This window comes from Pristiophorus japonicus, chromosome 6 (assembly GCF_044704955.1).
Source record: "Pristiophorus japonicus isolate sPriJap1 chromosome 6, sPriJap1.hap1, whole genome shotgun sequence".
Lineage (NCBI taxonomy): Eukaryota > Metazoa > Chordata > Chondrichthyes > Pristiophoridae > Pristiophorus > Pristiophorus japonicus.
In genome coordinates, this window is record NC_091982.1 from 157354290 (window position 1) to 157498468 (window position 144179).

The 144179-nt window shown below is 48.7% G+C and overlaps 2 protein-coding genes across 2 annotated transcripts; both read right to left on the bottom strand.

The window, feature by feature from the left end:
- Nucleotides 1-32020: 32020 nt before the first annotated feature.
- On the bottom strand, nt 32021-99599 carry klhl6 (kelch-like family member 6). The gene is made up of 7 exons (XM_070883309.1): nt 99229-99599; nt 81270-81435; nt 62922-63371; nt 54078-54315; nt 50035-50237; nt 48369-48582; nt 32021-35040 (listed from the first exon to the last, which is right to left on the bottom strand). Exons 1-7 carry the CDS (start codon nt 99486-99488, stop codon nt 34739-34741), a joined length of 1833 nt encoding a protein of 610 aa, XP_070739410.1. The 5' UTR covers nt 99489-99599; the 3' UTR covers nt 32021-34738.
- On the bottom strand, nt 93678-98420 carry LOC139265498 (300 kDa antigen AG231-like). The gene is made up of 2 exons (XM_070882516.1): nt 98388-98420; nt 93678-94745 (listed from the first exon to the last, which is right to left on the bottom strand). Exons 1-2 carry the CDS (start codon nt 98418-98420, stop codon nt 93678-93680), a joined length of 1101 nt encoding a protein of 366 aa, XP_070738617.1.
- Nucleotides 99600-144179: the final 44580 nt, after the last annotated feature.

Here is a 144179-nt window from a genome sequence, read left to right on the forward strand (position 1 = left end):
AAAGCAATGGCCCTAGTACTGAGCCCTGCAGAACCCCACTAGAAACAGCCTTCCAGTCACAAAAACACCCATCAACCATTACCCTTTGCTTCTTGCCTCTGAGCCAATTTTGGATCCAACTTGCCACCTTGCCCTGGATCCCATGGGCTTTTACTTTCGTGACCAGTCTGCTATGTGGGACTTTATCAAAAGCATTGCTAAAATCCATATAGACTACATCAAACACACTACCCTCATCGACCCTCCTTGTTACCTCCTGAAAAAATTCAATCAAGTTAGTCAGACCTTCCCTTAACAAATCCATGCTGACTGTCCTTGATTAATCCGTGTCTTCTGAATGAAGATTTATTCTGTCCCTCAGAATTGCCTCCAATAATTTTCCCACCACCGAGGTTAGGCTGACTGGTCTGTAATTACTCGGTCTGTCCCTTTCTCCCCTTTTAAACAAAGGTACCATGTTCATAGTCCTGCAGTCCGCCGGCACCACACCTGTAGCCAGAGAGGATTGGAAAATGATGGTCAGAGCCTCTGCTGTTTCCTCTTTTGCTTCTCTTAACAGCCTGGGATACATTTCATCCGGACCTGGGGATTTATCCACTTTCAAAGCTGCTAAACCCTTTAATACTTCCTATCTCACTATGGTTATTTCATCTAATATTTCACACTCTTCCGATGGCAGTGTCTGCCTCGCCCCTCTCTTTTGTGAAAACAGACGTAAAGTATTCATTAAGAACCATACTCATGTCTTCTACCTCCACACACAGATTACCTTTATTACCTACTCTTTCTTTAGTTATCCTCTGAATGTATTTATTTTATTTTTCTCTCAGGATGACAGCATTCCTGATCCTACCACTGCCACTCTGCCATTGCCCTTGTCGCTGCCTGTCACCCAGCCAGCCCAGACTGCCGCCGCCCAGCCTGAGGTGGTGCAGCCTACAGCCGGGCCTTCCAGGCCCAGAGCTGGTCGAGGGCATCTTTAGCCTCTGGCCCTGACACACAGCAGCCCTCCACCAGCCATGCTGCAGCCACAGGGGACACACTGCGAAGGAATATTAGAATAGTTAAAGCAAAGAAGGGATATAAGGAAATGCACAAAGGTGATTATTGAATACATTATGAAAGCGTTTATTGGTGTGATATAAGTTCGGATTGGAATGTTTAATCTTTGCTGTTGTGTTTCAGTTCAGTTTTGGGGCTTGGTATGGAAGGGAAAATGGATGTGGTGATGGGGACTTCCAGAGAAACCGGGAAGTGGGATGGAATTCATTGAAACCAAATTCTGATGAGACTGTCGGGGACTGCCCTTGCAGAATTGCAATTAACTGGCTGCCTGCTCTGTCGCTGATGTTCCTCCTCCTGCTCCTCCTCATCATCATCCTCCTCCTCCTCAGGTGATGCGGCTATGCCTGGTGGCAATGTCAGCGCCCTCATGATGGCAAGGTTGTGCAGCATACAGCAGATGACGACGACGAATAGGGACACCCGCTCAGGCGAGTACTGGAGGACACCTCCCGAGCAACCAAGGCAGCAGAACTGTTGCTTCAGCACTCCGATTGTCTGCACAATGATGTTCCTGGTGGCGGCATGGCTCTCATTGTATGAGTGTTGGGCAGGAGTGTTTGGTTAGCAGAGGGGGTTCATGAGCCAGGTGGAGAGCAGATAGCCCTTGTCTCCGAGCAACCAGCCGAGAGTTGATGTGGTGGCTGGAAGAGAGCTGGCACATTGATCTGGCGCAGGATGAAGGCATTGTGGCTGCTGCCAGGATAGTGGGCATTCACAGCGAGGATTCTGTGTGTGTGGTCGCACACCAGCTGCACATTCAGTGAATGGTAGCCTTTGCAGTTATGGAAAACCTCAGGATTATGCTGCAGTGCCTGCAAAGTGATGTGGCTGCAGTCAATGATGCCCTGCACCATGGGGAAGCCCACTATCCTGAAAAAAACACATGCATGTTCGGGCTGCTTCTCTCTGGTCATGGGGAAGGAAATGTAGTCCCTTCTCCTTCTGTACAGAGCATCTGTGACCTCGCGGATGGAGCAATAGATGGCAAACTGGGAAATGTTGGAGATGCCTCCTGTATCTCCCCGGAAGGATCCATTGGCTTGGAAAGTGAGCGCAATGGTGACCTTGACTTCCACTGAGAGAGCCGTCCAGACCCTGGTCAGAGGTTCGAGGTCTGGTTGCAGCAGATGGTAGAGCTCTGTGACCACGTCCTTGCTGTAGCACAGCCTTTGAACACACTGTTCCTCAATCAAATAGGAGAACTGCTGCTGGAATACCCTGGGAGGGTAAGGTCTCCTGTTGCCAGCCCTGTTGAGCTTTCTCCCTCTGGCCACATCTTGCTGCCTTTCCCCCTGTGTCTCTCCCTGTTTTGCTCCATGTGCTTCTCCCTGCCTTTCTCTCTGTATTTGTCTCCGCCTTTGTCATTGCCTAAGTAGCCTCCGACAGTGACACTGGAGCAGGAGATCCAGTGCCAACACAGCCCTCATGAAACAAGATAAATATTGTGATTTCAAATCTACCATCAATGATACAAGGGGAATAGTTAGGAGGCAGAACAGTCCTTGAAGTCAAAATTGCTGCAATCTGTTGACCAGCCACTCTGCCTATGTGTTCACAAGCTGCAAAGCGTAATGGCCGACAGAAATTGTTTTTCAAGATGGTGCCTTTAAATAGTGCTCCTCCATCTGAGTCCTGACTCCAACTCGACAGCTGAAGCTGTCGTTGTCACCAGCAGGCGGTAAGTGATTGTCCACGGCCGAAGTACACATCCGGGGTAGGTACGGGGCACCACGCATGGCAATGATGTCATCATCACCGGGCACAGCCAACCGGGACGTTTCCGCGAAACCCCCACCCAATTCCACGGGGGCACTGTTCTTTCTACGTCCAGGCGAATAACCTTTTGCGCCCCGTTACCACCTCCTGGTGGTGCTAACAGCAGGCACACAACAGGCCCCTGAATGTCAAGCTCTTGCTGAGCATCTTCCACCAGGTCCAACCAAGGTGGCAGTTTTAGTAAATAGCATGGATTTTCTCCAACGTTAGCAGATCGAGAGGGGAACAAGGTCAGACCTAATGAATAACTCAGCCTGCACTCCTACTTCTAAGACATCAGTCAATAGGAGCTCACTGTTTGATGAAGGGGTGACATGCAGATCTCGCACTGGCTGTCGTGACTTAAATACCCACACCAGCAATTTGGAGGTGAGGGAGTTTTTTGGCGGAAAAATCACTGGCACCGAGGCTTAGACAGGCCCCTCGATTTGCTGACGCTGAATACAATATTTCCAAGTGGTCCTCAGGGGTGTATCAATATCTTCAGGGGGTGTCGGGAGTGTGTCAATATTTTCAGGGGGTGTCGGGAGTGTGTCAATATTTTCAGGGGGTGTCAGGAGTGTGTCAATATTTTCAGGAGGTGCTCGGAATGTGTCAATATTTGCAATGGGAGGTTCTGCGGAATTTACCAATATTTGCAAGAAAAAAGAAAAGAAAGATTTGCATTTATATTGCACAATTAATGGTCTCAGGATGCTCCAAACAGTAGTAATGAGGATGAGGATAGCATCAAACAAGAAATTAGTGATGTGTGCAATAAAGGTACAGCAGTTATCATGGGCGACTTTAATCTACATATTGACTGGGCTAACTGGTAGCAATGCGGTGGAGGAGGATTTCCTGGAGTGTATTAGGGATGGTTTTCTAGACCAATATGTTGATGAACCAACTAGAGGGCTGGCCATCCTAGACTGGGTGATGTGCAATGAGAAAGGACTAATTAACAATCTGGTTGTGCGAGGCCCCTTGGGGAAGAGTGACCATAATATGGTAGAATTCTTTATTAAGATGGAGAGTGACACAGTTAATTCAGAGACTAGGGTCCTGAACTTGGGGAACGGTAACTTTGATGGTATGAGACGTGAATTGGCTAGAATAGACTGGCGAGTGATACTTAAAGGGTTGACGGTGGATAGGCAATGGCAAACATTTAAAGATCACATGGATGAACTTCAAAAATTGTACCTCCCTGTCTGGAGTAAAAATAAAACGGGGAAGGTGGCTCAACCGTGGCTAACAAGGGAAATTAAGGATCGTGTTAAATCCAAGGAAGAGGCATATAAATAGGCCAGAAAAAGCAGCAAACCTGAGGACTGTGAGACTTTTGTAATACAGCAGAGGTGTACAAAGGGTTTAATTAAGAGGGGGAAAATAGAATATGAGAGGAAGCTTGCTGGGAACATAAAAACTGACTGCAAAAGCTTCTATAGATATGTAAAGAGAAAAAGATTAGTGGAAACAAACGTAGGTCCCTTGCAGTCAGATTCAGGTGAATTTATAATGGGGAACAAAGAAATGGCGGACTAGTTAAACAAATACTTTGGTTCTGTTTTCACGAAGGAAGACAGAAATAACCTTCCGGAAATACTAGGGGACCGAGGGTCTAGTGAGAAGGAGGAACTGAAGGATATTCTTATAAAGCAGGAAATTGTGTTAGGGAAATTGATGGGATTGAAGGCCGATAAATCCCCGGGGCCTCATAGTCTGCATCACAGAGTACTTAAGGAAGTGGCCACAGAAATAGTGGATGTATTGGTGATCATTTTCCAACAGTCTATCTACTCTGGATCAGTTCTTATGGATTGGAGGGTAGCTAATGTAACACCACTATTTAAAAAAGGAGGGAGAGTGAAAACGGGAAATTATAGACCGGTTAGCCTGACATCAGTAGTGGGGAAAATGTTGGAATCAATTATTAAAGATGAAATAGCAGCGCATTTGGAAAGCAGTCCAAGTCAGCATGGATTTATGAACGGGAAATCATGCTTGACAAACCTTCTGGAATTTTTTGAGGATGTAACTAGTAGAGTGGACAAGGGAGAACCAGTGGATGTGTTGTATTTGGACTTTCAAAAGGCTTTTGTCAAGGTCCCACACAAGAGATTGGTGTGCAAAATCAAAGCACATGGTAATGGAGGTAATGTACTGACGTGAATAGAGAACTGGTTGGCAGACAGGAAGCAGAGAGTCGGGATAAACGGGTCCTTTTCAGAATGGCAGGCAGTGACTAGTGGAGTGCCGCAGGGCTCAGTGCTGGGACCCCAGCTCTTTACAATATACATTAATGTTTTGGATGAAAGAATTGAGTGTAATATCTCCAGGTTTGCAGATGACACTAAACTGGGTGGCGGACTGAGCTGTGAGGAGGACGCTAAGAGGCTGCAGGGTGACTTGGACAGGTTAGATGAGTGGGCAAATGCATGGCAGATGCAGTATAATGTGGATAAATGTGAGGTTATCCACTTTGGATGCAAAAACACGAAAGCAGAATATTATCTGAATGGTAGCAGATTAGGAAAGGGGGAGGTGCAACAAGACCTGTGTGTCGTGGTTCATCAGTCATTGAAAGTTGGCATGCAGGTACAGCAGGCGGTGAAGAAGGCAAATGGTATGTTGGCCTTCATAGCTAGGGGATTTGAGTATAGGAGCAGGGAGGTCTTACTGCAGTTGTACAGGGCCTTGGTGAGGCCTCACCTGGAATATTGTGATTAGTTTTGGTCTCCTAATCTGAGGAAGGATGTTCTTGCTATTGAGGGAGTGCAGCAAAGGTTCACCAGACTGATTCCCGGGATGGCGGGACTGACATATGAGGAGAGACTGGATCAACTAGGCCTTTATACACTGGAGTTTAGAAGGATGAGAGGGGATCTCATAGAAACTTACAAGATTCTGAAGGGACTGGACAGGTTAGATGCGGGAAGAATGTTCCTGATGATGGGGAAGTCCAGAACCAGGGGACACAGTCTTCGGATAAAGGGTAGGCCATTTAGGACTGAGATGAGGAGAAACCTCTTCACTCAGAGAGTTGTGAACCTGTGGAATTCTCTACCGCAGAAAGTTGTTGAGGCCAGTTCGTTAGATATATTCAAGAGGGAGTTAGATATGGCCCTTACGGCTAAAGGGATCAAGGGGTATGGAGAGAAAGCAGGAAAGGGGTACTGAGGGAATGATCAGCCATGATCTTATTGAATGGTGATGCAGGCTCAATGGGCCGAATGGCCTACTCCTGCACCTATTTTCTATGTTTCTATGTTTCAAACCAGTTTACAGCAAATTAAGTCCTTTTGAAGTGTAGTCACAGTTGTAATGTGGGAAACATTAGTACTTGGGAGTATGGCAATATTTGTTGGGGGTTCCACATGGAAATGTTTGTTTCAGGCTGGATATGGTGCCAGGAATTGCATCTGTCAGAAATCGGTGTGCATGTAAATGCAGCGATGGGTGTGACAAACAGATATTTTTCATTTATAATTAAACAGAAAGATTTAAAATGTGATTCCTTTAAAATGTATCCGATTTAAACTGTGACAGATATAAAGTGTGATTCATGTTATTCACAACACTTAATTATATAAATAATTATATAAAGGTTACATATAAACCTATGAACAATGACGGAAGTGCTCTTTGCCTTTCCGTCATTGTTCATAAGTTTATATGTAACCTTTAGAGCTGCTGACCGAGGGCTGAGCGGCTGTTTGTTGGCTGGCGCGGACACGATGGGCCGAAATGGCCTCCTTCTGCGCCTTAAGTTTCTATGTTTCTATGGTTCTAAATGGTTATGTTTTAAAATCAGAAACTCGCCACAATTTAGGGGTGATGGTGTTTCTGTGTTCTGGTTCTTTAAATTTATATTTTACATGTTTTCATTTTGCAGATATTTGATAAGTATTTATCTATCATTTACTGTTATCAGCTCAATAATTCATTGTAATTTTAAAAATATTTTCTGGAAATTTATCATTTTCTAATTTCTCTGGATTTTGCTTTTCTTGATTATCTAGAATTTTTTAAGCAGAAGTTTTGAAAAGATCTGTCCTGTTTCAAATGATATGATATTTCTAAATTGGGCCCTAAGCTCTGGGACTCCCTCCTTAAACCTCTCCGCCTCCCTATCCTGCTGTCCTGTAAGACGCTCCTTAAAACCTACCTCTTTGGCCAAGCTTTTGATCACCTGTCCTAATATCTTCTTATATGTCTCAGGGTCAAATTGTTTGATAACTCTCCTGTGAAGCACCTTGGGACGTTTCACGAGTTTGTGTTGCTGTATCTTGTTTATTTGAATAGTACAATATTTAAAATGGATTCCTTTGTCGTAACTTGAGCTCCTGGAAAGGAGCTGCAGGGGTTTGGGGGAGGGGGGGATTGGTTGTCGGTGGAATGAGTGACTGAGTGAGTGAATACACAAGTGAAGGGCCATTCTCCAATATAGGTGCAGTTTTCACCCGAATGGTTAGAAACAGGTTTTGCTCCAACACCATTTCTCCAATGTCAGCTCATCATTACAATTACACACACAGACAGATGTGCAGGGAGCGCACAAGTGGAAAATTACCTGCAAGTCAAAGTTAAGGGGAAGAGTACAGTTCAAGGTCTGAGTCCCACGAGGGGGCCGACATTCCGGAAGCTTTGAAAGGCTCAACAACATCTCAACTGTTGAGCAGCCTTTGGCAGGACTGAAGGCAGGAAGGGACTAGGCAGCCAGAGTACGGGAGGGGTTTAGGCGGTAAGAGTGTGGGAGGGGACGAGATGGTATTAATACGTCCTTACTATACAGTACAAATGCACACGAGGCCCATACTAGAGAGAAGGTCACTCTGTGATCAGTAACCTTTATTTGCCAGCACTGAAGTGGAGAAGATGGGTGGAGCTTCCCCTTTTATACCTGAAAGTCCAGGTTAGGAGTGTCTCCCACAAGTTCACCACCTAGTGGTCAGTGTTCTCACGGTGTACAACTTAGGTCAGTTTTTCGTGGATTACAATGACAGTAGAATACATGACAGGTAAGAGGGCAGGAGGGGACTAGATGGTAAGAGTGCGGGAGGGGACTAGATGGTGAGAGTGTGGGAGGGGACTAGATGATAAGAGTGCGGGAGGGGTCTAGACAGTAAGAGTGCGGGAGGGGTCTAGATGGTAAGAGTGAAGAGCCGAGCCCTCCAGAACGCACAGCCCCTCCTCTCCCCAGGTCCCACATCACCTCCTGCTTTCTCATTCTCAGCTAGCGTACCATATACAAAGGTTGGGCCATCATTTCCAGATTCGCAACTCTTTCCCTTTTGATTAGTAAGATCAAAAAAAAAGCAAAGTCCATTAAACGTGTAATGTTTCCAGCCAGTGCAACCATGCATTAACTGTACATAAAATAAATTCAGATTTTCACTTACCTGACTGAGCCGGGCTGATGGTAAGTGCGTTTGGAAGTGGAGTCGCTGATAAGTAAACCTCTCTGCAGTCAATCATCTCCTGGATGGAAATGGAGCTGTTTCAGTAAATATTGCTGCTATTGACTGATTGGGAAATTAAGTGATAACGCCATTGTCTTTAGCACTGAATAAGCAGGCAAGGCTATCTCTGTCATAGTAACTGAGCAAATAAAGTGCACAACAGGTACCAAGATGTTCATGCTACTTAATGCCCCTGATAAGCACAGTCACAGGTGGGGAGGGCAGTGGGGGGCACGCTTTAAAGGTGTAGATTATGCTGACCAGCGGTAAATCGCCAGCGCTTTGTCGCACACCTGCTTGAAATAGAGCCGGTGGCATCCATCTTAAAAAAGATCTTCTCCACAAAGCCTTGCTGTGACGATGTAACAAGTATCGACTTTCAGGCAGGGGAATTACACAGTACCATTTCGGTCCCGACGTTTTCAGTGGTATTAGCCTGGCAACGAATCCCAACAAAGATTTAATGCGGAGATAAGAGGCTCTAAACACTTCTGTTTCGAAACCCTTGACTTCATGAAAGATATATTCCGCGATCCAACCAGCCTGCCACTGTGACAATAGAGTATGTTTCCTGCTTTTAACTCGGATAGAAGCAGCAATATAAAATGATCCCTTTAGTTCTAATGTCATGCCTGGATAAGTTATGAATCATGTGAGCTCTTCTTGCATTTTGTTTTGCAGTGCGGTCGAAATTGCCCTCCACCCGAAATGGGGCACACCTACCGATCTCGAAGGGTTCCATCCGCCCCAAAGCATGGGGCGGACAATCCGGAGAAATTCAGCACTTCATAGTTTTTTTTTGAAGTGGGGTGGAAGTGGCCTCATTATCGAGGCGGAATGGGGGCGGGTCGGAGTGGCCGATACTCCAAGGCATCAGCGTGCACTGATGACGTCATCACGCTGGTGCATCACAATATCCCTCCCCTTCAGCTAAAGGGGAGGGCCGCTGCGAACTCTGCAGCCACGTTAGTGGCAAACACTGGGCTACCAGGGAGGGTTTCGGCCAGGACAGTGGCCTGACACCAGGCTGCCTATTGGCCGACCACGCGAGCATAATTGTCGGCCCGACCCGGCAGTCGGCCGACAATAAAAAATAAAATGGAGCCACCGGCAGCGCCACCTCTTTAAGGGCGACGCACTGCCCGGCCACAGAAAGCGTACCTACAGAAAAAGCTGTCCGGGGCACCGACCAGCGACAGTGCCACTCACGCGGGGCAATTTTTGAAAGGGACAATTTCCCGCGGGGCAATTTCGGGCAGGAGTCGCCGTCGGTCGGTAAGTGGTCGGCGCGTGCACACTGCAGTAAGAAAACGGGCGGAGCGGTCCGCTACACCGCTCCAAAACTGAAATAGGGCAATATCAAAAATAGCGGCCTCTCCACGAGGACTCGGCGGCCAGTCTGCACCGACCCGTGGCCGCCCCTTTCAGGCAGCCATGGGCTTTAGAGAAAGGGACAATTTCGGTCACATGATTTAAATTGAAATCTTAAGAAATTGAATTTTTCAAAATAGTGAAATTAAAGAATGCTCAAATCTACTGCCACAAATTGGGGCAAATGGGCCCTCTGGAGCATTATTGTAGCAGGCAGCCATGGGAAATGGAGACAGAGGTCTACCACTGCATCCACACCAACAGATATGGGGGTGGGGTGTGTCATGTATTCAACCAGCATTGTAACCCATGTATAAACTGACCTAAGTTGTACACCGTGAGAACACTGACCACTAGGTGGGAGACACTCCTAACCTGGACCTTCAGGTATAAAAGGGGAAGCTCCACCCATCTTCATCACTTGAGTGCTAAGGAATAAAGGACAGGTCACAGACTGACCTTCTCTCAAGCATGGGCCTCGTGTGCATTTATACTGTGTAGTAAGGACGTATCAATGGCGACAAGAAACTGGGATTTAAACCATGCGAGCATGGCCACTAGCAGAACAGACGAGAGGTACTGTGTTAAGGAATGGTTGGGACAGAGATTCAACATTGTTAAAGCAGCACACAGTTCTCCAGGCAGACACGGGCAGTCAGGCATGCCCCAACATGTAGTCGAACCCAGAAGGGGAGTTCGACAGAGACAATGGCAAGCTGAACAGCGATTCACGCCATTGCAAGGGACAATGCGGCCAGTAATGGGGCCATCAACACCTGTTAATGGTGCACTCAAGGACAATAACAGGGGCAGTCAGGGACGATCGACTGGCAAGGGACCTTTTGTTTCAAACCGCAACTCATGCTGGAGGCATGGAGGCATACATTCAGCCGGAGTTTGTAGAGATGAGCAAAGTACCTGCAGAAATTGCAGAAATGGACTCTGGGGGAAATCGCTGGAAGCTGAAGTTCAGCGAGTTCATGTGGAGCACGTATACAGTTCATACACCAGGACGCCACCGATAATGATGAAAGTGCTCCTCAACGGCATCCCAGTATCAATGGAGTTAGACACGGGTGCCAGCCAGTCCCTGATGGGTATCAAACAGTTCGAAAAGTTGTGGGCATCCAAGGCCAGGAGGCCAAAATTATCGCCGATTGACGCACAGCTACGGACTTACACAAAGCAGATCATTCCGGTGCTAGGCAGCGCCACGGTAGTCGTGACCCACAAAGATTCGGAGAACAGATTGCCACTCTGGATTGTCCCGGGGGATGGTCCCGCACTACTGGGGAGGAGTTGGCTTGCTGTCATGAACTGGAAATGGGGCGATGTCAATGCAATTTCCTCTGTGGAGCGAGTATCATGCTCACAGGTCCTGGACAAATTTGACTTATTATTTCAACCTGGCATTGGCACTTTCATGAGGGGCCAAGGTAGTGATTCACATAAACCCGGACGCCAGACCAGTACACCACAAGGCCAGAGCGGTGCCATACGTGATGCGGGAAAAGATAGAAGACGAATTGGACCGCCTGTTGAGGGAAGGCATCATCTCGCCAGTCGAATTCAGTAACTGGGCGAGCCCGATTGTGCCGGTGCTCAAGGCGGATGGGTCAGTCAGGATATGTGGCGATTACAAGGCCACCATCAATCGGGTGTCACTCCAAGACCAGTACCCGCTACCGAGAGCGGAGGACCTCTTTGCGACGCTATCCGGTGGCAAACTTTTTTCAAAATTGGACCTGACCTCAGCTTACATGACCCAGGAGCTGGCGAGTGAGTCGAAGAAGCTGACCACCATCATGACACACAAGGGGTTGTTTGAGTACAACAGATGTCCGTTCGGGATTCGCTCGGCCGCCGCGATCTTCCAACGAAATATGGAAAGCCTCCTCAAGTCGATTCCAGGGACGGTAGTTTTTCAGGACGACATCCTCATTACAGGTTACAATACTGAAGAACACCTCCACAACCTGGAGGAGGTGCTACGCAGACTGGACCGGGTAGGTCTGCGACTGAAAAAGGCGAAGTGCATCTTCCTAGCTCCAGAGGTAGAATTGCTGGGGATGAGGGTAGCAGCAGATGGGATCAACTCTACTGCATCCAAGACGGAAGCGATCCAGAGAGCACCCAGACCCCGTAACACGACGGAGCTGCGTTCGTTCCTGGGGCTCCTGAACTATTTTGGTAACTTTCTTCCCAAATTGAGCATGCTGCTAGAGCCGCTACACGTGCTCCTACGCAAAGGTCGCGAATGGGTCTGGGGGGACAGCCAGGAAAGGGCTTTTAATAGAGCACGCAATTTGTTATGTTCCAACAATCTGTTAACGCTATATGACCCATGTAAGAAACTTGTGTTAACGTGCGATGCGTCGTCCTATGGTGTCGGGTGTGTGTTGCAGCATGTCACTGCCAAGGGTCAGTTACAGCCGGTAGCTTATGCCTCCAGGAGTCTGTCCCAGGCAGAAAGGGGCTACGGGATGGTAGAAAAGGAGGTGCTCGCATGTGTATATGCGGTAAAGAAAATGCACTAGTACCTGTTTAGCAGGAAATTTGAGCTAGAGACAGATCACAAACCCCTAACGTCCCTTTTGGCCGACAACAAGGCCATAAATGCAAATGCATCGGCCCGCATACAGAGGTGGGCACTCACGTTAGCTGCCTATGACTACACAATTCGGCACAGACCGGGCACCAAAAACTGCGCCGATGCACTCAGCAGTCTCCCACTAGCCAACACTGAGGGGGCTACCGAGCATGGTGCTGAGATGGTCATGGCTGTTGAAGCTTTCGGAAGCGAAGGCTCACCCGTGACAGCCCGTCAGATTAAAGTCTGGACAAATAGAGACCCGCTATTGTCTCTAGTCAAGAAATGTGTCTTGAATGGGGACTGGGCAGCCACGTACAGGGCATGCCCTGAGAAATTTAAACCATTTCACAGGCGCAAGGATGAACTCTTGATTCAGGCCGATTGCCTACTGTGGGGAAACCGCGTAGTCATGCCCCAGATGGGCAGAGAGGTGTTCATCAGAGAACTCCACAATGGGCACCCGGGCATTGTCACGATGAAGGCAATTGCCAGGACACACGTTTGGTGGCCAGGGATAGACGCAGATCTGGAACTTTGTGTTCGCAGGTGCAACACGTGTGCCCAGCTGGGCCATGCACCCAGGGAAGCCCCCCTTAGTCCCTGGCCATGGCCCGCCAAGCCTTGGTCACGCATCCATGTGGACTACGCAAGTCCTTTCATGGGGAAAATGTTTTTGGTTGTCGTAGACACCTACTCCAAATGGATTGAGTGTGACATTTTAAATTCAAGCACATCCTCTGCCACGATAGAAAGTCTACGGGCAATGTTCGCCGCCCACGGTCTACCGGACATCTTGGTCAGCGACAATGGCCCGTGCTTCACAAGCACTGAATTCCAGGACTTCATGGCAGGCAATGGAATTAACCATGTTAGAACGGCATCGTTCAAGCCGGCCTCAAACGGCCAGGCAGAACGAGCAGTGCAGATAATCAAACAGGGGATGCTCAGGTTGCAAGGGGGTTCCCTACAAACCCGCTTATCACGCCTCCTGTTGGCCTATAGATCCCGACCACACTCGCTCACAGGGGTTCCACCCACAGAGCTACTAATGAAAAGGACGCTCAAAACCCGATTATCCCTTATACACCCCACCATGAAAGAAATTGTCGAGAGCAGGCGCCAGTCACAATATCACTACCATGACAGGAATGCGAGGGCGCGATGTATTGATGTAAATGATCCTGTTTTTGTCCTCAACTACGCTGCAGGGCCCAAATGGCTCGCAGGCACTGTGGTTGCCAAAGAGGGAAATAGGATTCTGGTAGTTAAACTTACCAATGGACAAATCTGCCGCAAACATGTGGATCAAACAAAAAGGAGATTCAGCAACCCCATAGAAGAAGCAGAGGAAGAATACGATATAGAGTTCACTCCACCACAGGTGACCGAACACCGGAACCAAAGGGAGGAGAGCCCAGTCACTGTGGGCAGTCCGGACAGGCCTGAGGCACTGCAAACAGCAGACACTCAGGCCAGCGCCCAACAACCGGAGCCCCAACTCAGGCGCTCTACAAGGGAGCGTAAACCACCAGAGAGACTCAACCTGTGATCCCAATAAGACTTTGGGGGGGAAGTGATGTCATGTATTCAACCAGCATTGTAACCCATGTATAAACTGACCTAAGTTGTACACGGTGAGAACACTGACCACTAAGTGGGAGACACTCCTAACCTGGACCTTCAGGTATAAAAGGGAAAGCTCCACCCACCTTCATCACTTGACTGCTAAGGAATAAAGGACAGGTTACAGACTGACCTTCAAGCATGAGCCTTGTGTGCATTTATACTGTGTAGTAAGGACATATCAGGGTGGGTGGGACACAATTATATTTTCACTGGCAGATAATGAGAAGCATAGCATCACATTTCTGAAACAAATATTGGTGGGTGGGGAGAAACACCATCAGATTTTCACCATGCAGATATGGAGGGCTGAGGGATACCATCACATTCCTACAGCAAATATCGCAGATCAGGCAGCACCAGTGGCATTTGGAAAATGCTCTCCGGTATAATCCCATGAGGATATACCAACCCAGGCACTCCTACCTCAAGTTGTCCCAACAGCAGTGCCTTCAGAGAATATACTTCACTGGAGAAACCATTTACGAGTTGTGTGACATATTGGAACCCAACCTGAAGAGCACTTTATCCTCTGCGCCGTCAGTGTCTGAAAGTCACAATGAATTTTGAATATGTATACCTCGGGCATTTCAGGCTTTACCTAGTGACAACATCTGGAATGTAATCTTGGTCTCCAGTCGTCTTGGTTAACCCTTGCCACTGGATCAAGACCTAGCTCTGTCAAGCCCATGTGGTGGCTGGTGTACAACGGCCACCACACGTTAAAAAAAATCCACGCACAGGCATCTTCCACCCTTAAGTATGTAGTTCTGGACCTGGAATATCAGGTCCTTCTTTGAAACACCGGTGAACTCATCCCTTTTTGGTGTGGAAGCGGGTCATCCTCGATACGAGGGACCATCTAATACTATACTAATCCAATCAGTTGTGCGTAGATGCATTAAACAAGCGACCGATGCCTTGCTTGCTAGACTGCGCTTTCTCCTGAGCTTCCTCGTGGATTCGCATCACCAGCAACAGCGAGCACTCCAAGCTGACCATTGCGATTCCGAGGTCCTGGTTACACTGCCTGGATCGATCGGGGGGGGAATTCTGCAGCACAGCTCAATAAAATTGTCCAGGATTGTTGTAGTGTGCTTTGCTTTGGAAAGGAGGAGCAAGAGGAAGGAGACTCTGGACTGCCGGGCAATGCAGCTGGCAGTCACCAGCAAGAGAACCAAGAGGCTCGCGCCTCAGGACGGACTAGGGGAGGAAGCTGGCCGCCAGCAGCAACAAGAAGAAGGCGACCAAGGCTAGCTGGTGATTAGCTATTGGCCAGCAGCCAAAGGAGGAAGAGGCCTTCGAGGATGAGCTGAGTGAGGTCGCTGGCGGTCAGCAGGAACAGCACCAAAAGGTGGAAGAGGGCAATTCCCGCAGCTGGCTAAAGAAGTCCATGCCAGTCTCACTCGTGAAACCCATTCTTGAATTCAATTTTCCCCAGTGCATTAACTAGTAATATCATAAACATGCTGCACCTCCTAACAATCAAAGAGCACAATTTCCTCCTGCTTACATTCTATACACCTCCAAAACCCTTTATTACACCTGGCAAAATAATGTCTGCATAAAAGTGAAAACACAATTTGCATTTTGAGGCTACAGTTCCTTATTATTTTCTCTTAGCACTGTGCTTCCCCTTGCTGACTGTTGCCTCTTTAGTCCTGCTAACCCCGAATGTATTATTTCTCCTGGCTGGACTGCGAGGAGGAGCAGTGCACGGTGTGTTTGGCCGATTGACTTGCATAGAAGCTTCGTGGGTCTGTAGTGATCCTAATCTTAGTCCTGAGATGGACCTACCATTGGCTGAATCTTTTGTTGTGTCAAAAGTCCAGCCTTGCCACATGTGTAGGCATCTGAGTGGGAGTAAGGGGAGAAGCAAGTGTTGCTGTACTGAGAGACAGTAGCATCATACAAATGTCCTGTGTGTCATCCCGCTACAGCATCTGCTTCACCACTGGTCAGTGGGAGAGCTGACTGAACAGATTCAATGAAATCTGAGAAGCTGTGAGAGATACTTGTCTGCAAGGCAACTAAGTCAATTGAGAAAGCTACTCCGAGCTGTAGCTCCATACCTCCTTGGCAGCACTGAGCCTCCATGCTTGAAGCTCAGACTGCCCTTAGGGCTTCTGTGTTGGGGCATCCCTACAGATGCAGCACAAACAGGTTCTGCAAAGGACCCACAACCCGAGGGCCACTGGCCCCAAAGCCAACAAATGATCCATGCTCTGTCATTTGGTGTTCAGCCACATCTAGAGGAGCAAAGGAAGAAGTGGAGTTGCAATGGGTTGCTGAGGAGCACAGGTTACTCAGGGAATTGACTGTGTATGCTCTTGATCAACACGGAGCCTGTTGCTGGTATGTGTGCCACCTTCTGCAAGGACATCGGCAGCCAGCCTGCATCATAGGGACAGCAGTGCCAGAACCAGTGAAACTCGCCTCGTCACTCAACAATTTTTCTCTCTGTTTCCTTCCAGGTTAACATAGGGATGCTGGTCAGTATCAGTCAATGCGCTGACTGCACGCATATCAAATGGGTGATTAATACATGGGTCAGCAGGGGTATCCCTTTGATCTTCCTTCACACTGAAGAGCAACAGCAATGTGTCACTGCACTGCACTGTTGTAGTTCACAAAGCAGTGCTCATTGGTGGTAGTCACGTGGCGATTCTGCAGCCCCTCCTTTTGTCAGTCAGTGACCCGGCCTTGCAATAATTTTATGAGTGAATACCTATGAAGAGCTGAGTGTGCCAAAACTATCATTTGTAAATTGCAGCTTGAATGTGGGCATGTATGATTAGCAATGAATGAGCTGTAAAGCCATGTTCAGGCTTGACCTGGGGAGCAGTAAACATGAAAGAGGTAAAAAAGGAACAATTTCATAGAATCATAGGGGCCGAAATTCAACCTCCCAATAAGGCCCATTATCGCCGGAATGCAGCGGCCAGGCGGCGGAATCCAATGGCTGACGATTTCTGGTTGAATGGCTACCGCCAGCCAAATTCAGCAGGAGGGGTTTTCTGGCGGTCCCCACTTCCACCCCGCCTCTGCCAAGTAGCTGTAAGTGCGTCTTTAGTGCACGCACCGCCGGGAACCCCCCACCTCCGTCGATATATAGGCCGATAAATCTAATGCCCGCCGAGCGGTGCCCCCAACAGCTTTCTCTGTCGGTGTACCTTTCATTCCCTCTGTCAGCCCTGGCTGCGCAGCGGCCATTTAAGGCAAGGGCCCAATGCCGCCGCTGCCATTTTTTTTTTGCCGGCCGACTTCCATGTTGGGCGGACTATTTTGCCCTTTGGTTCGGCCGGGCCGCCAACTGGCAGGCTGCTGGCCCGGCCGAAACCCTCCCTGGTGGCCCAGTGGCCGATCCTAAAGATTCGCCGATTCTCTCCCCTTTAAAGGTGGCTGCGCCGCCATGCTACAGGGAGTATTCACACAGCAAAAGCTGTCAGGGGCACCGATCAGCAGCGGGGCTGCTCCTGCGGGGCAATACCGAGAAAGGGGCAATTTACCGAGGGGCAATTTTGCGAGGGGTCCCCGCCAATCGGTAACGGGTTGGTGCGTGGGAAAAAGGATTAGGAACGGTTCCGGGCACTGCTCCAAAACTCACGGAGGGCAATTTCCAAAATGCTCCGCGAAGAGTCGACGGCCATTCCGCGCCATCCTGTTGCCGACACTTTCAGGCAGCCAGAGGCCTTATTAGGAGGGGCAATTTCGGGCCCTCCAGATTATGACAATTTACAGTGTGAAACAAAATGTTTCCTCATCTCCCCCCTGTTTGTTTTGCCAGTTTCTGTCCGTTGACCAATCCTCTATGCCAAAATATTGATAAAAAGGGGTAAATAGAATATGAGAGAAAACTAGCAAGAAGTATAAAAACAGATTGTAAGAGCTTATACAAGTATTTAAAAAGCAAGAGAGTAGCAAAAGTAAACGTTGGTCCCTTAGAGGCTGAGACAGCAGAAATTATAATGCGGAATAAGGAAATGGCAGAAACATTCAACAAATATTGTGTATCTGTCTTCATAGTAGAAGACACAAAAAGCATACCAAAAATGGTGGGGAACCAAGGGTCTAATGAGGGTGAGGAACTTAACATAATTAATATAAGTAGAGAAAAAGTATTAGAGAAACTAGTGGGACTAAAAGCCGAAAAGTCCCCTGGACATGACGGCATACATCCTAGGGTTCTAAAAGAGGTGGCTGCAGAGATAGTGGATGCATTGGTTTAGATCTTCCAAAATTCCCTAGATTGATCACAGTGGATTGGAATGTAGCGCCAAGCTTATGGTCTACAGGCCAAAGTAATACCCGCCCTCCTGTATGGCTCAGAGATGTGGACCATATACAGTAGACACCTCAAATCGCTGGAGATGCCTCCACAAGATCTTGCAAATCCCCTGGGAGGACAGACGCACCAACGTCAGTGTTCTCGATCAGGCCAACATCCCCAGCAACGGCGCACTGACCACATTCGACCAGCTCCGTTGGGCGGGCCACATTGTTCGCATGCCCGGTACAAGACTTCCAAAGCAAGCGCTCTACTCGGAACTCCTACACGGCAAACGAGTCTCAGGTGGGCAGAGGAAACGTTTCAAGGACACCTTCAAAGCATCCTTGATAAAGTGCAACATCCCCACTGACACCTGGGAGTCCCTAACCAAAGACTGCCCTAAGTGGAGGAAGAGCATCCAGGAGGGCGCTGAGCACCTCAAGTCTCGTCGCCAAGAACATGCAGAAAACAAGCACAGGCAGCGGAAGCAGCATGCGGCAAACCAGATTCCACACCCACCCTTTCCTCCAATGATTGTCTGTCCCACCTGCGATAGAGACTGTAATTCCCATATTGGACTGTACAGTCACCTGAGAACTCACTTTTGGAATGGAAGCAAGTCTTCCTCGATTTCGAGGGACTGCCTATGATATGGAACATAGCAAATGTAAACCCGCTATTCAAGAAAGGAGGGAGAGAGATAACAGGGAATGACAAGCCAGTTAGTATCACTCACCAGGAAAATGTTGGAATCCATTGTTAAGGAAGTGGTATCAGGGCACTTAGAAAATCACAACATGATTAGGCAGAATCATCATGGATTAAGGAAAGGGAAATCGTGTTTGACAAATTTATTAGAGTTTTTTGAAGATATAATAATAGGGTAGATAAAGGGGAACCAGTGGATGTAGTACATTTGGATTTCCAAAAGGCATTCAGTAAGGTGACACATAAAAGGTTATTACACAAGATAAGAGCTCAAGGAATTGGAGGTAATGGGGCCAAAATTCAGGCTCGCCCGAAACCTGGTGCATCTAATGTTTTTGAAGTGTTTTCGGATGAGGTCGCCTCTTTCGCGAAATTCAGCTTTTTGTCATTTTTTTTGAAGCGGACCGGAAGTTGGTCATAATGGATCGGAAGTGGGGCGGTGAGCAGCAAATCGCCAACAAGAGGGGCGGAAGTGGAGGCGGGATGGCGTCACTGTCGCTGTCAATCATCAGTGGATTGGTGATGACGTCATGACGCAAGTGCGTCACCATGTCTTTCCCCTTCATTTAAAGGGGAGAGCCACTGCGAGCTCTGCGATTATTTTAGTTAGGTCCACTGGGCCACCAGGGAGGGTTTCAATCGGGCCAGCGGCCTGGCACCCAAGAGGGGGTGCCAAGCTGTCTGTTGGCAGCCCGGCCAAACCTGGGGGCATATTTAGCCGGCAGATCAGGAAGTTGGCCGGCAAAAAAAAATGCCGGCCGCGGCAGTGGGCCCTCGCCTTTCATGGCCGCCGTGCAGCCAAGTCCCATACACAGAAAACAAGGTGCACTGACAGAAAAAGCTATCGGGGGCACCGCTTAGCAGATCGAGGATTTTTGAAGCTGAATTTGGCTGGAGGCATGGGCGATCGACGGTGCTCCCTTCGATGATGCACTTAGGATCGGTCGGCGGCAACAGGGCGGGAGTGACAACTGCCGGAAAATCCACCAAGGTGAGTTTCGCTGGCGGCGGCCATTCAACTGCAAATCGACGGCCACTGGACTCTGCCTCTTGGCCACCGCTTTCTGGCGCTAAGAGACCTTTTTGGGAGGCTGAATTTCGGCCCCAATGTATTAGCATGGATAGAGGATTAGTTAATGGACAGAAAACAGAGAGTTGGGATAAACGGGTTATTTTCAGGTTGGCAGGCTGCAACTAGTCAAGTGCTGCAAGGATCAGTGCTGGGCCTCAGCTATTTACAATCTGTATTAATGACCTTGATGAAGGGACCGAGTGTAATGTATCCAGGTTTGCTGACGATACAAAGTTAGGTGGGACAGTAAGCTGTGAGGAGAACACAAAGGGGCCGAAATTATCCTGCGCCCCGACTGGAGTCCATAACCTTCTGGGGCCGACACTTTTAGCACCCGGCACGGAGGTCCCGCTTCCGCCGTGGAATTGCCCTTACTGCCTCTCAAAGGAAGGGGGCGCAATCCTGCATGCTCCACTTCCTTTGGGGGCGGTAACCGAGGCGATGCTGGGGCGCTGAAGGAAGTGCTACGCGGATGCTCCACATAGCGCTGACGCACTTCAACGCCCCTCCCCTTCCATTAAAGGGGATGACCGCTGCATACTCTGCACGGCCTCTGATGACCTCTACTGGGCCACCAGGGCAGCATAGTACTGGGCCAACAGCCCGGCACCCAAGGTGGAGTGCCGGGCTGCACGATGGCGGCCCGGACCACACTCGGACTGCCATCGTTGAGTCGAGCCAAGCGTCGGCCGACAAAAAAGGATAGCAGCCAGGGGCGCTGGCGCCCTCCCCTTTAATGAGCGCCCCAAGAGCGGATGTCTGCCAGCCTCACAGCCCGCGGGGCAATTTTACCCAGCGGGGCGTTAAGGCATCGGCGTGGGGTGGTGAGGGCTCATCACGGTTGTGCGATGGCCCGGGGCGCTAACTGTGGGGCGTGGCACTGCCATGGCAGCATCTGCACAAACCCCCGGGCAATTTCCCAGGAGGCGATAGTGCCCCCCCTCCCCCAGGTGAAAAATGTCTTGCCCACCGGAGGCGCAAACAGGGCTCTAAAAAGGGGCAATTTCACCCCCAAAGACTCTGCAAAGGGATATAGACAGACTAAGTGAGTGGGCAGTGAGGTGGCAGATGGAGTATAATGTGGGGAAATGTGAAGTTATTCACTTTGGTAGGAAGAAGAGTATTGTGCTCCTTAAGTACTGGGCCAGCTTGCAGAGTGTATTCATAGTGTGCAGTCTCCTCTCACTTCATTGTAGTTGATTGGTCTGCCCATCTGGCTGCAAGATGGAGCAAATGTTTTCCATTTGCCTGATCGGAGCCCACATGGTTGATGAGTAATCATCCCAGCATGCCTATTGTCGGTGCACACAGGGAGGTTAAAGTAACTGTGACCTCAGTCTTTATTAAGACACTCCAGAGTGAGGAACAGGCCTTAGGGGCTGGCTTATATCCAGTGCTCCCAAGGGATGCTGGGATCCCTTAGGACTTAAGGGGATGAGCTCCCTGGTGGCGGAACATGGGAGTGCATGCTTTACAGTGACACAACATCACTCCCCCCCAAAAGTCAAAAGTGAAAACTATTTACAAGGTGAGGCGGTCGGGAGCCTTTCTTTCCCTGCTGGACCGCCTCGGTACAAATGTTTGTTCTGGTGTGTTGGCTGTGCCCTCGCTGGGCTAGCGTATTGTTGGCCCTACAGGGCTGCGAGGTGAGCCTGGCCTTGCTGGGCTGTTGGGCGTGTTGGGTTTGATTTCCTGGTCCGACGTGATGTCGTTGATCATTTGGGTGTGTTGTGGGCTCGAAAAAGGTGGTGTCTGCTGTGGTTGTTCAGGGCAGTCTGTGAACCGCAGCCTCGTTTGGTCCAGGTACTTTCTGCAAATTTGTCCATTGTCTAGTTTGACTACAAACACCCTATTCCCTTCTTCAGCTATCACCGTGCCCGCGATCCACTTGGGACCATGTCCATAGTTTAGCACATACACAGGGTCATTAAGATCAATTTCCCGTGACACAGTGGCGCGACCATCGTTTACATTTTGTTGCTGCCGCCTGCTCTCTACTTGATCATGCAGGTTGGGGTGAACCAGCGAGAGTCTGGTTTTAAGTCTCCTTTTCATGAGTAGCTCAGATGGGGGCACCCCTGTGAGCGAGTGGGGTCTCGTGCGGTAGCTGAGCAGTACTCGGGACAGGCGGGTTTGGAATGAGCCTTCTGTGACTCGTTTAAGGCTCTGTTTGATGGTTTGTGCTGCCCGCTCTACCTGCCCATTGGAGGCTGGTTTAAACGGGGCCAAGGTGACATATTTGATCCCATTGCAGGTCATGAATTCTTTAAATTCGGCACTGGTAAAACATGGTCCGTTGTCACTGACCAGTACGTCAGGCAGGCCATGGTGGCAAACATGGCCCTCAGGCTTTCAATGGTGGCGGTGGCGGTGCTTCCCGACATTATTTCACATTTAATCTATTTTGAAAAAGCATCCACCACCACCAGGAACATTTTATGGAGAAACAGGCCCGCATAGTCGACATGGATCCTCGACCATGGTCTGGAGGGCCAGGACCACTTAGTGGTGACTCTCTGGGCGTGTTGCTCAACTGAGCACATACGCTGCATTGCCGTACACAGGACTCTAAGTCAGAGTCGATACTGGGCCACCACACGTGGGATCTGGTTATCGCTTTCATCATTACTATACCCGGGTGTGTGCTGTGGAGATCCGAGATGAACGTCTCCCTGCCCTTTTTTGGTAGCACTACGTGGTTACCCCACAACAGGCAGTCTGTCTGAATGGACAGCTCGTCCTTTTGCCGCTGGAACGGCTTGATTGGCTCTTGCATTTCAACGGGGATGCTGGCCCAGCTCCCATGCAGCACACAGTTTTTTACCAGGGACAGCAGAGGATCTTGGCTGGTCCAAGTCCTAATCTGGCGGGCCGTGACAGGTGATTTATCATTTTCAAATGCTTCCATGACCATCAACAAGTCTGCGGGCTGTGCCACCATCAACAAGTTTGCAGGCTGCGCCATTTCCACCCCCATGGTGGCCAATGGTAGCTGACTGAGAGCATCTGCACAGTTCTCGGTGCCTGGCCTGTGGCGGATGGTATAGTTATACGTTGATAGCGCGAGTGCCCACTTTGTATGCGGGCTGAGGCATACATATTTAACCCCTTGTTTTCAGCGAACAGGGATGTGAGGGGCTTGTGATCGGTTTCCAGCTCAAATTTGAGGCCAAACAGGTACTGATACATTTTCTTTACCCCGAACACACACGCTAATGCCTCTTTCTCAATCATGCTGTAGGCCCTCTTGGCCTTAGACAAGCTCCTGGAAGCATAGGCGACAGGTTGCAACTTCCCCGCAACATTAGCTTGTTGTAATACACACCCAACTCCGTACGACGACGCGTCACATGCTAGCACAAGTCTTTTACACGGGTTATACAATACAAGCAGCTTGTTGGAGCATAAAATGTTTCTGGCTTTCTCAAAAGCAATTACTTGATTTTTTCCCCATACCCAGTTCTCACCTTTGCGAAATAACATATGCAGTGGCTCTAACAGGGTTCTTAACCCCGGTAGGAAGTTACCAAAATAGTTGAGGAGTCCCAGGAACGACCACAGCTCCGTGACGTTCTGTGGCCTGGGCGTGTTCCTGATAGCCTCTGTCTTGGCGTCTGTGGGCCGAATGCCATCCGCCGCAATCTTTCTCCCCAAAAACTCCACTTCTGTTGCCATGAAGACGCATTTCGACCTCTCCAGCCGCAGCCCTACGTGATCCAGTCGCTGGAGGATCTCCTCCAGGTTTTGTAGGTGCTCGGCAGTGTCCCGACCCATGACCAATATATCGTCCTGAAAGACCACCGTGTGTGGTACCGACTTGAGTAGCTCTCCATGTTTCTCTGGAAGATCGCTGCAGCCGACAGAATTCCAAACGGGCATCTGTTGTAGATGAACAGTCCCTTGTGCATATTGATGCAGGTGAGGCCCTTCGAAGACTCCTCCAGCTCCTGTGTCATGTAGGCCGAAGTCAGGTCGAGCTTGGTGACGTCTTGCCTCCTGCCAGCGTCGCAAATAGGTCATCTGCCTTAGGTAGCGGGTATTGGTCCTGTAGCGAGAAACGATTAATAGTTACTTTATAATCGCCGCAAATCCTGACCGTGCCATCACTTTTGAGTACTGGAATAATTGGGCTAGCCCACTCGCTGAATTCCGCTGGGGAGATGATGCCCTCGTGTTGCAGCCTGTTCAGCTCGATTTCCACTCTCTCTCTCATCATGTGAGGTACCGCTCGAGCCTTGTGGTGAATGGGTCGTGCCTCTGGATCCGCACCTTTGCCCCAGAAAAGTTTCCAATGCCTGGCTCAAATAGGGAAGGAAATTCTTTAAGAACCTGGGTACATGAGGCCTCATCGATATGTGATGGCGCTCGGATGTCATCCCAGTTCCAGCGGATTTTGCCCAGCCAGCTCCTTCCAAGCAGTGTGGGGTCATCGCCCAGGACAATCCAGAATGGCAGATCGTGCACCGTGCCCTCGTAGGTGACCTTGACCATGGCGCTGCCCAGGACAGTGACAAGCTCTTTGGTGTAGGTTCTCAGTTTCGTGTGGATGGGGCTCAGGGCTGGTCTGAATGCCTTGTTGCACCACAGTCTCTCAAACATCTTTTCACTCATGATGGATTGGCTAGCGCCAGTGTCCAGTTCCATGGCTACGGGTAAGCAATTCAATTTTACATTTAGCATTATAGGTGAACATTTCGTTGAAAATATGTGCACCCCGTGTACTTCAGCACCTGCCCCCTCTCTCTGAGGCTCGAAATTGCTTTGATCCACCATGGACCGATCTTCCTCTGCCACGTGGTTAGCAGGTTTTGCAGAGCTTGCAGCTCATTTGCAAGCTCTGCAAAAAGGAGAACGGTCCTCCTCACAGTCACACCAACAAGGTGTGAATTGCCTTGCATTCATCCTTTGTTGTGGACTCTGAGTCATCTGGGTCACCTGAGGCCTGCTGGCAGTTGCAGACTCGTGGTTTCTGCCCTGTACATTTCTGCTCACAAACACAGTTCCAGTTAATTTATGAACATTGCTAGCATTTGTGTGCTGAGAGATTTGTTTGGTGTTATCACTGGTGGATATAAACGCCTGTGCTATCGCAATGGCCTTACTGAGGGTCGCTGTCTCTACAGTCAAAAGTTTTCATAGGATGGTCTCGTGGCCAATGCCCAGTACAAAAAAGTCTCTGAGTATTTGCTCCAGGTAGCCATCAAACTCTCATTGTCCTGCAAGTCACCTTAGCTCGGCGACGTAGCTCGCCACTTCCTGACCTTCAGATCGCTGGTACGTATAGAACCAATACCTCGCCATTAGCACGCTCTCCCTCAGGTTAAGATGCTCCTGAACCAGTGTACACAGCTCCTCACGACTTATCTGTGGGTTTCACCGGAGCCAGAAGATTCTTCATGAGGCTGTAGGTCGGTGCCCCGCAGACCATGAGGAGGACCGCTCTCCTTTTTGCAGCGTTTCCTTCTCCGTCCAGCTGTTGGCTACAAAGTACTGGTCTAGCCGTTCGACATAGCCTTCCCAGTCCTCACCCTCCGAGAACTTCTCCAGGATGCCCACAGTTTGCTGCATCTTTGCGTTGGATTCATATTCTCGTCGCCAGTTATTGTGTTCCTAACACAGATGAGGCTGCACACAGGGAGGTTAAAGTAACAGTGGCCTCAGTCTTTATTAAGACACTCCAGAGTGAGGAACAGGCCTTAGGGGCCGGCTTATATACAGTGCTCCCAAGGGATGCTGGGATCCCTTGGGACTTCAGGGGATGAGCTCCCTGGTGGCGGAACATGGGAGTGCATGCTTTACAGATATACAACAAATAGAAAAATAAAATATTTTTTAAATGGTGAGAAACTTTTAAATATTGATGTTCAGTGAGATTTGGGTGTCCTTGTGCAAGGAAAACAGAAAGCTAGCATGCAGGTACAGCAAGCAATAAGGAAGGCAAATGGCATGTTGGCCTTTATTGCAAGGAGTTCAAGTATAAGAGTAAGGAAGTCTTGCTACAATTATACAGGGCCTTGGTGAGACCACACCTGGAGTACTGTGCACAGTTTTGGTCTCCTTATCCAAGGAAGGTTATACTTGCCTTGGAGGCAGTGCATCAAAGCTTCACTAGATTGATTCCTGGGATGAGAGGACTGTAATATGGAGAGGCTGTGTAGAATGGGCCTATAATCTCTGGAGTTTAGAAGAACGAGAGGTGATCTTATTGAAAGATTCTGAAGGGGATTGACAGGGTAGATGCTGAGAGCTTGTTTCCCCTGGCTGGAGTGTCTAGAACTAGGGGGCTTAGTCTCAAGATAAGGGGCCGGCTTTTAAGACCGAGATGAGGAGAAATGTCTTCACTCGGAGGGTTGTGAACCTTTGGAATTCTCTGCCCCGTTGAGTATATTCAAGACTGAGACAGATAGATTTTTGGACCCTAGGGGAATCAAGGGATATGGAGATCGGGCGGGAAAGTGGAGTTGAGATCACGGTGATGTCATGTATGTAACCAGCATACTACTGTAACCCTTACACAATTGTAACACTCATGTAACCACTACATACTGTACATACTTACTCGAAATGCACACCTTGACCACAGGGGGTGTACTTATGGGAGACACTCCTTACCTGGAGATTCAGGTATATAAGGGGAGGTCCCTTGCAGGGCCAGCACTCCTTGTCCAGGTACTAAAGGTGAAGGTCACAGAGTGACTGTGTCTGCAGTACGTGCCTCGTGTGATTATGTTTAAGAGTTAAGGACTCAGCACGGAGGATTGTGAATCTTTGGAATTCTCTGTCCCGTTGAGTATATTCAAGACTGAGATAGATAGATTTTTGGACTCTAGGGGAATCAAGAGATATGGAGATCGGGCGGGAAAGTGGAGTTGAGATCAATGATCAGCCATGATCTTATTGAATGGCTGAACAGGCTTGAGGGGCCGTAGGGCCTACTCCTGCTCCTAATTTTTATACTGCAAGCATACTCGGACCATCTACCTGGCAAGTGTGCTGTTGGATAGTTGTACCTTAAAGAATACTATCTGTTCCCAGGTCCTGCAGGTCCTGCACACAGCATTGACCACATCAGGCATGTTTCTCTGCTGCCCTTTGGGGACAGTACCCATGGGAGAAAAACTGGTCAATCCTCCTTCTAAAAATCCATCCGTTCAACCAAGCATCCAATTTCCCCTCCTCGCCCCTTCATCCTGATGCAGTATCGATGCTCCTTACGGCCATCTATGAAGTGCCTGGGACATTCTTCAAGTTAAAGGTGTTAGGCAGCTGCAAGTTGTTATTGCTTTGAATGGAGTTGAAATACGCAAGAATGAAACTGAAAAAGAACTAGAGGTCTTAGTAGCCAACCATGTCCAACCAAGGCAGTGCAACAATCAACCAAGCCAATAGGTTGTTAAACTACAGAGTCAGCTGTGGCTCAGTGGGCAGCACACTCACCTCTGAGTCAGAAGGTTATGGGTTCAAGTCCCACTCCAGGAACTTGAGCACATAAATCTAGGCTGACACACCTGTGCAGTGCTGATGGATTGCTGCACTGTTGGAGGTGCTGTCTCTCAGATGAGACATTAAAATGAGGCCCTGTCTGCTCTCTCTGAACATAAAAGATCCCATGGCACTGTTTTGAAGAAGAGCAGTGGAGTTATCTTTGGTGTCCTGGCCAATATTTATCCCTCAATCAACATAACTAAAAACAGATTATCTGGTTATTATCACATTGCTGTTTGTGCGAGCTTGCTGTGCGTAAATTGGCTGCCGCGTTTCCTACATTACAACAGTGACTACACTGCAAAAGTACTTCATTGGATGTAAAGTGCTTTGAGATGTCCAGTGGTTGTGAAAGGCGCTATATAAATGCAAGTCCTTCTTTACTCAGCCGAGACAGTGCAGATTGTGATCGCACAGTACAGTGTTCTGGTCAGATTGAAGCTTGAAGTTCTGGTCACCAAGACTATCCAGTGCCAGAGACAATGCAGAGAAGAGCCACAAGTCTGATTCCCGAGAGTTGATGTTATGGCGATATGTGAGCCAGTTAAGGGAATGGGAAAAGTAAATCGCGAATATATCACTTTAAATTAACAAAGGGACACAGGTTCATACTCGCAAAAGATAACTGATATTAGGAAATAGTTTTTCATAGAGAGAGTGATCAACATACAGAATAGACTTTCACTGAAGCAGCGGAGGGATGGAGAGGTGCCTGGGAGGTGAAGCTAATCAAGGTACAAGTCCAGCTAACTTTATTTGCTGCTGGCCAAGCATATGACATGATGACAGGAATCATATCGGAAAGTTTCCCTGATCTCTTATATGGGATGGGGTGGGGATATTTTTACGATTCCACGCTTCTGACAGGGAGCCTTGCCAGCCGGGAGAGCATGTGGAGAATTTGGACATGTACTGTCCACGACTTTCCAACCACGAGCTTGGATTTCTGATATACGCTCACGGTGGATATGGCTCCGCTCCAGAAAGGTGGAATCAGAATGTATGGAGGTATGGAAAATTACACCAGGCTGTGATGGGTCTTTGTTGGTTACAGATCGCCTTTAAATCATGCCTCCCACAACGCACCCCCGCTGTGAGGGCACTGTCTGCTACCGGTGCTGCTGTGTCTCCGCAAGATCCTGCAAATCCCCTGGGAGGACAGATGCACCAACATTAGCGTCCACGACCAGGCCAACATCCCCTGCATTGAAGCACTGACCACACTTGATCAGCTCCGCTGGGGAGGCCACATTGTTCGCATGCCAGACACGAGATCACCAAAGCAAGCACCCTACTCGGAATTCCTTCACGGCAAATGAGCCAAAGGTGGACAGAGGAAACATTACAAGGACACTCTCAAAGCCTCCCTGATAAAGTGCAACATCCCCACTGACACCTAGGAGACCCTGGCCAAAGACCACTCTAAATGGAGGAAGTGCATCCGGGAGGGCGTTGAGCACCTCGAGTCTCATCGCCGGGTGCATGCAGAAATCAAACGCAGGCAGCGGAAAGAGCATGGGGAAAACCTGTCCCACCCTCCCTTTCCCACAACGACTATTTGTCCCAGCTGTGACAGGGACTGTGGTTCTCGTATTGGACTGTACAGCCACCTAAGGACTCATTTTTAGAGTGGAAGCAAGTCTTCCTTGATTCCGAGGGACTGCCTATGATGATGATGTCAGGTAGAAGGGACTGTAAATAGAAAAAGACCCATCAATTAATGTTGTTCAGGTAGCAGCCTTGGCTCAGTGATGGCACTCTTGCCTGTAAATCAGAAAGTCGTGGGTTCATGCCCCACTCCAGAGACTTGAGCACAGAATCTTCGTTCTGAGGGAAGCGCTGTAGTGTCAGAGGTGTTGCTTTTCAGATGAGACGTTAAACCGAGACCCTATCTGTCCACTCAGGTAATGTAAAAGATCCTGGGGCCGAAATTGCTCCTTTCCTTAAGGCCTGTTACCACCGGAAATCGGTGGCCACGCTGCGGAGTGCAAAGGTCGCCAATTTTGGTGTAACGGTCCCCTTTATCAAAATTCTGCTCCTGCGATATCCAAGCGGTGACCCGCTCCCCCCACACCCCCACCGCTCCGCTGCTGCCGATCCGTGCTAAGTGCGTTATCAGAGTGCGCACCGCCGATGTTCCCTCCCCGACTGAGAAATTCTGCCGAGAAAATCTTCCTCCTGCCGGGCGGTGCCAAAACTTGCTTTTTGAGACCGGTGCAGTGAGGCTGTGGCCTTCTGAAATGGCGGTGTGGCTCCCATTAAAGGGGAGGATGCACTGCTACTGCTGCCGTGTTTTTTTCTGTCGGCCGACTGTCACTTATGCCCCGGGTTCGGCCGGGCCGCCAACAGGCAGCCTGGCACCCCGGCACCCCTCTTGGGTGCCAGGCTGCTGGCCCATCCGAAACCCTCCCCGGTGGCCCGGTGGACCAAACTTTAAAAATCGTGCAGGCTCTCCCCTTTCAGTGAAGGGGAGAGCCATGGTGACACGCTACGCTGATGACAGCGGTGGACACTATACCCGCCCCCAATTCCGCCCCTCTCTTGTACTCACCACCACACTGCCGCCCCCATTATGAGTGGCTTTTTTCCCCCAGCAGACCGGAAGTCAGAGTGGAATTTCACTCAAGAGGCCACCTCATCCACCGTGGCGGTAAAAACACTAGAAATGGGGTGCGTGACCCATTTCCAGCGCTAGCCAATTTCAGCTCCTCTATTTGAAGAGCCGGGGAATTCTGGTGTCCTGGCCAATATTTATTGATCAACCAACACCATTAAAACAGATCATCTGATCATTATCTCATTGCTCTGTGTGGGACCTTGCTTTGTGCACTCTGGCTGCTGCGTTTCCCTATATTACCTCAGTGACTGTGCTTTCTTGGCTATGAATTCCCGAGGTCATGAAAGGCTCTAAGTAAAAGCAACATCTTTCCGACTTTCATCGTGAAATGAATTGTTGAATTTGATCCTCACAAAATCTCAGACTCCTATGCCGCAAACATAGGAATTTGGCTGATCATTAACCAGTGCCCTGGCAATGGCCCCTTGCACCGGAGGCACTGAGCTCCATTCATCCACACTGCACTCAACAAGCTTCAAAGGAGAGGGCGCAGTCCAAGATTTTATTTTGCTGCAATTAGTTTGTGTTCTTTGTATTTTAATTTCAAACAACTGTAAATCGTGACTGAATGGAACATTCCAGATCCTGTGTACACAGGATGATGGTTAACTCACACATTCGATATATAGCCTGCATGCACACTGACGTAAGAGCTGTTTAAATCAACCCTGATTCAAATAAAGCTGCTATTGCCTCCTCTGCTGGCCACTGATAAAGTTAATGTGTAGTGCAACACACACCAAGTACTGACACACAAACACCGGGTACTGAGACACACAAACACCGGGTACTGAGACACACACACACTGGGTACTGAGACACACACACACCGGGTACTAAGACACACACACACCGGGTACTGAGACACACACACACACACCGGGTACTGAGACACACACACACCGGGTACTGAGACACACACACACCGGGTACTGAGACACACACACACCGGGTACTGAGACACACACACACCGGGTACTGAGACACACACATACCGGGTACTGAGACACACACACACCGGGTACTGAGACACACACACACCGGGTACTGAGACACACACAAACACCAGGTACTGAGACACACACACACACCGGGTACTGAGACACAAACAAACACCAGGTACTGAGACACACAAACACCGGGTACTGAGACACACACACACCGGGTACTGAGACACACACACACCGGGTACTGAGACACACACAAACACCAGGTACTGAGACACACACACACCGGGTACTGAGACACACACAAACACCAGGTACTGAGACACACACACACCGGGTACTGAGACACACACAAACACCAGGTACTGAGACACACACACACCGGGTACTGAGACACACACAAACACCAGGTACTGAGACACACACACACCGGGTACTGAGACACACACAAACACCAGGTACTGAGACACACAAACACCGGGTACTGAGACACACACACACCAGGTACTGAGACACACACACACACACACACATACCAGGTACTGAGACACCCACAGCAGATACGGACACACACACACCAGGTACTGAGACACCCACAGCAGATACGGACACACACACACCAGGTACTGAGACACACACAGGGTACTGAGACACACAAATGACCCTGAGGTTCCCCCACCTCCCCACCCCGGCACACTACTGTCACTGCTGCTCCAACGCACTCCTGGCAATCGGGCCCTGCCCTCTCCTTCACTGATTCACACCCTGAGCACAGTTTTAAGTAGGCAGTGAGGTAATACTGAATTTGCTGATTGAATACAGTCTCAGCAAATATATGACAGAGGGGGCCGAATGCAAAGCTGACATTTGAGGCTGATGTAGGGCAGCTCAGCCCAGCATCCACTGAGCCCTCTTTCTGCTTAATGCTGCCACATCTCACCTCTTCATTGCTGCCAAACCCAGGATCCCCCCTCCCCGCACAATGCTTCTGAACCTGGGATTCTCCTCCCAGATCCAAGGACCCTTCCCCCCTTCCCCTCGCCCCCTTCCCCTCGCCCTCTTCTGTACTGATGTTGAACTTAGCATCCTCCTCCAAGATCCAATGAACCACCCACTGCCAAGGTGCTGCTAAAATCTGGGACCAACTACCCCTTTTCCACAATGCTGCGGAATACCCTGTGCTCCCAGAATCGAAATGCTCTCAGTTCTGTTCAATCCCAGGACTGCCTTCTTCGTATTCAGCGTTCTCAGACCCCGGAAACCCCTGCCAATCTTCCAACGACCCCCTCCCAAGTGTTCTCAGACCTCAGGACCATCCACAACACTCCCATCACCGTCCATTGTGTATCAGAATCCCTGTCACTCTAACACTCATTGGCTCAAATTTCACATTCAGAAAACATCAACAAATCACACTTCAAGAGTTTTGGAGCTAACTAAATCCCCAATGAAAATTTCCATCAATGGAATATGGAGAGGTTAAACACTGGGGAACAGTGGGATATGGAGAGGTTAAACACTGGGGAACAGTGGGATATGGAGAGATTAAACACTGGGGAACAATGGGATATGGAGAGATTAAACACTGGGGAACAGTGGGATATGGAGAGGTTAAACACTGGGGAACAGTGGGATATGGAGAGGTTAAATGTGGTTGACTCTTAACTGCCTTCTGAAATGGCTGACCAAACCGCTAGGAAAAACTCAGCACTGTGGGAGTACCTTCACCACACGGACTGCAGCTGTTCAAGAAGGCGGCTCACCACCACCTTCTCAAAGGCAATTTGGGATGGGCAATAAATGCTGGCCTTACCAGTAAAGCCCACATCTCGTGAATGAATGAAAAAAAACACTGCGGAATAGTGGGATATAAACAGTATCAACACTGGGGAATAGTGGGACATATGGGAACATAGGAACAGGAGTAGACCAGTCAGCCCCTCGAGTCTGTTCTGCCACTCAATTAGATCATGGTTGATCTGTATCTTAACTCCATTTACCCGCCTTGGTTCCATAACCCTTAATACTCTTGCCTAACAAGCTTAGTCTATGCAGCCTGCCCCATAATTTAAACTTTTAGCCAGTTTGTACCCTCCCTGTGGCCGGAATTTTCTCAAGGGAGGCGGGCTGGGGGCAGTGGGCCTCCAGGCAGGGCGGGTAACTTAGGAGGCCGGGTTTCCCACAGGCCCTGACGACTTTACCGTCAGGGCCTGATTTGAATGTGAGGCCTCGGATTCCCGCCCGCCTGCAGCCAGCCAAATTGAGAGGTGGCTGTCTGCGGGCGGGTAGGCCTCTGAGGCGAGTGCTCAGTCCGGGGGAGGGAACTTGGGGTCCGCAAGGCCAGGGATCTTGGTGGGGGGAGGAATTGCAGGATCGGCATGGTTGGGGATCAGTGGGGGAGGGGGTGGGCATGGTCGAGGATCAGTTAGGGGGGGTTGCGGGGTCGGGGATCAGTGGCAGGGGTCAAGAGGTCAGGGATCAGTGGGGGACGGGGGGGACATGGTCGAGGATTAGTGGCGGGGGTCGCGGTGTCAGGGATCAGTGGGGGGGGTCGTGGGGTCGGGGATCAGTGAGGGGAGGGATCACAGGATCGGCATGTTCGGGGATCGGTGCGGGGGGTGTCGCGGGGTCAGGGTCAGTGTGGGGGGTGGGGGTGGCATGGTCGAAGATCACTGGTGAGGCTCGCAGGGTCTGGCATGGTCGGGGATCGGTGGGGTCGGGGGGTTTCGGTGTGGTCGGGAGTCAGAGAAATTGGGGCTCGGCTGGGGGGGGGGTTGGGGATCAAGGCAGGTGCGAGGGGCGGCGGGGGATCGGAAGGGGGTGGGGGGGTCGGCCAGGGATCGGGGTGGGGAGGCGTCGGGGATTACGGAGGGTCAATAGGGAATCGGGGGAGGGGGGGCAGAGAAAATCAGGGCCGGCCATCACGGTGGATTGTGGCCGGGCAAAGTTCTCCCCCTCATGTACCATGTGCATGTGGGGATGGGAGGAGGGCGGGAGACCTCATGGTGGGGATCAGAGGCCAGGGGGGGCGGGTCTCCAATTGCGAAGGGGGTGGGTTAGGCAGGGACCCTGGATTCATTAGGTAGGTATAAAGTCACTTGCCTCCTGGATCCAGCAGTGCCCACCACGCATTAACGAACTGTGTGAAACCCGTCCACTCGTAGTTGAATTCAAAATGGAGGTGAAAAAAGCGGCTGCCATCCCCCTGGGAGTGAGTTGCTTGCCTGCCCCTCCATCCCTCCCGTCCCGCCCTGACGTGCCTCTGTCAAATTGCGTGGATTGGAGGCAGGGTGAGATCGGGAATCCTATTTTTAACAATTTAACTGTCCCCTGCTCCAAACCCATCGCTTTTTTAGGGGAAAATTGCAGCCTATATCTCTCTGCTCCTGGCTTATTTCCTCCAAATCCCTCTGTTCCCAATGTGTGTCCTTTACATCCCAATGTTTACCCAGTCTGTGTCCTGTATTTATAGTGCGTTGCTTCTTTATACACAAACAAACACGCAAGGAATCTTTCTGGATTAGTTTCTGGTTTCCAAATATTTTCGAGGCTGCAGTGTTTGTCCCACAAGGCTCAGGCGCAATGATTGTACAACCAGTTCCCTGCTGATGTCCCGATGAGGCGCTGACAGGAAAATGTTTTAAATGCGTCCAACTGTCGAGATCGAAACTCCGGAGAATGCAGTCTCTCCGGCAGCCCCCGGGACAGCCCCCGTCGGGGGGGTGGGGGGGGGGGGGCGAGCGAGGTGCCTGCAATCCCTCTGCCTGTCATACGGACACCGCCCCTGGGACGATGCGACGGATGTGTGTGTAGGACTTCCTGACGGTGACGCTCCCATGGTGCGAGACCCCGCGGGGCAGGACGCACTCCTCCGTCAGCTTCTGCTTCTCTGTGTCCCAGCACAGCACCGTGGCGATGACCTCGTTCTTCTCGTCGCGGCCGCCCGTAATGAAGAGCTTGTTGTTGCACGCCGCGATCCCACAGCTGGCACGCTCGTGGCCAAACTGCGTGATGAGGCTCCACGAGTCCTCCGCCGGGCTGTAGCAGTAAAGGGCCTTCATCGCACCGCCTTGGGAAAGAGAGAGGGGTTAAAGCAGTGGGAACAGGTGGTTGGGTCAGAGATTACGGAGTGAGAGAATGCAACATGCTAGACGGTAAGCCAAGGGTGCAGGTTGGCCCAACGACACTCCAGCTCAATATTCCATTATTATCGTCTAATGAAAACCAAAAGGAAATCAAAGTTTTCCCCCTCACATACCACTTAACTTACCCATACTTACTTCTACAACCCAGCCCACTCTCCACTATATCCCTCATTCACACCGATCCCTCAACCCCACCTACCCACCTCACCATATCCCTCAATCCCACCAACCCACCTTCTGTCAATATCCCTCAACCCCACCAACCCACCTTTCTTACCTTATCCCTCAATCTTCTCTCTCCAGAATCACATGTAACTGTCGCTTGACCCTAGTTAGCCTGTCTGCTTCAATGTCCTTCCCCGGGGTAACTTCTTCCTCAACTCGATGACCCCTTTTTGCAAAAGGTTCTGCCTAACTGCTCTCCTTTTGAAATTATAACTTGTGTCCCCTGCTGTTCGAACTCAAAAACAATCCTTCTATCAGTGATTCTTTTGGTAGCCGTCTTGGTTTTTGTTTATCTTCTCCACCTGCTAGTTACAATGAATAGAAATTAATCTCAAGAGACTGCTGTAAAGAGGCTTCTTCAGTAAGAAAAGATTGTCCAGAAGATGGCGCCATTGTTTGCATGTTGCACATGTCCCACAACAGAAACGGCACCCAGTGTTAGTTACAGCAGCGATAGCTAACACGAGAGCTGCATTTTTCACAAATACCAACTTACAAAACTCGGAAAAGCTGACATGCAGCTTCAGAACATCTGCCACAGCCCTAAAAATCTGACAATTCAATAAAACCAAGTACAAATCAAACACAACCCAGAATACAGGCCTGTGGCCAAGGCCACCACCTCAAGATGACTGAATAAGTTAAATTGTTTTTTTATTGCACTCAGCTTTCAGTATTTTTGTTGCTGTTTTGAGATCACATTCCGCAATTCAGTTTGTTGTTTTGTGACACTGAAACCCAAGGGCTTCATGTGTGGAACAGGAGGAGGCCCGTCAGCCCCTTGAGTCTGTTCTGCCATTTAATTAGATCATAGCTGATCTGTACCTCACCTCACCCCCTTTGCTCCATATCCCTTGATACCCTTACCTAATAAAACTCGATTGATCTCAGTCTTGAAAGCTCCAATTGACCCAGCTTTCACAACGTTCAGGGGAAGAGTGTTGTGTACGTAAATAAACAGACTAACTGCAACAGGAGTAATGTAACTAACTGTTTCCTTTGTAGCCAAAACCAGCATGAACCAGCATGTTTACAGCAACTGTGAATAGCTCCTGCAGGGTCCTAATGCCTGTCTAGTGAGCTGCAACAAACAAATAGAGTATGAACACAACATATTTCCCCCCTTCTGAAAATACAGACTATGAACAGACAAAATCCCTGAGATAGCCAGGCCGTGTTCTGTGCTATGTATGTAAACATTGTAACTGTGTATGACTTGCCACCAGAGGGCGCAACTGTTGGAGGCCCAAGGGTCATCTGCACACCTCGTGCAAGGGATTATAAAAGCTTGTCTGACATGCTGCTCAGGCACTCTGGAGTTGTATTAAAGAGACTAAGGTCACATCAGTTTTAGCTCACAATACTCAGTCTTGTGGAGTTCTTCCATACTTAACAATTGGCAATGAGTAACAGATTACAAACTTTCACGCAGTCATGGCTGCCGTTGGTATTTTAGAGAGATTTGTAGAGGGTGATGATTGGGAAGCCTTCGTTGAGCGTCTCGACCAGTACTTTGTGGCCCACGAGTTGGATGGGGACGATAAAGCGATCAAGCGCAGGGCGATTCTTCTCACCGTGTGTGGGTCCACAATATACGACCTCATCAAGAATCTGCTAGCTCCGGAGAAACCAGCAGAGAAGACATGTACAGAGTTGTGTACACTGGTTTGGAGCCACCTCAAGCCAAAGGAGAGCGTCTTAATGGCCAGGTATCGCTTCTACACACACCACCACTCCGAGGGCCAGGCGTGGCAAATTATGTCGCCGACCTGAGACGCCTTGCGGGAACTTGCGAATTTGCTGGATTTTTGGGAGAAATGCTGTGGGACTTTTTTGTGCTTGGAATCGGCCATGAGGTCATTCTTCGCAAGCTGCTGTCTGCCGAATCCCTAGACCTGAGAAAGGCCATCACGATAGCCCAGGCATTCATATCCACGAGCGACAATAACAGACAGATATCTTCCCAGCATCGAAACTCACCAGCAAGTACTGTGCATAAAATAACATCGCTGGCAGGCAGAACTGCATATGGCAGGGCCTACACATCTGCAGCTGCAAGACCTAGGATGTCACAGAGTCCGCCATTGGGCGTGAATGCAAATCCATTAGCACCATGTTGGTGCTGTGGGGGTAATCATCGAGCCCATCAATGTCGATTCAAGCACTACGTGTGCAAAGGCTGCGAAACAATGGGGCACCTCCAGCGAATGTGCAAGAGTGCTGCGACTCACCATGTGGCAGAGTCGGCAGAGGATGATCGATCCGACGTGGATCACACAGAACAAACAAGAGAGGCAACTCAACCCGAGGAAGAAGTATATGGGGTGCACACCTTAACCACCAAGAGCCCTCCTATCATGCTGAAAGTCAAATTGAATAGTATTCCGATATCAATGGAGTTGGACACGGGGGCAAGTCAGTCAATTATGAGCCAGAAGGCTTTTGAGAAACTGTAGGGCAACAAGGCACAAAGGCCCAAACTGAGCCCGATTCAGACAAAGCTGCGCACCTACACCAAAAAGCTCATACCAGTCATTGGCAGCGCGACAGTTAAGATATCGTACAATAGAGCTGTGCATGATTTATCACTGTGGATTGTATCAGGCGATGGCCCAAAGCTATTCGGCAGAAGCTGGCTGGGAAAGATTCGATGGAACTGGGACGACATCAAAGTACTATCTTCAGTGGATGATGCCTCGTGCGCCCAAGTGCTGAGCAAACCTCCGTCGCTATTTGAACCAGGCATCGGCAACTTCACAGGCGCCAAGGTGCAGATCCATCTAGTCCCCGATGCAAGGCCCATTCATCACAAGGCTCGAGCGGTTACATAGATGATGAGGGAGAAAGTTGAGATCGAACTGGACAGACTTCAACGAGAGGGAATCATATCACCAGTCGAGTTCAACGAGTGGGCCAGTCCGATTGTTCCAGTGTTGAAAAGCGATGGCACAGTCAGAATCTGTGGAGACTACAAGGTAACAAAGTCTCGTTACAAGACCAGTACCCGCTACCCAAGGCAGATGACCTGTTCGCAACATTAGCGGAGTGAAGTCGTTCACTAAGTTGGACCTAACCTCCGCCTACATGACACAGGAGCTGGCTGAATTTTCGAAAAGATTGACGTGCATCAACGCGCACAAAGGACTGTTTATATACCACAGGTGCCCCTTTGGGATTCGTTCGGCTGCTGCCATCTTCCAGAGGAACATGGAGAGTCTGTTGAAATCGGTTCCTCGCACTGTTGTGTTTCAAGATGACATCCTGATCACCAGTCATGACACCACTGAACACCTGCACAACCTGGAAGAGATTCTAAGTCGACTAGACAGAGTGGGACTCAGGCTGAAACGCTCCAAGTGTGATTTCCTGGAGCCAGAGGTCGAATTTTTGGGAAGAAAGATTGCGGCAGACGGCATCAGACCCACGGACTCAAAGAGGCCATCAAGAATGCACTCAGACCACAGAATGTGACGGAGCTGCGTTCGTTCCTGGGACTCCTAAACTATTTTGGTAACTTTCTACCCGGATTAAGCACTTTGCTGGAAGCGTTGCACATGTTGCTATGTAAGGGCGACGACTGGGTTTGGGGTAAATCTCAAGAGACAGCCTTTGAGAAGGCCAGAAACCTACTTTGTTCTAATAAGTTACTTGTACTGTATGACCCATGTAAACGATTAGTGCATCTTCGTACGGGGTCGGCTGTGTGTTGCAACAAACCAATGTATCGGGCAAATTTCAACCAGTTACATACGCGTCTAGAAGTCTGTCTAAGGCTGAAAGAGCCTACAGTATGGTCGAGAAAGAGGCATTAGCATGTGTATATGGGGTTAAGAAAATGCACCAATACCTATTTGGACTTCGGTTTGAGCTTGAAACCAACCACAAACCACTCATTTCGCTGTTTTCAGAAAGCAAAGGTATAAACACCAACGCTTCGTCCTGCATCCAAAGATGGGCACTAACATTGTCCACCTATAATCATGTTATCTGCCACAGACCAGCACGGAGAACTGTGCTGATGCACTCAGTCGGCAACCATTGCCCACTACCAGGGTGGAAATGGCGCAACCAGCAGACTTGCTTCTGGTCATGGATGCTTTTGAGAGCGAGGTGTCACCCGTCACTGCTCACCAGATGAGGATCTGGACTAGTCAGGATCCTGTGCTATCACTTGTAAAAAGTTGTGTCCTCAATGGGAGCTGGTCGGCCGTTCCCGGGGAATTGCAAGATGAAATTAAGCCGTTTCACCAACGCAAAGATGAAATGTCCATCCAGTCGGATTGTCTCTTATGGGGTAATCACGTGGTTTTGCCAAAAAAAGGCAGGGAAACGTTTATACGCGACCTACACAATACCCACCCAGGCATAGTCATGATGAAGGCTATAGCCAGGTCTCATGTTTGGTGGCCCGGCATTGACTCGGACTTAGAGTAATGCGTACACCAGTGCAACACATGCTCACAATTGAGCAATGTACCAAGGGAGGCTCCATTGAGTCTGTGGTCATGGCCCTCCAAACTGTGGTCCAGGATCCACGTAGATTTTGCTAGCCCCTTTCTCGTAAAGATGCTTTCAGTTGTAGTAGACGCTTACTCTAAATGGACTGAATGCGTAATCATGTCATCCAGCACATCCACTGCCACCATTGAAAGCCTCCGGGCCATGTTCGTTACCCATGGCTTGCCCGACGTCCTTGTCAGTGACAATGGACCGTGGTTCACCAGCTCGGAATTCAACGAGTTTATGACCTGCAATGGCATCAAGCATGTCAGGTCTGCCCCGTTTAAGCCCGCATCCAATGTTCAAGCAGAACAGGCAGTCCAAACTATCAAGCAGAACTTGAAATGCGTGACAGAAGACTCCTTGCAGACCCACTTATCTCGGGTTCTGCTCAGCTACTGAACGCGACCCCACTCGCTCACTGGGTTCCCCCTGCAGAATTGTTAATGAAGACAGCACTCAAAACCAGGCTGTCCCCAGTCCACTCGGATCTCAATGATCATGTGAAAACCCGGTGTCACCGGCAAAACATGTACCACGATCGCACGGCTGTATCGCGTGACATTGATGGTAACGACCCTGTGTTTGTCCTTAATTACAGTCATGGTCCTAAATAGGTCGCTGGCACTGTCTTGGCCAAGGAGGGGAATAGAGTGTTTATAGTCAAACTATTGAATGGACAAACGTGCAGAAAGCATTTGGATCAGACCAAACTGCGCTTCACTGACAACCAGGAACAACCTGAAGAGGACATCACCATCATCGATCCACCAACACACACCCAACCAGCAATTGACCTTGCTGTCAATCAAGAGGATGAACCCACCGTTCCCAACAGTCCTGTCAGACCAGCCGCGCCGCAGTGCAGCAATGGTCCGACCAACTCACCCATACCAGAGTTTGAACTCAGGCGATCAACCAGGGAGCATAGGGCCCTGGATCGTCTCAACTTGTAAATAATTTGTATCAAAGACTTTGGGGCAGGAAGTGATGTTATGTATGTAAATATTGTAACTGTGTAAGACTTGCCACCAGAGGGCGCAACTATTGAAGGCCCAAGGGTCACCTGCACACCTCGTGCAAGGGAGTATAAAAGCTTGTCTGACATGCTGCTCACGCACTCTGGAGTTGTATTAAAGAGACTACGGTCACATCAGTTTTAGCTCACAGTACTCAGTCTTGTGGAGTTCTTCCATACTTAACATTCTGATACGCTGAAACCGGCGTGGAGCTTGCGGTGTTTGATCGAGGTTTTCGGTTGGGAAACAGAACGGTGCCTCCGTTCCATCCTGCTGCTCTGTTAGCCTGTGAGTTGGCATCAGTCTACGAGCATTCCATCGAGTTCCATCATTGAGCTCGTAGGTGTGAGGACTGAACTTTCGTCCGATCTGTTTTGGAAGTGAAAGTGAAGCTGTAAGCTTATGACTACAGTTTGGGCACTTAATTCTGACCCAATCTCCATTCTTCAGTTGGGGCTTTTGAGTGCGTCGTTTTGTGTCGGTGTTTGACTTCGCTTTTCGTTGGTGTTCTGAAACCTGAGATACGAGTGTGGTTATCTTTGCGCCAGGTTAGGCTGGGGGTTTGAGAATGTCCAGTAGCCAGCGAAGATTCTGCCCAATCATGAGCTCGGCGGGTGTTTTCCCCGTTAGAGAGTGTTTTGTCGAATGGTATGTGTGGGGAATGGTTTGTACCGCTTCGTCGAATGTTTGGCCTGCTGCAGGATTGGCTTTCAAACCCTCTTTGATGACGCGGTTAAATCGCTCAATACCTTTGTTGCTTTGAGGATTGTACCGAGCAGTAAGGCGATGCTCAATAGCATGATGAGTTAGGAAATCCGCGAACTGGTTGGACACAAACTGTGGTCCATTGTCAGTGATTATGACCTCTGGGAGGCCCCACTTCGTGAACATACACTGCAGAATAGTGATGATTGTTGATGAGGTCACTGAACTTGTAACGATTTCTGGCCATTTGGAATGCAGGTCATGTACTACAACAAGGTAATGCTGGTGTTGTGGAGCTGCTTCAACTGGACCGAAGATATCTAACTGAAGTTGTTGCCATGGTCTTTGTGGCCATGGAATGTGCTTCATTGGCACTGGCCGGATGTTTGTGGCCTTTTCGCTCAGACTGCATGCTTCACAGTGTGAGATAAACTCCTCGATCCCAGGCCACCATACTGAATTGCAACATCGCTGCTTCATGCGGACAATGCCAGGGTGTCCATCGTGTGCCAATGAGAGAATGCACTGTTAAAGCAACTTGGGAATTACTGCTCTATCACATGAGCTAGACAGCCATCGTTCCAAATGGAAAATTCATCGCGAAGTCTGTGGAGGGTTTTCAGCTCTTCCAGTATTTGCTTAGGCCACTCAATCTGCAGGAAGTGGCACATGTACTGGAGCATAGCATTGCACTGTGATTCGGTTTTGAGTTCGTCGCAGGAGACAAGGTTTCAGATGGACTGAGTGATGATCGACGTGACATATGTGTCGTCATCTGTGAATAAGTCAGCACCAGAGTCCGAAGCAGGTGTCGAGTGGCTGAGCATGTCAGCTACGTGGTTACGACTGCCAGCGATGTACTGTACATCAAAGTTATACTGATGAAGGCAATCTGACCATCGGCTGATTCGTAGTGGTCTGTGCCCAGATCCAATTGTAGCCAGTAGCGTAGTTACATAGAAACATAGAAAATAAGTGCATAGAAAATAGGCCATTCGGCTCTTCGAGCCCACACCACCATTCAATAAGATCATAGCTGATCCTTCATCTCAGTACCCCCTTCCTGCTTTCTCTTCATACCCCTTGATCCCTTGGTGATCCATACGGAGGGTAAATTTCCTGCCATAGAGGTAGATGTGCCAGCGTTCACATGCGTAGATACAAGCGAGTGCTTCACGTTCCCCTGTAGAGTATTTACGTACTGCAGACGAGATCATGCGAGAAGCAAAGGCTAGTGGGTGTTCCAGGCCGTCAATCCATTGCGAGAGCACAGCACCCATGGCGGTGCCTGATGCATCCATAGTGACGTATGTAGTGGCATTCGGATGCAAAGTGCACGAGGATAGGAGGGGATGTGATTTTCTCCTTAAGCGTGGTGAATGCCTGAGCTTGGGAATCTGTCCATTCCCAAGGGACGTCCTTGCGCAGCAACCTGCGAAGTGGTTCGGCAATGTGCATGTAGTGCGGGACGAACTTCGGATAGAAGTTGCAAGTGCCGAGGCATGATGAAAGTTCTTTGACGTTGGTAGCCTCCTGCATTCGCTGGATCGTCAATGTTGTCAAGCATTGGCTTGACACCTTGTGCTGTGACTCTGTAGCCCAGAAAGTTTATTTCTCCAGCAGCGAATGTACACTTATCGACATTAAGCATAATGTTATATGTAGCAAGTCTAGCCATAACTGCGTGAAGTCACTGGTCATGTTCTTCCATTGCCCATCCATGGACGATGATATCGTCAAGCAGATTGAGGGCTCCCTCTATGCCTGCTAGCATAGTAGTGACAATCTTCTGAAATGCATTTGGTGCAGAAGATAGTCCGTAGGGCATGCATCGATACTGATATAGACCATCATGCGTCGTGAATGCCGTGAGCGGTTTGCTGTCCTCCGCTAGGGGTATTTGTAGGTAACTGCGGCACATGTCGCATTTCATGGAAACTATTGAGCCGTGGAATTCTAAAGACAGTTCGTCGATGGTAGGAAGAGGTTACTTGTTGGGGTTGATGGTCTTGTTGACCTCTTTCAAGTCGATGCATAGGCAGATCTCCCCATTTTTACGCCAAGCAATGACTAAGTTTGAGATACAGGGTGAGGAGTTGATGCTCTCAATGATTCCCTGAGATTCAAGTCGCATTATTTTTCCGGATACTCGGTTGCGAACCGCGAAAGGTAGACGGTGAAGTCGCTACGTAACCGGTTTGACGGAAGGGTCAATGCGGGGACGATGGCAGAATTTTGTTGTCACTCCAAACCCTGTGAAGATTGAGGGATACTGCTTGTCAAAATCCACCGTGTACACAGGTGTGCCGGTTGACTCATAAACTTTGAACCCAAGCTTGTCAAAAAGGTCAACACCATGAAGCTTTGTCCCTTCGCGACATGAAAGGAAAAGTTCTCCAGTGTTATGTCCTTGTGGTATATCGGGACAGATATGACCCCAAGTACCTCAATTTTGGAGTCGGTGTACGCATGTAGAGTGGAAGTTGCGGCCTGCAGTCGACAGTGCGTGAAGTGGGTTTTGAACACAGCCTCGCTCAATATGGAGACATTGGCTCCAAGGTCAATGAGGAGGCAGCAAGGCGTGCCGTCAATGTTTACCTCACAGTCCTTGAATTTGCCCAGACCGATGTGCAAAATGTCACTAATGGTGTAAACCATACTGGGTTCATCATTATTGGGGTTGTCTACCTGTCGAATGTGCTGCGATGTGCAACATACACGAGCAAAATGGTTCATTTTACCATTTCTTCCCACGTGCAGGGCAGTTAGAACTCTATGCTGAATGTGATTTGTCCCCACAGTTAAAGCAGTGGAAGTTAAACTCACGATCCGTAATGGGTGGCTTATTACTAGCCCTGGGTCTCTGCTGTGATTTCCACTTTGGATGAACGCCATGCACATGGGCTGTAGCTGCAATCTGCTGCACCGGGGGAGATGGGGATCTGATCGCTTTTGAATCAGAAAGCATTGATTCGATTTGGATGACCAAATTAGTTGCTTTGTCCAATGTCACTTTGTCATTCTCCATTAGTAAGCATTCCCGAATGCGGGGGATCGTTGTTTTCTCAATCATTTGATCGGTGATCATTTCCTCTGTGAGTGCTCCAAAGTTACACGTAGCGGCCAGTTCAGTTAATGAAATGATGTACTGTTTGATTGATTCACTGTTCCCTTGCCACCTTTGACGAAAATTGTATCTCTCCATCATGATACTTTTCTTTGGCCCAAAATAGTTCTCTAGGGCGCTTACTGTTTTGTCGTAGGACTCCGTGTCTTCAATTTGGCCAAAGATACGTTGGCCTTCGGTGCAGGGACAGTGGATAAGTATTGCGTGGCAGCGAGCTGGTGTTACGTTGTCGCCGTATAGCCCACTCGACGTGATGTACGTAGAAAAACCTTTTATCCATCTTGGCCACAGAATTGACGGGACCCCGGGTATGGAGAGGAAAGGCAGGAGGTTAATTTCATTCATCCTCGTCGCCAAATAATGCTGTGTATGTAAATAAACAGACTAACTGCAACAGGAGTAATGTAACTAACTGTATCCTTTATAGCAAATCCCAAAATGGTGTCCCTAAACCAGCATGAACCAGCATGTTTACAGCAACTGTGACTAGCTCCCGCAGGGTCCCAATGCCTGTCTGATGAACTGTAACAAACAAATAGAGTATGAACACAACAAAGAGAGTTCCAGAATTCCACTACCCTTGGTGTTAAAAGGTGCTTCCTGATTTTATTCCTGAACGGACTAGCTCTAGTTTTAAGATTATGGGGCCAAAATTGCCCTGTTGTGCACCTCCCATTAACGTCTCTGGGGGGCGCTAATGGGGCGCAAAATTGTTTTTGGTCGGGGTGGTGCTATCGGCTCCTGTAAAATTGTGCAGTAGTTAGTGGAGGTGGAAAATGGTAGAGCGCACCCCGCCGATAGCACCCCGGACCGCCGCGCCTCCAGCAATGACATCATCAGCATGCGCGGCATTCCTTTCTCGCCCCGCAGCGGAAATTGACCAGCACCCTGTGAGGCTGTCGCAGGCGATGCCCCCGCCAACCTCAGGGGTCGCAAAGCGTGCCGGTCACCCATCGCAGGGCGCCGCACACCGGCATCTTTTATCTCCCGCCCCCTCACCGGTCGGGCCACTCGCCGCTCCTTTCGCGGGGTCCAGGCCGCGATCGTCTCGGTACTGGGCTGCGGCCACGGCACCCCTTAGCCCCGGTGACTCACTGGAGGCCTTCAAACCATAAGACAACCACTACACAACCATACCCTTCCACCCCTTCCATTGGAAAAGGCAACCGCTTCAAGCAGAAATTGTGTTATTTCTAAGTGTTTTACTGCAGTGATCTGGATTGTGATTACTATAATTTGGCTAAAGGCCGGACACCTTCATTGGGTTTAATTGTGAATGTATTAAGCTGATTAAAATATAATTCACCAAATGTGTATTCTGTTGTCACTCCCAAGTAAACTAAATTAAAGGCAGTGTGTTCCATTCGCTGATGGAGTAGCATTGTTGTCAGTTCGTAATTCCAGCCCTGGCTCTGGTATTTTTCCATAGATACAATTATGTAGTTCTTAAGAAATGTTTACATCACGCTCTTAAAAAGATTCTGAAGCACTGCACTGCTGGAAACTTCCTTGTAGTTTTTACTTGGAAGAGATCTGATCACCTGCACACCACAGAATCTGCCAGTCACAATCAGGTCAGTTCTGCAAGAACGATACTGTGTTTTTTCAGGGTTTAAAGTTACCAATAAAATTGTAAACTAAATGCGTAGCTTATAGCCTTCCTATTTCGATGCTGATTTTTTAAATTGTTTGCCTGCTTGGCAAGGTTCCCTGATTTCAGCTGTCAAACACTTTGAGGTTGACCTCAAATTTGAAATTCCTGCCTTTAACACCTGTTCCTCACTTCCCTCATACACATGTAAAGATCAGCACGGAATCAGATCCTAGCCAGCACATTAAGCTTGGCTATTTTCCCTGTGTGTCTTAGTGTAGCTGTGATTGGACGTGTTATTGGTTCACATCGCTCCCTACTACTGTTCCCAGCCTCCTTTAGCAGCATTCCCGATCCACATTGTGCTCGGATCTACATGCACGAAGGAAACGTTCATTACATTCAAAGGAATGATCTCTGGCAAAGTACTGAGAAAAGGTTTGGCTAGTCCCACAATTTGAGAATGTTTCCACCAACAACAACTTGGTCTAGAAATTCGTCTCGGGCGGTGCGCAAACCGAGCTGTGTACCAGGCGTGGTGTATAACGGGCCGATCCGATACAACCCGTTTCGTGCCACTGCCCGAGACAAATTTCGAGGCCGCTGTAATTATATCGTTCCTTTAACGTGGTGAAATGTCCCAAGGTGCTTAGCAGGAGCATAATCAAACACAAAATTTACACCGACCCAAAGAATGGAAGATAGGACAGATGACCAAACGCTTAGTCAAAGAGTTAGGTAGGTTTTAAGCCGCGTCTCAAAGGAGAAGAAAGAGCAAAGAGTTTTGAGGAGGGAATTCCAGAGCTTAGGGCCGAGGCGCCTGAGGCCATGGCCACCAATGGTGGGGCAAAGAAGTGGGGATGCACAAAAAGCCAGAGTTGGAGGAATGCAGAGATTTCGAGGGCTGTCGGGCTGGAGGAGCGAGGCCATGGATTGATTTGAACAGGAGAATGTGAATTTTTAAAATCGAAGTGTTGCCGGACCGGGAGTCAATGCAGGTCAGCGAGCACAGGGGTGATGGGTGAACAGGACTTGGTGCAAGTTAGGATACAGGCAGCAGATTATTGAGCAAACAATAATGTGCAGAAAGGTCAGTGTGATGAGACAATAATAGCATCATCACAAGGCACGTGTCCAAAAAACTAGTCAGAGCCAGTTTTAATCATGGATGTTTTTCACTGAACGCTACGGAAGCCCGGAAGTGGCCATTCTAAATGTCGAGGAACACCATAGAGCTGAGCAGTGAAAAAGCGTTTGTCGTCTTTCAATAAATTTCAAGACAAGAATGAGATACCAAACCATGGCGGGGGGGCGGGGTGGCAGGATGGGAGGTGGGGGGAAGGGAGGGGGGGAGGCGCGCACTTTGAAATCGTCACAGTTCTTCTGCCGCGAAGTTGATAGTGTGGTGCCAACTAACTCAATCCCAGACTGCTTGTGTGCTGGGTACAGGACAGGGGTAATCAGGCCCTTCTATATCCCACCATTAAATCCACCGGCCAGCCAGTCAGAAATACCTGCCTCAAAGCAGGAGAGGTACCTCTCCACGGCCCTTTATCTTCACAGCAAGCCTCAGAAGAGCTTAAATTGTTTATTGACACTGAGGGATACCGAGGTGCCAGCAAAGATCTTTCTGAATATCAGGAATTCAGGAAGCTGGGTGAGATTTCTTTGGATGAGGGGTCTTTAAGGGCCACTTCCCGATTTTGGGAATATGAGAAATATTGACCTGCTAGGTGTTGTGAATTCTGGAAAATCAGGAGGGAAAACAAGAAGCACTTTTTCACATTCAGTATAGTAGCAAGCTGGAACTCTCTCATCCAAAGAGCTATGGATGCTGGGTCATTTTAAATTGTCAATTTTGAGATCAGTAGCTTTTTAATAGGTAAAGGCGGCAACGGATATGGATCAACGATGGGAAAATGGAGTGGAGGTACAGATCGGCCACAATCTAAATTAATGGTCCGATGGCCTTTGCACGTTCCAAAAGATCCTTTGCTTCGTTTAACAGAAAGTTGTACCCAAACTCTTTGCCCAGGTGTTAACATCTGCACTCACCACTCACAGCAAAGCACGCAGTCCACATACCTACAACATAAACATGGTCATTGAATGTAACAGCATTGATGCACTTGGCTTCAATAGGCATGGGTGACTTGAGGCTCCATTTATTGACTGCTGGGTCGTAGCATTGGGTCCTGTCTGTGGCCAGCTTCCCATTGGGTCCTCCTCCAATGACATATAGCTTCTTATTGTAGGTGGTGGCAGCAAATGAACTCACATTGACAAGGAGCGGAACCACCTGCGACAGAAGGAACAGTTTGGGTCACGTTTAACTGATTCACAGAATGAAAAGGCAGCTTTCGGAATAAGAGTTGTGATTGCTTTAAGAATGAAGGAAAGTAAGACTTGCATTTACATAGAGCCTTTCACAACCACCTGACATCCCAAAGCGCTTTACAGCCAATTAGGTACTTTTGAAGTGCAGTCAGTGTTGTAATGTGGGAAATGCAGCAGTGCAGCAAGCTCCCACACACAGCAATGTGATAATGACCAGATAATCTGCTTTTGCGATGTTGATTGAAGGATAAATATTGGCCAGGTCACTGGGGTAACTCCCCTGCTCTTCTTTGAAAGAGTGCCATAGGTTCATTTACATCCACCTGAGAGGGCAGACAGGGCCTTGGTTTAACGTCTCATCTGAAAAAACAGCACCTCTGACATTGCAGAGCTCCTTCACTATTACACTGGAGTGTCAGCCTAGATTTTTGTGCTCAAAGTCTCTGGAGTGGGATGTAAGAAACGCAAGAGAGAAAAAATATATTTACTTTAGTTTTTCTCTCTTCTCCCTTCCCCCCCTCCCCCCATTCAATATTGGGGTAGTTAAAGTCTCCTATTATCACTACTCTATAGTTTCTGCACCTCTCAGTAATTTCCTTGCAAATCTGCTCCTCTATCCTCTTCCCTCTATTTGGTGGCCAATAAAATACACCAAGTAGCGTAATAGAGTCAAAGGAGCAGTGGGGCCAATTAGGGACCAAATTGGAGATCTATTGGTGTTGACAGAGGCATGGCTGAGGTACTAAATGATTGATTTAAGGAAAGATAAAGTTGCACTGGAGGCAGTTCAGAGAAGGTTCACAGGGTTGATTCCTGAGATGAAGGGGTTGTCATATGAAGAAAGGTTGAGCAGGTTGGGCCTATATTCATTGGGAGTTTAGAAGACTTAGAGGTGATCTTATTGAAATGTATATGATTTTGAAGGGGCTTGACAGGGTAGATGCAAAGAGGATGTTTCCCCTGGTGGGGGAATCTAGAACTAGAGGGCATAGTTTCAGAATAAGGGGTCACCCATTTAAAACGGAAATGAGGAGGAATTTCTTCTCTCCTGGGTCGTGAATCTTTGGAATTCTCTATTCCAGAGAGCTGTGGAGGCTGGGTCATTGAATATATTTATGGTGGAGATAGACAGATTTTTGAACTATAGGGGAGTCAAGGGTTATGGGGAGGGGGCAGTTGAGGCCAAGATCAGATTAGCCATGATTTTATTGAATGGCGTAGCAGGCTCGAGGGGCCAAATGGCCTATTGTGCTCCTATTTCTTATGTTCTTATGACAGAAGTAGCATTACAGAAAAATTGTGACACAGGAAATAAAGTGTGAAATGTACAAGAAATGCACACTATAGAAAAAAACTCGATAAAGTACTGATTGATATTTCCATTTGGCCGTTTGCTGTTCAGCTCAATAGATACCTCTGTCCAGCAGTTGTGAAAGGGGTCGTATGCTTCCACACTGTTGAGGCGGGTAATGCCATCGAAACCTCCCACTGCATACACCTTGCCGCTCAGAACCGCCATCTTGTGCCGCCACCGCCCAGTGTTTAAATATTCAACTTGAATCCACTTATTTAAGGAGGCGTTGTACTTCCACACCTCGTGCTGTGTTTCTTTTCCACCTGGAAAGCCACACAGAAATATGACAGTTAATCTTCCAGTCACACTAACCATGACTTTGATTTTCATGGTGAATTCTCATGAAAGAAATTGTTGACACCTCCTGAAGCTGGGACCTCATGGTGAAAAATACACCTCATTGTAATATACAGCTCCCCCTAGTGGACTGCTGCTCCACCTAGTGGACTGCTGTGGTAGTGCAACTTCTGAAGTTAATACAATAAAAATCACATGATGTATTGGAACCATCTTGTATAGTGTGTTGTCAGTGATGTCATATGAATACATCACACTCATCATTGGAGGGCATGAACTTACTGGGCTGCCCCTTCCACCCTGAGTGACATTAGAACTTCGACAGTCTACTGCATTTCCCCGCTTTGCCTGGAACAGTTCTAAAGGTTCCCCCGATGGCCTAGTGAGTAAAAATACGGCCAGTGTAGCACTAACCCAGAGCAGCAAGTAAAATCCCAGGTTTGATCCCGAGTCGGTACCACTAAAACCCGAGGTAGCGGTTGAGGCAATGTGAGTGGTCACCTGACGAACACAAGATAGGGGGTGGAAATCAGCCAATGTTCCACTGACCCTGATGGAAAGTGCACGTGTGTGATCGTCAGGTGGGGCAGGTTGTGGCTCAGCAATGATGCTCCCCTCTGCCCCCCACCACCACCCCGCCCCCCCTCCCCCACCCAGCCGACAATCAACAAACTCAGCCAACACAAATTGACTCGACACAGACATGAAGATTGGTCACTTGGTTGAGGTACTCTGTGTCTGGCGAGCTGGTCCCTGGTGAGGACTAGGTATTGTGGAGGAGCAGAGAGATTTGGGAGTCCAAGTACACAAATCACTAAAAGATAGTGCAGATACGAAACGTAATCAAAAGGCTATTGGAATGTTGGCCTTTATCTTAAGGGACTGGGAATACAAAGTGGAGGAAGTGATGCTTCAGCTGTACGGAGTCTTGGTCAGTCCCCACCTGGAGCACCGTGTTCAGTTCTGGGCACCACACCTCAGGAAAGAGATATTGGCTTTGGAGGAGGTGCAGCGCACATTCACCAGAATGAGATTGGGGCTTAGAGGGTTAAATTATGAGAACAAGTTTCAGGAGGACATAGACAGACTGGTGAAATGGGCAGACACATGGCATATGGAATTTAATGTAGAGAAGTGTGAAGTGATGCATTTTGGAGAGGCAATATAAACTAAATGGTACAGTTTTAAATCGGGTGCAGGAATCTGGGGGTGTACATGCATAAATCTTTGAAGGTGAAGTTGAGAAGACTGTTAAAAAACAAAACAGGAACCATGGCTTTATAAACAGAGCCATAGAGTACAAAAGTAAAGAAGTTATGCTAAATCTTTATAACTCGTGGGTTTGGCCAATTCTGGGCACCGTACTTTAGGAAGGATGTCAAGGCCTTAGAGAGGGTGCAGAGGCGATTTACTAGAATGGTATCAGGGATGCGGGACTTCAGTCATGTGCAGAGACAAGAGAGCTGGGGTTGTTCTGTTTAGAGCAGAGGTTAAGGGAAGATTTAAAAGAGGTGTTCAAAATCATGAAGGGTTTTGATAGAGTAAATAAAGAGAAATTTTCCAATGTCATAAGGGTCGGTAACCAGAGGACACAGATTTAAGGTAATTGGCAAAAGAACCAGAGGCGACATGAGGAGAATTTTCTTTACGCAGCAAATTGTTATGATCTGGAATGCACCACCTGAAAGGGTAGTGGAAGCAGATTCAATAATGAGTTTCAAAGATAGGAAGTCTTGTATTTATATAGCGCCTTTCATGACCTCAAGACATCTCAAAATGCTTCACAGCCAATTACTTTTTTTGAAGCGTAGCCACTGTTGTAATGTAGGAAACGAGGCAGCCAATCTACGCACAGCAAGCTCCCCCAAACAGCAATGTGATAATGACCAGATAATCTGTTTTAGTGATGTTGATTGAGGGAAAAATACGGGCTAGGACACGGGTGATAACTCCCCTGCTCCTCTTCAAAATAGTGTCCTGGGATCTTTTATGGCCACCTGAGAGAGCAGACAGGGCCTTGGTTTAATGGCTCATCCAAAAGCCGGCACCTCTGACAGTGCTGCACTCCCTCAGTACTGCACTGGAGTGTCAGCCTAGATTTTGGTGTTCTAGTCTCTGCAATGGGACTTAGAGCCCGCAACCTTCTGATTCAGAGGCAAGGGTGCTACCACTGAGCCATGGCTGGTAAAAGGCAATTGGATGAGTGAAGGAGAAAAATTAGCAGGGCAATGGGAAATGGGTAGGGGAATGGGGATAATTGGAGAGCTCTTTTGAAGAGCTCGCAATGGGCTGAATAGCCTCTTTCTGAGTGGTATCATTCTGTGATTTGATGGCGGGTTGCATAAGCTTGTATTCCCTTGAGTCTAGAAGGTTGAGAGGTGAAATGATAAAAGGATTCGATAGAGTGGATAAGAGAAGCTATTTCTTCTGGTGAGGGAATCTAGAACAAAGAGCTATAATTAGAATTTAAAAATGAGCGCCAGGCCATTCAGGAGAGAAATCAGGGAGCACTTTTTCGCACAAAGGATAGTGGAAACCTGGAACTCTCTCCCCCAAAAGTTGTAGATGCTGGGACAAATGAAGCTTCCGAGACTGAGATTGCTAGATTTTGCTCGGCAAGGGTTATCAAAGGCAGGTAAATGGGGTTGAGGTACAGATCAACCATGATCTGATTGAATGGCGCATCAGGATCAAGGGTTGTATCCCAGTGAGAATCACTGTCTTCATGTGGCGAGGGGAGAAAACCGGGGGGAAAGAAAAAAGCTCTGAAAATACGCGGAGTCTAACAGCACTATGGAGAAGGCTGTGTTGGCAGAGTGGATTCATGAATGCCAAAAATAGCAATCTGAGGATCCCCTTAATCTCTTGCTATATTTCCTGCTGGTATCTTCATTTCCTCTCAGAATGCCTTTCATCACTGAGCTATCCAGAAATCAGCCTGGCCGTAGGCCAATTTGTGCAGAACTGCCAATGGATTTATTTTAGGAAGGCAGCTGAACAATTGTTTACAGAGCTGCAGGAACCAGGAATGGGACATGTGCAGCTTTTTTGTTCTGAATTTTTATGTTCATTAAGGTGAGGGATAACAGTGTTTACAAAGCTCCCTCTACACTGTCCCATCATACACTCCCAAGGCAGTTACAGCAAGGGTTAGATACAGAGTAAAACTCCTTCTAATCTGTCCCATCAAACATTCCCAGGGCAGTTACAGCATGGGTTAGATACAGAGTAAAGCTCCCTCTACACTGTCCCATCAAACACTCCCAGGGCAGTTACAGCAAGGGTTAGATACAGAGTAAAACTCCTTCTAATCTGTCCCATCAAACACTCCCAGGGCAGTTACAGCACGGGTTAGATACAGAGTAAAGCTCCCTCTACACTGTCCCATCAAACACTCCCAGGGCAGGTACAGCACGGGTTAGATACAGAGTAAAACTCCTTCTCCACTTTCCCATCAAACACTCCCAGGGCAGGTACAGCATGGGTTAGATACAGAGTAAAGCTCCCTCTACACTGTCCCAATTAACCCCCAGGGCAGGTACAGCATGGGTTATATACAGAGTAAAGCTCCCTCTACACTGTCCCAACTAACCCCCAGGGCAGGTACAGCATGGGTTATATACAGAGTAAAGCTCCCATTACACTGACTCATCACTGACCCGAGCTGAGTTTTATTGCTGATTTGGGTTGCCTGACGTGGAAAGTGTACCATTCTCCAGGCCTCACCTTGATGAGAGCAAAATAAGCAAATGAAAAGTGCCATTGCAGTGGGTAGTGGGGTAAATGGCTGTCAACGCGCAACTCACCTGAGATGTAGACCTCATTGCGGAATGTGATACATGCAAACTCCACCCACTTCTTGTTCTCACTCTCCATCTCCTGCTCTGTGATTGGCAGCTTGGCCACCTCCAGGCGGCTTCGCCGGAGCGGGTCCAAACAGGTCACCTCTGACACAAACTTCTCGTCTTTGGTGCAGCCACCTATTATCATGAAGACCTCTGACTGGAACTCCTGCATCCTGGGCTTCGTCCTCTCCGAAATAATCTGTGCCACGAAAAAAAGGGTGAGTGTAAAAGCTGAGTTATTGCTTTTTGCATTCGCTCTTGGATTACTCTGAAACAAGTTAAAAATGAGGAACTTTGCTCTCTTCAGTCATACGAAGGTCCTAGGTTCAATCCTTGGGCTGATCTCAGCCGTGCAATCATACGGCCATCAGAATTGACCTCAGGTATCAGCCGTAGCTCAGTGGGTAGCACTCTCACCTCTGAGTCAGAAGGTTGTGGGTTCAAGTCCCATTTAAGAGACTGGAGCACACACTCTAGGCTGACACTCCAGGGAGCGCTGCACTGTCAGAAGTGCCGTCTTTTGGATGAGATGTTAAACCGCGGCCCCGTCTGCTCTCTCAAGAGGACATAAAAGATCTCATGGCACTATTTTGAAGACGAGCAGGGGTGTTCTCCTGGCCAATATTTATCCCTCAACCAACATGACTAAAACAGATTATCTGGTCATTATCACATTGCTGTTTGTGGGACCTTGCTGTGCATAAATTGGCTGCCGCATTTAATACATTACACCAGTGACTACTCTTCAAAAAAAGTACTTCATTGGCTGTAAAGTGCTTTGGGGCATCCTGAGGTCAAGAAAGACAAGTCTTCTTTCTTCCTCAGCACCCCTGGGAATGGAAATACCAGACCTGGCTGCAATGCCTGCATGTTGAACAGTCCGCTCAGCACACACTCTGAGTTGGACGAGAGTGCCTGCCACCCATGGAACTGGACCTCGGTGAAAGTCAGCACCATTGAGACAGGTTAGGAAATCGAGGGGAAAAAAAACAATAAAATCTATTGATCATGTGGTGTTCATGTCACCATCAATAGATTTTATTGTCTACATGAATCTCTGTGATTGCTGCTTGCTGAACACAAGACTGCACCCACACCTTACAGGGGGATATTATCATCTTCATCATCATTATCATAGGCAGTCCCTCGGAATCGAGGAAGACTTGCTTCCACTCTTAGCATGTTCTTAGGTGGCTGTACAGTCCAATACAAGAACCACAGTCTCTGTCACAGGTGGGACAGACAGTGTTTGAAGGGAAGGTTAGGCGGGGAGCCTGGTTTTCCGCACGCTCCTTCCGCTGCCAGCGCTTGATTTCTGCATGCTCTTGGCGAAGATACTCGAGGAGCTCAGCGCCCTCCCGAATGCACTTCCTCCACTTCGGGCGGTCTTTGGCCAGGGACTCCCAGGTGACAGTAGGGATGTCGCACTTTATCAGGGAGGCTTTGAGGGAGTCCTTGTAACGTTTCCGCTGCCCACCTTTGGTTCGTTTGCCGTGAAGGAGTTCCGAGTAGAGCGCTTGCTTTGGGAGTCTCGTGTCTGGCATGCGAACTATGTGGCCTGCCCAGCGGAACTGATCAAGTGTGGTCAGTGCTTCATTGCTGGGGATGTTGGCCTGGACGAGGATGCTAATGTTGGTGTGTCTGTCCTCCCAGGGGATATGTTGGATCTTGCAGAGACATCGTTGGTGTTATTTCTCCAGCGACTTGAGGTGTCTACTGTACATGGTCCATGTCTCTGAGCCACGCAGGAGGGCAGGTATTATTACGGACATTTTCAGGTGTACCCTCCCCATCACCTACCTCCTTCCACCTCTGTAATACTGCCCACCTCCACCCCTGCCTCAGTCCATCTGCTGCTGCAAACCACATCCGTGCCTTTATCACTTACAGACTCGACTATTCCAATGCTCCCATGACCAGCCTCCCACCTGCACCCTCCGTAAACCTTGGCTCATCCAAAAACTGCTGCGCGTATCCTAACTCATACCAAATCCTGTCACCCATCATCCCTGTTCTCGCTGACCTACATTGACTCCCGTTGTAGCAACGCTTCAAATTTAAAATTTTCATCCTTGTTTTCAAGTCCCTCCATGGCCTCGCCCCTCCCTATCTCTGTAACCTCCTCCAGCCCTACAACCCTCCGAGATTTCTGCGTTCCTCCAATTCTGGCCTCTTGTGGATCCCCCATTTCCTTCGTCCCATCTTTGCCAGCCATGCCTTCAGCTGCCAGGGCCCGAAACATTGGAATTCCCTCAGTAAACCTCTCCACCTCTCTACCTCTCTCTCGTCCTTTAAGATCCCCCTTAATAGCTATCTCTTTAACCAAGCTTTTCTCCACCTGTCCTAATTTCTCCTTCTTTGACTTGTTGTCAACTTTGTGTCTGATTACGCTCCAGTGATGCACTCTGGGACCTTTTACTATGTTAAAGGTGCTATATAAATGCAAGTTATTGTTGTTGTAAGATTGGGATATGAGGCAATTACCTATGCCGCCTTAACTAACACAAAACTCATGTAATGTTTGAAAAACAATTACATTTCTCTGGCGCATGATCTATGACGGCACATCCTGCCCACAGGGAAAGGACGTGCTGGAGACACTTCCTTTAAAAAGAGGAAACAGATCTGGCCCCCCATTGTCAGAGGCTGGGGGTGGGGCCAGAGACGAGCTTGGGGAAAACATGTACTTCAAACTTATAATGAGCTCAATAATTCAAACTGTTGCATAGCCCCAATGTTCAACTGCTAGAAAGGGAACATTTATTTCAGTACAATTTCTCATATTGTGCCTGGCTGTCTGGCTCCCTCTCTCCCTATCTGTCTATCTCTTTCATCTTCTCTGCATTTAACTCTGCCTTTCTCTTTCTGTCTGTCAAGGGGTGCAAAATTCGGTATCTCCGGGTTTGAAGCGGTGACACCGCCTGGTTGCTAACTTTAGCGCCGGGCAATGTTTACCACCTCCAACCGGGATATTCACATTTAGCGCCTCAAAAGGGGCATGGAGTGTTAAGGAAAGCGTTCCACACCCATCTCGGGGCACTAGCCCTGATTCCTAGGTGGCTATCGCGGGAGCGCTGCTAAAGTTCTGGCGCCAGGAAACCGGCATCCCAGCGCCTAAAGGGGAGGTCGGCTGGACCACCCGAAAAGTTACAGAAAAGCCAAGGCAGTTAAACCAGTGTCCAGCATCTACGAGAGAAGTATTAATAGGAAAGAAATTTCATTTCAACTGCCCACTGCTCCCCCTCGGACACATCGCCCCTGCAGCTTCTCCGTGACACCTGCTTTCCTTGTCGGAAGTAGCAACGGGCGCTACGGCAGGCGCTAGCAGTCAAGTTCGTGACCGCGACGCAATGGAGGCATGGCACGCTCGGTGATGTCACCGAGAGGGCGGGGCTAGCGAGCACAGCACAAACTGTCAGCGCCACACGCTAAACCTTCACTGACAGCGTGGCGCTCGGGCAGCGGTGCTTACCGTTAGCGGCCCTCTGGGACACTAACAGGTGGCACTAACCGACCGAACTTCTCCCCTATGTCTCTCTCTTTGTCTGCCGATCACAGCCTTTCTATCTCTCTCTGAGTTGTAAGACTTCCTGCGGATTTAGATGAAACCCTGTTCATTTCGGGGATTGACAGCACCTCCACATTGCTGGTGCTGAGTTTCATTTCAAGACCCTGCTGGTTTTGAGGCCCAGCTGATTTTCTGCCACATGACTGGTTTGAATTAGCGCAATTTGGATAGTTTACTGTAAAGTCTATAACATCGGATGAAAACCATCCATTAACAACCCATGGAACCAGACATTTATTGCCCCACTGTCATCAGGAATACAAAATGGAGCCTCGTCAAAAAACGGACAATGCCCAAGATCCAGCCAGAGTAGGGGAGGGGAGATATAATCAAGGGTGGGGTATAACACCCACAGGAGCACAAAACCATTGGTTTAAGAGCGGCTGTCCGATCACAGACCTGTGCTGCGCTCCATTGAAACAGAAGAGCACTGCTATTGCCACCCCCTCCCCCGCCTCCTCCCCCTCTCCCCTGCCCCCCCGCCTCTCCCGCCTCCTCTCCCTCTCCCCCACCCTCCCGCCTTCTCCCCCTCTCCCCTGCCCCCCCCCGCCCCCGCCTCCTCCCACCTCCTCCCCTACCCCCGCCTCTCCCGCTTCCTCCCCCTCTCCCCCGCCTCCTCCCCTCCTCCCCCACCCCCACCTTTCCCGCCTCCTCCCCCTCTCCTCCGCTTCCTCCCCTCCTCCCCCGACCTCACCTCTCCCGCCTCCTCCCCGCCTCTCCCGCCTCCTCCCTCCCTCCCCCGCCTCCTTTCGCCTCCTTCCCCCCCGCCTCTCCTGCCTCCTCCCTCCCTCCCCGCCTCCTCTCGCTTCCTCCCCCCCGCCTCTCCCGCCTTCTCCCCCGCCTCCCCCTACCTCTCCCGCCTCCTCCCCTCCGCCTCTCCCGCCTCCTCCCCCACTCCCCCCCGCCTCCTCCCCCAATCCCCCCCACCTCTCCCGCCTTCTCCCCCCCCCACCCTGCCTCCCCCCTCCACCCCCTCCCCCTCCCCCCCCAACCACCCTGCTTTATTTTGTCCTCTTGTCTCCTGCGCTGCACCAGGCCCAATGCCAGTCCCCGGGCTTGCCCCAATGTGTTGCCCCTGTCTCTCCATCTCCCCCCTCCCTCCCCCCCAACAACTAACAGCTCCATCATTTAGCAACAAATGTTGGTGCTGTCACAGCGACTGTAACCACGCTGACTTGGGGGATTGCGGTAACCAGCGCCATTTTATGGCCACGGACCACACAGCAACAAGAATTCTACGTCTCATTCGTGAAGTTGCTGCCGAGAGGCAGTTAGGAGAAGCAGTGTGGTGATGTGTTTCAGTAAAAAGCCTCTCATTGGCATGTTTATAGAGCTGAGCTACTTCACCGGACACTCTTGAAGGCTGAATAATTCTTACACCCAAAAATGGATCAGAGGCAAGCACTCAACCGATAATTAATTTGCTGTTATCTTGTGCGACTAAAAATAACCCATTATGTCCTTTCAACTCTCACTTGCACTCGATGTGCTTCCCCTCCCTGTCCATCTCCCTACTATTTTATTTATCTTTCTATCTTTCTCTCATACTTACTGAGGAAGACATTGGTATGCATTGTGCAACGTATATCAATTTCTGGGCACAAGGTCCTGTACTCGATATATGTTGCCGACACAGCTGCCATATTGACCCTCACTATTTATAGTCATCCCTGACATGCATTGGCCCAATTTAAATATGTAAAGACGAGTCATGTGCATGTTTCTGCACTATTCGGAGAGAACGGGTAGCACAGTGGTTATGTGACTGGACTAGTAATCCAGGCACCTGGACTGATAATTCAGAGCTATAAGTTCAAATCCCATGAGCTGAGGAAATTAAATTCAGTTAATTAAATAAATCTGGATTAAAAAGCTAGTATCAATAATGGTGACCATGAAACTACTGGATTGTCATAAAACCCATCTGATTCATTAATGTTCTCCAGCGAAGGAAATCTGCCATCTTTATCCAGTCTTAACTGCCCTCTGAAATGGCAGCTCACCAAGGGCAACTAGGGATAGACAATAAATGCTGGGCTTGCCAGTGAAGCCCACATCCCATGAATGAATAATTTTTAAAAACTAGGTGGAGTGTATCTCCAACTAGTTATTCCAGTTCTACAACTGCCTGACCAGTGATCCTTAAATTGGTCCAGAGTGAGTTCGGAGATGTACACAAAAAGTGACTAATTTAGGATAACTTGACATGAGCAGAAAGCATTATGGGTGAATACCTTGAGAATTGCTACAATGGAGCAAACTAGTTTAGGATAATGGAAAAGTACAACAATGAGCTCATCATGGCCATGTACGAAAACAGGCTAGAGAGACTTTGAGACAAGGGAACAGGACCTATCTGAAACAGATAAGGTTAGAATACGAGAAGCAAAGACAGCAGTTGAGAGAGAGTTAAACATAACTCAATTCAGGTATGCTTGCTTGTTAATCTGTATAAATATATGAGTATTCTCACACAAGTTGAGTCATATTGCTTGTATTTCACCGATGGACCTTCTACTTGTAAGTATATAGGCATAAATCATTTACTTGTATTGCTGTCTAATATCAAGAAATATTTTTCAATGTATCACTGACTCATGGGTCTTAGAATCTGTTAAATACAGGTTATACAACAGTGGGGAGTGGTGAGCTTCCTCTGGAGGCACAGTAGGCCCCGGCAGCTCAGTGTAATTATTAAGATGAGGCCCGAAGACCAATTTTGGGAGCTCCTTGGCCTGACCACTTCAGGTGCACGCTAGAGTCGCAGGATCCTTTCCCGTCTGTAGTCAGACACTAACTCATTTCTACCCCACCTTCTCACTTTTTTCTCTTTTATATTCATTCTGAGATGTGGGCATCGCTCGCAAGGCCAGCATTTATTGCCATCCCTAATTGCCCTTGAGAAGGTGGTGGTGCGTTGCCATCTCTCATTTTCTATCTGTCTCTCATTTCCTCTCATTTTTTCAGTCTCTCGCTCTTTCTGTTTCTTTCTCTGTCTTTTTCTCTCACTTTTTCTCTCTGGAGTTCTCTCTGTCTCTCTCTCTCTCACACTTTTCCTCTCTCTCACTCTGTCGTGATTCATTTCCATTTTATCTCGCTGGCCGGACCCATGAGATCCCAGGCCAGTTTAGACTGGATATAGGACAGTCCTTCCTGACAAGCCACAAATACTTGCAGCTCAAAGTTAGCTCTCTTTTTTACATCAAGTTTTTTCCTCTCCTCTCCTGAAGGTGCTGCGAATGGCTCTCTGGGCAACTCCAGCCGCCAGCAACATAACAAAGTGTGAGGTAGTGCACTTTTGATGTAAGATGGCAATACAGTCAAAATGGGAAAGTTATGAGCGTTGGATAAACAAAGGGATTTGTGGGTTTAGCTATTTAAATCATCAATAGTTAGCTCCCAGATGCAAAATGTGATTGAAAGTCGGATAGAACACCAGGCTTCATCACAGGAGGTTTAGAATACCAAAGCAAGATAGTAGTATAGCAGTTACACAGAGCACTGTCAGACCTCAGCTTTGGGTATCCCACATAAGGAAGCAAATATTGGCCAAATTCCCATATTGATTCAGCAGGGTTTGTAGTTTTATGAATCGGCACTTCCAGCAGGAAGCTTCACCTGCTGAGAGCACATATCAGCAATTTGGGCCTGAGCCTGTGCGACTTTCAGTCTATTAATTCCCAACATCAGGGGACAGAAACACAGATTTGGAAAATTCCCCCTCAGGACTGATGAGAAACTGATAAACTGGATGTCCAGGCGGTGATCTGATCGAGGTGTTTAAAGTAATGAACGGAACTAGCAGGGTATATAGGGATCAACACTATTTATAATTCGAGTCAAGCCAGGTAAAAGTGGCCATTCTCCATATGTTTCACTAGGCTGTTTGACTTTGGAGGGCTCAATCCCTTTCTCCGCTGACATCTGCATAAGCACATTTTCAGGTAGAAGTCACTGGATAGCAATCGGGAGCAACTGGTTTTCCCCTCCCTTGAACCTGATGCTCAGCTGAAATCAGCTCCATTAAATCCGGGGCCCTCTGCACTGTGTGACTCAGCACCACATTGGGCCGTGCTGGACCACCAGGAGAGCTCACTAGGAGTCATCTCAGCTGATTGAAACACAGGTGTTTTGAACTGCGACATCTATAGATGTCAGCTCAGTGGGCAGCACTCTCGCCTCCGAGACAGAAGGTTGTGGGTTCACACCCCACTCCATGAGACTTCAGCACATAATCGAGGCTGACACTACGGTGCAGAGCTGCACTGAGGGAGTGCTGCACTGTCGGAGGTGCCGTCTTTGCGGCAAGACATTAAACCGAAGTTCCATTTGCCCTCTCAGGTGGACATAAAAGATCCCATGGTAATATTTCTAAGAAGAGCAGGGGAGTTCTCCTTGGGGTTTTGCCGAACATTTATCCTTCAACCAACATCGCGAATAAACAGATGATCTGATCATTATCTCATTGGTGTTTGTGAGACCTTGCTGTGCGCAAATTGGTTGCCGTGATTCCCCACATCACAACAGGCCATTGTGTTGTAAAGGGCTTTGGGAAATCCTGAGGACATGAAAGTCACTGTATCAGTGCAAGTCCTCTCCTTTCCATTTCCACAGTCACCATCACAAACCAGCACAATCTGATAGGGAAACATAACATAAGAACATAAGAAATAGGAACAGGAGTAGACCATACGGCCCCTCGAGCCTGCTCCGCCATTCAATAAGATCATGGCTGATCTGATCATGGACTCAGCTCTACTTCCATACCCGTTTCCCATAACCACTTATCCCCTTAGCGTTTAAGAAACTGTCTATTTCTGTCTTAAATTTATTCAATGTCCCAGCTTCCACAGCTCTCTGAGGTAGCGAATTCCACAGATTTACAACCCTCTGAGAGAAGAAATTTCTCCTCATCTCCATCTTAAATGGGCGGCCCCTTATTCTAAGGTCATGCCCTCTAGTTCTAGTCTCCCCCATCAGTGGAATCATCGTCTCTGCATCCACCTTGTCAAGTCCCCTCATAATCGTATATGTTTCGATAAGATCACCTCTCATTCTTCTGAATTCCAATGAGTAGAGGCCTAACCTACTCAACCTTTCCTCATAAGTCAACCCCCTCATCCCCGGAATCAACCTAGTGAACCTTCTCTGAACTGCCTCCAAAGCAAGTATATCCTTTCGTAAATATGGAAACCAAAATTGGTTGGAATGACTGAATCAGTGTAGAAAAGTCCGACCTCATTGCCTGACAGATGGTACATCCTGGCCTCTTGCAACAGATGGAACACGTCAGGGTTTTGCCAAACAAGTTCATCACCTTCCACGCGCTCCACGAAATACCAGGGGTCCAGGAGGGGCAGGCGAACATGCCTCAGGACTTGGCACAACTGCTGCCGCCTCTCGGGCTCGCGGTAGCGCACCCAGCGCGTCACTGTCTCAAACACCTGCTCCTCCTCCGTGACGTAGAGCTCGTCGCTGCCGAGGATCTCCGACAGAATCTCCGCCGGCAGCTCCAGGAACTCCTCATGCGTCAGCACCTGGGGGAAGTTCTGCACAATGTAGCCCTGGACGCATCGCTTCAGGCTGTCCAGGGAGTGTGTGTCGGCGAGCCGGAGGATCCCCACGCAGTTGTCCGGGTGCAGCGCCTCGGTGAGGAAGCTGGCGCAGGCATCCACCATCCGCAGGAACTGTCGGGCAAGGAAACAGGCACACAGTTAGTAGTCAGGCAATGTGCCTCCCATACGCACCCCATTAAGCTGCTCTGTTCCTGCCCTCTCTCTCTCTCTCTTTCTCTCTCTCCCCCCTTGCACTCCTGACTCTCAGTGCGCATGGTCTCACAAGCACTGACAGCCCTCCACCACTTCGCTCCTTCTTCCTCTGTGAGCTTGGATTGTGAGTGTTTGCAGATTATTCGACCGTGGATCGTATCACAGAAGAAGAAGAGCAAGGGAGTTCCCCCTGGTGTTTTGGCCAACGTTTATCCCTCAACCAACATCGCTAATAAACAGATTATCAGGTCATTATCTCACTGATGTTTGTGGGACCTTGCTGTGCGCAAATTGGCTGCCATCCTGGCAACCACGCAAGTCTAACAGGAGCCACTAGGTAATGGACATCCTGGCTGATATTTTTCTCTCCCTATCCCTAGGGCCCCTGTAGCACCCCTACCATGCCCACTCTCTCCCCACACCCCGACCTCCCACACTGAGATCACATAAGTCAAATAAAGTTTGTTTGTTGCATAGAGCAGCAACATTTAGCTTCACAGACCAGGGGCCTGTACATTGAAAAGAAATAGGAACTTGCATTTATATAGCACCTTTCACGATCTATGGACGTCCCAAAGCGCTTTACAGCCAATTAAATATTTTTTGAAGTATAATCACTTTTGTAATGTTGGAACCAATCTCATGTCTGCATCTAGATAGTGAATGTTGACAGGCTAGTTAACTGCAGACGGGCTAACAACCATGCCAGATCCTGTCCTATCACATGCATGAATTTTCAATCTCATATGTCAGCTTTGCTCATTGCTGGCACTATTGCCTCTCAGTCAGAAGGTTGTGGGTTCAAGCCCCATTCCAGGACTTGAGCACATAAATCTAGGCCAATATTCCAGTCCAGTACGGAGGGACTGCTACAATGCTGGAGGTGCTGTCTTTAGGATAAGACATTAAACCGAGGCATGGTCTGCCCTCTCAGGTGGCCATTTAAGATCACTTTTATGAAGCAGTGTCCTGACAAGTATTTATCTCTCAACCCACACCACCAAAGAAACAGATGAATCATTTGTTTCTCTCATTGTTGTTTGTGGGACCTTGCTGTGCACAAATTAGCTGTCACATTCACCTTCAAAACAACAGTGACTACATTTTAAATGTCAGCCTTGGCTCGATGCCTCTGGATTAGAAGGTTGTGGGTTCAAGTCCCACGCCAGAAGCTAGGCTGACACTTCAGTGCAGTACTGAGGGAGTGCTGCACAGTCGGAAGTGCCATCTTTCGGATGAGATGTTAAATCGAGGCTCTATCTGCTCTTCAAGTGGATGTAAAAGATCCCATGGCCACTATTTGAAGAAGAGCAGGGGAGTTCTCCCTAGTGTCCTCTCTAATATTTAACCCACAACCGACATCACAAAAACAGATTATCTGGTCATTATCTGTGCTTTTTATGGGAGCTTGCTGTGCGCAAATTGTCTGCTGCGTTTCCCTACATTACAACAGTGACTACATTTAAAGTATTTCATTGGCTGTAAAGCGCTTTCAGACATCCGGAGGATATGAAAGGCGCTATATAAATGCAAGTTCTTTTGTTTCTCACGGGCCACAGTTGAATTATGTGCTGTTCTGAGCTCCTCATTATTGGAAGAACATTAGAGCCATGGAAAAGGTACAGTGAAGATTCAGTAGAACGATATCAATAATAAGAGATTATAGTTATGGAGATGAGCTTGGAAACTTTTTTTTCACTGAACAGAGGTTAGGAAGATCTAACAGCAGTTTTCAAAAATATGAACAATGCAGAGAGAATAATTATTCGAGATTGTTTCCACTGGTTGGTAAATCGGTAACAAGGGGCATTGATTGAGGGGGATGTGAGATGAAACCTTTTCGTACGGAGATTTATTAAAACATAGGAAACTTTATCACAGGTGGTTATTGAGGTACAACCTACAACACCAGTTAAAATGGAATTGGATAAATATTTGTAAAGGACGAATATAAAAAGGATACAGGGAAAGGGGATTAGAGCAGACAGTAGAAGCACTGCCACAATGGACTGGACAATGTCCTGTGCTGTAAATTGTATAATTCTCAGTATTCTTACAGTAGGCAGTTGCCAAGCACTGCTACAGGTCAGTGTAAGGGGCTTTGGCTGCACTCCCTGGAGAACAGTACAATCAATGTGAATAAAGGATGCCAGGTCTAATGGTGCAGTGGGTTACACACTGGCCTCTGGGAGTCCAGGCTAATGGGATGAAAGCCTCCTTTGACTGCTGGCTCTAAAGGTTCTACGTGAAATAAGTTCGAGCAGTCTCAATCTAATACCGAACGGGCAGGGAGCCACGTGCAAATCTATCCCAATTCAGTACTATTGAGCAATCTCACTCAGAAACTAAAAATGTCACATTAGTGTAGTCAAGTGTGTTCTTCCAAGGTTAACTCTGTTTCACAACGATAAAACCATATAGAGAGAGCTGTACTCAAAGCCCTTACTGTAGCTATCCTGGAAATGTTTGGTGGGACAGTGTTAAGGAAGCTTTATTCTGTAGCTAACCTACACTATATCTGGATTGAGAATGCTTTCCTCTCTTCCTAACCTGTGCTGTACCTGCCCTGGGAGTGTTGGATGGGACAATTTAGAGGGAGCGTTACTCTGTATCTAACCCGTGCTGTACCTGCCCTGAGAGTGTTTGATGGGGCAGTGTAGAGGGAGCTTTACTCTGTATCTAACTCGTGTTGTACCTGAGCTGGGAGTGTTGGGTGGGACAGTTTAGAGGGAGCATTACTCTGTATCTAACCCGTGCTGTACCTGAGCTGGGAGTGCTTGATGGGACAGTGTAAAGGGAGCTTTACTCTGTATCTAACCCGTGCTGTATCTGCGCTGGGAGTGCTTGATGGGACTATGCGGAAGGCGCTTTACGGACTATGTTTAATGCTCATTGGATCCATGGAATGGAAAGTGCTCTATTGCCCAGGGTTAACCTCCTTTACTTTGAACATAAATATCACACAAATAACATCAAAAACAAGGAAGGTGCTGCAGGAGAGGGGAGAAGTTTTTACATTATGTACTAGACTCCTTTCTGACCCAATATGTAAGAAAGCCAACAAGGGACAAAACAATGCTAGGCCTAGTGGTGGGAAATGAACTGGAGCAGAGAAGTAAGTGTGGGAGAACATTTTTTGGAGTAGCGATCACAAGATAATAATGTATATTTTAATGTTTCAGAAAGATATAGATAGTACAAAGAGCAAAGTAATAGATTGGAAAAAGCCAACTCGGAAAGAATGAGGATGACGCTAAGGAAGATAATCTGATGAAAAAGATTGACAAAGAGGCAGAACAACAGCGGGTAATATTTAAAGGAGAAATCAATAGAGTTTAGGATAAATATTTTCCACTAAAAGATAAGAACAAACTCGCCAAGAATGCGATGCCATGAATTAATAACAAACTGAAGATAAAATTGAATCTAAAGAAAATGGCATACGCAAGGTGCAGCAACAACAAAGGAGAGGATGAGAAAAGGGAATATGATGAGCTTAGGAAAGAGGTTAAAAAGACAAAGGAAATATGAAGTGGAAATACCAAATATAAAAAGGAAGAGTAAATTATTCTACAGAACAAAAGGAAAATGAAGATAGGGATCGGACCACTAAAGGATGAGTAAGATAAACTCACAGGAGACAGTAATGAAATGGCAGGGATACTGAAGAGATATTTTGCCTCAGTTTTCATTAACTAGGCTAACAAAGAGGAAATGGCAAAGAGGAAGTCAAGAGGGCTATTACAACAGTTAAGATAGAAAGGAAGGACAAGCTAGACAAACATAAGAGAGCAAGACCATGAGTCCAGATGACTGTACCTGCAGATAATCAAAGAGACTCGGGAGGAGATAGCAGAGGCATCAGTATCTATAAACTGTGTGAAAATGCAATAGAAAAGGGAATAGTGCCAGAGAACTGGCAAATAGCAAGTGTAATCCCTATCTTCAAAAAGGGAGATAGAACTAATCCAGGGAACTATTGACCAGTTAGCTTAACGCCAGTAGTAGGAAAGATACCTACCACTAAAAGATGAAATAACAAAATATCTAGAGACAGAGAGTACAATTAAAATAATCAGCATGAATTTCTGAAACGAGTTTTATGTTTAACCATCTTACTGAATTAAAAATAAAATGTTTTTATTCATTCTGGGATGTGGGCATTGCTGGCAAGGCCAGCATTTACTGCCCATCCCTAATTGTCCTTGAGAAGATGATGGTGAGCCGCCTTCTTGAACCGCTGCAATCCACATGGTGATGGTACTCCCACAGTGCTGTTAGGGAGGGAGTTTCAGGATTTTGGCCCAACGACAATGAAGGAACGGTGATATATTTCCAACTCAGAATGGTGTGTAACTTGGAGGGGAACTTTGAGGTGATGGTGTTCCCATGCGCCTGCTGCCCTTGTCCTAGGTGGTAGAGGTCGTGGGTTTGGGAGGTGCTGCTGAAGAAACCGTGGCGAGTTGCTGCAGTGCATCTTATAGATGGTACACATTGCAGCCACGGTGCACCAGTGGTGGAGGGAGTGAATGTTGAAGGTGGTGGATGGGGTGCCAATCAAGTGGGCTGCTTTGTCCTGGATGGTGTCGGGCTTCTTGAGTGTTGTTGGAGCTGCACTCATCCAGGCAAGTGGAGAGTATTCCATCACACTCCTGACTTGTGCCTTGTAGCTGGTGGAAAGGCTTTGGTTTAGATAAAGGCAATGCAGAGGATGTGGTATACATGGACTCTCAAAATGCCATGGATAAGATGCCACATAACAGACTCATGACAAAGGTCAGGTAGCTGAATGGATTCAAAGATGGCTGCAACACAGAAAACAGAGTGTAGGAGTTAAGGGAAGTTTATCAGACTGATAGAAAGTAAGAAGTGAGGTCATGTAAGGCCATGCTGTGGCCACTATTGTTCACCATGTACATAAATGAAACTGAAGATATGGTGTCAAAATTTGTAGGTGATACAAAATTGGTGGGTATAACTAACAATGTGGAGGACTGCATAAAAATAAAGGAAGACATAAACAGGCTGGCAGTGCAGAGTGGATGGATAAATGGCAAATTAAATTTAATATAGTGCAGTGTGAGGTGGTTCATTTTGGTTGGCAACTATCAGGAAAGATTGAGCAGGCTGGGACTCATTTCTCTGGGAAAGAGAAAACTAAAAGGAGACCAGAGAGAGGTCTTGAAAATGATGATGGAGTTGGACAGGGTGGGCATGGAGAAACTGGTTCCACTGTGGGTGCATCTAAGGAGGCATGAATAAAGGATAGCCACGAGCAGATCAAATAAAGAATTTGAGTTATTTCTTTGCACAGTGAGTGGTGAGATTCACATGGATTGATACGAAGCAGATACAGTGATGTGTTTAAGGGCATTCATACAGGAGGGAGAAGTGAATAGAGGGACACGGGGGTGGGGATAGGAAGAGGTCATTGGAGGAGGTTGGTGTGGAGAATAAACACCGGCGCAGGCCAGTTGGGCCGAATGGCCTGATTCTGTGCTGTAGATTCTGTGTAGATTTCAGAGTGAGAAAGTTACTGCAGAGGCAGCAAAATGCACTGGTGCGAAAACCACACCATCCTGCTGTTTACAGACGAGTCTGGACATATGTGCATGTGTTCAAACCATCAGGGGATACCAGCCACAAAACACAGACACCAGATCAATAACAAACAGTCTGACACCCCAAAAAGAGCTGGGGAGCCAGCCACCCTGCTTGTTCCGTGGCGATGCCATCAACTTCAGGGAAATGTGAGGCAGCACAAGCCTGTGGAACAGTTTCAAATCAAAATCAGAGTGGCTGCAAGTACATGGAGTGGAAGCTGAGATGTTTATCATTCTGTAATATGTTTTTATCTTTCCCCATTCAGTGAGGCGATGCACAGTTTGTGGTTTGATGCAAATACTTCAGTCTGTGTCAAAGATTCCGTGTGCAATTATGTGTTAACAAAAAAATATTTCCCTGTAACATTGGAGTCAATGACTGCCTATGGCAGGGTGGGGGAGATCACCACTTCCCCCCCCACCCCCCAGTCACTCACCAAGAACAACACGTTGGACCTCCAACAGTCTGTGTCACTTCATCCCTGATATGCCTTCATCTCTGCCCAAAGAGTTGCCGATAACAATCAACTGTTGTACTTCACGATTAGCCATCAGCTATTTAAATCAAATGGGCTGGCTTGTATCTCAGATTTGTAGGGCTAGAATAGAGGCATTTCTTGCTGTTTTAGAGCATTCTTACTGGCCAGTGGAGCTGTCCCTCGGTAGCTGAATGAGAGCTGAGTCTTTTCGATACCTTTGGCTGATTTTAATCTACAGATGTAAGTTGGTTCTAATTGATTCAGAACTTCTGCAAATTCCCCCTGCGAGGACAAGTGCAAAGAGCGTTCAATTTTCTGGTGTAAAGTTTATTTGCATAGATACACACCACCAGATGCAACTTCAAAGTGGTGGTGGGAGAGAAAAATTGCAAGCGTCCAACTTAAGGGAACGAGCCAATTAAAAGTGGGCAAGAAAAATCAGAAAGCTTTAGGAGACAGTGAGAAAGGGATGTGAACTCATGATCAGTCTTTGCCAGAGCTGGAGGGGCAGGGGATCAAGGTATGACAGGCCATGCTGAAGGGAACCATAGAGGCAGGCATATCTTCCAACAAGTGACGGAGCAGCCCAGCAGCCCCGCTCCTGTGAGACGGCTGCTAAAGTTGAGGTGGTGCTACACGAGCTGCTTGCAAGGAAGGGGACCCTCAGTCCCATGCCACAGTACTATCTCCACAGGTCAGCATGGCAACAGACCTGCCAAGAGATGCAGCCAGGTTTTAGACCATTACTACTTCTGCACATGTACAGCCCCTATGTTACAGGGCAGCTGCAGGTCCCTTACAACATCAACAACTTGTATTTATATAGCACCTTTAACATAGCAAAAAGCCCCAAGGAACTTCACAGGAGTATTACGCGATAAAAATTTGACACCGAACCGCAGAAGTAGAAATTAGCACTGGTCAAAGAGGTATGTTTTAAGGAGCGTCTTGAAGGAGAAAAGAGAGCTAGAGAGCCGGAGAGGTTTAGGCAGGGAGTTCCAGAGCTTGGGGCCTAGGCAACAGAAGGCATGGCCACCGATAGTTGAGCGATTATAATCAGGGATGCTCAGGAGGGCAGAATTAGAGGAGCGCAGATATCTCAGGGGGTTGTGGGGCTGGAGGAGATTACAGCGATAGGGAGGGGCGAGGCCATGGAGGGATTTGAAAATAAGGATGAGAATTTTGAAATCGAGGCGTTGCTTAACTGGAAGCCAATGTAGGTCAGCACGCACAGGGGTGATGGGTGAGCGGGACTTGGAGCGAGAGACACGGGCAGTCGAATTTTGGATCACCTCTAGTTTATATAGGGTAGAATGTGGGAGGCCGGCCAGGAGCACGTTGGAATAGTCAAGTCTAGAGGTAACAAAGGCGTGGATGAGGGCTTCAGCAGCAGATTAGCTGAGGCAGGGGCGGAGACGGGCGATGTTACTGAGATCTTACAACGAATGACACAGGATGGCGGCTGCTTCTCTGCAGACTCAGACCCTCAGAAGACTGATTGACATAGTCTTTGCCAGGAAGGTATTCCAGAGTCTGCAGAGGTGGTTGGAGTCATCTTGGCAGCTGCGACCAAGGCTGTAGATGACTTCATCATGGGTTTTGTTCATAGAGTGCGAGCTGGAGCATGAGCTGCTGTGATTGGAGTGCTACTGGAGAACCGTGCAGGACAACGGTTAGTCAGGCGTTCACACATCTTAGTGATCTGCCGTCACAGCTTCAATGGAGAGGAGGAGCCTTCAGCAGCACTGCGTCTGCCAACATGAGCTAATTCCACCTCTGCCTACAGGTGTGGGTGCACGGGTAGCAGCAGGAGGGCATGGAGCACCTCTTGGGCAGCCTGACCTACCTGGTATCCCTCTGTAGGTCATCCACTTCTTTTTAAAAAACTCACCTTAGAGAGAGAGAGTGAGAGACACTTAGACAGAAAGAGAGAGAGAGAGAAAGGCACACCGACTGACAGCGAGAGAAAGGAAGAGAGAAAGAGAGAGAAAGACAAACCGACAGAGAAAGGGAGACAAGTGAGAGAGACTATGGGAAAGAGAGAGAGAGAGAGCTCATACTGACCAAGAGAGAGAGAGCTCACTGTAATAGAGCTCTCCCCAGTGATCTACTGTGGTAATGCAACTACTGATGTAAATAATAAAGGATCATGTGGAAAAGTCAGATGATGACAGTTTCTTTGTAAGCGCCATCTTGTGTAGTATGCTGTGTTAGTAATGTCGTAAGAATATCACATTGGTGATGCAGATAGGATTTCTGGATTCTCAAGCTGAAATTTTTATCGGTGGATGTTCCTGCCAACCAACAGAGAGACTTTGCGATGTTCTTTGTTTTGCAGAACAGCTAAAAAGTCACGGTAAATAGTATCATCAAAGTCGCCGATGATGAAAACCGTAACCGGGTGGTTTTAGAAAAGAAGCGTGCTATTTTCATGACTGAAGCAGGCCCCGAGGTGTATGAAACCCTGAAAGATGTGCTTGTTCCCATCAAGCCAAAGGACACACCACTGATGGAGATTCTAACCAGGTTAGAACAGTACGACAGTTCCGAGCCCCTGGAATTGCTGAAAGTTATCATTTTGGAACACAAAATCAAATAACTGCCGAGAGTATAAGTGAGTACATTGTAGCTTTAAAAAAGCTATCCATTCACTGTCATTTCAGAAACTTTCAGGACTGAGCAATGCGCGACCGCGTTGTTTGTGGGATGAAAATTGAAGTAATCAGAAGGAAGTTGTTGACAACCCCGAACTTGACTTTTGATTTAGTTTGTCAGACAACTATGTCGATGGATATGGCCGACCAAGTCTCCGAGAATTTCGTGCCATTTCCAGTCATCAGACAACCGAGGGAAATCGCCTGCAGGTTAGACGTAAAAGACAGTTGAGCCCCAAGGCCTCAGCAACTGGCCAAGGTAACAGTGCATTGAAGTTGTGCTATTGGTGTCTGGGACAACGCATTGCTCAAAGCTGTCCATATGTGAAGGCAGAGTGTTTCTTCTGCAAGAAAACAGGGCATCTTGTGAAGGCATGCTGACTGAAGAGTAAACCGATGTTCAGTACTAGAAGTAGAAATCGCCAGAGACTACATCGCATTGAAGAGAAGCAACAGGACGAGGAGGTTCTGGAGATCACATCACCAGGAGCACGAGGATATCTAACAACGAATCGCGATGTATCATCATCCAAGTAGACGGTGCCGGAACCAGGATACCCATGGAAATCGACATTGGTGCATCCGTGAACGTAGTACCGGAATCATAGTACCTGTACCATGTAGCCGCCTCGCCGACCCCTTACCGACCGGCGTGACCCCCTTTCCGCTCCGCATGGAAAATTGCCCCATGGGAAATTGTCCTGTGGGAGTGGATCAGCCGCCACACAGTGGCACCAACAGTTTTCCCTGGCAGGAAGCTTCTTCTGGCTTGGCGGCATCTCTGCCCTTAAAGGGGAGGGTGCACTGCCATGGCCGGCATTATATTTTAATTGTTGGCCGACTGCCATGTCGGCCCGATAATGATGGCCACAGGCAACTCAGCATGCCGCTAAATTGGCTGCAGAGTTCGCAGCAGCCCTCCCCTTTAACTGAAGGGGTTGAACGTTGTGACACGTCAGCACGGCGCTGATGACTCAGAGCGATGGCCATGCCGACCCGCCTGCACTTCCGTCCCGCTGACAACACCACGTCTGCCCCACTCCAAATAAAATCAAAGAGCTGAATTTCCCCGGATTGTCCGCCCCATGCATTGGGGCAGACGGAACACTTAAAGATCAGTAGGTGCACCCTGTTTCGGGCTGAGGGCAATTTCAGCCTCTTAGTGTCCTCACACAGTTCACACACAGATCTCCACATTTAGGTGTTTCAGACTCAGCTGAGAATTGTCTCTGGTTCATTTATCATCAGAAGCAAAACAATTGAGCAGAGAAACATTGAGGCAAGAGTTGCAATGAATGAACAGGATGCTGAATAACTTCGGTAAAATGTCATCACCGCCTTTACCGACTCGGGCTTAGTTATCATCTATCGCAGCCCACAGACGGCAACCAGGGATTGTTCTCACTGACAGGACAGGTTCTTCTCACTGCAAATAGTAACTGCTTTTTCAGGGTATCCAGCACCTCTCCCATTGTTCTCATGGCACATTCTCTGTCCTCTGCCAGTGATCGCTACATGTCACTGACATCTTTGTCCAAAGGGACGGGGTAGGTGAGGAGCCTAGACACAACTGTTGCTGTGTTGTGTGAGGCCAGAATAGCGACACTATGTAGAACTGAAAGTTTCACCTGCTCATAAGGAACTGACTGCAATTGAAACCTCAGCACATCAATTATCTCCGAGACCTGGTCCCCAAGTTTACCGCCTCGTATTTTAATGGTGGTTTGCATGAGGACAGTGGCTGCACTGGAACAGCTGGGGGTTTGATTGGATAGTCCTTTGAAGACCATGAAGAGCATGTTGCCCAGCTGGTCATGGGCAAACATTTGGAAATGACCTCTGTGATTTGAGAGCATGATTGAGCTTCCCTGATAAAGTGCAACATCCCCACTGACACCTGGGAGTCCCTGGCCAAAGACTGCCCTAAGTGGAGGAAGTGCATCCGGGAGGGCGCTGAGCACCTCAAGTCTCATCGCCGAGAGCATGCAGAACTCAAGCGCAGGCAGCGGAAAGAGCGTGCGGCAAACCAGTCCCACCCACCTCTTCCCTCAATGACTATCTGTTCCGCCTGTGACAGAGACTGTGGTTCTCGTATTGGACTGTACAGTCACCTAAGAACTCACTTCAGGAGTGGAAGCAAGTCTTCCTCGATTCCAAGGGACTGCCTATGATGATGAAAAAGGACTGTAGTGTCAGGGTTAACTAACTTTTATCTGACTCTTTTCAGTACCTCTAATTGCGCCATTTGCTGATGCAGATTGGTGCCTTCACACGACAAATGAATGGCCAGGATTGTGTACTTTAAAATGTCCAGAGCCACTTGTCGAATGGGAAGTGATGGGTCTGCACAATGCTGCATCAATCATCCATTCAGAGACCCCGTGTTATTTCCAGGCACTACATTATTAATATTGAGCCTCCTGCAGTAAAGTTTCAGAAGCTCTAAGGTCATTTCCACGGCTCTCTCTCTAGTTCATATATGGGGTCAAAATTGCCCCTTTTTATAGCCCCGGAAGGTGCTAACAGGGCACTAATGATTTATCGCCTGGAGGCGGGCGGCAGAAGCGACCCGCCCGGAATTGTCCCGGGAAGACACGGGTGAAAACGGGTTTGCTCTGTGCCCCTTACTTTTTGCCCCGGGCGAGGGCGCACATGACGATGACGACATCGCCTTGGGCACCAACCCCTTTGCACCCCACGGGGGAAATTGCCAGCGGGACGCGGGATTGGCGTGGACCGATGCCAACAACAGCTTTGCAGGCCGCGAAGCTGTCGTAAGCTGGAGCGCCCCCGGGTGCCCTTAAAGGGAAGGGCCTTGCGCCGCGGCCGCCATCTTTTTCTTGGCGGCCGGGCGGCCCAGCCACGACAGCTTCACGGCCTGCAAAGCTGTTCGGCCGGGTGCCAACATGCAGTCGAAACCCTTCCTGGTGGCCCAGTGGGCGCCAGGAAAGCGACTGCAGAGTTCACAGCGGCCCTCCCCTTTAAAAGGGGAGGGACGTAGTGATACATCAGCGAGGCGCTGAGGCTCGCGAACCACTTTCGTCTCGCTAACACCGCGCTAATGCCCCGCAGAGGTGAATCATGCCTCCACTACCGCCCCGCGCATTTTTTTCAGACAAAGTCCCCAATTCAGCGACACTTAGCGACACTTATTCATTTAATTCAAATTGTGCGCCCTAAAATGGGGTGCCGAGCAATTTTGTCCCCATAGTCTTTTGTTGAACTGATCCAGGCTTCTACATGATTGAAAATAGCCACAAGTCCTTCAGTGTTCAGGTCTTGAAGTAACATTTGCTTCAGAAGATTTTGCAGAGAATCTGTGGTTTGGTTATAAAGTGTGGCCGTATCCTTTGTAATGACCTAGAAATTCCGGCCTCCCTGGGTCCATACGGAATGTGTAAGGACCCGGAAAGGCCCATTCAAAAGCCGGTTTTCAGCACACAATGCGCATGTGCTGAAAACCGGCTTTTCCGATTTGTCAAGCTCCGGCGTGACAGATTGTCTGTATCCCACATCCAGGACATTCACATGGGCAAGACTGCAGTATTTACCCAGCTCTTGCCCAGCGGATTTTCTGAAAACTCTTGCATAGCCTACTTTTACAGGCGTAAGTGTTTTAAAACATACAAAAACATAGTAAAATAAAAGAGTTTTAAAACATACAAAAACATAGTAAAATAACATTTTAAAAATACATTTTAATGTTTAAAAACCCTCCGCACTAAGGTAATTTTATTTTAAACCATAATTAAAAAACTTTAAAAAAAATATCGTAAAAATATCTTTTTTTGAAAAAGACATTTATTAACTTTAATTTAAATTAATCTTGTTGTATTTTTTCTATTTTTTATTGGTGTTTGGGTGTTTGGGCAGGTGTTTCTCAATTATAATAATGAGAACTCCTACTTACGGAGTTCCCATTATTATGAATGAGAAAATACTGTACCTGGATTGGCTGCCCAGTGCCATGTGACTCCAGCTCCAGCTCTACGTCCGTCCCGATGTGCACGTGCTCCGATGCGCAGGGAGAGGAGGCCTCAGGACCGGGATCGCTGGTGGGCCCAGCAGGATCTTTTTTACCGTTTTCTGTCGAGCACCCGCGGGCAGCAGAGGACTGGGATTTCTAGGCCATTATCATTTGTGCCCTCATCATTGTTCAGTTCTGGAGGTACCAAGTCGAAAGTACTGGTCAGCCAGCTTTGAATCAATTGGCAGGTGTCAGCTTGGTTTTATTCAGTGTGTCAAGTAGAGGGAGTGCATCCGGGAGGGCACTGAGCACCTTGAGTCTCATCGCCGAGAGCATGCAGAAATCAAGCGCAGGCAGCGGAAAGAGTGTGCGGCAAACCTGTCCCACTCACCCTTTCCCTCAACGACTGTATGTCCCACCTGTGACAGAGTCTGTGGTTCTCATATTGGAGTGTACAGCCACCTAAGAACTCATTTTTAGAGTTCACAATCAAGAGCCACATTCTGCCAGCTGTTAGCCATTTAATTACAAGTGGACATGGGATAAAGGCTGAATCCAGGGATCTCACATTAAAGCTCAGTCTAATACAGACCGTGACTCAGATGGCCAGATCCCTATATTTAAATCGCTGGAGACTTCCCATCAACCTTACCACAAACAGGGTGCTGCTTACATACATGCTGGATCTTATCGAGGCTGAGCCATCGGAGCTGCTGCAGAGCCCTGTTCTACAGCTATGAATGCCTGCACACATCTCATGCAATTCATCATCATCATAGGCAGTCCCTCGGAATCTGGCAGAGCACTAACACAAGATATTTATATAGAAAGCCCTTCTGAGTGAGCTGACATGTCCATCCCTCGTCATCAATCGTATTTAAAGCTAGGCACAAGACTGCCAATTATTTATACTCCCATTCTGATTGGGACAGAGACTCCTCTGAATTTTCCAGTAAGTGTTCAACTGATGGTGCAAGCTCCTCTTCCCACCACCTCACTGATTCTGGGTGGATAGTGAGACTCAGGATTTTCAGTGGACTCAGTGCTGCAGCTCCTCGGCCTCCTCCCAGATATGGGCAACAAGACATGACAAGGAGTCAGGTCAGTAGTGCCTGGGCTTTAGGGAGATTGTCATAAGAACATAAGAACATAAGAATTAGGAACAGGAGTAGGCCATCTAGCCCCTCGAGCCTGTTCCGCCATTCAATAAGATCATGGCTGATCTGGTCGTGGACTCAGCTCCACTTACCCGCCCTCTCCCCGTAACCCTTAATTCCCTTATTGCTTAAAAATCTATCTATCTTTGACTTGAAAACATTCAATGAGCCAGCCTCAACTGCTTCCTTGGGCAGAGAATTCCACAGATTCACAACCCTCTGGGAGAAGAAATTATTTCTCAACTCGGTTTTAAATTGGCTCCTCCGTATTTTGAGGCTGTGTCCCCTAGTTCTAGTCTCCCCCACCAATGGAAACAACCTCTCTGCCTCTATCTTGTCTATCCCTTTCATGATTTTAAATGTTTCTATAAGATCACCCCTCATCCTTCTGAATTCCAAGGAGTAAAGACCCAGTCTACTCAATCTATCATCATAAGTTAACCCCCTCATTTCTCGAATCAGCCTAGTGAATCGTCTCTGTACCCCTTCCAAAGCTAGTATATCCTTCCTTAAGTAAGGTGACCAAAACTGCACGCAGTACTCCAGGTGCGGCCTTACCAATACCTTATACAGTTGCAGCAACACCTCCCTGCTTTTGTACTCCATCCCTTTCGCAATGAAGGCCAACATTCCATTTGCCTTCCTGATTACCTGCTGCACCTGCAAACTAACCTTTTGGGATTCATGCACAAGGACCCCCAGGTCCCTCTGCACCACAGCATGTTGTAATTTCTCCCCATTCAAATAATATTCCCTTTTACTGTTTTTTTTCCCAAGGTGGATGACCTCACACTTTCCGACATTGTATTCCATCTGCCAAACCTATCCAAATCTCCTTGCAGTCTCTCTGAGTCCTCTACACAACCCGCTTTCCCACTAATCTTAGTGTCATCTGCAAATTTTGTTGCACTACACTCTGTCCCCTCCTCTAGGTCATCTATGTATATTGCAAACAGTTGTGGTCCCAGCACTGATCCCTGTGGCACACCACTAACCACTGATTTCCAACCGGAAAAGGACCCATTTATCCCGACTCTCTGCTTTCTGTTCGCCAGCCAATTCTCTATCCATGATAATACATTTCCTCTGACTCCGCGTACCTTTATCTTCTGCAGTAACCTTTTGTGTGGCACCTTATCGAATGCCTTTTGGAAATCTAAATACACCACATCCATCGGTACACCTCTCTCCACCATGCTCGTTATATCCTCAAAGAATTCCAGTAAGTTAGTTAAACATGATTTCCCTTTCATGAATCCATGCTGCGTCTGCTTGATTGCACTATTCCTATCCAGATGTCCTGCTATTTCTTCCTTAATGATAGTTTCAAGCATTTTCCCTACTACAGATGTTAAACTAACCGGCCTATAGTTACCTGCCTTTTGCCTGCCCCCTTTTTTAAACAGAGGCGTTACATTAGCTGCTCTCCAATCCGCTGGTACCTCCCCAGAGTCCAGAGAATTTTGGTAGATTATAACAAATGCATCTGCTATAACTTCAGCTATCTCTTTTAATACCCTGGGATGCATTTCATCAGGACCAGGGGACTTGTCTACCTTCAATCCCATTAGTCTGTCCAGCACTACCTCCCTAGTGATAGTGATCATCTCAAGGTCCTCCCTTCCCACATTCCTATGACCAGCAATTTTTGGCATGGTTTTTGTGTCTTCCACTGTGACGACGGAAGCAAAATAATTGTTTAAGGTCTCAGCCATTTCCACATTTCCCATTATTAAATCCCCCTTTTCATCTTCTAAGGGACCAACATTTACTTTAGTCACTCTTTTCCGTTTTACATATCTGTAAAAGCTTTTACTATCTGTTTTTATGTTTTGCGCAAGTTTACCTTCGTAATCTATCTTCCCTTTTTTTATTGCTTTCTTAGTCATTCTTTGCTGTTGCTTAAAATCTTCCCAATCCTCTAGTTTCCCACTAACCTTGGCCACCTTATACGCATTGGTCTTTGATTTGATACTTTCCTTTATTTCCTTGGTTATCCACGGCTGGTTATCTCTTCTCTTGCCGCCCTTCTTTTTCACTGGAATATATTTTTGTTGCGCATTATGAAAGTTAAAAGTCCTCCACTGTTCCTCAATTGTGCCACCGTTTAGTCCTTGTTTCCAGTCTACTTTAGCCAAATCTGCCCTCATCCCACTGTAGTCCCCTTTGTTTAAGCATAGTACTCTCGTTTCTGACACAACTTCCTCATCCTCAATCTGTATTACAAATTCAACCATATTGTGATCACTCATTCCGAGAGGATCTTTTACAAGGAGATCGTTTATTTTTCCTGTCTCATTACACAGGACCAGATCCAAAATGGCTTGCTCCCTTGTAGGCTCTGTTACATACTGTTCTAAGAAACAATCCCGTATGCATTCTATGAATTCCTCCTCCAGGCTATCCCCTGCGATTTGATTTGACCAATCGATATGTAGGTTAAAATCCCCCATAACTACTGCCGTTCCTTTTTCACATGCCTCCATTATTCCCTTGATTATTGTCATCTTCATTGTAAGTAAGGGAAAAGCTTTCGCTGCCGGCTCGCAGTTTCCTTTTCCCAATATGTGCTGCACAACTGCAGATTATTGTTAAAGCCTTGGAGTACTGGGTCATGGTGACAAACTCCAGTAAGGACAGCCAAAGGTCCTCCTCCATCTTCACTGCAGTTGTGATCAAACACATCACTCTTTCGCAGAGTGTAACTAATTCTCCATCTGCTACCGGGGCTGGCTGATGATTGTGGGTGGTACCAGGGTCCCTGAATCAACGGGTGCAGCACACTGTTGGATGAGGAATTGCACCATTGCCTTTCCTCCCTCTGGCACAAGGTAACCTTGCTCGGCCATTGCACATAGTACCTGGGCAATTAGCTTCTTCTGCTGATTACTGCTCTTATCTAGAAGTACCGGTTTTATTGCAGCCACAATCTGAGCCTTTTTCCTCTCCAAGTGTGCTGAGACGAAGGCGCTTTAGTACAGTGAGTGTTCCTACTCTCATTTGTTGGTCAGCATTCTCGAACTGAGATTGGAGAAATTCAACTATTTTGTCTGGGGCCAGAACTCTGAAACAACAAAGGATTTCAGTCTGGTTCTTCACAGCAAGAGCATCAATAGACTCCAGTGAAACACAAGTAAAACAAAAGGGAAACCATTGCGTTCTGTGCCCTATACAGGAAACTCCTGAGCTGTACCGCCCGAGCAACCCTGGGCGCCAGGTTTCATGGGTGCGGACTGTAATTCATTCCTGTGTCAGCTGTGGCTCAGTGGGCAGTACACTCACCTCTGAGTCAAGAACCACTCCAGGTTTTAAATTCCCCAGCAGTGCAGTGCTGAGGGAGTGCTGCACTGTCGGAGGTGCTGCCTTTTGGATGAGACGTTAAACCAAAGCCCAGTCTGCTCTCTCAAGTGAATGTAAAAGATCCCATGGCACTATTTGAAAGAAGAGCAGGGGAGTTGTCCCTGGTGTCCTGGCCAATATTTATCCCTCAATCAACATAAAAAACCCACAGATTATCTGGTCATTATCACATTGCTGTTTCTGGGAGCTTACTTGTGCGCAAATTGGTTGTCACATTTCCCGTATTACAACAGTGACTACACTCCAAAAGTACTTAATTGGCCGAGACATCCAGTGGTCATGAAAGGCGCTATATAAATGCAAGTCTTTCTTTCTTTTTCCTGCACAGTCTCATTCTGGAAAATGGACATACCCATCCCCATTTTAATATACCAATCCCTGGTAGTCTGCTGTGGATGGGACTTTCCACCGCCTCTACCCCCTCCCCCACCACATCCCCCAACTGCCAACCAGGAAATAGGCACCAATCAATATGGAATCGATTCGCCCCCTGCTGCCTCCCCCCAATTTAAGGTCCTATTACGCCGCATCTGTCTCTGTGTGTGGCAGCAAACAGATGAAAATGGTCCCGTAGCGGAAGGTTTTGTTGCGACTAACCTGAAAGAGACTGGCTGCCTCCAGGATCCTCTGGACATTCTGCCTGGTGATGTAAACCTTGCTGGTGTAGGTATAGTCCAATAATGCCTGCATGGTATCGGCATCGACCCCTTTAATCACTATCTTTTCTTCATGCTTTTCTTTCAGGTCATTACAAAACATCGCCCTGGGAGAGAAAGGAAATCTCGCATGAGGCAATGATTCATTGATTTTCTTTTTTTTTGCCAATTCTGTATTTCCTCTCACTTTAACCAGATCACCCGGAGCCAGTTGGAGGGTAAGGCAGGTTTGGGTGTAACTTGTTCCACGGCCATCATTAAATTCCAGCCCGTGATCAAGCGGCAAATCATAGAATCTTACAGCACAGGAGGACGCCATTCAGCACATCCTGCTGATCCTGGCTCTCTGAAAGAACTATCCAACTAGTCCCACTCCCCTGCTCTTTCCCCATAGCCCTGCAAATGTTTCCTTTTCAACTATTTATCCAATTGCCTTTTGAAAGTTACCATTTAATCGCTTCCACCAGCCTTTCAGGCAGTGCATTCCAGATCACAACAACCGCTGCTTAAAATAATTCTCCTCATCTCCCCCTCTGGTTCCTTTGCCAATAATCTTAAATCTGTGGCCTTTGGTTACCGACCCTCCTGCCAGTGGGAACAGTTTCTCCTTGTTTACTCTATCAAAACCCATCATGATTTTGAACACCTCTATTAAATCTCCCCTTAACGTTCTCTGCTGTAAGGATAATATTTCTAGTTCTCCAGTCTCTCTGGATAACTGAAGTCCCTCATCCCTGATACTCTGGTAAATCTCCACTGCACCCTTTCCAAAGCCTTGACATCCAACACCAAGAACCTAATTTGGAGGAAGACAACCCGAGACAACTAAAAACCATTTCTCATTTGTAAATGGCCTCCCCACCCCCGCCCCCTTCCTCCCCCCCCCGCTCAGTCAGGGACCTGCCCCCCTTTACACAGCAGCCAGCATGAAATTAGTGTTAAATGAAGCTGGTCGGAGGCCCACCACCGCTGAGATCGCTGGGGGTCGGATAGAGCAGCTGAGTCGGCCAATGGGGAGCAAGAGTCCAGTTGGAGGGCTAGTTAGAAGGGAGGTCGACCTGGAAGGTAAGTCGAGATTGGGGGATAGGAGTGGGCAGTGGGGCCTTACAGCACGGGTTTTAGGGGTAGGAAAGATACTTTGGGGGTCGAAGTTAGGCCCAGAGGGGGCTTAGGCAGTGGGGGAGGGGGGGGGGGCGGTGGGGGGAGGGAAGGGGAAGGTTGAGGGAGAGAGAGGTGAAGGATGGCAGCAGATGGCCAGAGGAGGTGTGTTCGGGGAGAACTCCATAGGGAGCTGCTATCCCATCCACCATCTTGCTTGCCCAGCTTCGAAGCACTGACCAGACTTTATCAGCTCCGTTGGGCGGGCCACATTGTTCGCATGCCCGACACAAGACTCCCAAAGCAAGCGTTCTACTCAGAACTCCTACACAGCAAGCGAGCCCCAGGTGGGCAGAAAAAACGTTTCAAGGACACCCTAAAAGCCTCCTTGATAAAATGCAACATCCCCACCGGCAGCTGCAAATCCCCGGCCCAAGACCGCCCTAAGTGGAGGAAGAGCATCTGGGAGGGCGCTGAGCACCTCGAGTCTCATCGCCGAGAGCATGCAGAAATCAAGCGCAGGCAGCGGAAGGAGAATGCGGCAAATCAAACTCCCCACCCACCCTTTCCTTCAACCACTGCCCGCCCCACCTGTGGCAGAGACTGTAATTCCCATATTGGAATGTACAGTCACCTGAGAACTCACTTTTAGAGTGGAAGCAAGTCTTCCTCGATTTCGAGGGACTGCCGATGGCATGACTGTTATATATGTAAACTTGTATTTACTCTTTACAGCCACCAGAGGGCTCATCCTCTGGAGTCCCAAGGGATCCCATAATCCCTTGGGAGCACAGGTATTTAAGAAGGCTTTACAGGTTGGAGAGGCATTCCAGAGACCTGCAATAAAAGACTAAGGTCACACTTTACTTTGAGCTCACAGTATTCAGTCTGACTCTTTCTTCATACATAACAACTGGTGATGAGATACAGATAGCGAACCCAAAGATGCAGAGAACAGTGGGCATCCTGTAGAAATTCTCGGAGAGAGATGATTGGGAAACCTTTGTGGAGCAACTCGACCAATACTTCGTAGCAAGATGGAGAAGAGAACGCTGCCAAACAAAGGGCGATGCTCCTCACCGTTTGCAGGGCACTAACGTATGGCCTCATGAAAAATCAGCTTACTCCAGCAAAACCCGCAGAGAAATCGTACGATGATTTGTGCACACTGGCTCGGGAGCATTTGAACCCGAAGGAAAGCGTTCTGATGGCGAGGTATCGGTTCTACACCTACAAAAGGTCTGATGGCCAGGAAGTGGCGAGTTATGTCGCCGAGCCAAGATGCCTTGCAGGGCATTGCGAATTTGTAGGACATTTGGAGCACATGCTCAGAGACTTTTTTGTACTTGGCATTGGCCAAGAAACCATACTTCGCAAACTTTTGACTGTAGAGACCCCAACCTTGAGTAAGGCCATAGTGATGGCCCAGGCATTCATTGCCACCAGTGATAATATGAAGCAAATCTCTCAGCACACAAGTGCTGCTACAAGTACTGTGATCAAAGTGGTGGTGTTTTTAAATTGCAACGTACAGGGCAGGTCACACATGCCTGCAGCTGCACGTCCACAGATGTCTCAGAGTCCACCATCAAGGGTGATGAATGCAAAGCCATTAACACCTTCTTGTCGCTGCGGGGGTGATCATCGTTTCCATTCATACTGCTTCAAAGGGTATGTTTGCAAGGGCTGTGGGACAATGGGACACCTCCAATGTTTGTGCCGGCGAGCTGCAAATCCTGTTAATCCTGCAAACCACCATGTTGCAGAGGAGGACAGATCCATGGTGGATCATGACGAACCAGAGCCTCAGACCGAAGAGGCAGAGGTACATGGAGTGCACACATTTACCACAAAGTGTCCCCCGATAATGCTGAATGTTGAACTAAATGGACTCCCGGTGTCAATGGAGCTGGACACGGGCGTGAGTCAATCCATCATGGGCAAAAGATCTCCTTAATCGAGACTCTGCCTTTGACTCGAATGTCCTCAACTCCATCCCGCAGCATGTCCGCCACCATCTCAGCAAAAACCCCAGCCCTGCAGAAGGTAGAAAGGGCCATCCATCAGCTCAAGAACAACAAGGCATCAGGAGCGGATGGAATCTCCGCTGAGGCACTGAAGTATGGCGGAGAAGCACTATTGGCGCAAATGCATGACCTCATCTCTCTTATCTGGAAGGAGGAAAACATGCCGGGAGATCTCAGAGATGCAGTGATCGTGACCATCTTCAAAAAAGGGGAAAAGTACGACTGCGGCAACTACAGAGGAATCTTCCTGCTGTTGGCCACGGGGAAAGTCATCGCAAGAATCCTCCTCAACCGTCTTCACCCTGTGGCTGAAGAGCTCCTCCCAGAGTCACAATGTGGATTCCGTCCACTAAGGGTTACAACGGACATGATCCTCACTGCGCGACAACTACAAGAGAAATGCAGGGAACAGCATCAACCCTTGTACATGGCCTTCTTTGACCTTACAAAGGCCTTTGACACTGTCAACCCTGAGGGACCTTGGAGCGTCCTCCTCCATTTCGGCTACCCCCAAAGGTTTGTCACCGTTGGTCAGGACGACATGCAAGCTTATCCACCACAGACCCAATCCATGTCCGGGCCGGGGTCAAGCAGGGCTGCATCATCGTGACAACACTTTTCTCGATCTTCCTCACTGTAATGCTCCATCTTACTCTCAACAAGTTCCCCGCTGGCGTGGAACTAAACTATAGAACCAATGCGAACCTGTTCAACCTTCGTTGCCTCCAGGCTAGATCCAAGGTCATCCCATCCTCTGTCATCGAACTACAGTATGCGTACGACCCTTACGTCTGTGCACAGAGGCTGAACTCCAAGCCATCATCAACATCTTCACCGAGGCTTACGAAAGCATGGGCCTTATACTGAACATCTGTAAGAGAAAGGTCCTCTACCAACCTGACCCTGCCATAATGCGCGGCCTTGGACAACGTGGACTATTTTCCATACCTCGGGAGCCTGCTATCAGCAAGGGCAGACATCGACGACGAGGTCCAACACCGCATCCTTCGGTCGCCTGAGGAAGAGAGTGTTTGAAGACCAGGACCTCAAACCGGGCACCAAGCTTATGGTCTACAGGGCAGTAGTGATACCTGCCCTCCTATATGGTTGAGAAATGTGGCCCATATACAGTAGACACCTGAAAGCACTGGAAAAGTATCACCAGCGCTGCCTCCGCAAGATCCTGAAAATCCACTGGGAGGACAGACGCACCAACATTAGTATTCTCGCTCAGACCAACATCCCCAGCATCGAAGCACTGACCATACTCGACCAGCTCTGTTGGGCAGACCACATTGTCTGCATACCCGACAGGAGACTTCCAAAGCAAGTGGATCTCCTACACGGCAAGCGAGCCCCAGGTGGGCAGAGGAAACGTTTCAAGGACACCCCCAAAGCCTCCTTGATAAAGTGTAACATCCCCCGGCACCTGGGAATCCCTGGCCCAAGACCGCCCTAAGTGGAGGAAGAGCATCCAGGAGGGCGTTGAACACCTCGAGTCTCATTGCCGAGAACATGCAGAAACCAAGCGCAGGCAGCGGAAGGAGCTTGCGGCAAACCAGTCCCACCCACCCTTTCCTTCAACTGCTGTCTGTCCCACCTGTTGGAGAGACTGTAATTCCTGTATTGGACTGTACAGTCACCTGAGAACTCACTTTTGGAGTGGAAGCAAGTCTTGGGACTGCCTATGATGTTAACCCCCTGGGTAAAGCAGTTTCTCCTGAATTACCTATTTGATTTCTAATTCTCTATTTGATTTACAGAAGGTTGTGCAGGTAGATTGTGTTCCTATTGATCTATTCGATAAAACACCACTTATTTTTGTGGATTTTCTTAGGTCAGATAACTAATTAGGGCAGCAATAAAATTATTCAGATATCTGCAGTCCCTGGGTCATTCAATGTGCTGTTATTCCTGGTGCTCCTTTGCTTCATCTGTTTAGACACCTCAATCCTGTCTGTTTCCCACCTAAAGTTTGCTTGGACTTTCAATTTGGGGAGGATTCCTTATAAATATCAGTGATTTATTTACAAGTGACCCTTCCATTTGCTCCAAGAGCCCATATTATCACCAGCTTTCAAGTTTTATCATGCTTCCTTTTTAATTATGTTTCCACCCAATCTCCTGCAGAAATGCCACAAATGTAATCGCAGTCTGCAAAGGGATGTTCCAAAATTTACTGATTAACAAATTACAGCAAGAGCAGTCTGGGACGGCAATTCTCATTTGGAACAGAAACTGGGGTTTGATATTAAGGGGGTGGTCACCATTTGGGCCGGGACTTTCTGTGGCCAGCCCAGATGTCCCGCTCCCACCACTGAATCCCTCCGGAGGTGCTAATGGGCCTCTAAAATTGCCCCCTAAATCTTTAATATAAATGTATCATCGCCTTATGAACTGAATTCTGTAGCAGGCTGAGAATGTGGCGCTTTCAGTTTCTGCCTGGCATTGGCTCACATTCTTCAACCTCAAATCAAACACCTTGCTGAATCAATAGGCAGGCTGAGTATGTTCACTGATCTGAGTTAATGGAAGCAGCAGAGGACGAGTGGCAGAAAATGAATTTATTTAATTAAAAGGAGGTTGCACAAAAAGTAATTGGAAACAGATGGGTGCTCGAGAAATTCAGAACTATAGGTAAAACTTGGTACAAGGCCCTACTCTATAACTGGGACCGCTCTGTAACCTGGGCTTTGCTCTTTAACTGGGTCTGCTCTGTAACTGGGCCCACTCTGTGTTAAGTGTGGAAGTATTCCACAAGACTGAGTACTGTGAGCTAAACCTTAGTCTCTTTAATACAACTCCAGAGTGTGTGAGCAGCATGGCAGACAACCTTTTATACTCTCTTGCACGAGGTGTGCAGGTGACCCTTGGGCCTTCAACAGTTGTGCCCTCTGGTGGTAAGTCTTACACAGTTACAATATTTACATACATAACATCACTCCCCTCCAAAGTCTTTGATACAAATTATTTATAAGTTGAGATGATCCGGGGCCCTACGCTCCCTGGCTGATCGTCTGAGTTCAAACTCTGGCATGGGTGAGTTGGTCAGACCACTGCTGCACTGTGGCTCGGCTGGTTTGATAGGACTGTTGGGAATGGTGGGTTCATCCTCGTGATTGACAGCGAGGTCGATTGCTGGTTGGGTGTGTGTTGGTGGATTGATGATGGCGATGTCCTTCTCAGGTTGTTCCTGGTTGTCGGTGAACCGCAGTTTGGTCTTATCCAAATGCTTTCTGCACGATTGTCCATTCAATAGTTTGACTATAAACATTCTATTCCCCTCCTTGGCCAAGACAATGGCAATGACCCATTTAGGACCATGACCATAATTAAGAACAAACACAGGGTCATTAACAGAGGTGGTCAGAAACTTGGATTCTTCAGCCAGTTCCTGAGTCATGTAGGCCGAAGTGAGGTCCAGCTTCATGAACAGCTTACCACCTGCCAGCGTGACAAAAAGGTCCTCCGCTCTTGGAAGCGGGTATTGGTCATGCAGCAACACTTGGTTGATAGTGCCTTTGTAGTCGCCACAAATCCTAACCGAGCCATCTGCTTTGAGGACGAGAACAATGGGACTTGCCCAGTCGCTGAATTCAACGGGCGATATTATGCCCTCTCTGAGCGACCTGTACAGTTCACTTTCAATTTTCTCACGCATCACGTACGGCACCACTCTGACTTTCTGGTGCACTGGTCTAATGTCCGGAGTGATGTGTATCACTACTTTAGTGCCCTTGAACATTCCGACACCGGGTTGAAAGTGACTCGAATTTTTGCAATATCTGCGAGCATGAACTTCGCTCCACGGATGAAATGGCGTGCACATCCCCCCATTTCCAATTCATCTCAGCTAGTCAACTCCTCCCCAAGAGCGTGGGACCATTTCCGGGAGCAATCCAGAGTGGCAGCCGGTTCTGTGATCCATTATGCGTTACCACCAAGTTTGCACTGCCGAGCACTGGGATGATCTCTTTGGTGTATGTAGCTGCGTGTCAATGCGTTCCAATTTGGGTCTGCTAGCTCTGTGTGGCCATAGTCTCTCAAATTGTTGGGCGCTCATGAGGGACTGGCTAGCTCCGGTATCCGGCTCCATGTGCACTGGGATGCCATTCAGTAAGACTTTCATCATCATGGGTGGCGTTTTGGTGTATGAACTGTGGACGTCGGCCACATGAACTCTCTGAACTTCAGCATCCATGGTTGTTCCCCAGGCCTCATCCTGCATTTCAGACCCCTCGTCTGGTTCGTCTGTCTCACAGACTAGCCTCGCTACTGCCTTTTTGCACATCCTGGCCAGGTGTCCCTTGACAGTACAAATCCTACAGGTGTAAAGTTGGCACCTGCAGGATTTTTACAGTGTGTCTGCCCCCACATCTCCAACATGAGCTGAGATTGCTGTTAACAAAAGGGCTATTCCCAGGCATTCCTCTCTAATGACTTGTTTGGCTGTTTCTAAGCACTCTGATGGAAGGTGTTAATTGTCCCATCACAGGATGCATTGTTCCTCGTGATGGCGTGAATTGCCGATCCCCTTTCCATTGTCCCTGTTGCAGGCCCACCCTGGAGCTAGTTACTGCCTGGACGGTGTTGAATTGCCCTTGCCTGCCTGTGGGGTTCTGTGTCCTTTTACAACATTATCTCCCTGGTTCATCGCAACATTGAAACCTGTGCTGTGTGCGAAAATTAGCTTGGTCTCCTCTTCCCCGCCATGAAGGTCTGAGCAATCAATGCTGCCCCTTCTAAAGTCAAATCCTTAGTCTTTATGAGCTTCCTGAAAATGCCGGCATGATTAATGCCCTCGATGAAAAAGTCCCTTAACATCTACCCCCTGCAGGCATCGGAGAACTTACAGGGATTGGCCAAACGCCGTAGTTCCGCCACGAAGTCCGAAACGTTTTGACCCTCCCGACGCCGGTGTGTGTAGAACCGGTTCTGGGCCATATGTACGCTACTTGCCGGCTTGAGATGCTCACTGATCAGCTGGCTGGGCTCTTCGAAGGACTTGTCCGCTGGCTTTTGGGGTGCGAGCAGATCTTTCATCAGCACATATATCTGTGGACCACAGCTGGTCAGTAGATGCGCCCTCCGCTTGTCAGCCGCTGCCTCTTCCAGCCAGTTCTTTGTGACAAAGCCCTGCTGGAGTCTTTCCACAAAGTCGTCCCAGTCCTCACCCACACAGTAGCATTCCTCTGTACCACCGGTGGCTTCCTCGTGGTTCAGTGATTCCTGATTCTCGTTGCCAGATGTAGTGTCTCTGCACCTTGTTACAAACTCACACGAGGCATCGATATATCAGACACGGTCACTCTGTGACCTTCACTTTATTTCCAGAACTGAAGAATGCTGATCCTGGGTGAGACCTCCCCTTTTAAACCTGGAAGCCCAGGTGAGGAGTTCACTCCCTGTGGTCAGGGTGTGCATTACAAGGGTACAGGTACAGTATGCATGAGTTACAGTTACATACTTATAGTCATTGCAAGATGGTGAAACACATGACAGGGTCGCCTCCGGTAGCTGAGCAGAACCCGAGATAAGCAGGTCTACAAGGAGCCTTCTGTCACACGTTTCAAGTTCTGCTTGATAGTTTGGACTGCCCGTTCCGCTTGACCTTTGGATGCGGGCTTAAACAGAGTAGACCTGACATGCTTGATGTCATTGCAGGTCATAAACGCGTTGAATTCCGAGCTGGTGAAACATGGTCCATTATCACTGACAAGGACGTCGGGTAAGCCATGGGTAACAAACATGGCCCAGAGGCTTTCATTGGAGGCAGTGGATGTGCTGGATGACATGATTACGCATTCAATCCATTTAGAGTAAGCGTCTACTACAACTAAAAACATCTTTCCGAGAAAGGGGCTAGCAAAATCTACGTGGATCCTGGACCATGGTTTGGAGGGCCATGACCACAGACTCAATGGAGCCTCCCTTGGTGTATTGCTCAGTTGTGAGCACGTGTTGCACTGGTGTACGCATGACTCTAAGTCCGAGTCAATGCCGGGCCACCAAACATGCAACCTGGCTATAGCCTTCACCATGACTATGCCTGGGTGGGTATTGTGTAGGTCGCGTATAAACGTTTCCCTGCCTTTTTTTGGCAAAACCACATGATTACCCCATAAGAGACAATCCGACTGGATGGACATTTTATCTTTGCGTCGGTGAAACAGCTTAATTTCATCTTGCATTTCCCCGGGAACGGCCGACCAGCTCCCATTGAGGACACAACTTTTTATAAGTGATAGCACAGGATCCTGGCTGGTCCAGGTCCTGATCTAGCGAGCAGTGACGGGTGATCCCTCGCTCTCAAAAACATCCATGACCAGAAGCAAGTCTGCGGGCTGCGCATTTCCACTCTGGTCTGTGGCGGATTACATAGTCATAGGCGGACAATGTTAGTGCTCATCTTTGGATGCGGGACGAAGCGTTGGTGTTTATACCTTTGCTCTCTGGAAACAGCGAAATGAGCGGTTTGTGGTCGGTTTCAAGCTCAAACCGAAGTCCAAATAGGTATTGGTGCATTTCCTTAACCCCATATACACCTGCTGACGCCTCTTTCTCGACCATACTGTAGGCTCTTTCAGCCCTAGACAGACTTCTAGACACGTATGCAACCGGTTGGAGTTTGCCCGATACATTGGTTTGCTGTAACACACAGCCGACCCCGTACGAAGATGCACTAATCGTTTACATGGGTCATACAGTACAAGTAACTTATTAGAACAAAGTAGGTTTCTGGCCTTCTCAAAGGCTGTCTCTTGAGATTTACCCCAAACCCAGTCACCATCCTTATGTAGCAACATGTGCAACGGTTCCAGCAAAGTGCTTAATCCGGATAGAAAGTTACCAAAATAGTTGAGGAGTCCCAGGAACGAACGCAGCTCCATCATATTCTGTGGTCTGGGTGCATTCTTGATGGCCTCTGTCTTTGAGTCCGTGGGACTGATGCCATCTGCCGCAATCTTTCTCCCCAAAAATTCGACCTCTGGCGCCAGGAAAATACACTTGGAGCGTTTCAGCCTGAGTCCCACTCTGTCTCGTCAACTTAGAACCTCTTCCAGGTTGTGTAGATGTTCGATGATGTCACAACCAGTGATCAGGATGTCGTCTTGAAACACAACGGTGCGAAACCAATTTCAGCAGACTCTCCATGTTTCTCTGGAAAATGGCTGCAGCCGAGCGAATCCCAAAAGGGCACCTGGGGTATATAAACAGCCCTTTGTGTGTGTTGATGCACGTCAGTCTTTTCGAAGATTCAGCCAGCTCCTGCATCATGTAGGCGGAGGTTAGGTCCAACTTGGTGAATGACTTCCCCCCCCCACCGCTAACGTTGCGAACAGGTTATCCGCCTTGGGCAGCGGGTACTGGTCTTGTAACGAGATTCTGTTGATCGTTAACTTGACGTCTCCACAGATTCTGACCGTGCCATCGCTTTTCAACACCGGAACAATCGGACTGGCCCACTCGTTGAACTCGACTGGCAATGTGATTCCCTCTCGTTGAAGTCTGTCCAGTTCGATCTTGACTTTATCCGTCATCGTATATGGAACCGCTCGAGCCTTGTGATGAATGGGCCTTGCATCGGGGACGAGATGGATCTACACCTTGGCGCCTGTGAAGTTGCCGATGGCTGGTTCAAATAGCGACGGAAACTTGCTCAGTACTTGGGCGCACGAGGTACCATCCACTGAAGATAGTGCTTTGATGTCGTTCCATCGAATCTTTCCCAGCCAGCTTCTGCCGAATAGCATTGGGCCATCACCTGGTACAATCCACAGTGATGAATCATGCACAGCTCTATCGTATGATACCTTAACTGCCGCGCTGCCAATGACAAGTATGAGCTCTTTGGTGTAAGGGCACAGCTTTGTCTGAATCGGGCTCAGTTTTGGCCTTTGTGCCTTGTTGCCCCACGGTTTCTCAAAAGCCTTCTGGCTCATAATTGACTGACTCATCCCCGTGTCCAACTCCATTGATACTGGAATACCGTTCAATTTGATTCTCAACATAATGGGAGAGCTCTTATGGTGAAGGTGTGTACTCCATACACTTCTTCCTCGGGTTGAGTTGCCTCTCTTGTTTGTTCTGCGTGATCCACGTCGGATCGATCATCCTCTGCCGACTCTGCCACGTGGTGAGTTGCAGCACTCTTGCACATTCGCTGGAGGTGCTCCATTGTTTCGCAACCTTTGCACACGTAGTGCTTAAATCGACATTGATGGGCTCGAAGATTACCCCCACAGCGCCAACATGGTGCTAATGGATTTGCATTCACGCCCGATGGCGGACTCTGAGATAGCTGCAGATGTGTAGGCCCTCCATATGCAGTTCTGCCTGCTAGCGACGTTATTTTATGCACAGTACTTGCCGGTGAGCTTCAATGCTGGAAAGATATCTGTCTGATATTATCGCTTGTGGATATGAATGCCTGGGCTATCGTGATGGCCTTGCTCAGGTCTAAGGATTCAGCGGACAGCAACTTGCGAAGAATGACCTCGTGGCCGATTCCAAGCACAAAAAAGTCCCGCAGCATTTCACCCAAAAATCCAGCAAATTTGCAAGTTCCCGCAAGGCGTCTCAGGTCGGCGACATAACTTGCCATGCCTGGCCCTCGGAGAAGTGATGTGTGTAGAAGCGATACCTGGCCATTAAGATGCTCTCCTTCAGCTTTAGGTGGATCCCCACCAGCGTACACAACTCTGTATTTGTCTTCTCCGCTGGTTTCTCCGGAGCGAGCAGAATCGCCCTGCGCTTGATCGCTTTATCGTCCCCATCCAGCTCGTTTACCATGAAGTACTGGTCAAGACGCTCAACGAAGCCTTCCCAATCATCAACCTCTACAAATCTCTCTAAAATACCAACGGCAGCCATGATCGAGTGAAAGTTCGTAATCTGTTACTCGTCGCCAATTGTTAAGTATGGAAGAACTCCACAAGACTGAGTACTGTGAGCTAAAACTGATGTGACTTTAGTCTCTTTAGTACAACTCCAGAGTGCGTGAGCAGCATGTCAGACAAGCTTTTATACTCCTTTGCACGAGGTGTGCAGGTGACCCTTGGACCTCCAACAGTTGTGCCCTCTGGTGGCAAGTCTTACACAGTTACAATGTTTACATACATAACACTCTGTAATCTGGGCCCTTGCTCTGTAACTGGGCCCTTGCTCTGTAACTGGCCCTTGCACTGTAACTGGGCCCTTGCTCTATAACCTGGGCCCTTGCTCTATAACTGGGCCTTGCTCTGTAACTGGGCCTTGCTCTGTAACCGGGCCCTTGCTCTGTAGCTGGACCATGCTCTGTAACTTGGGCTCTTGCTCTGTAACTGGGCCCTTGCTCTGTAACTGGGCCTTTGCTCTGTAACTGGGTCTTGCTCTGTAACTGGCCCTTGCTCTGTAACTGGGCCCTTGTTCTGTAACCTGGGCCCTTGCTCTGTAACTGGGCCCTTGCTCTGTATCCTGGGCCTTGCTCTGTAACTGGGCCCTTGCTCCATAACTGGGCCCTTGCTCTGTAACTGGGCCCTTGCTCTGTAACTGGGCCCTTGCTCTGTAACTGGCCCTTGCTCTGTAACTGGGCCTTGCTCTGTAACTGGGCCCTTGCTCTGTAACTGGCCCTTGCTCTGTAACTGGGCCTTGCTCTGTAACTGGGCCTTGCTCTGTAACAGGCCCCTTGCCCTGTAACTGAGACTGCTCTGTAACTGGGCCGTGATCTGTATCCTGGGCCTTGCTCTGTAACTGGGCCCTTGCTCTGTAACTGGGCCCTTGCTCCTTAACTGGGCCATGTTCTGTAACTTGGGACCTTGCTCTGTAACTGGGTCCTTGCTCTGTAACTGGGCCTTGCTCTGTATCCTGGGCCTTGCTCTGTAACTGGGCCTTGCTCTGTAACTGGGCCCTTGCTCTGTAACTGGGCCTTGCTCTGTAACTGGGCCCTTGCTCTGAAACTGGGCCCTGCTCTGTAACTGGGCCCTTGCTCTGTAACTGGGCCTTTGCTCTGTAACTGGGTCTTGCTCTGTAACTGGCCCTTGCTCTGTAACTGGGCCCTTGCTCTGTAACCTGGGCCCTTGCTCTGTAACTGGGCCCTTGCTCTGTATCCTGGGCCTTGCTCTGTAACTGGGCCCTTGCTCCATAACTGGGCCCTTGCTCTGTAACTGGGCCCTTGCTCTGTAACTGGCCCTTGCTCTGTAACAGGGCCTTGCTCTGTAACTGGGCCCTTGCTCTGTAACTGGCCCTTGCTCTGTAACTGGGCCTTGCTCTGTAACTGGGCCTTGCTCTGTAACTGAGCCCTTGCTCTGTAACTGATCCCATAACACCAAGGCAGTCCCTTTAAATCGAGGAAGACTTGCTTCCACTGTAAAAGTGAGTTCTCAGGTGACTGAACAGTCCAATACAGGAATTACAGTCTCTGTCACAGGTGGGACAGACAGTGGTTAGAGGAAAGTGTGGGTGGGGAGTCTGGTTTGTCGCACGCTCCTTCCGCTGCCCGTGCTTGCTTTCTGCACGCTCTCGGCGACAAGACTATGCCTATGACACTATTCAAAGAAGAGCAGAGGAGTTCTCGCTAGTGTCCTGGCTAATATTTATCTTTCAACTAACAACACTAAAACAGATTAACAGATCATTATCACATTGCTGTTTATGAGATCTTGCTGCCACGTTTCCCACATTACAACAGTGACTGCACTTCAAAAGGACTTCATTGGCTGTAAAGAGCATTGGGACATTTTGTGAACATGAGAGGAGCTTTATAAAGGCAAAGTCTCTCTATCAATTGTGATTTCCAGCTTTATAACTACTCCCTTTAAGTCTCCTTGCAAGGCACTGCATCGGCCGCTGGTGGGGAGCCTTATGAGCCATGTGCTGCAGTGAAGCTGGAGTCTGGGGTGGGATCATACTCCCTCTCATTCTGCTTCTCCCCAGACACCCAACTGACAGCAGGCAGTGACACAGATATGAACCTTCATCGCTCCATTCTGAGGCACCACCTGTTGGAGCTCTGGCAAGTGACTCCACTGTGCCAACCTGAATTCGCCTTATCTTTCATTGATCGATAAAGAAAGTTCTTTTCAGTAAATATGAAAAATATATTTAGTGCGGTACATCGCAAAGATAGTTTAATGCCATTCAACATCTGCTGGTAGTTTTGTGAGCTAGCGTTGGTTTTTGGTGGTCGTTCCAGTGCGGCAGGGGTAGGATTGTATTATTGATCGTACCAGACAGTGCGATGGGGCAGTCACTCTCCCCACAGTGACCCCAGGGGGCAGGCTCACTCTCCCCACAGTGACCCCGGGGGGGGAGAGGCTCACTCTCCCCCCACAGTGACCCCGGGGGGGGGGCCTCAATCTCACTCTCCCCACAGTGACCCCGGGGGGGGGGGAGGCTCACTCTCCCCACAGTGACTCCGGGGGGGGGGCCTCAATCTCACTGACCCCGGGGGGGGGGGGGCTCACTCTCCCCACAGTGACCCCGGGGGGGGGGGGGCTCACTCTCCCCACACTGACCCCGTGGGGGGGGGGGGCTCACTCTCCCCACACTGACCCCGGGGGGGGGGGGGGGGGCTCACTCTCCCCACACTGACCCCGGGGGGGGGGGGGGGCTCACTCTCCCCACAGTGACCCCGGGGGGAGGCTCACTCTCCCCACACTGACCCCGGGGGGGGGGGCGGCTCACTCTCCCCACAGTGACTCCGGGGGGGGGGCCTCAATCTCACTGACCCCGGGGGGGGGGGGCTCACTCTCCCCACAGTGACTCCGGGGGGGGGCTCACTCTCCCCACACTGACCCCGGGGGGGGGGGGCTCACTCTCCCCACACTGACCCCGGGGGGAGGCTCACTCTCCCCACACTGACCCCGGGGGGGGGGGGCTCACTCTCCCCACACTGACCCCGGGGGGGGGCTCACTCTCCCCACACTGACCCCGGGGGGGGGGGGGCTAACTCTCCCCATACTGACCCCGGGGGGGGGTCTCACTCTCCCCACAGTGACCCCGGGGGGGGGGGCTCACTCTCCCCACAGTGACCCCGGGGGTGGGCTCACTTTCCCCACACTGACCCTGGGGGGGGGGGGGGGGGGGCTCACTTTCCCCACACTGACCCTGGGGAGGGGGGGGGGGGCTCACTCTCCCCACAGTGACCCCGGGGGGGGGGCTCACTCTCCCCACAGTGACCCCGGGGGGGGGGCTCACTCTCCCCACACTGACCCTGGGGGGGGGGGGGGGCTCACTTTCCCCACACTGACCCTGGGGGGGGGGGGGGGGGCTCACTCTCCCCACAGTGACCCCGGGGGGGGGGGCTCACTCTCCCCACACTGACCCTGGGGGGGGGGGGGGCTCACTTTCCCCACACTGACCCTGGGGGGGGGGGGGGGGGCTCACTCTCCCCACAGTGACCCCGGGGGGGGGGCTCACTCTCCCCACAATGACCCCGGGGGGGGGCTCACTCTCCCCACACTGACCCTGGGGGGGGGGGGGGGGGCTCACTTTCCCCACACTGACCCTGGGGGGGGGGGGGGGCTCACTCTCCCCACAGTGACCCCGGGGGGGGGGCTCACTCTCCCCACAGTGACCCCGGGGGGGGGGGCTCACTCTCCCCACAGTGACCCCGGGGGTGGGCTCACTTTCCCCACACTGACCCTGGGGGGCTCACTCTCCCCACAGTGACCCCGGGGGGGGGCTCACTCTCCCCACACTGACCCTGGGGGTGGGCTCACTCTCCCCACACTGACCCTGGGGGTGGGCTCACTCTCCCCACACTGACCCCGGGGGGTGGCTCACTCTCCCCACACTGACCCCGGGGGGGGGGGGGGGCTAACTCTCCCCATACTGACCCCGGGGGGGGGCTCACTCTCCCCACAGTGACCCCGGGGGGGGCTCACTCTCCCCACAGTGACCCGGGGGGGGGGGGTGGCTCACTCACCCCACACTGACCCTGGGGGTGGGCTCACTCTCCCCACACTGACCCCGGGGGGTGCTCACTTTCCCCACAGTGACTCCGGGGGGGGGGGGCTCACTCTCCCCACAGTGACCCGGGGGGGGAGGGGGGGCCTCACTCTCACTGACCCCGGGGTGGGGGGACACTCACTCTCCCCACCGTGACCCCAGGGGACTCACTCTCGCACAGTGACCCCGGGGAAGGGGGCAGGACTCACTCTCCCCACACTGGCCCCCGATGGGGGTCCCTCCCCCCACAGTTACCCCTGGGCCATTACTTTCTCCACATTAACTTGCTGGGAGCTGCATTTAAATGCCAGGGTGGTTCAGTTGTACCACCTGTCTCCGAGTCAGGAGATAATAGTTCCAAGCCCCATTCCAGGCTTGTGAACATAACCCAGCCCGACATTTCAGTGTAGCACTGAGGGAAAGTGTTGCATTGTCAGAGGTGCTACCTTTCAGGTGAAGTGTTAAATTGGCTCTACTTGAAGAAGGTCAAGGGCATTCTCCTGGTGTCCTGGCCAATAGTCATCCCTCAACCAACACTAAGAGGGTCTTTTTAACTTTGGGTGATGGTGTAAAACTGGCGACATCAATTCAGCCGCCCGGTTTATCTCTCTCCTGGAAATGAAAATCAGGAGATGTACGACGGGCGGCTGAAACAATATCGCCCATTTTACACTATTGCCCAAAGTCCGAATTACCTTCCCAAAAGTGGATTAACTGGTCCTTATCTCACTGCTGTCTGTATAACCTTGTGCAAATCCAAAAGTAATTCATTGGCTTTGAAATGCTTTTGAAAGCTCTGATGATGTAGAAGTTGTGACATCGTTTCTTTGACCAGTTTAAAACAAAAGCAAAATAAAATGCTTGCGATGAAACGTTGCCTGCCGCACATACGTGTGAGCAGGTCTGGCAGCTTGCTGTCGGCAATGAAACACACTCATCTCTTGTGAGGTAGCTCACTCCTCATGCTCCTTTGTGCTTTTAAATGGGCCTGTGATCTGTCTCACGCTTTGGCTTTCCAACTCAGATTGGACGGTCATATTCCCGGAGGCTTTGTCACATGACCTCCAATGGCCCTGTCTCAGCAAACAGCCTTTTTTTCCCCCAAATTCCAATATTTCTATAACTAATAAATGGAAGTGTTCAAAGAAAACAAAAACAGCGTATTTTTTGTAATGTCCTTATGATTTTCCCCCACTGGGTTGTTCACAGCAGTATTACACCAGGAGCTTGTCGTTATTGGCTCATAAACCTCACTCCTCGCGCTTCCCCAATGTTCCGCCACAACAATTACAACTCAGCAGTCACTGTGTGCAACAGGAAACCACACTGAGGCGTTAGGAACAACCAGCTGTTGCTAACCTTATTGATCAGTGGTGGTGATTCAATAGTGAATGGAGGGATAGGTAAAGAGTTTCAGTGAGAAAAGAAGTGAGTCACACAATAGCGAGGGGCTCAAGGATTGTTAGTGAAAATTTTTATTTTAGACTGCTAGTCTTCAGCTCAAAAATGAGACTCCCATGGATCAGCTTAACTCAACTGAACAACAACTTACATTTATATAGTGCCTTTAACGTAGTAAAAATCTCCCAAGGCGCTTCGCAGGAGTATCAGCAGACACAGATTTGACACCAAGCCACATAAGGGGATATGAGGACAGGTGACCAAAAGTTTGGTCAAAGAAAAAGGTCTTTAGGAGGAGAGAGAGGTGGAGAGGCAGAGAGGTTTAGTGAGAAAATTCCAGAGCTTAAGGCCAAGAAGTCTGAAGGCACAGCTGCCAACAACAGGGAAATATCAAACGCTCTTGCCGTGTGAACAAAGTAAAGATTGGTGTACTTTTGGCCTTACCTGAAGTAACTGCTAGCCGCTGCCAGGACCACCCGGTGGCAGGAGAACTCCCTGCCGTCCACACACAGCACGACGTCCGTCAGGGACCTCTCCAGCCTCAGGTTCTCCAGGCCGCTCTGGAGAACGGCGGAGAGCCCAGTGTCATCGAATGTCACCTTCCCGTCGGACGAGGCCTCCGTCAGCCCCTCGACCCCCTGGGGGTGTTTCCCGGCCTGGTGGCTGGGGGATGTGTCGGTGCTGCTCTCCACCACGTCTGCCATGTCGCATGCTACTGTCTGATTGTTCCACTCTCCGCTCACTGAAGCAGTGTTTTAAGGTTTCAGAGTTGGTTGTGATGTTGCCCTTTGACGGATTTCCTGCTCATGACTCGCTTCTTATCAGAGACTAACACATACTCAGAACAGGAAGAGCTGCACTTTCTCATTTTTTTTTTCGCCCGTCACTAACCTGGTTTTCTTTCATGAAGTTTAGTTCGCCCAGCGAATGTTACTAAATCAATACGTCTTGCCTCAACCGAATTTCCTTTGTGTAAAAGGAATTTGAACGTGACACGCGAGTACAGCTCCGGGAAAATGAGAGGGTGGCATTCTATGCCGGGTGGGCATTTGGTGTTAGGGTCGAAGCAGGGTTTGGATGACCTCAAAAACCGTGAGACTGAAGATCGAGGGGCTCAATAATGATCTGAATCCTCAAACCATGTTGTGCTCAGTTCCTGGCCTAAGGACAACCTTCCTCAGAGCAATGTGTTTGCTGATCCAGAGGATGCACAGCCAGATAGCTACGATTTTCCAGCGTACAATTTATTTGTTTCTTCCATCTCTCCCGAGGACGATGACACTTGTTAAGGGGTTCAGTCGCTGGGGCTCTGGACAGTTCATACACTGGGTGCTAACTGTTATGTTTAGAATAACTCCACAAGACTGTATACCTTAAGCTCAAACTGTTGTGACCTTGGTCTCTTTATTGTAACTCCAGAGTGAGGAGGCAACATGGTAGACTACCTTTTATACCTTGCACCTCCTGGTGGCAAGTCTTACACATTGGTAATGTTTACATACATAACATCATTGCCCCCAAAGTCTTATGTACAAGTTATTTACAAGTTGAGGTGATCCGGGGCTCTACATTCCCGGGTTGATCGCCTGAGTTGAAGTCCTGGTATGGGTAAGTCGGTCGGATCATTGCTGCACTGCGGTGTGGCTGGTCTGATCGGACTGTCGGGCATGGTGGGTTCATCCTTGTGGTTGACCGCGAGGTTGATTGCTGGTTGGGTGTGTGTGGGTGGATCAATGATGGTAATGTCCTCTTCAAGCTATTCTTGGTGAATCGCAGTCTGATCCAAGTGCTTTCTGCACGTTTGTCCGTTCAAAAGTTTGACAACAAACACTCTATTCCCCTCCTTGGCTAACACAGTGCCAGCAACCCATTTGGGACCATGACCATAATTAAGAACAAACACAGGGTCATTAACTTCAATGTCGCGTGATACAGCCGCGCGATCATGGTACATGTTATGCCGGTGACACTGGGTTTCTACATGATCATTGAGATCCGGGTGGACTAAGGAGAGCCTGGTTTTGAGTGCTCTCTTCATTAGCAATTCTGCAGGGGGATCCCCGGTAAACGAGTGGGGTCGCATGTGGTAGCTGAGCAGAATCCGAGATAGCCGGGTCTGTTGGGAACCGTCCGTCTCGCGTTTCAAGCTCTGTTTGATGGTTTGGACTGCCCGTTCCGCTTGACCATTGGATGCAGGCTTAAACGGCGCACACCTGACATGCTTGATGCCATTGCGGGTCATGAACTTATTGAATTCCGAGCTGGTGAAGAATGGTCCATTGTCACTAACAAGGACATCGAGCAAACCATGGGTGGCGAACATGGCCCGGAAGCTTTCAATGGTGGCAGTGGATGTGCATGACGACATTATTGTACATTCAATCCATTTAGAGTAAGCGTCCACTGCTACTAGGAACATCTTTCCTAGAAAGGGGCCAGTAAAATCTACGTGGACTCTTGACCACAGTTAGGAGAGCCATGACCACAGACTCAGTGGGGTCTCCCTTGGTGCATTGCTCAACTGTGAGCAAGTGTTACATTGGTGTACGCATGACTCCAATTGCGAGCCAATGCCAGGCCTGGCGATAGCCTTCATCATGACTATGCCTGGATGGGTACTGTGAAGTTCACATATAAACGTTTCCCTGTCTTTTTTTGGCAAAATTACACAATTTCCCTCATAGGAGGCAGTCCGAATGGATGGACATTTCGTCCTTGCGTCGGTGGAACGGCTTAATTCCGTCTTGCATTTCCCCTGGGACCGCCGACCAGCTCCCGTTGAGGACACAGCTTTTTACTAGTGATAGCACAGGGTCCTGGATAGCCCAGGTCCTGATCTGGCGAGCCGTGACGGTGAACCCTTGCTCTCAAAAGCATCCATTACAAGGAGCAAGTCTGCGGGTTGCGCCGTTTCCACCCCGGTGGTGGGCAATGGTAGCCGACTGAGGGCATCAGTGCAGTTCTCAGTGCCTGGTCTGTGGCAGATTACATAATCATATGCAGATAACGTTAGTGCCCATCTTTGGATGCTGGATGAAGCATTGGTGTTAATACTTTTGCTTTCTGAGAACAACTAAATGAGCGGCTTGTGGTCGGTTTTGGGCTCGAACCGGAGCCCAAATAGGTATTGGTGCATTTTCTTAACCCTGTATATACATGCTAATGCTTCTTGTTCAACCATACTGTAGGCTCTTTCAGCCTTAGATAAGCTTCTGGATGCATATGCAACTGGTTGCAGTTTGCCTGACCCATTGGCTTGCTGTAACATACAACCGACCCCGTACGAAGATGCATCACAAGCTAGTACTAAACGTTTACACGGGTCATACAATACAAGTAACTTGTTAGAACATAGCAGGTTTCTGGCCTTGTTAAAGGCTGTCTCTTGAGATTTACCCCAAACCCAGTCGTCACCCTTGTGTAGCAATAAATGCAAGGGTTCCAGCAAAGTGCTCAACCCCGGTAGAAAGTTACCAAAATAGTTGAGGAGTCCCAGGAATGAACGCAGCTCCATCACATTCTGTGGTCTGGGTGCATTCTTGATGGCCTCTGCCTTGGAGTCCATGGGTCTGATGCCGTCTGCCGCAATCTTTCTCCCCAGAAATTCAACCTCTGGCGCCAGGAAAACACACTTGGAACATTTCAACCTGAGTCCCACTCTGTCCAGTCGCTTGAGAACCTCTTCCAAGTTGTGCAAGTGTTCGGTGGTGTTGTGACCAGTGATCAAGATGTCATTTTGGAACACCATGGTATGCAGAACCGATTTCAGCAGACTCTCCATGTTCCTCTGGAAGATGGCCGTCACCGAACAAATCCCAAAGGGGCATTTGTGGTATATGAACAGTCCAATGTGCGTGTTGATGCACGGCAATTTTTTCGAAGGTTCAGCCAGCTCCTGTGTCATGTAAGCAGAGGTTAGATCCAGCTTGGTGAACGACTTCCCCCCTGCTAGCGTTGCAAACAGGTCATCCGCTTTGGGTAGTGAGTACTGGTCCTATAACGAGACTCGGTTGATCGTTACCTTGTAGTCCCCGTGTATTCTGACCGTCCCATCGCTCTTCAACACCGGAACAATTGGACTGGCCCACTCGTTGAACTTGACTGGCGATATGATCCCCTCTCGTTGAAGTCTGTCCAGCTCGATCTTGAGTTTCTCTCGCATCATGTATGGAACCACTCGGGCCTTGTGATGAACGGGTCATGCATCAGGGACTAGATGGATCTGCACTTTGGCGCCTGTGAAGTTGCCGATGCCTGACTCAAATAACGATGGGAATTTGTTTAGCACTTGGATACACAAAGCGTCATCCTCCGAAGACAGTGTTTTGATGTCGTCCAAGTTCCATCGGATCTTTCCTAGCCAGCTTCTGCCGAACAGCGTTGGGCCATCGCCTGGTACAATCCATAGTGATAAATCATGCATAGCTCCATCGTACGATACCTTCACTGCCGCACTGCCAATGACTGGTATGAGCTCTTTGGTGTAAGTGCGCAGCTTGGTATGGATCGCGCTTAGTTTTGGCCTTTGTGCCTTGTTGCCCCACAGTTTCTCAAAAGCTTCTGGCTCATAATTGACTGACTCGCCCCCGTGACCAATTCCATGGAAACTGGAATGCCGTTTAATTTGACTTTTAACAGTTTGGCTTTTGCTGGTGAAGGTGTGTACCCCATACACTTCCTCTTCAGCCTCGGATTGAGTTGCCTCTCTTACTCATTCAGTGTGATCCACGCCGGTTTGGTCATCTTCTGCCGACTCTGCCACGTGGTGAGTCGCAGCATGTCTGCACATTCGCTGGTGGAGCCCCATTGTTCCACAGCCCTTGCACACGTAGTGCTTGAATCGACATTAACGGGCCAGGGCTATCGTGATGACCTTGCTCAGATCTTGGAATTCGGCAGACAGCAGTTTGTGAAGGATGACCTCGTGGCCGATTCCAAGCTCGAAAATGTCCCACAACACAAAGGCCTTTGACACTGTCAACCATGAGGGTCTATGGAGTGTCCTCCTCCGTTTCGGATGCCCCCAAACGTTCGTCGCCGTCCTCCGCCTGCTCCACAACGACCGGCAGGCCGTGATCCTTACCAACGGATCCATCACAAACCCAATTCACGTCCGGACCGGGGTCAAACAGGACTGCGTCATTGCCCCAACCCTCTTCTCAATCATTCTCGCCGGCATGTTCCATCTCACAGTCAACAAGCTCCCCGCTGGAGTGGAACTAAACTACAGAACCAGTGGGAATCTGTTCAACCTGCGCCATCTCCAGGCCAGATCCAAGACCACCCCAACCTCTATCGTCGAGCTACAGTACGCGGACGATGCTGCGTCTGCGCACATACAGAGGCTACACTCCAGCACATAGTCGACGTATTTACTGAGGCGTACAAAAGCGTGAGCCTTATGCTAAACATCCATAAGACAAAGGTCCTCCATCAACCTGTCCTCACCGTACAGCACTGCCCCCCAGTCATCAAGATCCACGGCACAGCCCTGGACACCGTGGACCATTTCCCATATCTCGGGAGTCTCCTATCAACAAGAGCAGGCATCCAACGAGATCCAACACCGCCTCCAGCCTTCGCCGCTTGAGGAAAAGAGTTTTTGAAGACCAGGCCCTCCAAACTGCCACCAAGCTCATGGTCTACAGGGCTGTAGTAATACCTGCCCTCCTGTATGGCTCAGAGACATAGACCATGTACAGTAGACACCTCAAGTTGCTGGAGAAATATCACCAACGATGTCTCCGCAAGATCCTACAAATCTCCTGGGAGGGCAGGTGCACCAACATCAGCGTCCTCACTCAGGCTAACATCCCGAATATTGAAGCACTGACCACACTCGACCAGCTCCACTGGGCAAGTCACAAAGTCCACATGCCAGACACGAGATTCCCAAAGCAAGTGCTCTACTCGGAGCTCCTCCACGGCAAACAAGCCAAAGGTGGGCAGCGGAATCGCTACAAGGACACCCTTAAAGCCTCCCTGATAAAGTGCAACATCCCCACTGACACCTGGGAGTCCTGGCCCATGACCGCCCTGAGTGGAGGAAGTGCATCCGAGAGCATGCAGAAATCAAGCGCAGACAGCGGAAAGAGCGTGCGGCGATCCAGTCCTACCCACCCCTTCCCTCAATGACTATCTGTCCCACCTGTGACAGAGTCTGTGGTTCTCATATTGGACTGTTCAGCCACCAAAAAACTCACTTCAGGAGTGGAAGCAAGTCTTCCTCGATTCCAAGGTACTGCCTATGATGATGAGTGCTTGAATCGACATTGATGGGCTCGATGATTATCCCCACAGCGCCAACACGGTGCTAATGGATTCGCATTCATGCCCCATGGCAGACTCTGAGTCATCTAGGTCTGGCCTCTGCGGGCGTGTAGGCCCTGCCATGTACAGTTCTGCCTGCTGAAGGCGTTATTTTATGCACAGTACTTGCCGGTGAGTTCCGATGCTGCAATGATATCTGTTTAGTGTTATCATTCGTGGACATAAAAGCCTGTGCTATCGTGATGGCCTTGCTTAGATCTAGGGATTCGGCAGACAGCAGTTTGTGAAGAATGACCTCGTGGCCGATTCCAAGCACAGAAATGTCCCGCAACACTTCCCCCAAAAATCCAGCCCGCCACATCCTGGCCTTCGGAGCGGTGGTGAGTATAAAAGCGATACCTGGACATTAAGATGCTCTCCTTTGGCTTGAGGTGTTCCCGAACCAGCGTGCACAACTCTTCATATGTCTTGTCCATTGGTTTCATCGGTGCTAGCTGATTTTTGATGAGGCCATATATCGTGGACCCACAAACGGTGAGGAGAATCGCCCTGGGCTTGATCGCGGTTTCTGCCTTTTCCAGCTCGTTGGCCACAAAGTATTGGTCAAGACGCTCAACAAAGGCTTCCCAATCATCACCCTCAGCAAATCTCTCAAGAATACCAACGGCAGCCATAACTGCGTGAAAGTTTGTGATCTGTTACTCATCGGCAATTGTTATGTTTAGAATAACTCCACAAGACTGTATATCTTAAGCGCAAACTGTTCTGACCTTAGTCTGTTTAATGTAACTCCAGAATGAGGAAGCAGCATGGTGGACTGCCTTTTATACTTGCTTGCCCAGGGTGTACAGGTGCCCCTTGGGTCTCCCACAGGTGTGCCCCCTGGTGGCAAGTCTTACACATTGGTAATGTTTACATACATAACACGAACACTGCCTCTGTTTGTAAGTCCACAAACTCTGGCACAAATACAAAGTTGCATCACTGCTGGATGATGAGATCCAGAGCAGCAAGTGTGATGAACAGAGTACGCAATGGCTCCCAGTAAAATAAAGTCACCAGGCTGATTGAGGGTCAATCGTGGAAACCATGGAGGTGCTGTGTATTCTTGTTATGTTTGGCCTGAGAACAGTGCCACAGCAGTGCTGAGACCATCAATGTCTCAGACAAGATCTAGTCATTAGAATAAAGTGAAGCAGACCTACCAACAAGCAATATCTTTTGGGGTTGTAGGATGTCATCTGGAATCAGACAATTCTCCACTTTTTGTTCTTGTGCCTCATCAAGCACTCCCAAGACAGGAACAGCGTGGGCTAGAAGTTGAGTAAAACTTCCTCTGTACTGTGCCATCAAACATTCCTAGGGCAGGGTTAGATACAGTGTAAATTTATTTTACACTGTCCCAACAAACACTCACAGGGCAGATACAACAGGTGTTAGATACAGAGTAAAGCTCCCTCGACATTGTCCCATCAAACACTCCCAGGGCAAGTACAGCACGGGTTGGATACAGAGTAAAGCTCCCTCTACACTGTCCCATCAAACATTCCCAGGGCAGGCACAGCAAGGGTTAGATACAGAGTAAAGCTATCTCGGCACTGTCCCCTGAAATATTCACAGGTCACATACTTCACAGATAGATACAGAGTAAAATCCCCTCTAAACAGTCCCATCAAATACTCTCAGGGCAGGTAAAGCTGGGATTAGATACAGAGTAAAGCTCACTTTACAATGTTTCATCAAAGACTGCTATGGCAGATATAGCACAAGTTAGATACAGAGTAAACCTCCCTCTACACTGTCCTATCAAACATTAGAAAGTCATGCATAGCATAGGTTAGATACCTTACTCCAACAATTTTATCCAAACCCAACCTCAGGCTCAGAAGACCACTTCCTACTGCGTTAGTGTATCCTCGTGACCTCTCTGAGTGAGAGTGTTAATTCGGTTCCAATTTGTTCCGTACTTTGAGCAATTGCATGCTCGAGTCAGTCACATGTCCACTCGAAACTGGGAATGAGCTGTCCAAACACATTGCACATGAAACTCATAAAGCATACACACACCTCCATCTTATCAGTCTAGCCTGCATTCAGGTCCCAGAGGTGAAAGGACAGTGTCTGATGAACTGTGACAGCTAAGGCTGGTTTGGTCTTTGTTCATTCATTACAATGTTGCCATGACACCACATGTTAATTGGTGGTAATCTTTGCAGTGGGTTAGATGAATGAAAAACAGTTGTGGGAGTTTGAATGCTCTGAGTGTTTTGTTTTGCCTTCAAAAGGAAGATAAGCAGTATGGTTTGTCTTAAGTGGGTTGGAATATACAAATGAGGAAGTGTTGAGTCAGTTGTCAAGAGCTTTAGTCTGACCCCATCTGGAGTACTGCTTCAGTTTTGGGTAATGCAGGCGAGGAAGGATATCTTGGCCTGGGAGGAGCTATAGTGCAGACTCACCAGAACAATGCCAGGGCTTAGAGGGTTACATTGTGAGGACATGTTGCATAAATTTGGATTGTATTCCCTTGAGTTTGGAAGGTTGACGTGATCTAATCAAGGTCTTTAAACTGATAAAAAAGGATTCAATAGCACACATACATTTCTCTGGTGGGAATTGAGAACAAGGGGATCTTAATATTGGAACTCGGCTATTTAGAAATGAAATCAGGAAACACTTTTTCACACAAAGGGGAGTGGTAATCTGGAACTCTCTTCCCCTAAAAGACTGTGTGTAAAGTCCTGTCCCCTCAGTACAGATTCACACGAGGCATGTAGTGAAGTCAAGGTCACTCTGGACCTGCACCTTTATTTCACAGCTCTGGAATGCTGCACTTGCCTGAGACCTCTCCTTATATACCTGTCTCTTGCAAGTGCACCCCTGGTGGTAAGGTATGCTGGTGGTTACAGGTCATATCTTATTACAGTCATGTATAGCATGTTAGGATACAGTTAGATATAATAATGTAAGATACATGACATCACCCTCCCCCAAGGTCTTATTGTCTTTATAGGTTCACTCTCTCAGGTGGTCTACGCTCTCGCGTGGAGCGTCTGAGTTGTGGTTCAGTTGTTTGCCTTGGTGTCTGTTTTTCTTTGGGTGTGGTTGCTGGTATCTCGCCTGGGCTGTCTGTTTCGATTGGTGTGATTGTTGTTGACTCGCCTGGGCTGTCTGTTGGGATTGCCCTTTCCTCAGGTTTTCCCTCTGTCTGTCCACCAGGTGTGGTGAGAGTTCCACATTGTAGTCTGCCTCTGGTTCCGCAGTGTTGTTGGTAAATCTGCTTTTGACTTGGTCTACATGCCTCCGGCAGGTTTTGCCATTGTCCATTTGTACTACCAGTAGCTGTTTCCTTCCTTGCCCGTTACTGTCTATACAAGCCATTTGGGACCCCTGCCATAGTTTAGTACAAACACTTTGTCCCCTATCTCATTCCATCTCCCTCTCGAATTTCTGTCATGGTACTCAGTCAGCTTACGGCGGTGTGCCTCAACGATTTCGTGCATGTCTGAGAGGATTAATGAGAGCCTTGTTTTTAAAGTCCTTTTCATCAACAGTTGCGCGGGGGGGGATCCCAGTCAATGAGTGCGGACGAGATCTGTATGCCAGCAGCAGTCGCGACAGGCGACCCTGCAGCGTGGGACCTTGGATTTTAAGCATGCCTTGTTTAATGATTTGCCCTGCTCTCTCCGCCTGGCCGTTGGAGGCCGGCTTGAACGGTGCCGTCTTGACGTGATTTATGCCGTGGTCAATTGTAAAATCTTGGAATTCTGCGCTGGTGAAGCACGGACCATTGTCACTGACCAATATGTCAGGGATTCCGTGCATTGCAAAAATGGTTGCGAGGCTCTCCACAGTGGTGGAGGTTGTGCTCGAGTTTAAAATGGTGCATTTGGTCCACTTTGAAAATGCATCTACAACTACGAGGAACATTTTGCACATGAATGGGCCCGCATAGTCTACGTGCACCCGCGACCACGGTTTGGTAGGCCAGGGCCAGGGGCTCAGGGGAGCCTCCCTGGGGGCATTACTGAGTTAGGCACAGATGGTGCACCTTCGGACGCAGAGCTCTAATTCTGAGTCAATACCAGGCCACCAGACGTGGGATCTGGCTATGGCCTTCATGAGAACGATCCCCGGGTGCTCGCGGTGGAGCTCCCGGACAAATGCCTCTCTGCCTCGCAGTAGCATGACTACTCGGCTGCCCCACATCAGACAGTCTGCTTGTAGTGATAGCTCATGCATGCGCCTGTGAAAGGGTTTTAATTACTCGGGGCAGGCATCGCGAGCCTCTGCCCAGTCACCGGTTAGGACACATCTTTTTACTAAGGATAACGTGGGGTCGCTGGCCGTCCAGGCTCTGATTTGGCGAGCCGTCATGGGCTAATCTGTGGACTCAAAGGCATTGATTGCCATGACTATCTAACAGTCCTGTTCGTCAGACCCTTCCGTGGTCGCCAGGGGTAGCCTGCTGAGTGCGTCAGCACAGTTGTCTGTGCCTGGTCTGTGCCTTATGGTATAGTCGTAGGACGCCAGCATGAGTGCCCATCGTTGAATTCGCGCCGAGGCGTTGGCGTTTATTGCCTTGCTCTCGGATAGGAGTGGTCGGTTTCTAACTCGAACTTGGCCCCGAAAAGGTATTGGTGCATCTTTTTGACACTGTACACGCACGCAAGCACCTCCTTCTCCACCATTCCGTACCCACGCTCCGAACGCAAAAGTGACCTGGAGGCATAAGCTATGGGTTGTAATTTGCCCGCACTATTGACATGTTGTAAAACGCACCCGACCCTATACGCTGACGCATCGCATGTGAGAACTAGCTTTTTACCTGGATCAAAGAAAATCAAAACACTGTTGGAACACAGAAAGTTGCGTGCCTTATTGAAGGCGCGTTCCTGGGCATCCCCCCAAAACCAATCGCACCCCTTCCTGAGTAGCACGTGGAGAGGCTCCAGCAGCGTGCTTAAGTTCTGCATAAAGTTCCCAAAGTAATTGAGTAGCCCGAGAAAGGCGCGCAGTTCTGAGACATTCCGGGGCCTGGGTGCCAGGCGAATTGCTTCTGTTTTGGACTCTGTTGGGCGGATTCCATCAGCGGCAATTCTTCTGCCCAAAAATTCAACCTCGGGTGCGAGAAACAGGCACTTGGATTTCTTGACTCGTAGGCCTACCCGATCCAACCGCTTTAGTACTTCCTCCAAATTACGGAGATGGGAGTCGGTGTCCCTGCCCATGATAAATATGTCGTCTTGAAATACAACCGTCCCCGGGATGGACTTGAGCAGACTCTCCATGTTGCGCTGGAATATGGCAGCTGCCGACCTGATGCCGAATGGGCATCGATTGTACATGAAAAGGCCTCGATGTGTGTTGATGGTGGTGAGTAGCTTGGATTCTTCGGTCAATTCTTGCGTCATATACGCAGATGTGAGATCTAGTTTTGAGAAAAGTTTACCTCCAGCCAATGTGGCAAATAAGTCCTCCGCTCTGGGCAGCGGGTACTGGTCCTATAAGAAGACTGTTTATGGTAGATTTGTAGTCCCCACAGATTCGTACAGATCCATCAGGCTTCATGACTGGGACGATGGGACTTACCCAGTCGCTAAATTCCACAGGTGATATAATGCCTTCCTGCAGAAGCCTGTCTAGTTCATGTTCAATCTTTTCCCTCATCACATAGGGTACAGCTCTGGACCGGTCTAGCATCCTGTGTGATGTAGATTTTGACTTTGGCCCCTTTGAAAGTGCCCACACCTGGCTGAAAGAGATGTTCAAATCGCTTTATAACTGTTGAGCAGGAGGTCCGTTCCTCTAATGACATGGCATGGACATCATCCCATTTCCAGTTTAGTTCTGCCAGCCAGCTTCTCCCCAGCAGTGCTGGGGGGTCTCCAGAGACAATCCACAGGGGAAGTCGGTTCACTGTCCCTTTGTGTGTGACAGAGAGCATGGCACTGCCGAGGACTGGTACGATTTCTTTGGTATAGGTCCTTAGTTTGGTGTCGACCCTTGTGAGTTTTGGTCTGTCTCTTTTATGCGGCCACAGTTGTTCAAATTGTTGAGCACCCATGAGAGATTGACTCGCTCCTGTATCCAGCTCCATGTTGACAGGTATCCCACTGAGTAGGACCCTCATCATTATAGGAGGCGTCCTGTTGTAGGAGCAGCGGCCATGTTTCGTGTTGACCTGCTGTACATCGGTGTCCCGGGTACTGTCCCCACAGTCTTCTGGTCCGCTTTCCGACCCATCCGATTCGTATACCAGCCGAGCTGCCATTTTTTGCACATGCGGGCCAAATACCCTGCATATTCACAGTTCCTGTAAACAGCCTGCTGAAATCGTCATCACCTTGACGAGTGCCCGCCCCCACACCTCCAGCACAGACTGCTTTCATTGTTCCCAAAGAATGAGCTGCGTCTGGCTGATCTCTCTTGAGCTTCTCTCAGTTTGTAGTTGATTGCTCGCATTGTGGGTTGATGAGGTGTGAACGGCCGTTCCTGTGGCCCTTGATGGCTTCTGGCACCACTGCCTGCTGTCGAGAGCCTGTTCCCCCTGTTTTGTCTGTGTGTGGGGATAGCAGCTTGTCTAATGCTGTGAACTCCTTGTTCCATTATTTTGTTAGTTGTCGTACCTGCATTGTAAATCAACCTCGTTTCTTCTTCCCCTACCAAGAATGTCTGTGCAACCAGTGCTGCTGCCTCTAAGGTCAGGTTCTTGGTCTCTATGAGCTTTCGGAATATGCCTGCGTGGCCTATTCCTTTAATAACAATGTCTCTCAGCATTTCTCCCCTCAGTTCATCGGAGAACTCACATAAACTAGCCAACCTCCGAAGTGGTGCAGGCTAGAAGGGCCGAATGGCCTACTCCTGCACCTAGTTTCTATGTTTCTATGTTCCGCCACGAAGTCAGGTATGCTCTGGCCCACACAGCGTCTGTAGTTGTAGAACCTGTGTCTGGCCATGTGTAGGCTGCTCGCTGGCTTCAGGTGGTCTCTTACCAGTGTGCTCAATTCTTCAAACGACTTGCTTGCTGGTTTCTCGGGTGCCAGCAGATCCTTCATTAAAACGTCTGTTTTCTGGTCAAGAGATGGGCTCTTCTCTTGTCTACTTTGTCATCTCCTAACCAGTCTTTGGCTGCAAAGCTTTGCTGGAGCCTTACTATAAAGTCCTCCCAATTGTCTCCAGCATTATACTTTTCATCTGATCCGTTGTTTGCCATTCTGTGGATTCTGTAATCCCATCCTCGTCGCCACTGTAAAGTCCTGTCCCCTCAGTACAGATTCACACGAGGCATGTAGTGAAGTCAAGGTCACTCTGGACCTGCACCTTTATTTCACAGCTCTGGAATGCTGCACTTGCCTGAGACCTGTCCTTATATACCTGTCTCTTGCAAGTGCACCCCTGGTGGTAAGGTATGCTGGTGGTTACAGGTCATATCTTATTACAGTCATGCATAGCATGTTAGGATACAGTTATATATAATAATGTAAGATACATGACACTGTGGATGCTGGATCAATTGAAAATTTCAAGACTGTGATTGATCTATTTTTGTGTATCAAGGCATATGGAGCAAAGACGGTTAAATGAAGTTGAGGTTCAGACCAGCCATGAACTAATAGAATGGCACAACAGGCTTGAGGGGCTGAATGGCCTACTATGTCCAGTTAATATAGCTTGCAGCAAAAGTCATCTCAGGGCCTAAACAATGTGGCCTGTTCTAAATTATCTTTTTTTTTTGCCCACTAAGTTAATACTGTTACTGTATTCTGCAGTCTTAGGCAAATATGCAATATATATCCACGCAGTTCGTTTAATCGAGCGATCTGCTTAGAGTCATTTAAAGTTATATTCTGGCTGTTGTCCAGACCATTTGGTTTGTTGCTGCCCTGCATCAGAGGAAGTTCACTTTGACCTTTGAACTGTACTGTGCTGTAAGTAGAAGTGGGCCTATTGTTCTTTAGAAGCATCTGTTCCATTGAGACGGTCTCCTGATTATCAGGGATATCCTGTCTCACTTTGACACTTCCAGTTTTGTCCCCTTCCCCTCAGCCGTGCCATTTCCAATGGGACACTTTAAAACCCAATCTTTGCCCTGCTCTCTTCCACCATGTTTGCAAGTAAAGTCTTGTGGAATCGCAGATAATCAGTAGACAATTCCTGTCCTTCATAGGGGGAGGAGGAGGTGGGGCCTCAGAGGGACAAGCACAATCTTTGTGAAAAAATGTTTTACAAAGCTTTCTTTTCTTTCATTTCAAACACACAAAGCATATTATCACCTCACTTCTGTGCAGTGTGATAGTGCGGAATGTTCTGTGAGGATCTTGCTGTATGTTTTCCTCAACAATACTCAGGAAGATTGTGCCTCCTTAAATCTTCCAATTTATATCTGTAATTTACTATCGGCCCTTTTTCTACCTCCCCTCTCCCCACCTGCACCCCCTGAAGGGCCGAACTCTTGATAGAGCAAAATTCAGTGGGCTCTGGCCTTCCTTCTGCTATTTTGTCCAAATTACCATTATTCATGCATAACCCTAAACTTTGAATGTCATCAGAAAGAAATAACTTGCCTTTATACAGCACTTTTCACATCCTCAGGACATCCCAAATCACTTTTCATCCAATGAAGTACTTTTGAAGTGCAGTCACTGTTGCAATGTAGCAAACGCAGCAGCCAATTCGTGCACAGCAAGCTCCCACAAACAGCAATGACATAAATGACCAGATCAACCATTTTAATTGTTGGTTGAGGGATAAAAGTTGGCCAGAGCACCGGTAGAATTCCCCTGCTCTTCTTCGTGCCATTGTACTTTTATGTTCACCTGAAAGGGCAGGATTAACGTCTCATCTGAAAGACGACACCTCCGACAGTGCAGCACTGGAGTGTCAAGGAGCTGAAGGAGCAGTGTGGCAGCCTGGCCCAGCAGTCTGCGTTGCCCCCGGCCTGCGAGCATTATTGGAGCAGGTCGGGGCGTGGAAGGAGCAGGGTGGCGGCATACCACTCCAAGGAGCAGCACGTGCCAGAACAGGAGAGCGATGGCGAGGTTGGGGTGAAGGTGCGGCAAGAGATTGTAAAGCGACGTGATCGGGGCCCAGGAGAGGCGTGAGTACGGGGCTCAGAAGAGGCGAGGCTGCAGGGGCAGCACGGGTCAGCCCACTGCAATATGTGCGCACTAGGTCCGTGCGGCAGAGCTGGTCTCCAGTCGTCTTGGTTAATCCTTACCACTGAACCAAGACCTAGCTCTGTCAAGCCCATGTGGAGGCTGGTGTGCAATGGTCACTGCACAAACAAATCCACGCACAGGCATCTTCCACCCTTCAAGATTTAGGGCTCTATTTTCCTCTTTTTGGTGCCCAGGAGGATGTACGGCCAATTTTTTTGTGCCTGATTGTGCCGGGAAAAAAATACAACTTTCGCCAAGGTACGCAAAGTTAAATCTGGGGGTGGAGCTTCAAGTGTGCACCGAAAAGTCAGTAAGCATGCGCCAAAAAAAAAACACTTTTTCCACGTGACGCGTGTGCCCACGCATCCACAGTGAACTTCCTGGTCTGGATCAGCAGCTTGTGAGAACACATTGGGATCGGAGCTGGATCTGGACATTTACATTTTAGCTGCAAAAGATGGATCCAGGGGAAGGGGAAGGAGAAGGAGAAAGGGGAAGGGCCAAGATATTTCTAGCAGAAGCAATTGAGCCCTGGTAGACATCATTGAGAAGAGATGGGCTGTGCTTGAGAACAAAGGAAGAATGGACAAAAGAAAGTGAACCCTGTCTACTAACAAAACTTTGGGACCAAGTTGCAGAAGAGTTCAATGCGGTGGCCATGACCCCGAGAAGCAGCACGCAGGTCAAAAAGATGCGGCAGGACCTTGGCCAAGCAGTTACTGTAAATAATATGTTTATTTATGCACTGCAATTACATTTGTAAATGTGACTAATATGTGTGTGTGTGTGTGTGTGTGTGGCCACCACAACAGAAGGACCCTCTCTTAAAAAGTTCTATTTTCATCTTTGCAGAGGAAGTGTCACAGATCAACCGAGAAAGGTCAAAAACTGGAGGTGGTGCGCCAAGTAGGCTGCAACTAACAGCCGTGGAACAGAGGATCGCTGATATGATTAAATCTCACAAGAGATCAACCAGCAACGTGGACGCTGAGCCCAGGTTACCGAGCGAGGGTAAGCCCTGCAAATTGCACAGTCTGGGTTGGCATTGTGGTCTTTGAAAAGTGCCTGCGCTGTGTGACCCACGTATTCATGTCACCCTGCTCTCTCTGCCCCCTCCCCTGCTGCTAACCAAACATCTGCTCTGTTATGTTGTGCATCAGGCAGAGGCAGAAGCTGAAGCAGAAGATCAGGAAACCGCCAGTCCAGATATTGTTCAGCAATTTCAGGATGAGGATGAACTGGACAATGAAGGACAGCAGGAAGACCCCAATAATGAGATGGTTACATTGGAATTGGAGCCGGTGAACCCCCTGAGGAAGCCAAGCCCTTTGCTGAGCAGTACAGCCGACGCGACATTTCATGGTGTGCAGTCTGAGGCTGCGGGTCCCAGTGGGTTGCAGCAAGTCACACCTGGGAGACGGCCGAGGAGGGTGGGAAGGAGAACTGAACCTGAAATGCAGGATGCAGGGGACATAGGACGGCTCATGGGCATGAGTGGGGAGAGGATTGAGGTAATCAGATCGCTCCTGGACACCATGGGTGGGGTGAGGGTAGAATTAGGGGGACTGTCAGTAGGAATGGGAGCAATGTCGGGACAGATGAGGGAGGGGATGTCAGAGATGAGGGAGGGAATGTTGGAGATCAGGGAGGGTATGTTGGAGATTAGGGAGGGAATGTCGGAGGCAGCTGATGCAGTGTCGGAGATTAGGGAGGGAACGTCGGAGATAGCTGCCGCAATAAGTGGACACACCCAGGCTGTCATTGCCCAAAAGCAATTAGCAGCATCAACTGCTGACATTCAGTTTCCAGTCCCCAGACCAACCTCAGCTAGTGTGCCATGGATTGATCCACAGGCTATAGAAGAGTCCGAAGAGGAAACCGGGCCTTCCACAATGCTGTCTGCTAGGTCTGTCCTTGTCCAAACCCACCAATAACAAATGCGCCTTCACACAGAAAGCAGAAAAAACCTTGGGGTCAGGGTGAGGAAGCAGAAGTCTGAGACAACGGGCACGGGTAGGGGTAGAGGCAACAACAGGGGCAAGAGGGGCACACGGCGCTAAGGTCTTTAAATAAGGGGGAGGGGAGATGGCTGCAGCTAGAGTTTGTTTGTTTGTTTGTTGCTGCTACTTGTTGTTTTTTTCATTGAAAAGTTTACAGTTTGATACAAAATGTTTTATTAAAGTTAAGTAAAACTGTACAAATGTTTAATAAACCTAATTATTTTTCTAATTTAAGCAGAATCTTGCACAATATTTTTTGAATTAAACCAACACAACATTAAGTACATTATTATGTACATTATTTTTTCACATTAACAAGTGCAAAGAGTCAACACTGTCTGGCCGTTGAGCCTTCAGACAACAAAGCAATCATGGATTAGCCGCTGATGTAAGACTCTAGCTATGGCTATAGGTGCATGTTCCTCCGCCTCATCCTGCTGGTCCTCCTCATCCTCCTCCTCCTCCTCCTCCTCGTCCTCATTGTCAGCTTCCTCGTCCTCCTCGTCCCCCGCCCCCCTTCTCCCCTCAGGAGGATCTTCAATGTCCAGGGCCTGGCCCCTCACGATGGCTAAGTTCTGCAGCATGCAGCACACGACAGTAAACTGACCGACGTGGTGAGGGGCATATTGCAGGTAGCCTCTAGAGTGATCCAGGCATCGGAAATGCTGCTTCAGTATGCCAATTGTCCGCTCTATGATGCTCCATGTCATTATGTGCGACATGTTGTACCGACGCTCTGGCTCAGTGCGGGGATTGTGTAGAGGGGTCAGAACCCAGGTGGTGAGCCCGTACCCTTTGTCCCCGAGCAACTAGCTCTGCCCTTCTGGCAGCAGCTGAAACATGCTAGATATAATGCTCTCACGTAGGATGAAAGCATCATGGATTTGGCACCTACTGCCATGATCTGATCCAGATTGTTGCAGACGAGCTGCACATTTCGGGAGTAGAACCCTTTCCTGTTGTGATAAACTTCAGAGTCATCCAAAGGTGCTCTCAAGGTGATGTGGGTATAGTCGATCGCACCCTGTACCTTTGGGAAGCCAGCAATTCTGGAGAACACTACAGCCCTGTCTCGTATTGCGTGTGTGGTCATAGGGAAATTGATGAACTGGTCCCATTTGGCAAACAGTGCAGCAGACACCTATCGAATTCAGCAATGTGCGATCCCCAGTTGCTGCTTGAAATGAGCCAGAAGCATAGAAGGCAAACATAGAAACATAGAAAATAGGTGCAGGAGTAGGCCATTCGGCCCTTCGAGCCTGCATCACCATTTAATAAGATCATGGCTGATCATTCACCTCAATACCCCTTTCCTGCTTTCTCTCCATACCCCTTGATCCCTTTAGCCATAAGGGCCATATCCAACTCCCTCTTGAAAATAGCTAACGAACTGGCATCAACAACTCTCTGCAGAAGAGAATTCCTCAGGTTCACCACTCTCTGAGTGAAGAAGTTTCTCTTCATCTCGGTCCTAAATGGCCTACCCCTTATCCTTAGACTGTGACCCTTTGGTTCTGGACTCCCCCAACATCGGGAACATTCTTCCTGCATCTAACCTCTCCAGTCCCGTCAGGATCTTATATGTTTCTATGAGATCCCCTCTCATTCTTCTAAACTCCAGTGAATACAGGCCCAGTCGATCCAGTCTCTCCTCATATGTCAGTCCTGCTATCCCGGGAATCAGTCTGGTGAACCTTCGCTGCACTCCCTCAACAGCAAGAACGTCCTTCCTTAGATTAGGAGACCAAAACTGAACACAATATTCCAGATGAGGCCTCCCTGCTCCTATACTCAAATCCCCTAGCTATGAAGCCAACATGCCATTTGCCTTCTTCACCGCCTGCTGCACCTGTAGGCCAGCCTTCAACGACTGATGTACCATGACACCCAGGTCTTGTTGAACCTCCCTTTTCCTAATCTGCCGCCATTCAGATAATATTCTGCCTTCATGTTTTTGCCACCAAAGTGGATAACCTCACATTTATCCACATTATACTGCATCTGCCATGCATTTTCCCACTCACCTAACCAGTCCAAATCACCCTGCAGCCTCTTAGCATCCTCCTCACAGCTCACACCGCCACCCAGCTTAGTGTCATCTGCAAACTTGAAGATATTACTCTCAATTCCTTCATCTAAATCATTGATGTTTATTGTAAATAGCTGGGGTCCCAGCACTGAGCCCTGCAGCACTCCACAAGTCACTGCCTGCCATTCTGAAAAGGACCCGTTTATCCCGACTCTCTGCTTCCTGTCTGCCAACCAGTTCTCTATCCATGTCAATACATTACCCCCAATACCATGTGCTTTAATTTTGCACACCAATTTCTTGTGTGGGACCTTTTCAAAAGCCTTTTGAAAGTCCAAATACACCACATCCACTGGTTCTCCCTTGTCCACTCTACTAGATACATCCTCAAAAAATTCTAGACGATTTGTCAAGCATGATTTCCCTTTCATAAATCCATGCTGACTTGGACCGATCCTGTCACTGCTTTCCAAATGCGCTGCTATTACATCTTTAATAATTGATTCCAACATTTTCCCCACTACTGATGTCAGGCTAACCGGTCTATAACCAGTGTTGCAGTGACCTTCACTTCCACAGGTAGGGCAGTCCTCCTGCCACTTCTTGGCTGTAAGTCTGCCCTGACTAGCTGGCATATCTTGGTGATGACCTCCTGTGCTTGTGTCTGGCCGAGGGAGCTCCGGCCGGCTGGCACTCCTCCGACCCGTGCCTGGAGCCCCGTGGGCAGAGATTCTGTGATGGGGTAGAGTCGTAATTTGCCTTCTCACATAACATGGAAAAAATGTAATTTCTAACATTCTGTGCGAAAAAAATTAACTTTCCAAGTTATTTTCCGAGCTCCCTCTGCAAAAATCATCATGAATGTGTGTTTTAAATGATCTTCTTCCCTCACTCCAAAAACTCAGAAATATACTCAACGCCGATTTCCTTAAGTTAATGTAGGGTTTTTCTGATCGGTACTTAAGGCCACTGTGCGCCGTCCTGAAAAAGATCGGAGTTGCCGAAAATCAGTTAAATGGACCAAAAGGGCCAAAAACGGCACGGAAATCAATTTTCAACCAGACCTGCGCCAAAAAATCTGGCGTACAAAAAATCCGCCGCCTCCGGCGTACAAACTTTGAGAAAAGTTGCAAATTCAAGATTGCTCCAAAAAAATCAGTGGACGCCAAAAATACAGCGCCCAATGGTGGCAAAAATAAAGCCCTAAGTTCGGGACCTGGAATATTAGGTCCTTCATTGAAACACCTGTTAACTTTTTGGCATGTAAGCAAGTCATCCTCGATTTGAGCGACTGCCTATGATAATGCTGATGGAGTGTCAACGTAGATTATTGCCCTGAAATTCCGGCTTCCCCTGGGTCCGTACGGAGTGTGCATGGACCCGGGAAGGCATCGCAAAAGCAATGCGCATGTGCTGAAAACCGGCTTTTCCGATCTGTCAAGCTCTGGCGTGACAGATCCTCCGTATCCCTACAGCCAGGACATTCGCATGGGCAAGGTTGCAGTATTTACCCATCTCTTGCCCAGCAAATGTCCTGAAAACTCTTGCGCCTGATAAAAGCAGGCACATAGCCTACTTTTACCAGCGTAAGAATTTTAAAACATACAAAAACATATAAAAATAAAATTTTAGAAACACATTTTACTGTTAAAAACCCTGCCCACTAAGATAAGTTTATTTTAAACCGTAATTTTAAAACTTTTTTAAAAATCGGAAAAATATATTTTTTTCTGAGACATTTATTAACTTTAATTTAAATTAATGTTACATATGTGATTTTTTTTTTCTACTTTTTATTTGTGTTTGGGTATTTGGGGTGTTTCTCAATCATAATAATGAGAACTCCTACTGACTGAGTTCCCATTATTATGAATGAGAAAATACTGTACCTGGATTGGCTGCCCAGTGCCATGTGACTCCAGCTCCAGCAAACAGATGTCCCAACGTGCACGCGCTCCGATGCGCACGGAGAGGAGGCCTCAGGACCAGGATCGCTGGTGGGTGCAGCAGGAACAGGTGGGTGCACATCTTTTTTACTATTTTCTGTCGAGCGCCCGCGGGAACTAGAGGACCAGGATTTCTAGACCATTGTGCTCAGGTCTCTGGCATGGGACCACAGCCTTTTGACTCAGAGATGAGAGTGCTACCCACTGAGCCACGGCTAACAGGCATTATGACCATAAGGGGTGTCACAGCTGACCAACACCCTGTCCTCCACCAATTTCTACAGATATGCACTTTCCTTTCAAGCCTATGGGCATTAAGGACAATTGCATTATTCCTACTATCACCCCAACTGAGATCAGCTCACCCAGTACAGACCAGGGATCGAACGTGGGAACTTTCTGGTCCGTATAATTCCTTCCCACAGATCAATGTTATGAACCCATTAATCCAGCATGAAGAAGCAAGTGTTGAGTTATTTGGGAGGGATAATCTAGAAGGCATTGGACTGTTGGGGAAGTCCAGAACCAGAGGTCACAGTCTAAGGATAAGGGGTAAGGGGTAAGCCATTTAGGACCGAGATGCGGAGGAACTTCTTCACCCAGAGAGTGGTGAACCTGTGGAATTCTCTACCACAGAAAGTTGTTGAGGCCAATTCACTAAATATATTCAAAAAGGAGTTAGATGAGGTCCTTACTACTAGGGGGATCAAGGGGTATGGCGAGAAAGCAAGAATGGGGTACTGAAGTTGAATGTTCAGCCATGAACTCATTGAATGGCGGTGCAGGCTAGAAGGGCCGAATGGCCTACTCCTGCACCTATTTTCTATGTTTTTATGTTTCAGGGGGATGTACAGACCAACTGGTATAAATCATATTAATGATGTATTCTATTATTTGCACAGTATATTCTATCATATGTCCGTAATATATTGATTCAGCAGAAGCACATAATGGTGCATTTATTGACAAGAGGGTACACAATTGGGTAGGTGTATTTATGTACTCATTGTGGGTGAAATTGGTCTTTACCAGTAGCACAGAACGGGCTCATAGCAAATCAGCAGCCGGTTTTACACCGCGACCAATTGAAGTCAATGCAAAAGAAAATCAGCCACGGTGTAAAACCGACATCCGATTCGCTATGATCCCTTTGCTTGCTATTGGTGAAGGCCAATTTCACCCCCATGGTGTCTTATCTTCTCTCTCCACAAAGCAAGGAGAATCCAGTGCTCTACAAGATGCATCCAAAGAGCAGCACTCGCTCAAGCATCAGCCATCCTCTTTTCACTTGATGCTGGCACCAGCGCAGATACACACATTATTGGAAAAGCTCATACTGATGTAGAGCAGGAAGCAGAGAATAGGCACTGAGCAGTACTGATTAAATGGTGGAGGGGTGGGGGCTGGTGAGAGCTCAGCTGGGCAAGGGTGGAGACCCAGGATGCTTGAGTTGCATGGTAATCCAGACCTTGGCCAGCCTGCTTCATAATAGAGCTTGTTAGAACGTGAAGTCTGTGTTGAGCAATCAGATGCTTCTGCACCACAGCATTAGGAGCTGGTAGTCAGATCCAACCAACGATCATGGCATTCCACTTTGCCATTGAAGAAACAGACACAGCATGTCTTTAACACAGTGAAACATCCCAAATTGCTTCAGAGTGAGGACTGTACACCAAGAAGAGTTGGGGAAGAATTAGGAGAGGTGACCAAGGACACGGTGGACGTTGCATTTGGATTTGAAAGCCAGGAGAGAATGCAGGGGTTTAGAAAGACCGTTCCACAGTGATGGGGAGATAATAGTTGACGGCTCTGCCACCAATAGTGGGGCAGACAAAGGGGGCAATCGACAATAAACCAGTGCTGGAAGAGTACAGGGTGGGAGCTGGGTGCAGGGCTAGAGGAGGTAGCTGAGGCAGGTTTAAGTGACACTATAGAGGGATGTGTAAATGTGGGTGCTAGGCCACTGGCCCGTCCAAAACCCTCCCTGGTGACCCAGTGGCCGAAGATTAAAAATGACAGAATCGCTCTCCTTTAACGGAGTGACATCACCACTACTCCACCACTGATTGACAGCGGCGGAGTTCCTTGTTTTCAAATACCTTCATAGCCTTGTCCCTCCCTAACTCTGTAATCTCTTCCAGCCCCACAACCCTCCGAGATATCTGTGCTCCTGTAATTCTCGCCTCTTGAGCAACCCTGATTTTAAGCGCTCAACCATTGGTGACCGTGCCTTCAGCTGCCAAGGGCCCATGCTCAGGAACTCCCTGCCGAAACTTTTCCACCTCTCTACCTCTCTTTCCTCCTTCAAGACACTCCTTAAAATTTACTTCTTTGCCGAAGCTTTTGGTGACCTGCTGTAATTTCTATTTATGTGGCTCGGTGTCAATTTTTGTTTTATTACACTCCTGTGAGTGCCTTAGGATATTTTACTATGTTAAAGGCACTATATAAATACAATTTGTTGTTGTTCAACCACTGGCTGGGCATGTTGGAATTTTTGGGTGTATGAAATGTGAAAGGTACAAGGGTAAGTGTCATGTATTCAACTGTCATTGTAATCCATGTATAAACTGATCTAAGTTGTACACCGTGAGAACACTGACCACTAGGTGGTGAACTTGTGGGAGACACTGCTAACCTGGACTTTCAGGTATAAAAGGGAAAGCTCCACCCACCTTCATCACTTCAATGCTGGCTAATAAAAGGACTGGTCATAGAGTGACCTTCTCTCTAGTATGGGTCTCGTATGCATTTATACTGTTTCGTAAGGACATATTATTGGCGATGAGAAACTGGGATGTAAACCACGCGAGCATGGCCACTAGCAGCACAGACGAGAGGTACTGTGTTGGTGATGATTGGGGCGATTTTATTGAGAGACTACAGCAAAGTTTCATCACTAAAGAATGGCAGGGACAGGATTTGGCCGACAAACGCAGGGCTCATCTCCTGACGGTTTGTGGATCCAGGACGTACTCCCTGATGAAGGACCTTCTAGCGCCAGAGAAGCCGGCGGACAAGACTTTTGAAGAGCTCAGTAAGTTGATCGGGGAAACACTTTAAACTGGTGAGCAGCATGCACATGGCGAGGCATCGGTTTTACACGCACCGGCAGCGAGAAGGGCAAAGCGTTCCAGACTTCCGGCGACTGGCGAGCCTATGTAAGTTCCCAGATGCATGCAGAGCGGAGATGCTGCGAGACTTTTATTGAGGGCATCGGGCACGCTGGGGTTTTCAGGAAACTGATTGAAACCAAAGACTGGAAATGGCGGCTTTGATGGCCCAGACATTTATCTCCGGAGAGGAAGAGAACAGAATGATGTTTGACAAAAATCTTGGTTTAAATGCAGCAAATGGACAGGGAGTCAATATTGTTAACGCGGCACACAGTTCTCCAGACAGACAGGGGCAATCGGACATGCCCGAGCATGTAGTTGAACCTAAAGGGGGAATTCAACAGAGACAATGGCTAGCTGAACGGCAATTCATGCCATCGCAAGGGACAATGCAGCCAGGAATGGGGCCATCAACACCTGTTAATGGTGCGTTTAAGGACAGTTACAGAGACAGTCAGAGACAATCGACTGGTAATGGAACTTTTGTTTCCAACAATGGCTCATGCTGGAGGTGTGGAGGCAAACACCCAGCCAGAGCTTGCAGGCATCAGCAATATACCTGCAGAAATTGCAACGTCAGCGGTCACTTGGCACGTATGTGCAGGAAGCCTGCAGCCAGGTTGATGTACGAGGAGGATGGGCCCGATGTAAGCCCTACGAGGCCAAATGGACACTGGGGGAAATCGCTGGAAGCTGAAGTTCAGTGAGTTCATCTGGAGCACATATACAGTTCATACACCAGGACGCCACCGATAATGATGAAAGTGCTCCTCAATGGCATCCCAGTATCAATGGAGCTGGACACGGGGGCCAGCCAGTCCCTGATGAGTATCAAACAGTTCGACAAGTTGTGGGCGTCCAAGGCCAGGAGGCCAAAATTATTGCCGATTGACGCACAGCTACGGACACATATACAAAGGAGATCATTCCGGTGCTAGGCAGCGCCAAGGTAGTCGTGACCCACAAAGATTCGGAGAACAGGTTGCCACTCTGGATTGTTCCGGGAGACGGTCCCGCACTGCTGGGAGGAGTTGGCTTGCTGTCATGAACTGTAAATGGGGCAATGTCAATGCAATTTCTTCTGTGGAGCGAATATCATGCTCACAGGTCCTGGACAAATTTGACTCACTATTTCAACCAGGCAATGGAACTTTCATGGGGACCAAGGTCGTGATTCACATAAACCCGGACGCCAGGCCAGTACACCATAAGGCCAGAGCGGTGCCGTACATGATGCGGGAAAAGATAGAAGGTGAATTGGACCGCCTGCTGAGAGAAGGCATCATCTCGCCAGTCGAATTCAGTGACTGGGCGAGCCCGATTGTGCCGGTGCTCAAGGCGGATGGGTCAGTCAGGATATGTGGTGATTACAAGGCCACCATCAATCGGGTGTCACTCCAAGACCAGTACCCGCTACCGAGAGCGGAGGACCCCTTTGCAACGCTATCCGGTGGCAAAGTTTTTTCAAAATTGGACCTGACCTCAGCTTACATGACCCAGGAGCTGGCGAGTGAGTCGAAGAAGCTGGCCATCATCACGACACACAAGGGGTTGTTTGAGTACAACAGATGTCCGTTCGGGATTCGCTCGGCTGCCGCGATCTTTCAGCGAAACATGGAAAGTCTACTCAAGTCGATTCCAAGGACGGTCGTTTTTCAAGACGACATCCTCATCACAGGTTGCGATACTGAAGAACACCTCCACAACCTGGAGGAGGTGCTACGCAGACTGGACCATAGGGCTGCGACTGAAAAAGGCGAAGTGCGTCTTCCTAGCTCCAGAGATATAATTCCTGGGGATGAGGGTAGCAGCAGACGGGATCAGACCTACTGTGTCCAAAACGGAAGCGATCCAGAGAGCACCCAGACCCTGTAACACGACGGAGCTGCATTCGTTCCTGGGGCTCCTGAACTATTTTGGTAACTTTCTTCCCAAATTGAGCACGCTGTTAGAGCCGCTACACGTGCTCCTACGCAAAGGTCGCGAATGGGTCTTGGGGACAGCCAGGAAAGGGCTTTTGATAGAGCACGCAATTTGTTATGCTCCAACAATCTGTTAACGCTATATGACCCATGTAAGAAACTTGTTTTTACGTGCGATGCATCGTCCTATGGGGTCGGGTGTGTGTTGCAACATGTTAATGCCAAGGGTCAGTTACAGCCGATAGCTTATGTCTCCAGACGTCTGTCCCAGGCAGAAAGGGGCGACGGGATGGTAGAAAAGGAAGCGCTTGCATGTGTATATGCAATAAAAAAAATTCCCCAGTACCTGTTTGGCAGAATATTTGAGCTGGAGACAGATCACAAACCCCTAAGGTCCCTTTTGGCCGACAACAAGGCCATAAATGCAAATGCATTGGCCCGCATACAGAGGTGGGCACTCACGTTAGCCGCCTATGACTATACAATTCGGCACAGACTAGGCACTGAAAACTGCGCCGATGCACTCAGCAGGCTCCTACAAGCCATCACCGAAAGGGCAACCGAGCATACTGCTGAGATGGTCATGGCTGTTGAAGATTTCAAAAGCGAAGGCTCACCAGTGACAGCCCGTCAGATCAAAGTCTGGACAAATAGAGACCCGCTACTGTCTTTAGTCAAGAAATGTGTCCTGAATGGGGACTGGGCAGCCACGTTTGGGACATGCCTGAGGGATTTAAACCATTTCACAGGCGCAAGGATGAACTCTCGATTCAGGCCGATGGGGAAACCGAGTAGTCATGCCCCAGATGGGCAGAGAGGCATTCATCCGAGAACTCCACAATGAGCACCCGGGCATTATCATGATGAAGGCAATTGCCAGGCCACACGTTTGGTGGCCAGGGATAGATGCAGACCTGGAACTTTGTATTTGCAGGTGCAACACGTGTGCCCAGCTGGGCAATGCGCCCAGGGAAGCCCCCCTTAGCTCCTGGTCCTGACCCACCAAGCCATGGTCACGCATCTATGTGGACTACGCAGGTCCTTTCATGGGAAAAATGTTTTTGGTTGTAGTAGACGCCTACTCCAAATGGATCGAGTGTGACATTCTCAATTCAAGCACATCCTCTGCCACGGTAGAAGGTCTATGGACAATGTTTGCCGCCCATGGTCTACCGGACGTCTTGGTCAGCGAAAATGGCTTTACAAGCATTGAGTTCCAGGACTTCATGGCAGGAAATGGTATCAACCATGTCAGAACGGCACCGTTCAAGCCGGCCTCAAATGGCCAGGCGGAACGAGCAGTGCAGATAATCAAACAAAGCCGCTTATCATGCCTCCTGTTAACCAATAGATCCTGACCATACTCGCTCACAGGGATTCCACCCGCAGAGCTGCTAATGAAAAGGATGCTCAAAACCAGGTTATCCCTCAAACACCCCACCATGAAAGAAATTGTTGAGAGCAGGCTTCAGTCACAATGTGACTACCATGACAGGAATGTGAGGGCGCGATGTATTGATGTCATGACCCTGTCTTTGTCCTCAACTACGCTACAGGGCCCAAATGGCACGCAGGCACTGTGATTGCCAAAGAGGGGAACAGGATTTTGGTAGTTAAACTTACCAATGGACAAATCTGCCGCAAACACGTGGATCAAACAAAAAGGAGGTTCAGCAACCCCATAGAAGAACCAGAGGAAGAACACGATGTAGAGTTCACTCCACCACAGGTGACCGAACACCGTAACCAAGTGGAGAGCCCAGTCACTGTGGGCAGTCCGGACAGGCCTGAGGCACCGCAAACAGCAGAGACTCAGGGCAGTGCCCAACAACCGGAGGCCCAACTCGAGCGCTCTACAAGGGAGCGTAAACCACCAGAGAGACTTAACCTGAGATCCCAATAAGACTTTGGCAGGGAGGTGATGTCATATATTCAACTGTCATTGTAATCCATGTATAAACTGATCGAAGTTGTACACCGTGAGAACACTGACCACTAGGTGGTGAACTTGTGGGAGACACTCCTAACCTGGACTTTCAGATATAAAAGGGGAAGCTCCACCCACCTTCATCACTTCAGTGCTGGCTAATAAAAGGACTGGTCACTGAGTGACCTTCTCTCTAGTATGGGCCTCGTGTGCATTTACACTGTATAGTAAGGACATATCAGTAAGGTTGTGGTGAGGAGAGTGGGGGAAAGCAATAGATGCATGCTTACACCATGTGCAGTTTGTAGATCAGAAGAGATTGTGAGATGAGGGGGATGTGGGATGTGAGAAGAAGGATAACGTATGAGGATATCGGCATCCTCAATTCTTTCATCCTTGCCACTGGCCACGGGCTCAGCCATTCCTCTGCCAAGAATGGCCAGAGCTATCTTCTCCAAGAGGGTGTGGCCATGCAGGCGAGTCTGTCCCACGTCGGTTAAGGCACTGGTTATGCGCCATCTTTTCCTGCATGAGAAAGGGAAGTGTGTCAGTGAGTGTGGTGTGATGTGTTTGGGTGATGTGGCTGTCATGGTTGAATGTTCAAGCTGTGAGATGTGGGTGTGAGAGAGATGTGGGTGTGAGATGTGGGTGTGAGATGTGGGTGTGAGATATGGGTGTGAGATGTGGGTGTGAGGCTTGTAGCAGTGGTAAGTGTGTGGCGGTGAGGTGACGCTATAAATGTGATGCGTGAGTCATGTTTGGTAGAGACTTGGTAGGTAAGTGATGGGGGCGTGGTGCATTGAACAGTGTGTGTGACTAGTGGTGCAGACGGTGGGATATGGGATTTGAAGATGGACTGACCTTGACTATACATAGGAGGTCATTAAACTTCTTCCTGTACTGAGTCCAGGTCCTTGGGGCTACACTCTGGCATTTACCACAGTGACTATCTGCTCCTATAGTACTTTCATCTGTTGCCTGGAGGGCCTCCTAGCCCCCTGTGAAAAAAGGATCTCTCTCCTGGAGTTGACGACCTGGACCAAGGCCTCTACTGCTGCATCAGAGTATTTAGGTGTATGCTTTCTTCCCTATTGTACCATCATTATCACTTCGTCCACTGACTTCCCAGGCACTTCAATCACCTTTTGCAGACAGAAGGCACCTCCCCTTTAAGAGGTGCAGACTGACTTTACGAAGTGCAGGCTAGCCCCACACGAACTTTGGTCCCCTGCTGAGCACTCAGCTGCTCAACAGTGCGTTCAGCGCTCGGCTAACACTGCTATCATGTCAATTAGCAGACAGCACAAATGTTACCACAAATGGACTGCCTGCAGTCCTCCGAACGGGCGCGTGTTGCTATCATATTGCGATCCCCGCGCCTGTTTTTGGGCGAGACTGAATTTCTAAGCAATTCTCTGTTTAAAAAAAGAAACAGGAGGACTCAATGCAGGAAACCTAAAATTGGCTTTGAAAACAATTGTTTGTTTGATACGATAATTAATTCTGTTAGCTTCCTTGTGTTGATAATTCGTGCAATTAGAATGTTGAAAGTTTTCACGGACATTTCCCACTATAACTCAGGTATCACTGATAGATCTGGGTGCACTTCCTTCATTGCAGAAGTGATTCAGATGGAGACAATGGGGATTATGTATAGCACTGACCTACAGCATGAGCCTACAGCATTGCTTCCAGTCTGGACTCCTTCTAACTCGAAACCAGCTCCACAATACAGAATTAAAATCACACCCCCATATAATAGGGCCACACCTACCAAAAGACTAAGTGAATCACTCCTGATGACTAAAGAAACATCAGGCACCAAACTAATATATCCAAAGGGAATGCACAAAACTGATCCAGGAAAATCATTCCCTGCAGGGAAGGGTCAAATCCCATGGGACCCAAGTGATTAAATGAGGAGGGTAGCAGTAAGAAGAGAAGTGAAAGGGATTCTTTTCTTTGCCCAATTTGATAACTGAGTTGTGGAATAAAGTACCATGAGACGAGGTTGAATTGGACAGTATAAATGGTGATCAAGTGGCAATTAGATGTGTTAGTGGAGAAGGACAGGATTGAAGGGCATGGTGAGAAGATGGCAAGTGGAGCAGAGATCAATTGTTGGGCCTAATGAACTTTGTTTGTTCTCCACAGTTTGGTAACTGTCCAAGGCTGCACCAGACCATTCGCAACCTTGGTGACGTATTTGACCCCGAGATGAGCTTCCGATCACAGATCCACTCCATCACCAAGACTACCTACTTACATAGTCCGACTCTGCCCCTGCCTCAGCCCATCTGCTGCTGAAACCTTCCTCCATGCCTTTGATACCTCTGGACTTGACTATTCCAGTGCTCTCCTGGCCGGCCTCCCATCTTCCACCCTGCAAAAACTTGAGCTCATCCAAAGCTCTGTTGCCCGTATCCTAACTCGCACCATGTCCGGTTCAGCCATCACTCCTGCGCTTGCTGACCTACATTGGCTCCCAGTTCGGCAACAACTCAATTTAAAATTTCTCATCCTTGTTTTCAAATCTCTCCAAGTTGTTGTTCCCAAATATTCTTGTGTAAGAAAGCACAGAACATGACGAAGCCATTCAAACTATTGACATTGGTTCTTCCATCGACCCTGTATATAATTTCTTCCATTGAAAAGAATTTCCTCTCTGCTGATTTTGTGTTTCCCTTTCATTTTGATTACTTTAGTTTTACTTTTGAGAGGTCCTTAAACATTGAATAGTGAAAAGATTGGGAACAGTGGGACACAAACAGTAACCCACCCACAGTCCTCAGCAACACAAGCTGCCCCTGAGAGTGAGTGGGTTACATACTCTGAGGCAAGAATGGGATTATTTTATTGATCCTGAGTCGATGATGATATTTGTATCATAACAAGGCGTTGGATGGTTGACTGGTAACTGTGTGGTGTGGTGTGGGACTGAGCGCCCTGTCTGCGCTGAGTTAGTTGAAATCAGCTGCAGCAGCAACAGGGACGATACAATTGACATTAGCACCCTGAGCTAAGGAGGGGGAAATCGAGCATAAGTTACAGAGACATAAGACAGAGAAAGATAATTTTTTGGATATCAAGGGAACCAAGGGATATGGGAATAGTGGGGGAAGGTGAAGTTGAGATAGAAGATCGGTCATGATCTTATTGAATGGCGGAGCAGGATTGAAGGGCTGAATGGCCTACTCCTGCTCCTATTTCTTATGTTCTTGTTAGATTTTAACCACTTCAGCTAATCTTAATAATTAATGAGTCCGAGAGTCTGATGTCAGTAACTGTAATCATTTATTAAGAAATATAATATATCAATGTACGATAAGACAGAAGCTATATATCAGTCATAGTAAATATGCAAGTTCTGTGTGGCAAAAGTAATTTATATCACTTAGGCACCCTGGGGTTGATCTCTCGTGTCCAAAATGCTTCTCTAGGAGGCTGTCATTCTTTATATCCTGTAGTGATCCTTCTATGTCATCTGACTCTACTTTGTCTTCTCTGCAGAGTTTTGGCAGGGAGCTAACAACAGCAGCTGGATCTTTTCCAATCTGTGATTTACAAGGAAACATTCCTCAGTACTCAGTTCTAAGAAAAAACATAACAAAAACCATCACAGATGAATTCACAACACACAAAAGTTGACATGGGAGTAAAACACGCACTGCAAAACCCAATAAAATTCTAATAATAACATAAGAAATAGGAATAGGAGTAGGCCATTCGGCCCCTCGAGACTGCTCCGCCATTCAACAAGATCATGGCTGATTTTCTACCACAACTCCACCCTCCCACACTATCCCTATATTCCTTAATTCCCTTAGCTCCCAAAGATTTATTGGCCTCTGTCTTGAATATACTCAACGATTGAGCCATCTCAGGACCTCCCAAAACACTTTACAGCGTTGAAGTACTTATGAAGTGTAGTCACTGTTGTAATGTCGGGAAATGTGATCATGTTAACTTTGGGTGATGGTGTTAAATGGGTGATATCGTTTGGCCGCCCTTTGTACACGGCACCCGATTTTCCTTTCCATGGAAGTCAATGGAATGCAATATCAACCGTGGGATATAAGGGGCAGCCAAACTTCCTAACTCTCCTGCCTCTATTCCTTCAACAGACTGGCTGAAAATCCGAGCAGCTATTCAACATTGGAACGTCTCTCATCAGTGCACGTCTGGTCGTGGTGCTTGTGAGCAGCCACCTCTTGGAAGCTCGCATAAGACATGCAGATGTTAGAAACTGGCAGATAGAAACATAGAAACATAGAAAATAGAAGCAGTAGTAGGCCAACGGTCCTTGTAGTCTGTACCGCCGTTCAATATGACCATGGCTGATTCTCTATTTCAACACCATATTCCCGCTTTTTCCGCATATCCTTTGATGTCTTTTGTTTGTAGAAACCTATTTATCTCCCTCTTAAATATATTCAGTGACTTGGCCTCCAAAGCCTTTTGTGGTAGAGAGTTCTACAAATTCACCACCCTCTGAGTGAAAAAAATTCTCCTCATCTCGGACCTAAATTTCCTACCCCGTATCCTGAGACTGTGACCCCTTATTCTAGACTTCCCAGCCAGGGGAAATATCCTCCCCGTATCCAGTCTATCCAACCCAGTCAGAATTTTATATGTTTCAATGAGATCCCCTCTCATTCTTCTAAACTCTAGTGAATACAGGCCTAGTCGACCCAATCTCTCCTCGTATGACAGTCTTACCGTCCCAGGAATCAGTCTGGTGAACCTTTGTTGCACTCCCTCTATGGCAAGTATATCCTTTCTTAGGTAAGGAGACCAAAACTGCATACAATACTCCAGGTGCGGTCTCACCAAGGCCCTGTAGAACTGTAGAAAGACAGCCTTGCTCCTGTACTCAAATCCTCTTGCAATGAAAGCCAACATACCATTTGCCTTCCTAACTTCTTGCTACACCTGCATGTTTGCTTTCAATGACTGGTGTCCTTCTGTACATTGGCACTTCCCAAGCCATCACCATTTAGATAATACTTTGTCCTTATGTTTTTCCTACCAAAGTGGATAACTTCACATTTATCGACGTTATACTGCATCTGCCATGTGTTTGCCCACTCACTCAACCTATCTAAATCGCCTTGTAGCATCTTTGCATCCTCCTCACAACTCACAATCCTACCTAGTTTTGTGTCATCAGCAAACTTGGAAATATTACATTTGGTTCCCTCATCCAAATAATTTATATACATTTTGAATAGCTGGGGCCCAAGCACTGATCCCTGTGGTACCCCACTAGTCACTGCCCACCACCCCGAAAAAGACCCGTTTATTCCTACTATTTCCTATCAGTTAACCAATTTTCAATCCATGCCAATACATTACCCCCAATCCTATGTGCTTTAATTTTGCACACTAACCTCTTATGTGGGACTTTATCAAAGGCCTTCTGAAAATCCAAATACACTACATCCACTGGTTCTCCCTTATCTATTCTAGGCAGCCAGTCCTGTGACCAGTCCACACTCCACCTTGGGTGAGTCCAATGCAATGTATGGGCACTTTCTGGTGGCACTGTTGGTTCTCGGCACAACTTTCAACATTGATGTAGTACAGTGAAGTTACTTGTCTGCCCACAAAAGTTATGATCTACACCTTTTTTGCAATAAAAGGACATCTTCCTGCTTTGCAAAGTTACTTCCCTAAGAGTTTTCCAGTGACAGTGTGTGTCATATGAGCAAGCCCCAATAATAAATAATGTCTTTGAATACAAGGACATATACTTTGGAATTCCTCCTGATACAGATGCCACATTTGTTTTCAGCTCCTCTGGACCTTGGAGACTCCATTCACTCGTTCCCTAACTTAAATCCAAACAGCTTTGATATGAGGATGGTCACCCCCTCCAAGGGGAAACCATGTTCATTTGCTGCATCACCTGCACCAAGACCTCCAATGCATCATGAAAAGATGCACTTTTTCCAACATCCCTTTTAACCTACATTATCTTTACCAGAAAAGGGTTTGCTCAGCGAAACAAAAATGCACTCCCCTTTAATGGCAGCCCTTTAAAAGCGGTGGTCCAAGATTCAGGCCCACCAAATCCCTGACACATCTACCGACTTTTTTGCACCTTTACTGCTGTTATGTTTGTGGTGGCCACTCGATCCATATTCACCACATTCTTTTAAATGGCTTCCTGCGGTAATGAACGTCGGGAATCGGGAGTTTGCAGCGGTGTGGGAGGGTTGATTGGAGTAGAATACCCACAGAGAAATTCAGCATTGTGGTCATGTGCAGACACCGAGCCAGCTGCCCCCCCAGCCTTCTTAAATGGCAGGGTTTACAATTAGGCCCTGAGGAGGGAAGGAGTTGGGATAAAGTATGGCTGGAGCTAGTGGACCAAGAAGAGCAAGCCGATTTTCCAACACAGAGCTGGAGACCCTCATGCAGGCTGTCGAGGGCAGGAGGTGAGTCCTTTATCCAGACGTGGGAAGACCCACTCGTGAGGTGTTCATGATTGCATGGAGGGAGATTGCTGTGGATGTCTCAGGGACCTCCATTCATAGCCGGACCACGACGCACTGCAGAAAACGTTTGAATGACATCATCCGTCTGATGAAAGTGAGTACCTGTTCCACCAACTGCTAACTTTGCATATGCGAACCTCTCCTTCATCCCTCTCTTATTTCCCATCTTCACTGTTTAGTCACTGAATCAGCATTTCATTGTTGACGCCTCTAAATTTGGTTTCCATATTTAAGCAAGGATATACTTGCTTTGGAGGCAGTTCAGAGAAGGTTCACTAGGTTGATTCCGGAGATGAGGGGGTTGACTTATGAGGAAAGGTTGAGTAGGTTGGGCCTCTATTCATTGGAATTCAGAAGATTGAGAGGTGATCTTATCGAAACGTATAAGATTATGAGGGGGCTTGACAGGGTGGATGCAGAGAGAATGTTTCCACTGATGGGGGAGACTAGAACTAGGGGGCACAATCTTAGAATAAGGGGCCGCCCATTTAAAATTGAGATGAGGAGGAATTTCTTCTCTCAGAGGGTTGTAAATCTGTGGAATTCGCTGCCTCAGAGAGCTGTGGAAGCTGGGACATTGAATAAATTGAAGACAGAGATAGACAGTTACTTAACCGATAAGGGAATAAGGGGTTATGGGAAGTGGGCAGGAAAGTGGACCTGAGTCCATGATCAGATCAGCCAAGATCGTATTAAATGGCGGAGCAGGTTCGAGGGGCTGTATGGCCTACTCCTGCACCTATTTTGTATGTTCTTTTGTTCTTATATATGTGTGTATTCTCGCAATGGAGACTCCCTTTCATCTCACACTTACAGCTGCATGTCAGGGACACACACTTGTTTCTGATGCGTCATCACAGTGGTACTGACCTACCATTCTTGCAGGCCAAACTGGCTCATAATAGAATGGAGCAAAGGAGGACTGATGGTGGTGAGGCAGATATACAGGTCCTCACATGCTTGGATGAGAGGGTCGAGGCGCTCATGGACGGACATGGTGACCTACGGTACTGCTGATACCAATGTGGGTAAATGAAGGCCCTCCTTTAATGCTCTCTCTCCCTGAATGCACCAACGTCTACTGTGCCTTTCCTTCTGGAAGTCTGCTAGTTGCGTCAATCCTCTACCTCCCCTTCATGGCAGCCCTTCTCCCATTGATGCTTGCAGATGAGACACCCCCTGTGGCCTCCAGTACTGGCGATGCTGATGTGGGCAGCATGGGTAAGTGAAGGCCCTCCTTTAATGCTCTCTCTCCTTAATGCACCAGTGCCTACTGTGTCTTTCCTTCTGGAAGTCTGGTAGTTGCAGCCTCCATGCATCAATCCCCTACCTCCCCCTTACGGCAGCCCTTCTTCCATTTATGTGATGAGAGGCCGAGTGGCAGCACAGGCAGCACAGGAGAGAGAGAGACAACACCTGGCACACCAGCTGCAGGCATGGAGACAACCCCGGGACCGAGTGGCAGCAGGAGAGAGAGAGAGGGCCTCAATGAGACCCTTGACGACATCAGCACAGAGATGCCTAATGAGAGCATTGAGGACATTGATGGATCCAGCTTTGTTGATACCGTGGAGTGCACTCCATCTTTTGGGGACCTCAGTGCTGAGGAAGAAGAAGTGGAGGGCATTGCCGGCAGCACTGCGTCACTGCTTCAACCCACATGCGCCAGCTCAGATACTGGGAGTTCGTGGTCTGATCTAGTTCAGATAGTACAGGGTGCTGCAGTATGGTGACGGGGCTAGGCAACCTCAGGTGCCATCTCTCTGGGGGGGCAAGTCCGCACCGGAGTTCGGCTGAGAAGGACTCAGACGAGCCCATCGATGTTGCGGCTTATGAGAGAAGGGTGTAGGCCATGCATTCCCAGATGGTGGGGGCATGGCAAGGGGCTGGAGAGGCTGTCGGAAGTGGTGAGGAGCATGGAGGAGTCCACCTTCCACATAGTCGGCAGCTCGGCGCACACCATGGAGCCCATCATTGCCAGTGTGCAGGCGATGGTGGACTCCCAGATTGTCCGTGCGGATCCAGCTGTGATGCCATAACCTGCAGGTGATGTGGCAGCTGCCATTTCAACACAGGTGCGAGGGAATGAGTGTATTGGTGCTGGTTTGGAGAGGATGGCCGCAGTCCTCGAAGCTCAGAATGCTGTTATGCACTTTGGGCAACAGGCCATGGAGCGTCAAACTGCTGCCATGTCTGCTGCCTTTGATACTCTGGCTGCTCTCATGCAGCCTCAGCTCAATGCCACCCAACACCTCACTGTTGCATTCCCAGCTGGGCCCAGCACGGGCCACGGGGGACCTTCTGGTGTGGCACCACAGCACCAACCTGAGCTCCCTCAGATTGATGGTGGTGGTGTGCCCCCGGGGAGTGACGCAGGCTCCTCGGACCAGGATGCTGATGATGTGCTCTCTCAGGATCACACCATTCCTGACCCCAGACCTGTCACTCCACCATTGCATCCAACCATGGTCTCGCCCGAGCAAAGCCAGACTGAACCCTCCCAGGAAGGTGCTGACCAATCTGCAGTCGGCTCTTCCAGGCCCAAGGCTGGTCATGGGCGTCCTAGAAGGACATCTGCAGCTTCCACACAAGGAACACAGCAGCCTTCCCAGACCCATGATGCAGCCACAGGGGAGACACTGAGACAGAGTAGTAGGATAGGCACGTGTAAGAGGGGATATAAAGAGCTGCACAACGGTGAGAAATTATGTTTTTGTGTAAGTCTTTTGGACTGTTTTTTGTTGTGTTGGCTTTTTGCGCTGTTTGGATCATGTCATAAATCTTTATTTTTTGCACCTATATCTGGGCAGGTGTATCATTGGAGAGTGGGCACTAATGTGTGAAGGCCATGGAAAATAGGAGCTGAAGGGTTACGTGGGGATGAGATTATGTGAATCGAGCAGCAATCAGACGTCTCTGCACCGACCGTGTAGGATCGCGATGGCAATGTTACCTCCTGACTGGGTGGCGACGGGGATCCTGCTCTTCCTCCTCGTCCTCCTCCTCCTGCATCTCCTCCTCCTCAGGTGGTACTGCTGGCTCGACCTCCAGCGGCTGTCCCCTCATGAGAGCCAGGTTGTGCAGCATGCAACTCACCACCACCACGAATATGGAGACCCGTTCAGGAGAGTACTGCAAAGTGCCACCAGACCAGGCAATGGAACTTGTGTTTGAGGGTCCCGATGCAATGCTTGATGTGTGAGCGCCGTTGTAGGCACGCTCGGCCGCAGTCCTGGGGTTCCAAAGTGGAGTGAGCAGCCAAGTGGACGGGAGATATCCCTTGTCCCCAAGCAGCCATCCACAATCCTGTTTTGGCCTGGTGAAGACAGCAGGCACACTGCTCTGGCGCAGGACGAAGGAATCGTGGCTGCTGCCTGGATACCTGGCAATAACTGCCAGGATCCTTCGCTGGTGTTTGCCCACCAGCCACACATTCAGGGAGTGGTATCCCTTTCTGTTCATTAACAGTTCTGGATGGTTCAGTAGGGCCTTCCGGCCAACGTGTGTGCAGTCGATGGCACCCTGCACCCTGGGGAACCCTGCAATCTGGACAAATCCAGCCTGCCGCTCCACCTGCTTCTCCCTGGTCATCGGCTCCATGATATTCGACTCTTCTCCTATAAAGAGCAGCGGTCACCTGCCGGATGGAGCGATGGGCAGAGAATTGGGAGATGTTTGATATGTCTGCAGTTGCGAACTGGAAAGACCCCGCCGCGTAAAAGTTGAGAGCTATGGTGACCTTGGCCTCAACGGTGAGAGCTGTCCTGAGCCTAGTGTGAGGCTGCAGATCTGGCCGCAGGACATTGCACAGCTCACTCAGGATGTCCTTTCTAAATCGCAGCTTTTGCAAACATTGCTCATCGCTGAGCTCCAGGAAGGAAAACTGATGTCAGTAGACCCTTTGATGTAGGGCCTCCTTCCCCCAGGTCTGTGCTGGGCTCCTCCCATACCAGCTGGACGATTGCCTTCTCCCTGTTCCTGCTGATGTTCCAGAGCCTCTGCAGGTTGCTTCTGGCAAGGCTTCTGGCCCAGTATGTGGTGCGGGGGTTCAGCGTACCTGACCCTCTTCCTCACGCCATCTCCCTCCTGGCCACCCTCTCTATATTGAGGTCTGCGGCCATCTACGGACCCTTCTCCCTGTTGGGCAGCCATGGCTGCTGCTTCCCTTGCCCGCTGCCTCTGTATTTGTTGCTGACGGCGCTGCCTTCTCCTGCGTGCCACACTGCCTCTCGCAATATGCACAAGGCGTTCCCCTGCCAACACTGAGCCCATTCTGTCTGAAGGCTGGTCACTCACAAGCAGACCTCTGTGAAGCAGAGAATGAGGCCCATAGGCCTCAACTAATCAGTGAGAGTGAAAACGTTTTCTAAACTCTCAAAAAGTTCTGAAAAGTCTGCTGCAGGTTTAGCAAATCCCCACAGAGAAATCCCAAAAAGTTTGGACAAAAAATACCTGATCAAACAAAATTTCCGTTCTCCTCCTCAGGTGGTCTCGAGCAGCCCGGCAAAGTGCACCCACTCAAAAAGCTGGCGGGGGCACTGTCACAAAAAAGCAGGCATTTTTATAGCGACTGTAGATGGCGTGGCCGCGTTTCAGCGGTGCACACTTTGATATCATCACGGCTGCAAGCCCCATACCACAACCAAATGCCCCCAAAAAAGCCTGGCCGTCGCAAACCCGCAGTAACGGGCCTTATTGGGACCCTGAATTTCGGCCCCGTTGTCTCTCATATTTCTTGCCACATCCAGCCAGCTAAAATGCCACTTGACAAGTGCCCTGTACCCATTTCCCATATGCAAAGAGCCTATTAAAATTAGAGGATGGGTTTAACTTAAAGATCACAAGGGCGGGATGATGCAGAGAACAATGGATCCTTGGAGTGAGTTACAAGTTGGACTCTAATCTCATGTTTTGCATTAATTATACGTGAAATAACAGATACCGAGGAATGAGATACTGGATGGGCTCTAATTGACGGTTTAGATGGTTTATATACAGAATAATAGATGCCTGAGAGTGACTTTCCAGCTGAGTCTTATTGAGGGTTCAGGTGAGTTATTTAGAATAACATATAGGCAGCAGTGGGAAACAGACTGGAATCTAACACGGGTTTGGATTTTTTTTCCTATAGAATAAAGAACACCTGGGAGTGAGTTACAGGCTGGTATCTGATCTCACAGTCGACAAGCTCCCCGATGGAATGGAACTAAACTATAGAGCCAGTGGGAAGCTGTTCAACCTTCGCCGTCTCCAGGCCCGGTCCAAGACGACTCCAATATCTGTCGTCGAGCTACAGTACATGGACGACGCCTGCGTCTGCACACATACAGAGGCTGAACTCCAGGATATAGTCGACGTATTTACTGAGGCGTACGAAAGCATGGACCTTACGCTAAACATCAGCAAGACAAAGGTCCCTCCACCAGCCTGTCCTTATCGCACAGCACTGTCCCCCAGTCATCAAGATCCACGGCATGGCCCTGGACAACGTGGACCACTTCCCACATCTCGGGAGCCTCCTATCAACAAAAGCAGGCATTGACGACGAGATCCAACACCGCCTCCAGTGTGCCAGTGCAGCCTTCAGCCGTCTGAGGAAAACAGTGTTTGAAGACCAGACCCTCAAAACTGTCACCAAGCTCATGGTCTACAGGGCTGTAGTAATACCTGCCCTCCTGTATGGCTCAGAGACATGGACCATGTACAGTAGACACCTCAAGTCGCTGGAGAAATACCACCAACGATGTCTCCGCAAGATCCTACAAATCCCCTAGGAGGACAGACGCACCAACATTAGCGTCCTCGACCAGGCCAACATCCCCTGCATCGAAGCACTGACCACACTTGATCAGCTCCGCTGGGCAGGCCACATTGTTCGCATGCCAGACACGAGACTCCCAAAGCAAGCGCTCTACTCGGAACTCCTTCACGGCAAACGAGCCAAAGGTGGGCAGCGGAAACGTTACAAGGACACCCTCAAAGCCTCCCTGATAAAGTGCAACATACCCACTGACACCTAGGAGACCTTGGCCAAAGACCACCCTAAGTGGAGGAAGCGCATCCGGGAGGGCGCTGAGCACCTCGAGTCTCGTCAGCGAGAGCATGCAGAAATCAAGCGCAGGCAACGGAAAGAGCGTGCGGCAAACCTGTCCCACCCACCCCTTCCCTCAATGACTATCTGCCCCACCTGTGACAGAGACTGTGGCTCTTGTATTGGACTGTTCAGCCACGTAAGAACTCATGTTAAGAGTGGAAGCAAGTCTTCCTCGATTCCAAGGGACTGCCTATGATGATGATGATGATGGGGTATCTGATTCTGGGGTGTAGATAATGTATATATAAAATGGAAACCTGGGGCCAACTTTAACTCCTACTATATGGCAGAAACCAGGGGGAGGGAGCAGAGCAGTTAAAATGGAGGGGGGACTTACCTACTTATTTCCTGCCCCAAGCCAGCAGGGACCTCTTTAACTTGAATGGTTTATATATATAAAATAAGAGATACCAGTAAGTGAGTTACAGGCTGGAATCTAATTGAGGAGTATGGATGGTTTATATATACAATAACAGATCCCGGAGAGTGAGCGTCGGTAAATAGGTCTGTTTGCTGCAGAAAACATCCTGCAATCGAGCACCATCGAAAACATCTGGACACGTGCAGAACAGTTGTAATACGAACCTGCTTAAAAATGAGTCATACCAAGCTCACTAGCACTAATGTAATATTGTACAACTACTTCCCTGCTTGCCACCATAAACATATTTGTTTTGGATTCATTCTAAGGTAATTCATCATTCCTGCACTTGACCTTTGTTAAATTAGAATTATTAACGTAATGGTCTATAATTACTGCCCTCATGCACTTATCACACCTCATGCTTTCCGTTTACGGAGATCAGACCCCCAGGGGCCTGGCACAACATTCCTGTGTGTTGCTTCTGACTTGTTCCAGCACTGTGTGTTAACTCTGCCATGTTAACTCCAGTGGATGAAAGATGTGGCAAATCATGATAGGTGAGAATCAGGTGTGACTGGAATGCTCCTTCAGTTGAATAGCTTGCTGACGTGCACTGCTTAGGCTCACACGTAACAGATGAGTGCTTGGGCAAGGTATTGGAGATTGACTGGATCGTAGCAGGGGATTTCACCTTGAGGAGAGGAGAAAAAATGACTGGAGAAAAAGACACTAGCCATTGTAACATTACCAATCAAAGTTGCAGCACAAAAGCTTGTGCAGGTTGGAGTATGGGGATGCTGAGCGAAATGGCATTTGTTACAAAAGTACCAGGGCTCCCTAACCTGTCGGTTAGCACTCGTTTGACAATGAAAATAAAACCACAAGACAGAATACGCACTGCATACAATACAAACTGGTTACTCTGAAGCGATATGAATGCTCTAAATGTATGCTGTCAGCTTCCCTTTATTTTTTGTTTGGTCTGCTTGCTGACGATCTTCTCTGCTTGGTTTTCACATGAACTGTCCTCCCAGTGGAAAGTGCAGAAATGTAATGTTCCACCAGGCCTTGGCCAATGCCAGACTTTCTCTCTTGATGTTACACTTGAGATTAAGAACTCACTGTCCAGGACTGGTGCACAATAACCTGTCACTTCATGACATCACAAATGGCAGAAGAAACACGACCTATTACTTAACATAGAAACATAGAAAATAGGTGCAGGAGAAGGCCATTCGGCCCTTCGAGCCTGCACTGCCATTCAATGAGTTCATGGCTGAACATGCAACTTCAGTACCCCATTCCTGCTTTCTCGCCATACCCCTTAATCCCCCTAATAGTAAGGACTACATCTAACTCCTTTTTGAATATATTTAGTGAATTGACCTCAACAACTTTCTATGGTAGAGAATTTCACAGGTTCACCACTCTCTGGGTGAAGAGGTTTCTCCTCATCTCGGTCCTAAATGGCTTACCCCTTATCCTTAGACTGTGACCCCTGGTTCTGGACTTCCCCAACATTAATAAGAACATCAGAATTAGGAACAGGAGTAGGCCATCTAGCCCCTCGAGCCTGCTCCGCCACCCAACAAGATCACGGCTGATCTGGCCGTGGACTCAGCTCACTTACCCGCCCGCTCCCCATAACCCTTAATTCCCTTATTGGTTAAAAATCTATCTATCTGTGCTTTGAATATATTCAATGAGCTAGCCTCAACTGCTTCCTTGGGCAGAGAATTCCACAGATTCACAACCCTCTGGGAGAAGAAATTTCTTCTCCACTCGGTTTTAAATTGGCTCCCCCATATTTTGAGGCTGTGCCCCCTAGTTCTAGTCTCCCCGACCAGTGGAAACAACCTCTCTGCCTCTATCCTGTCTATCCCTTTCATTATTTTAAATGTTTCTATAAGATCACCCCTCATCCTTCTGAACTCCAATAAGTAAAGACCCAGTCTACTCAATCTATCATCATAAGGTAACCCCCTCATCTCCGGAATCAGCCTAGTGAATCATCTCTGTACCCCTTCCAAAGCTAGTATATCCTTCCTTAAGTAAGGTGACCAAAACTGCATGCAGTACTCCAGGTGCGGCCTCACCAATACCCTGTACAGTTGCAGCAGGACCTCCCTGCTTTTGTACTCCACCCTCTCGCAATGAAGGCCAACATTCCATTCGCCTTCCTGATTCCCTGCTGCACCTGCAAACTAACTTTTTGGGATTCACCCCCAGGTCCCTCTGCACCGCAGCATGTTGTAATTTCTCCCCATTCAAATAATATTCCCTTTTACTGTTTTTTTTCCCAAGGTGGATGACCTCACATTTTCCGACATTGTATTCCATCTGCCAAACCTTAGCCCATTCGCTTAACCGATCTAAATCTCTTTGCAGCCTCTCTGTGTCCTCTACACAACCCGCTTTCCCACTAATCTTTGTGTCATCTGTAAATTTTGTTACACTACACTCTGTCCCCTCTTCCAGGTCATCTATGTATATTGTAAACAGTTGTGGTCCCAGCACCGATCCCTGTGGCACACCACTAACCACCGATTTCCAACCCGAAAAGGACCCATTTATCCCGACTCCCTGCTTTCTGTTAGCCAGCTAATTCTCGATCCATGCTAATACATTTCCTCAGACTCCGCGTACCTTTATCTTCTGCAGTAACCTTTTGTGTGGCACCTTATCGAATGCCTTTTGGAAATCTAAATACACCACATCCATCGGTACACCTCTATCCACCATGTTCGTTATATCCTCAAAGAATTCCAGTAAATTAGTTACACATGATTTCCTCTTCATGAATCCATGTTGCATCTGCTTGATTGCACTATTCCTATCTAGATGTCCCGCTATTTCTTCCTTAATGATAGCTTCAAGCATTTTCCCCACTACAGATGTTAAACTAACCGGCCTATAGTTACCTGCCTTTTGTCTGCCCCCTTTTTTAAACAGAGGCGTTAAATTAGTTGCTTTCCAATCTGATGGTACCTCCCCAGAGTCCAGAGAATTTTGGTAGATTATAACGAATGCATCTGCTATAACTTCCGCCATCTATTTTAATTCCCTGGGATGCATTTCATCAGGACCAGTGGACTTGTCTACCTTGAGTCCCATTAGCCTGTCCAGCATTACCCCCCTAGTGATAGTGATTGTCTCAAGGTCCTCCCTTCCCACATTCCCGTGACCAGCAATTTTTGGCATGGTTTTTGTGTCTTCCACTGTGAAGACCGAAGCAAAATAATTGTTTAAGGTCTCAGCCATTTCCACATTTCCCATTATTAAATCCCCTTTCTCATCTTCTAAGGGACCAACATTTACTTTAGTCACTCTTTTCCATTTTATATATCGGTAAAAGCTTTTACTATCTGTTTTTATGTTTTGCGCAAGTTTACATTCGTAATCTATCTTCCCCTTCTTTATTGCTTTCTTAGGCATTCTTTGCTGTCGTTTAAAATTTTCCCAATCTTCTAGTTTCCCACTAACCTTGGCCACCTTATACGCATTGGTTTTTAATTTGATACACTCCTTTATTTCCTTGGTTATCCACAGCTGGATATCCCTTCTCTTACCGCCCTTCTTTTTCACTGGAATATATTTTTGTTGAGCACTATGAAAGAGCTCCTTAAAAGTCCTCCACTGTTCCTCAATTGTGCCACCGTTTAGTCTGTGTTCCCAGTCTACTTTAGCCAACTCTGCCCTCATCCCACTGTAGTCCCCTTTGTTTAAGCATAGTACGCTCGTTTGAGACACTACTTCCTCACCCTCAATCTGTATTACAAATTCAACCATACTGTGATCACTCATTCCGAGAGGATCTTTTACTAGGAGATCATTTATTATTCCTGTCTCATTACACAGGACCAGATCTAAGATAGCTTGCTCCCTTGTAGGTTCTGTAACATACTGTTCGAAGAAACAATCCCGTATGCATTCTATGAATTCCTCCTCAAGGCTACCCCATGCGATTTGAGTTGACCAATCGATATGTAGGTTAAAATCCCCCATGATTACTGCCGTTCCTTTTTCACATGCCTCCATTATTCCCTTGATTATTGTCCGCCCCACCGTG

Coding starts and splice junctions, on each gene's coding strand:
- LOC139265498 (XM_070882516.1), bottom strand. CDS start 98,420: ATGACCGTCCAATCTGAGTTGGAAAGCCAAAGC. Junction 94,746..98,387: donor CTGAGTTGGAAAGCCAAAGC/GTGAGACAGATC, acceptor TTATGGGATCAG/TTACAGAGCAAGGGCTCAGT.
- klhl6 (XM_070883309.1), bottom strand. CDS start 99,488: ATGGCAGACGTGGTGGAGAGCAGCACCGACACATCCCCCAGCCACCAG. Junction 50,238..54,077: donor CAATGAGGTCTACATCTCAG/GTGAGTTGCGCG, acceptor GTGGCTTTCCAG/GTGGAAAAGAAACACAGCAC. Junction 48,583..50,034: donor TTCACAACTGCTGGACAGAG/GTATCTATTGAG, acceptor CTTCTGTCGCAG/GTGGTTCCGCTCCTTGTCAA.